The sequence below is a fragment of the Carcharodon carcharias genome, chromosome 23 (assembly GCF_017639515.1).
Source record: "Carcharodon carcharias isolate sCarCar2 chromosome 23, sCarCar2.pri, whole genome shotgun sequence".
NCBI lineage: Eukaryota > Metazoa > Chordata > Chondrichthyes > Lamniformes > Lamnidae > Carcharodon > Carcharodon carcharias.
In genome coordinates, this window is record NC_054489.1 from 25,201,046 (window position 1) to 25,345,224 (window position 144,179).

At 42.4% G+C, this 144,179-nt stretch overlaps 2 protein-coding genes across 3 annotated transcripts; one reads left to right on the plus strand and one right to left on the minus strand.

The window, feature by feature from the left end:
* Positions 1–511: 511 nt before the first annotated feature.
* On the plus strand, positions 512–27,811 carry col1a1b (collagen, type I, alpha 1b). Of its 2 annotated transcripts, none has more exons than XM_041173233.1 (53): positions 512–725; positions 2,551–2,745; positions 3,712–3,725; positions 3,834–3,857; positions 3,968–4,012; positions 4,453–4,554; positions 4,666–4,737; positions 5,148–5,192; positions 5,397–5,450; positions 5,767–5,820; positions 6,155–6,208; positions 6,488–6,541; positions 6,714–6,767; positions 6,911–6,955; positions 7,569–7,622; positions 7,797–7,841; positions 7,950–8,003; positions 9,589–9,687; positions 9,971–10,015; positions 10,119–10,217; positions 11,458–11,511; positions 11,674–11,781; positions 11,900–11,953; positions 12,061–12,159; positions 13,014–13,067; positions 13,327–13,425; positions 13,946–13,999; positions 14,228–14,281; positions 14,690–14,743; positions 14,868–14,921; positions 15,545–15,589; positions 15,693–15,791; positions 16,808–16,915; positions 17,072–17,125; positions 17,468–17,521; positions 17,860–17,913; positions 18,207–18,260; positions 18,582–18,689; positions 18,831–18,884; positions 20,089–20,142; positions 20,419–20,580; positions 21,223–21,330; positions 21,668–21,775; positions 23,789–23,842; positions 23,941–24,048; positions 24,428–24,481; positions 24,844–24,951; positions 25,058–25,111; positions 25,376–25,483; positions 25,585–25,864; positions 26,207–26,397; positions 26,652–26,897; positions 27,358–27,811. In XM_041173233.1, the coding sequence occupies exons 1-53, from the start codon at positions 641–643 to the stop codon at positions 27,502–27,504; spliced, it is 4,389 nt and encodes a 1,462-aa protein (XP_041029167.1). In that variant the 5' UTR covers positions 512–640; the 3' UTR covers positions 27,505–27,811. The 2 variants fall into 2 exon arrangements, with proteins under 2 accessions (XP_041029167.1, XP_041029166.1); XM_041173232.1 differs by having other exon boundaries at positions 518–725; positions 3,709–3,725.
* Positions 27,812–47,137: 19,326 nt separating this feature from the next.
* On the minus strand, positions 47,138–109,698 carry LOC121268957 (alpha-sarcoglycan-like). The gene is made up of 12 exons (XM_041173259.1): positions 109,386–109,698; positions 88,819–88,947; positions 86,269–86,423; positions 84,439–84,511; positions 81,661–81,859; positions 66,077–66,230; positions 60,920–61,131; positions 57,181–57,207; positions 52,569–52,757; positions 50,221–50,247; positions 49,942–49,976; positions 47,138–47,883 (listed from the first exon to the last, which is right to left on the minus strand). The coding sequence occupies exons 1-12, from the start codon at positions 109,696–109,698 to the stop codon at positions 47,876–47,878; spliced, it is 1,521 nt and encodes a 506-aa protein (XP_041029193.1). The 3' UTR covers positions 47,138–47,875.
* Between the last annotated feature and the right edge of the window lie 34,481 nt (positions 109,699–144,179).

Sequence of the window (144,179 nt, forward strand, 5' to 3'; positions counted from 1 at the left end):
TCAGGCTTTCGACGTGTCTCTCTCTGCTCTGTAGCAGCCTCTGAAACGCAGCCAAAAAAAAAACCCCGCTCTGATGTGCCTTTGCTTTAAGAAGAATAGTTTCTGTAAAAAAAATGGTTCATGAAATTGAACAGTTCATGAGTGGGATTGGGAATAGGGGCGGTTTGGGGAGGAGTGGAGGGGGGGGGAGGCGGTGGTGGGGTGGGGGGGGGGGGGGGGAGGAGAGCATGTGCTGGTCCAATAAGCCACATGGCGGCTCAGACCAATGATGCCGAATTCCCTCTTTAGCTCCTGATTGGAGGAGGGCACTCATTTGTAGATTTCAGTGGATGGGATGGGAAATGTGGACCCTCCCGCGGGCGGGAACCTCGCTCCTTTCCAGCGGCGGGGGGGTGGGGGGGGGGGGTGGTGGGGGGGTTGGGGGAAGGCACTAGTCTGTCTGGAGATGGGCGGCAACCGTTCACACCTCCAAAGCTATGGGCACACATAAAAGGCCGGTCGATCTGCAAACGGAACAGTAGGAAGTTTCTGCTGGGGCTCGGTGCTGAAGATTGGAATTACACGCCAGAAAAATTGTATGTCCGGACGCTAACGAAAGTTTCCCTTTACCCCAAAGAGTCTACATGTCTAATATTTAGACATGTTCAGCTTTGTGGATACTCGGACTTTGCTGTTGCTAGCAGCAACGTTAGTAGTGGGAAGATGCCAAGCAGAAGATGATGATAGTAAGTGTTGCTTTCTCGATCTCCTGTTTACGTTACTGTTCGGTTCTCCAGAATTGTTTGAAAATCAACCCGCCTACCTGCTAGGAAGTCACTGATACTTTTGAAATAACCGGAGAGAGATGCGTGAGGTTTATCTTTAATTGCTTCTGATTTGGAAAAAAGGAGTTATAAAGTGAAAGTGGCTTGTAGAAATGTAGCTCGAACAATGTAAAGCAAAGTTTAAACATTTTCCTCATGTACAGTTTCAGATTTTTTTTTGTTATCCAGCAACCAGGTGTCTTTTTTCTTAACGATGTAAACGATTTGAAACAGTTTTGCTACGACGAATTCCCTTTTATGGAATCCTTTTCGACCCCTTGGTACTTAGTGCATGAAAAAAAACACATCTGTACAACACAAAGCTTGTTCGTGACTCCCAGAAGGTCTAACTTGTCCGCCAACATACAGATGTTGAGGATTTACTCTATCCCCCGCGTTTAAGAGACACGAACAGAACAAAGGCAAATTCCAGAATCATTCTAGTTGGAAATGAAGAACACTCTACCAGACAATTGGTTGAAAGCAGCTGCCTTTGCCAGTGGGTGTGTCACAGCAGAACAGTCCTTTGTGGCGAAATTCAAACAAGTTTGTCTTTTTAAAAAATAATATAGGGAAAATAGTGTCGAAAGGGCAAGGAAACCAGGTCACAACGTGACTTAGAAGATACTTTAAAGGAATAATAAAAGGGTAACTAAGAAACATTCACGGGAAGCTCCAGATTTAATCGTTAGGCACTTTACTTAGTTCTAAGTTCAGCTATAATGCTAAATGAATTATCGGTGTAAGGTTGTCTTTAAAAGAGAACAAGATCGTTCCAATGTCGGAAATTAACTTGTTTAAAATTCAAGCCAGGAAACTAAAATGTGTAAGGGGAGAGATTGCAGTCTTCGGGATATAAGCGATCCAGATGTTAGTACGCAACATTCAGAACTGAGCAGCTGCGAGCACCAGTTCAGCGCCATGGTCCAACAACGCCCTCCCGAGGCAACGTGTAAAACTGCAGTTATGGCTTGAAGCAGCTCCCCCCTCCCCCCCCACCCCCCCCCCCCCCCCCCCCCCCCCCCCCCCCCCCGCCCCCAAAGGAAACCAAGGTCTAATTTAATCTAGCACCAAGTAGCAATTTCGCTGGGAAGAGTTTTCAATGAAATTACTTTGAATCGACGAAATAACTTGGGTGCACTGTTGTGCCATTTACTGCTGGCTGGTGTGTGGCAATTTGGTAACTGTTCGGTGGATCTTGGATGGAGCTTGAGCGCCATCTGTTGAATTTCTTGTCTGATGATGTTGGCTTGAAGGTTTTGAGAGTCAAAAATGTTTCATTAAATGTTTGTGAGTGAAATAAAGGAAGCCCCCTTAAAAAAGAGCGAAAATAACTAGAAACTTTGTTAAAGCCTAAGTCTGGAATTTTCAGGTATTGGATTATGTGGTACAGTTCACCAAATTATGATAACGCAGGTGTCTAAAGCCTATTTTTATTAAGAAGTGTCGTTTTAAGTTTTGTTTTGGATCGTTGGAGATACATAATGAGTAAATAAACATGAATTTGCATGATTTTCTCGTCCCCTTTGACTTGGGGTCTGTTTTAGCCCAAGGCTGCTTATTGGCCCCGTCCTTCCTTCCTCCCTCCCTCCTACCCACCCCGCCCCCCCCCCCCCCCCCTTTCTTCCTCACCCAAGGTCTCCCCTTTGCCAAATAGTTTCATCTTTCTGCTCTTGGGTTTCTGCGCCTGGGAGGGCGCTGGGTGAAGCATGGGTTAACCCCCCCCAACCCCCTGTTTGTTTCTCAGCTAACGGACAGAGCTGCGTAAAGGATGGGGAGAAATACCAGGACAAGGATATCTGGAAACCCGAGCCCTGCCAGATCTGTGTCTGCGACAATGGCCAGATCCTCTGTGACGACATAATCTGCGAGGAAACCAGCGACTGCCCCAATGCTGAAATCCCCTTCGGAGAATGCTGCCCTATCTGCCCTGAGCAAGGACGTAAGTGTGACCGGCACCTTTTGCTTTGGGCCGATTGCCTTGAAGGCTCTAAAGACATTTTATCGACAAGCACCTGACAACCAATTCAGCCCCCAGGCATAGAACTACCAAATACCGCTTCTGAATTATCGGCCGCAAAACAAATTCGGAATAATAGCAGTGTCTGCACTAACCTTAAAGGAGTTGGAAAATAATAGCTACATATATATATATATATATATGTATATATGTAACCTCATCCCCTGTGGAAACTAATAACAATAAATGTACTAATCTTAAAGAAGGTGGAAAATAGTGCATAACCGAGCTGGAATTAATTGAATCTGGCAACCTTCGAAGTCGGTCATTCTCAACGTTACCTTATGTAACTTGACAAAATTCACGTTGCAGGTGTGAGCTTCGTTTTAATAAGAATGTAATTCGATACAGGCTTAGTAACATAGCAATGGTTACATTATACCGGACAATGATTGTTTATGTCTTTGTTGTGACACATTTTGCCGAATCATTTAAAAGTGACATTGGATGTTTAGAGGTTGTGTAATGCAAGAAGTACAGCGCTGACTGCAAAGGCAAAATGAACAAGCTACTTTTCTTTTTTGAGTTAAATTTAAATCAAATGAGCATGTCATTGTTGATAATAGAGCATCCCAGACTTTTGTGTCTTTCTGGGTTATTTTGGAAAGCGGGGCTTGTTTAAACCAGTTTTAAGTATTTTAGTATTTTTAATTTGAGCGTTAAGTGTGACATCACTGGATGATCCAGTGACGATAGCACACCCTCCTCCAGATAGAGCTAAACCAGGAAGCAGTGTTACAACCAATTAAGTTTTAACACTCCCAGCCCTGAAAACATATGCACAGTAAACAAATTACCTGTCATTCCTGAATCATAATTATAGCTTGATCTGTTATTTGAGAAAACCTGTTTACAGATTAATCTTTTTTTTAAATTTTGTTTCAGCAGAAGGCGGAGAAACAGTAAGTACACCACATTTTCACTGAGGCTGCATGAAAATAACATATTTACACACTCACTTTTAACACATATCCACATACTGACTTCTAAATTGTTATTTTTTTTTCCAGTATCCTACTGGCCCTGGAGTTCAGGTAAAGAGAAATGTTTTTTATATACAAACCACAAACTGACTTAAGTATACAATACATTGTACTTTCTTAAACTTTTATTTACAATTTTAATGATTATGTAATTTTTTTAGGGACCTCAAGGCCCCAAGGGAGAACCTGGTCCTAAGGGTGATAGAGTAAGTACACCAATTACTATTTTATTGAAACAAAATATGACATTATTGCTTCCAAGTTATGAAGTCTTCAATTATGAAATCCAATTTGAAAAACAAATGTCCAGATGACTGACTGAAACAATGACAATAAAGGGCAACCATTCAGATGTTAAAATAGACAGGAACTGAAATTTAAAACATTGTAATCATTCATAGTCAATATGAATGGCTAGAAGTATTAGCCTCTTAAGGTTTCATTAAAATTATTAGGAATCCATTGTGAATGATGGAAACGCTTTAGAGACTTACAATACACAGGAAATGACAAACAGGAAGTGGCAACTAAAGAGATGATAATAGATAGGAATGTTGCTAAAGCAATAATTACAACCAAAGTGAAATGATATACACAATATTTTCCTCTTTAACATTGATCATAATCTTTTGTTTTGCAATTTTAGGGACTTCCAGGTTTACCAGGAAGAGATGGACTTCCAGGAGCCCCAGGCCGTGATGGCCCCCCTGGTCCCCCTGGTCCACCTGGAACATCTGGCCTTGGCGGAGTAAGTGACTCTCAATGTTTTCCTATTGAAACAAACACTGCTACAATTCTAATCATTCCCAATACATTTTTGCAATTGCCAGGCATCTAAAATAACTTTGCTCTCTTCCAGAACTTCCTCCCTCAAATGAGCGGTGGCTTTAGTGAGAAAACATCTGGCGGTATTCCAATGCCTGGACCTATGGTATGTTCCGTTGTTCTTTATTCCAATCAATGTATATAAGAGTACAAGCAATAATCCGTCCATTTAGTTTGCAATGTTTTAGGTCATCTTTACACTCCTGAAGTAAAATAAGTCACATGTAGTCACTGAGAGTGAAGATATGTAGAATTAACTTTGACCTGGCTGAAAGAAAGCCTAAATCATGAATAGTTTAGAGTAACAGAACCATTAGCGTAAGATCAGTTGAGGTTAGACTGCATTGGCTTGTGGGAAAAGATTAGTGAGTGCATGTTTTATAGTGTATTTTTTTAAATTTGATTTGGTAAATGTGAACAGTTACGATTATTTTTTAACAATGGAAGGTAAAGTACATGACAATGGTGCATGACCCTGTTATGTCTCTTCACTAAGTGAGTCTTGTTTTTTCCCAGGGTCCAATGGGTCCCAGAGGAGCTCCCGGACCACCTGGCACACCTGTAAGTACAAACATCTGGTTTCCTTAAAATGTCGTTTAACATTTGATTACCACAAATGTGTTAAAAGTTAGTGGAAATCCAAAATATTTCAACATTTAAAATGTTGCTATCCATGATTCTATTATAAAAAGAGATTAGAACTTTAATTGGAAAGTAACACAAATCTTGATTATTAATTTATTCTTTATGCTGCTTAATCTTTAGGGTCCTCAAGGATTCCAGGGACACCAAGGAGAACCTGGCGAACCAGGTGCACCTGTAAGTAATCAGTAAAAAAGGACACCACAGTTCCCTTAAGAATGTAGTGTTCACTCACATTAAATTGCTTAGAAGCATGGTTACCATTTTTCAAATAACTTACCTCAAGCTGAATCTTTACTATTGGTGCTCTGAGAAGAAAGGTACCCAAACTATATGTGCTAGGGATGAGAATATTGTGATGCTGGCTATCAGCAATCATTAATTTCAGCAAATTATTGAAAGCATAAATATTTTGTCCAATTAACCACACCACATAATTTCCTTTTGGTTGCTATGTTTTATTATTTTTACCTGTACATTTTTAACCTTTTAGGGTCCAATGGGTCCACGTGGTCCTCCTGGCCCTCCTGGCAAGAATGGTGATGATGTAAGTAGTCGCAAATGGTCTGTAAATGTACTTAGTACAATAACCTGCAATCACTGGCTGCTCACTTTCTGTATTAGGCACAACTTTCAGCATAGTTTCACAAATGTATTTTTGACGATTGAATGCAATCCCCTCTGCCAAACTGAAATAACATTGAAGTAATATGTGATCATTACTGATAGAAAATTTTAAACCCAGTCCTTGCACATACTAGGTAACATTAAATTCACATATCTACATATTGGTTAAGTGCATGTTGTGCCTCATTCAGAATAATTGACTTTAATCTCCTTTGCAGTTTACAAGTAGCTGAACTTGTTCTTTTTCTCCATAGGGTGAACATGGCAAAGCTGGTCGCCCCGGTGACCGGGGTGCCCCTGGTCCTCAGGTAATGGACTTTCTACTGACATTTATTGAGCATATTGCAACATCCATGTAATACAATATGTTAGGTTTTTTTCTGTCACATGCTTAGTTATTAAACAAAAGCCACTGATGATAGCACGAGAGCAAGATGGCACATTGAAACATTCAGTTTTCAAATATATTAATTATATATGAAACATACATAAATCAGTGCTCCTTAAATTATTATGTGCTGCTTCACACAAAGACAACAGTTTTTCAGATATTTCCCATATTTTACAAGACTTTTGTTATATTTTAGGGTGCTCGTGGTTTCCCTGGAACTCCTGGACTGCCAGGAATCAAAGGACACCGAGTGAGTTTAATTTTACAGTTTAGTCAAATATGATATATTGCACAGTGATGTTTCGTAAGAAAAAATAAATGTTTTAATATAGCAGTTTGAATCCATAAAGACAAATTCAGTTATGAAGTATTGGTCAGCTTAAAAGAACCTTATTGCTCAATACTTTATCCTTTCTCTACAGGGTTACAATGGTCTGGATGGTGCTAAGGGTGATGCTGGACCAGCTGGCCCTAAGGTAATGTCTCCATTTTCATTAAAAGCGGAATGAGTGTTCATTTTAACGCTCTTTCTTACTTTCTGGTTGTGCACAATATTTAGTATCATTTGTATAATAACAAGTCAGTATTCTAACTGTGTTTTTTATTCCATTTACAACAGGGTGAAACTGGTGCTCCTGGTGAAAATGGCAGCCCTGGTGCAATGGTAAGCAAATTATTAATTTTCCTGCAAACACCACCATTATTAAATGTCTTGGGAAATTGCAATGAGAGAGATACATTTATAATATACATATCCATTTGCTTTGAAAGCTATCTACATGGAAGGTCCATTACTAATCTGTAAAGAACATGATACTCTAGGCCTGTAGTGCACAGTATAACATCAATATCAATTTTGCTTTGGAAAGCAATTTGCTATTATGGTCTACATTTCTTCCATTCATTAATTGGGAGAAAAAGTAGACATGAGTATAAAGGAGGGAACACCACTTTATCCTGACACCTATGTCTGATATTTCTGTGGATTCTTGATCAGAATCCCTATGGAAATGGTATGCATGTAAAAGCAGCCATTCACGCAGTTTTGCTAGGGATTCATCTGCTCCACTGAAATTAAGGTTCAAAATCATGGGAATCTCATGGAACTTGGGGCCCTACTTTTTAAACAGGATTTATTACCTTTATAGATAAGTATTGCAATCAATTTTTTGTCAACGCATTGATGAAACACTATTACGCTGCATGCTTCTGTATTTACAATGATATGTATTAAATTGAATAGAAATAGAAATAACATGACGTATTATCTTGGACAGGGTGTACGTGGTATTCCTGGTGAGCGAGGTCGTCCTGGTCCCCCTGGTCCTGCTGTGAGTACAGTATTATATTTATGAATTAATATATTCATATATTAATATATTAATATATTTGGAATACCCATATGATTTGTCATCATAAAAAGCTATTTTAAATGTACTTACATTTTTCTACCCTGACTTGTTTGGCAGCAATGTAACAATGAGCTTTTCCTTTAACTATTGTAGGGTGCTCGTGGTAACGACGGTGCTGCTGGTGGTGCTGGTGCACCTGTAAGTACCTTTTGTCAACTGATTGCTTCCTCTACTTAAGTACTCATTGTTTTCCAGAATTTGTCTTCTTTTCCAGAATGTAACATAATCTAAATACTTGTTTTTCAGGGTCCTGTTGGTCCAGCTGGTCCCCCTGGTTTCCCTGGTGCTCCTGGTGCTAAGGTATAGTATTTATGCCACAATTTTGCGTTTAAAATGGTGGTTATCTCCTGATGTAACTGATGTTCTTCATGTAAGCAAGCATGAGTCTGAATGAGAGAAATTTTAAAAAAAGCTCTATTCAGTATGAAGGTCAGGTTGAGGCAAATTTAACTTTGACTTGGCACATAGTATTGCAAATCACTCATGCCTTACAATATTGATACAGAAACTAATCTTTAGTGTTTCATGCTGGTGTGAGAACATGCCTACCATTGACTCATCCTACTGTCTCTAAGGGATTAAAAGTGACAAGCACCATGCTCCCTTTTTACACTGCTAGTTTTGTTAGGCTTGGATTTAAAGGATATATCTATTGCATTTTCCGCGGTGCTTTTATGTGGGAAGAATGCTGTTGTCTGCATTGTTTTCTGTTTCTCAGTTGCATTCAGTGATGTAAAGAACCATTGCATCTTTGCATCTTCAGTGCATTATGCATCTTTGTGAATAGCTGCTGACTATTCTCCCACTGGGAGAAAGGAATGAGTTTTGTTAATGCAAATGCAGGCAACTAGTCCTGAGCATTTTCTGTCTGAAATAAAAACAAAGCCTTAATGTGCCTATGAAGAGATCCATAGTGAGCTTCAAAGTGGGGGAGTAGCGCACAGCAGACATTCTTCTTAAATATAAAAATGTTCACAGGTTAATACCTGTGCGATTATATTAATGTGCAAGTAGAGCCAAGCTGATCAAATGCAAAGCAAAATTATGTTGATTTAAACCAAGAGAAAATAAACAAATGCACTATAGTTTGGCACAAGGTTCATAAATACATTGAAAACATTTATTTAGCAGCCCTTACAATAAGGAAGAACATCTTACCTTGTAATTACATGGCAGCCAGGAACGTTGGGAATGTAGGATCAGGGAAGACCATTTAGCCCTTATAGCCTGTCTGCCATTCAATGAGATCATTGCTGATCTGTGACCTAACTCCATATACTCCATATATATATTTATATGTGTTTTTAGTTTACTATGTAGAAAGCTGAAGAATGACTGTTCCATTCTTTATTTTCACTGAATATAGTTGTGAATAATCCAAACTTTTGGTTCGTACACATATTTTTGCCCATTTTAATCTAACTGTTCAACCATTAATATTATGAACACTACGATTAGACATCAATTGTACAAACTAAGAGAGCCAATTTATCATGGGGCACAGCCACAGATCTTTTCTGTTCATGAGTTCCAAACTGAATAGCCTTAAAGGGACACCGAAACCTGTGTCTGAAAAAAATATCTCTTCATCTTTGCCCTGTTGGGTCTTTTGATCCTATTTACTTAATTTTGCATAAGTTAAAGTGTCAGACATTTCTTATTCCTGTGAAGGCCCAAACAGAATGCTAGTTGCTGTTTTAAAATGGCTTCCATTCAGTTAATCCGAGACTGCTCAGTGATATGATTGAATAGCAGTCCTATTAGAAGCACCTGGATATTTATGCCCAAACCTGTCCTGAACCTCCCTGTGCTGCTGTAGCATTCTAACACTGAAATGAAAGAATCAATTTGTTAAGTTAAAAGGACTCTATTGATTTTGGTTTAGGGTGAAGCTGGTGCTGCTGGTGGTCGTGGTGCTGATGGTCCTGCTGGTGCTCGTGGTGAACCTGGTAATCCCGGACCTGCTGGCCCAACTGGTGCTCCCGTAAGTAATTTGGCAGACGGGTTGGGGCGGGGGGGCGGGGGGGGAGGGAGGGTGTCTTTTTTATTTATTCTTCTGTGGGGTGTGGGCATTGCCGGCAAGGTCAGCATTTTTTGCCCATCTCCAGTTGCCCTTGAGACAGGCAATTTAACTGTACTTATTTGAAAACTCAAGACTATCCACCATAAAAGTTTTGGTGTATTTTTGACATTTATATGCTTCTAAGCCTTCTTAAACATTTTCTTAAACATTTCTCCCATTAATAGATTTTTTTTCCATCATTTAGGGTAGCCCTGGTAGTGATGGTCAAGCTGGAGCCAAAGGTGCAACTGTGAGTAAATAATTCCTTTTGCATCCTGAACTATTTTGGTAAACTGAGGTTTCCCAGTAAATTCTGAATGCACTGAGTGATATTTTGTCTGTTTGTGTTGTAGGGCGCTCCTGGCATTTCTGGTGCTCCTGGTTTCCCTGGCCCACGAGGACCAAGTGGCCCACAAGGTGCTGTTGGACCTACTGGCCCTAAGGGTAACACGGTAAGTGGCTGCTGCATCCACAGAAATGTATCTGTTTTCCATCATAGTAAACATTGAGCCAACCACTAAAGTGAGAGGAAGATTACATCAATCTTTCAAGTGCCACTAACTCTGGGGTATTCCTGGACTAACCATTTTTCTCAAAGTTTCAAGTCACACACTCTGACACTAAAAGAATCTTTAAATACAACAGGATTATATTACTTCAATTTCAGAATTAGTTTAATGACTGCAATATAATTTTACACCACCAAAACTCACATTTATTTGTCGCAGCAAGAAAGGGGCCATAAATTTCCACCCATAGAGTAATTTCAAATAGGAGTAAAGGTTTAAGTGACTGTTTGTACTTTCTCTTTTTTTTCCTGTTCTATCCACTCTTCCATTTTCGCTGTATGAATTTTTATAGTATTTCTCACGCCATTTGTTTCAGCTTTTATTTTATCCTTTGGCCCACCTGTCTAAGGATGTGGCTTCTCTTCCTAAGTTGGATAATTATCTTTGAAATATGGCCACTGATGGGCTGAAGATTAGGCCTGATTGCTGTTTTATCAATCAGTTGAGCTCTACGACATTAGACTTTGAACTAGTCCCATGACTCAAACAACTGATTCATTCTAACATATATATTCATTTTTAAAGCAAGAATCCAATGAGCATTCTCTGCAGCAGCCCAGAAAATTGGTCCCACCAAAACAAGATGCTCATCATTGGCGGCCTAAGGGTTAATATAAAAGCTGATATACAATCCAGATGACAAAAAATTAAATGGCTTTGCTGTATTGGTGTACTAATTATGAAGAGTATTGACAATACTCTCTTTATCCGTCTTTAATCATCAACATGAACAACATGCATTATATATCATCACAAATATTTTAACTACAAAAATACTTTGGAGCTGTTATTTTATCTGCAGTCTAGTGGGCCTATATACATTACGCAATACATATTTGAACAGCTAACTAGACCCTGATGTTCTATGGGGAGGTCTTACTGGTCTCCCTCTGCAACTTTTAGCAGGAAATCTATGGAACCTCTAGGGAAATTATGTGGACCGCTAAAAACTGTTATTTGTACTGTTCCCGTAAATCTGTTTGATTGATCTCTCATTGGACATACAGCAGGACAATTTCTGTAGAATTTCAGGGCCAAGGTGGCAGAAATCATCTCATCCCTTTTTAGGAAAGAAACCTGCTTCACTGTTGACTTCTGACATTTAATTTTTTTTATACCTTAGGGTGAAGCTGGTGCTCCTGGTGCCAAGGGTGAACCTGGTGCAAAAGGTGAAGGTGTAAGTATTCATCTTCAGCTATATGCAAAATTATTTACACTTCACTGTTTCATAGATTTTAATGTAATAAAAAACATGATCAAACTGTGCAATAACACAGAATGCAACATAGGTTGATTGCCCCATTGAGTGACCACTGATTGTTACTTTGATATTTTCTAGGGCGTTACTGGTGCACAAGGTCCACCTGGCCCAGCTGGTGAGGAAGGCAAGAGGGGTGCTCGTGGTGAGCCTGGTATTCAGGGTGTGCCTGGCAGCCCTGGTGAACGTGTAAGTTGAAAGTGTTATTTTCATTAACATTATTAAGTTTGTTATCTTATGTTTTTCTAATCTCTTATGCAATTACAAAATGCATCATCTTGTTCCTTTGCCTTTCATTCCATTGCAGGGTGGTCCTGGAAACCGTGGGTTCCCTGGTGCTGAGGGTCTTATTGGTCCCAAGGTATGTAAATTCTACTAAAGCTCTTTTGTTTTGTTCATTGTTACAGGAGCTGTACAGTATGCAAATTCCTTCAAACTCCTTATTTTTTTGTGTGTTTCCTGTTATAGGGTATTCCAGGTGAACGTGGTCCTGCCGGAGCTCTTGGTCCCAAAGGTGCTACCGGTGAACCTGGCCGACCTGGTGAGGCCGGCCTCCCTGGTGCAAGAGTGAGTATTTGACTAGAGTAAGGCACCCGGATAAGGTACCGGGTTAAGGGACCAGGACAATGCTTAAGCAACATTAAATAAAAACCTGTCTGTCACTACAAAAGGTATAAAACTAAAACCGTGAAAAACACACTAACAAAATATATGTATTAAGCAATGCTCACTACAAGATAATATATTCATGTATTAAATAAGGGACACATTTTTCTTTCCTCATGATTTGTAGTAAAAACTTAGGTGCAATTATAAAATCATGTCCCTTGCTCTACACTCATGTTAACATTGGCAAATGGAAGGAAATTTGTGCATAATTTTGCATGCAGCAACATTATATTTTTGAAGTAACTAAATACATCTTGTATGATCAATGGAACATGCTACCAGAGAAAAGGAGCAAAATTCAACTTACCTTTAAAACACTGAAATATTTGATCAAGCACAGCAAATCAAAATTGTTAATAGTTGATATAAAAAATATTGGTCCCTAAGACTATTCAAAATGTCATAGCACACTTGTCTTCTCTATTTTGGAATTCATGATTCTGTGATTGAAGCTCGTTCCTACTTAATACTAGTACGAGTACATTGGGAGTACTTCAAATGTAGAGATGATGTATTCTACCTGTTCAGGTGCACATACAAGATTGCAGGACATTGCTTGAAGAGCAGGGAACATTCTACCCAACTTAAATACAAATAATTGCAAATGCACTTCATTGCTATTTGTAGGATAGTACAGTGTGCACTCGAACTGCTGAGGCCGCTTTCCTAACTGCAACGCATTTTGTGAAAAGCTTTGAAATGTTTCTGAAAAATGTATTAAGGACCAATGTTAATTCAATTTTGTATTCTAGGGTCTGACCGGTAGCCCTGGTAGTCCTGGTGCTGATGGCAAACCTGGTGCCCCTGTAAGTATTCCTTTCCTCAAGAAAAACATTTTAGAACATTTGTTGAAGGCTGTTTACCCGATATATATACCAAGTTGTCATTATATAGAGTGAATAGAATTTAATTTTTAAAAAATGATGCTACATTTTAAACTTATAGTGCATTACTTATGTATGAAATAAATGTAGCAAATATCTCTATAAAAGAAATCTAGGTATAGTGTGAGCTTCTATGGCAAGCCTACAAATTTCAACCTGATATGCTACATTAACCTAACAGGGTCCAGCTGGTCAAGATGGTCGTGCTGGTCCACCCGGTCCTGCTGGTACAAGAGGTCAACCTGGTGTGATGGGTTTCCCTGGTCCTAAGGGTGCTGCTGTAAGTATGAAAATCAAAATGAAAGGCTAAACAGCATGTATTACAATCCTTTTAATGAGAGCCAATGTCCTTTAAAGCATGTGATGACACCAAATTTGAGGGAAAAGCAGATAAATATAATGCTGCAAAACGTGCCAGTATCTGCCCTAATATAGCCACAAAAGCCTCAATTTTAGCTCAAAGTTGGAATTGAACGGGTTGGTGCCAAGACAAGTGGCACAGCCCTGTCTTTGGCTGCGTGAGGCCTGGGGTAGCCTCTTTGTTAAAGTAGAGAACAGAAAGTGTTATATGAGTTCTAGATGCTTGTATCTGTCTGATATCAGAAACAGTATTTTACAGACTCATTATGGGTTTTGATAGTTTATTCCGCAAAATGAGTCAATAGTATGAAGCATTTCGTAGATGCAAGGGAAATATAAGCTTATGAATTAAGGAGATCCAATTTATTTTAAAACCCGCAAGTTTACATAAATCTTTCATAATATGATCCCCATATTTAATAATATATTATGTCCTATAGGGCGAGCCTGGCAAGGCTGGCGAGAGAGGACTTGTCGGTCCCATTGGTGCTGTGGTAAGTATATTATGTTGCATTAGGCCCAATTTCTCCAATGTCTTAAAGATTTTATCATTCATTAAATTAATACAAATTGTAAAACTTGATGCATTTCATGACATTACTGGTTCAACATGATTATTAATAATGTTCAGGGCTTTCTATATTGAAACCTTAGTAACATTTGTAATGGATGATTATCAATAATAGATGTATTCAAAAATTTAAACATTTATTTCCCTACAGGGTCCTGCTGGCAAAGATGGTGAAATTGGTGCTCCTGGTCCTTCTGGTCCTGCTGTAAGTAAACATACAAAATAATCTAATCAACTAGGCAAAAGTTCTTAGCTTGAAAAATCTAGCAACCCCAGCGTTATGTTGGAAGCAGATTGGCGAAGGAGAAAGAAAAATTGAAAATATTGAAAATCAAAGAAAATATTTCCTCCCTTCTCTTTAGCTTTACTTAACTTAGTACCCCTTCTCTTTGGCTTTACTTAACTTAGTACCAAAGCAAAACAAATTATACAGCAACTGCTTATTTTAACATTAAAATTATTTATATTTTTGAAGATAACATTAGAAATTGGATGCACGATGGACTGGACACCCAATTATATTTATCCATAATTACAGCAAATTGCAAAACTATATATATATATATTGTAATCAAAACCAATAATTGAATCTGTAATTATTTTTTTCAAACAGGGTGCAGCTGGTGAGAGAGGTGAACAGGGACCCGCCGGTCCTCCTGGCTTCCAGGTATCAACCACTTCAATAATCTTCAGAATTTATAATGATGTAACTTAATTTGCAACATTGTCTTGAATAAGTACATTGTTATATTCAATTATCAATAAACAATATCCCAATTCTACTTTAATAGGGTCTCCCAGGTCCTCCTGGTGCTGCTGGTGAGGCTGGAAAACCTGGTGAACAGGTATGTATCATGACAGGAAGATGTATTGGAATATTATTACGAGCAAAATACATTTTCAATATTAGTGTTGGACAAAACAATAATCTTTGATCAGTTATGAAGTTAACTTAGCATTGCTGGCAACAGGTAATCATGCTCCTCCAAGGTTTTATTTAGCTTTATCTCTTTTAATCACCATTTGAATATAAACAGGACTCCACTACCACTACCAGATTAATGTGAATGTAATCATGAGTGTACTAAATCTTTGTGGGGCTCATATCTCTACCCCTCTCCAATTTCCAATATAGCTTTTCAGGTTGTTAGATAGTAAAATTAGTGTAAATGAGAGGAAAATAAGTCATTTTTTTATTGAAAGTATTAATAGAAGTTTTTCTCTGTAGGTGAAACAGATTTTTTTTAAAGAATACATTTGCTAATTTACTTTGCGCACAGAAAAGCTTTTCGAATTTATTGAGGCTTTATATATGGCCTTGTAATGGAACATTATTGAACTGGTTGGGTGACAATAAATGAGCAAAAAATGAAAATATAAGAGAGCAACTGTCCAATAAAATTTCCCTAGATTAAGGCTTATGTGAGAAATTTTTGGATTTTAATTGCTATTTATTTTTGTACAATAGGGTTTGCCTGGTGATATTGGAGCTCCTGGTGGTACTGGCCCAAGGGTAAGTTTCCTTTTTAAAAACAAAATCCATTTGTAAAGAAAACCTTGCAATGGAAAAATCTGCATCCATGCTTTTTCCTAATGTCTCAATCCCTTTTCTTTAGGGCGAAAGAGGTTTCACAGGGGAACGCGGTAGTGCTGGTGCCATAGGACCTCCAGGTGAACGTGGTGCTGCCGGCTCTCCTGGTAACGATGGCCCTAAGGTAAATCCTCAGATACAACATCCAAGATGTGACAGAATTAAAATTATTTCACATTTACCAGGGGGATTAATGAAAGGATTTCTAGGTCAACAACAATTTGCATTTATTATACTTGCCATTCTAGAACCAGAAGGCTTATTTGACTTGTTCAGTTAATTCACCATGTGGAAGCTCACTTAGCCAAAAATTCCTTTCTTGGGGAGGATGGGGGGGCAGGGGAATTTGGTGCCAGATGCTGATAACAGAAGATCAAATGTAGAAGTTGGGTTAGATTAGCACTGTGTGCTGGGGGGATGGAGTTCAAGTGCAAGTCTCAGTGAGCAAGATTGTCGGAAACAAATGGGCTGGGCGAAGAAACCTTTGAAATCAGATTTGAGCGAGCTAGGGCTTAGGTTGATAGGTGAAGCATCCTAGGTGATGGTGGGAAGCTTGGGGGTGGAGCGATTGGGTCTGTATTTTTAGGTGGGGAATGCAGTGTGCAGATCAGGCAGAGATGCATCCAGAACTGTAGAGCATTGGATTGGTAAGCCAGCCTGAAGAGGCATGCAGCAAGGATCAGAGTTGATTACACCAGGGCTACATGAAGAAGGTGACGCTGTGGTGCATAGCTTTATTCACCTTAAAGGCACAAGTGCAATATAAGTATTTAAACCTCACCAGCTTAAACTTAATACTTAGGCATGACACCCATGCATGATGAAAATAGTATAACCAGAACTTTCCAAGAGGCAAGAAAGAGTGTGTTATGAATAACACCTTTAAATTTTAAAAATGCACTCTCTTTCTCAAAACATGCAAAACATCGAGGAGTCGAATTCTTATTCAAGTGAGCTAATGAGAAACCTCCAGAGATGTGCATGGCTTTAAAATATGTATGACACATCACTTGAACAATATTTTATCAGATACAGAAAAACATTCATTGTAATTTTGAAAGTATTGAGTTATATTTAGACAGTCTTTATCTTTTTCACATACCCAGTAATATTATATTAACACTTGCTTATTCTTTTCAGGGTGATCCTGGTGCTCCTGGTGCTCCTGGTGCTCAAGGTCCTCCTGGTATGCAGGGTATGCCTGGTGATCGTGGTGTTAGTGGTCTTCCTGGTGCCAAGGGTACAAGAGTGAGTATACTCGGCACAATTATGTTGCAAATTTTTATTAGTTTTGACTTAAATGTTCACAAAACTGTAAATGTAAAGATATTTTGTTGTTACTTGCTAATTGTACATAGGTGACCAAAAATAACAACTTTCCTTGGCTTCTTTCTCTCTACAAAGGGCGAGGCAGGTCCAAAGGGAAGTGATGGTGCTCCTGGCAAAGATGGCTTGAGAGTAAGTGGTCAGATATTTTTTTGAAAAATGTTCTGCTTATGCTCGTTGATATAAGTTTGAAAGATTTGCGTAAGTTTCCAAACTTGTGGTCTTAGTGGGAAGCTGTGATCAATGGGATTTCAGGCTGGAGGACTGATGCAATAATATTATAGAACTGGCTCCTTGCTGCACTCCCATTGAGCATAATTCCCCATTGGGAGCACAAGTTCAGTGAATTTATCTTATTATGTTGATAGTTTCAAAATTGTTCATAGTTACATTCTGCCATATTTCTCCAAGTATCAGTACAATCAAAAGTTACCGACAACTGTGGTACTAACTTCAAAATGTGATCATTTTTAGGGCATGACTGGTGCAATTGGCCCACCTGGTCATTCTGGAGCTCCTGGTGAGAAGGTACAATTTTTCAATGATGCTTATTATTTCATGTGTAAGATCCTTTTAAAAGAACTGTAAACTTGACGCCACACACCCTGTATCCTTAACATAGTATTATATGTGAATTACAAGATAGAATTAATTCATAAAATGACACTAGTCATCTACTGAGATCTTACATTTCTTTCTCAAAATCAGTTGCAACCTATACAGCAACTTTTCACCACCATAGCCAAATCACCGTTCTAATACTTGATGCTTAATAAATGTCAAAATACATAGTATAAATATTTTCATGTTATATTTTCCTGTTCTATGTTGCTTTAATCATCTTTTAATCTATCCATTGGTTGTAGGGTGAAGCTGGTCCTTCTGGTCCTGCTGGTCCTGCTGGTGCCCGTGGTGCTCCTGTGAGTAAAACTTAATTTACAAAAAATTATCAGACATTCATAAGCACATTTTTGAAGACCCTCATTCTGCTGGTAGGTCTAACATGCAACTGGCGTGAATTGCAAAATCATAGGCCAAGCATCCACAATCGCTGCCAGCTGCATGCAGGACCCCATCATAATGGATCCCTGTGCCTGATCAATTCTTACATTATTTAATTGCCTGAAGTCCTTTTTAACCCATCTTCTTCTCAAATCTGATGAAGCTTCATTGATGGTAATACGTGTATCTGATCTTTTGCACTTCTGTTTAGGGTGAACGTGGTGAAACTGGTTCTCCTGGCCCTGCTGGTTTTGCTGGTCCTCCTGTGAGTATTGCAAACTGTTTATATTAAAAGCTATGATTTATTGGTAAATATGGTTTGCATGTGAAGTTTATTAGTAAATGGAACTTGGTACATAAATGGTTTTGATGGAGATTTTGAAAAATAATCATTGCATGTTTAAGCATTTGTCAGGCTATGTAAAACTAATGTAGGTATTACATCTTATTTTATATTAAGAGTAACAACTGTTACCTTATATACATAATATTGTATTTGGCCTTTAAGAGCATGGTGACAATATATATTAGCATTTATGCAGCATCAGTGTTACCCAGGTGAAAATAGTTTTTCCTTTCTTCATAGGGTGCTGATGGTCAACCTGGTGCTAAAGGCGAACCTGGTGATACTGGTGCAAAGGGTGATCCTGGTCCTCCAGGTGCTATTGGTGCCGTTGGAATCGCTGGCCCACCTGTAAGTAACTAGAAAAAAAGCACAAGGGTGCTCTCAGATAAAAACTGTATCCTTAGCTTAAAAAGAGAACTGTATTTTCCCACAAATCTTGATGTATATCTCCATCTAATACAAGACCACCTCTTTTTTCTATATCCACAGGGTCCTGCTGGTCCCCCTGGTTCTAAAGGTGCTCGTGGTGCTGCCGGTCCACCTGTAAGTTCATATTTTGAACTATTTCAAACAAATCATTGAAATCCCCTTCAAAGTCACTGTGTCACATTCCATAGACATTTGGCGCACATTTTATTTTAGATTCCAGGACTGATTATCTTGAGCCTGCCCCCTGCATTTACATGACTTAATTCAGTTTCCTTATCCTGGCCATATTGGTCCAGATTTTGCAGCCATAATGATGGCAAAATTTTCAGTGTTTGCTGTCTTTACGCCACTGAAACCGACTGCAATATGTGGAGTCCCCACATGCACAGATTAACATGGAAATCCAGAAGTTGCTGACAGTAATTCTACACTTCTCCAGAGGATGTGCTATTGAGTCCACTCACCACCTCACCTCCCCCATCCCTAACCACAAATCCCAGGGACTGCAATCAATGGGAAATCTTATGAATTGGGGAGAACTCCCACTCTTTCATTAGCCTCACTGTAAAAATTTACACCTTGTTGAATGACGTGTAATTGAGTTTTCAATAGCCCACTAACTTAGAATTATGGCTTTACACCCTAATTGGCCTTAAGAAGCTAATTTATTAATAGTCAAATTTCTGTATAATAATAAAAAAAACCACATTTTCCTAAAAATGTTTTGCGATATGAAAATTTGAAAGTAAAGAAGATTAGGTGCTTTTCACTTCCTGATCTACTGTGTGAATACTTCAATGTGATTGGCTGCTTACCTGCTTGCTGATAAGCCTGCTTCTGCAGGCCAAAACATCCCCCTGACTAGGGACTGGAGTTAAACAGCTGTCTGGAAAGAGGAAACATGCTAAAAATATGATTAGATCTTTGTGGACATCTTTCTTTGAGGTCAGTGGCAATTGCCGTCACTTCACCCTGACAAAAAGATTTGGGCCATGTACTCAGATCTTTCATTGGTCTATGATTCTACCAACAGGACAAGTGGGCTAGATTTAGAAGTGCAAACTCAGAGCTGGTACATGGTGGAAGGTGAATTGGAAATGTGCAAAAGCAGTTTTGAAGATGAAGCATTTGAATTTAAATATGCCACTGTTATTTACATACAATAAATGTCTAGTAGAACATTTACAAATAATAATAAATAGTGAGCATAAATGCTTCACATGTTGCAGTATTAATATTTTGTAGTACATGCATATATAGATAGATAAAATATAATTGAAATAATGAATTGCTGTAATTATTTTCTCTCCTGTTTTAGGGTGCTACTGGTTTCCCTGGTGCTGCTGGTAGAGTTGGTCCACCTGGCCCAAGTGTAAGTACATCATCCAAATATTTTAAAATCAATTTTTAAGAAATGTATTTGTTATTGTATTGAAAAATATGATACAGTAAGATATTCATCCAGTGAAACGTAATTGTGATATTTACCTATTAATAATTTCTCAGATAAAATATTAACATCATTACAAAATAATAGCAATATTAGTTGGTAATTCAAGGACGTTTTCTGATTTTTTTCTTTACTACCACTATAGTTATTTAGATTACAGCTTGAGAAATAGGCTTTAACTGTTACATTCATTAATAGGGAAATGCTGGTCCTCCTGGTCCACCAGGCCCTGTTGGAAAAGAAGGCGCTAAAGGTGTTCGTGGTGAAACCGGTCCTGCTGGTCGCCCTGGTGAACCTGGTAATGTTGGTCCTCCCGGCCCTCCTGGCGAGAAGGGTTCTCCTGGCTCTGATGGTCCTGCTGTAAGTTTGTTTGGCTTGAAACACGCAGACTTGAAATGCATGCTTTCTTGACACTAACTTTCAATGTCCCATCATTAAGTGGTCACTTGAAAAATTCTACCCTTAAATATCATTTGAAAGGAAGCATAGTAATGTAAATATGATAAGTGGCAAGAGATTATGGGGACGAAGTTCAACTTCTCTAGTGTTGTAAAACAGACAATAGTGGTTCATCCACTCGATATTCAGCCCATCCAGCCTTCCTTTTCCATTGAAATTAATGGTGAGGAAAATCAGTTTGTATTTATAATGGGTGACCAATCTGCTACCGTCTGTTTTGTCTCACTTCTGTAGTCAAATTTCACACCCTTAAACATTACTGAAAGCCAAAGCTTTTTAATCCCTTAACAACCACTGTAACCTGTTTCACTCCTTTTTACCCATTATACCAGAGCAAAGTTTGCAAACATAGTGCTCCTGTTCTTGATCATACATTATTTAATGGACAATGAAGAGGGCTTTCTCTTTTCATATGTTTAACTAATGAGCCAGTAGTTACTGACATTAAATATGAATAGTTTTAAGAGACAATCTATTAAAAAGAATGAAATCAGTAGGTATGTTTCAGTTCTTATATATTTTCTCAATTTCTTTCCCTAATAGGGTCCACCCGGTAGCCCTGGACCTCAAGGTATTGCTGGTCTGCGTGGTACTGTTGGCTTGAATGGACCAAGAGGCGAACGTGGTGCCATGGGTCTCACAGGAAAAACTGTAAGTTGCAGAGCAATGACTTTTTCTGCCATGTTGCTCACATAGCAAATAGCGAATGCAATATCCTACATTTCTTCTAAACTCCTGAGCTAGCTATAAATTCTTCTTTGTGATGGTATCAACAGATGATACATAATTGCTTCCTATCTTGGGAGTGACTTCGTAGACACTTACTCATGATCATGCTTCTGAATTAAGATGTTCTTCTGATAGCAAAAAATACATTTAATATTTATTTTGTTCTTTGATTTGCTATGCCATTGTTATGACATTGTTACATCTTGTCTTGGCCAAAGTCTTTATTCACTAAGCACAACTGTTTTCTCTATCCTTTCAGGGTGAACCTGGCAAACAAGGTCCAGTTGGAGCACCTGGTGACCGTGGTCCTCCTGGCCCAATGGGTCCTCCTGGTCTAGTTGGCCCACCTGGTGAATCTGGTCGTGAAGTAAGGATGTAACTATTTAAATTACTGGAAATGTTGATTTAAGATTGACTTACTAATGTTGTCCTCAAACGCTAATATATGAACTCATCAGCACGTCTGCTCAAAATTCTTTTCTCTGTCATCCTTTGTCAAAAGAGCAGAGCAAAGAATTTCATTAAAAATGCATAAACATAAAATAGGATTATGTCCTACATTTCACTGCATATAGAATTAAGCACAGAATGCTCCTAAACAAAATTACATGGGATACACTGCACACAACCAAGCCATTGGCCCAACAAGCTCATATCAGCATTTATGTTCCTGTCAAGCCTCTTTCCTCAACCATCATTGTAGCCTTCTATTCCCTTATGTCATATGTTTCCTTAGCTGCCCCTTAAGTCCGTCTATACTATTCATTTCAATCAGTCCCTGTGGCAGCAAGTTCCATGTTCTCATCATTCTTTAGGTAAAAAAAATTCTTCTGAGTTCCCTATTAGGTTTCTTGGTGCCTATCTTATATCGATGCCCTCTCTTACACTCTTCCTCGCCAGTGGAAACATGCCCTTTGTATCCACTCTATCAAAATCTTTCATAACTTTAAAGACCTCTTTTGGGCCATCACTTAGCCTTTTTTTTTCACTGCTGATTAGAAAATCTGGGCCATGGACTCAGATCTTCTGTGGGTCTATGATTCTATCAATAGGACAAGTGAGTTAGATTCAGAAATGTAAACTCAGAGTTGGAATGTGAATTGAAAAGTGATCCAGCCTGTTCATGCTTTCCTGATATGTAAGGCCACACCTTTCTGGTAGCATCCTTGTAAATCTTCTCTGCACCCTCTCCAGTGCCTCTATATCCTTTTTATAACATGGTGACCAGAACTGCACACAGTTTCCAAGTCTGGTCTAACTGCACTTTGATATAAGTTTAGCATAACTTATCAACTTTTTACTTCTATCCCTCTAGAAATAACGTCGAGGGTTTCATTTGCTTTTTTATGGCCTTGCTAACCTATGTTGCAGCCTTTAGTGATTGGTATATCTGTACTCTGCGATCCCTTTGTTCCCCCACCTCACCTAGACTCATACTTTTCAGATAATAATTGACCTATGAAAATGAATTATATTGATACACATACCAAATATCAAATCATGTCCTTTTCAATAATCAGTCCTGAGATAAGTTATTCTGTTACATCGCAAACCTAACTCCTTAAAATAAATATTTAGAGTACTTTTTGATAGAGGTCTAGTGGCACAGTGGTATGAGACAGAAGCTCTGCGTTTGAGTCCCATCTGGGACTCGGTGGCTATGGAAGGTGCATTTCTAACTTGGCTAACAGGTTGATTATCAACCTGCAAATCCTTCCAATATGCCTCTGGCAGGTGGTAATAGCAGGAGAGTCTCCTGGTCAGCCAAAACCTTCAGAAGGCACTGGCAAACCACTGTAGTACCTTGCTAAACATAGTCATGAAACAACACATGAAAGACCATGGTTGCCAAAGACTTGTTAGGGTATGGTACCTGAAAAGAGAGAGCAAGAGAAAGAGTACCTTTCGAGGGTGTGTTTACATTTCCACCTGGAATTTCCTCGGGAGGGCACTGGTGTTGGGGGGTGGGGGGGTGTGGGGGGAGGTGTGTGGAGTAGTCTTCTGAACTTCTGCTGCAACTTCATTGGAAACTCCAGAATAAGTGCCTTCAAATCACTGTGATCACTCTGCAAGTTTAGTATTATGGTGAAGTGGCTTCAATTTCACAATGACACCAAATCTGTACTGCCAATTGGGTATTAAGACTCAAGCTCCTTCTGAATCACATTGGTGTAAGATCTCTTCCTCCAGAGAAACAGGTTATACCCTGTTCTTGATTTAAGCTGCATTCACATTATAACTGCAATGTTTGTGTGAAATTTGCATCAACACTACAGTGAAAGAGCAAATGCATCCTGAGAGTGTTGGTGAAAGGAATCAGATTAATATATTTTAATGTCAATCCTTCAGATTATTTAGGTTGATATTTTATCTCTTTCAGGGTGCTCCTGGAGCTGAAGGTGCCCCTGGTCGTGATGGTGCTACTGGTCCTAAGGTTAGTAGCATTTCTGCATTTCAAGTCCCCAAATATTATTAATAATTTTAATGAACTAATGGTCACTGTATTATAACAAATATTTTATTCATGTGTAGGGTGATCGTGGTGAGCCTGGTACATCTGGTGCTCCCGGTGCTCCTGGTGCCCCTGGTGCTCCCGGCCCAGTTGGTCCCGCTGGCAAGAATGGCGATCGTGGTGAACCAGTAATTATGCTTTTTTTTATCATCTTTTAATATTTTTACTTAAACATTATCAACATTTCCGCTGCAGACAACTTCTTGAAATGTACAATGCTACAGATCCCTAAAACGTTAGATATTTATCCAGATTAAAATATCGTGCAGTTAATTATCAGAAATGTCAGGTTAAGATTGAGCTTGCAAAGCGAATAACTGCAGATTACCTGTAGTCATTTGTTCAAAGTTCCAGTGTTAATTTTGAAATTAATGCTGTTAATTAAAAGTGTACCATTTATGACATGAAATATAACTGAAAATTAGCAGTTATCAAGAGGTACTGATTTTAAAATAATGTATTAATTTGAAAATTATGTTTACATCTGATTTTTTTTCTGTCCTTCAGGGTCCTTCTGGCCCAGCTGGTCCTGCTGGTCCAATGGGTCCTCGTGGCCCTCTGGTAAGTAACTTGTGCTTTTTAAAATTATCTTTGCTTAGTAGACTCAAATTCTTAAATTTCAGAGTTGCTGAGAAAAAGCCTCAGAAAACAATTTTACAGATGCATTGGATGTTGTGTAATTTAGATGTAAAGCAATAGTAAATCTAATACTTTCTTCTTTGGTTTCTTTATACTGATCAATGGAACCACAAAAATAAGGTAGCTAAACCAAAATGTAGAAAGGTCTTCGTAAGAAATGACTTAAGTTTAGCTAGTGAAAAGAGCATAGGTGATATTATCCCAAGTGAAATGATCATTTTGTAGCTTTCCAGAATTGTAAATACAAAATATGAGCAACTAAGATGACCTTCTTTTCACTTTAGGGTGCAGTCGGTCCCCGTGGTGATAGAGGTGAAGCTGGTGAGGCTGGCGCAAGAGGCATCAAAGGCCACAGAGGTTTCCCTGGTATTCAAGGTCTGCCTGGTCCTCCTGTAAGTTATCCATTTTCATGACAGAACTTTTTTTTTCCCCCATCCATCAAATCATTCATGCTCTGTGATATATTTTCCATATTGAAATGTTTCTCCATCCGAACAGGGTCCTCCTGGTGAACAAGGTCCTGCCGGTCCTTCTGGCGCTGCTGGCCCACGTGTAAGTATATTCTTCATTGAACAAAAGAGATGGCACTTTTCATATATTTTTTTTTTCAAATATGTATACTGTATTTAAATATTGTGGCTTTTAATAAAAGAAAATATTTAAAGCTAAATCAGGAAAGCTTGTAATGTGTAGCACAATTTCTAATCACTTGGGCTAAGTAATTAGGTTTTTTGCTTTAAGGTTATGAAGAATATATGAACACCAGAATGAATCTGCCACTGGTTCCATTTGTTAATGTATTTTCCTTCCTTGCAGGGTCCCGCTGGTCCAGCTGGTTCTCCTGGTAAAGATGGTATTAGTGGACTGCCTGGTCCTATTGGTCCACCTGGTCCTCGTGGTCGTAATGGTGACATGGGTCCTGCTGTAAGTAATGTCTCAACTCATGCTGCTGCATTTGCAAATTGACATGAACTTCATCTTCTTCCACGCATCTGTACTTAACTACAGTATTTGTCACTGTACAGGGCCCACCTGGACCTCCTGGTATCCCTGGCCCACCTGGCCCATCTAGTGGAGGATTCGACTTCCAATTTGCAGCACCACAAACCGACAAAGGCCCAGATCCACTCCGTTACTTCAGAGCTGATGATGCCGGTGCTGTTGGAGATCGTGACATTCAGATTGACACCACCCTGAAATCCCTGACCCAGCAGATTGAGAGCATCCGCAGCCCCGAGGGTACCAGAAAGAACCCAGCCCGTACATGCCGTGACCTGAAGATGTGCCACCCAGATTGGAAGAGCGGTGAGTTTCAGTACACAGAACAAGAAATATCCACGTTGTATAGAAGCAATGCTGCATTTAACCTCAGCATAAATTTGAACGTAGGGACTATCTTATTCACAAACAAAATGCAATGCAGTAACAGAAGATATTTTATATCGAGGGAATTGGTACTTTAATGAAAGCAAAATGCAACTGTAAAAAAAAAAGTTGAAAATTCTGTTAACGTATAGTTTGTGAATTAACTTTTAGGTCAATAAAATCTCACTTTATTCAGCTTTTTTGAAGCACCACGACCTGACTGAAACTACTCTTGCTGAACCACGGGTGGAACACTAAATGCCTTTACCATTTATCACACAGGCGATTATTGGATCGATCCTAACCAAGGCTGCACTCTGGATGCCATCCGTGTATACTGTAACATGGAAACTGGTGAGACCTGCGTCTACTCAAGCCCACAGTCCATCCCACAAAAGAACTGGTACACAACCAAGAATCCAAAGGAGAAGAAGCACATCTGGTTTGGCGAGAACATGGATGGCGGCTTCCAGGTATGAATATTTATTTTTTAAAAAAAGACCATTATCCTCTAAAATTCATTGTGTCGAATTTTGTTTTATTTATAAGAGAGCAGATTAAAATGGATTTGTTTAGTGAAAAGGGCACTTCAAATCTTGCAAATATTAAATAGTGAATTCATCTAGCTTGAAAGCTTGCTTCAAAACCATTTATATGTTGTCTTATAATAATAACTGTTGGTTTCATTTTAAGGAATAATCTAACTTTATCTTTTGTTTCCTTTTAGTTTGGCTATGGCAGTGACGATGGTGTCCTCGCTGGTGATGTTGCAATCCAGATTACCTTCCTGCGCTTGATGTCCTCTGAGGCAACCCAGAACATCACATACCACTGTAAGAACAGCATTGCCTACATGGATGAAGAAGCCGGTAATCTGAAGAAGGCTGTATTGCTGCAAGGTTCCAATGAAATTGAAATCAGAGCAGAAGGCAACAGTCGATTCACATACAGCGTTTCTGAGGATGGTTGCACGGTGAGTTTGAAATCTTGAAGACTCTTTTTACATCAACATCCATAGAGTAGAAGTACAGGATCATAAAGAATGTTCTGATCTTGTCCATTAACAGTGCAGCCTGTTATATTAGTAAGATCTAATGCAACATACTGGGCTACTTGCACCCCACGTTTTAATATTTTTAATGAAATTATATGTATTCTTTAAACTACTCAAGTTATATCTGTCAAAGGCAATTAAGTCTTGAGAGATGCTATGTACAAAATGAGTCTTGATGCTTCATGGGGTAAATTTTCATTTTTGCCACTGGGTGTTAATTTAAAGGGTGTAAGGCAAGCACATAGTGGAAACAAATGAAATGAAAAACAGGCAGATTCTATACAGGCTGCAGGTGATAAAGGTGAAAATACATTGAACATGGTGCTTCATGCAATTCCATGAATTATTAATGACTCTTGATGTTCTTTCAATCCAACAGAGACATACTGGTGAATGGGGCAGGACAGTCATTGAATACAAAACAACGAAAACATCACGACTGCCTATTATTGACATTGCACCTATGGACGTTGGTGGCGCTGATCAAGAATTTGGTGTTGACATTGGCCCAGTCTGCTTCTTGTAAAACGGACTTGAAATTTACTTGCAGTCATCTCTAAACTTTCTATGCATTGAATTCTAATTCATTCGACAGCCACGGTCCACTTGCTTAAACTTCGGGCCTGAAGACGGGTGGGACAACTACAAGGACACTTTTTTATGTTCTCTGTTTCTATGGCAACAGGAAAAAAGTACTTGTCAGGTGTAAACCTCTCCCTGGAGTTAAGAGATCACTGCAGGTGACATTTTGCCATATACCACTGCAGAGAAAAAACTGAAAGATTGTATGTACCATTTTCAGGTGGCAAAATAAATTTGAAAAAATGTCAAAAGCTTGTTATTGTCCTTCTACATGTGGTGGGAAAGCATCAGTTCTTTGCTATTTTGTAGTGCAGAAGATTAAAATCCTCACATCTTCCAATACAAAACTTATAGGGCTACCTCACACAAAATGTTACCTAATGTTTTAGCAAGCCACAGTGAATCAAAAAGAAGTACTGGGATAGGTTACACAGCTGTAAGAAAAAAAAATGTATAAAAAGAAAGGTGCTATTTATGCTTAGGTTCTTAAAGCAGTGCAACGCAGCACAGAAAGCTTGAAGAACCTTTGACTGGTGCTAAGAAACATTCCTCCCTGTCTAGGAATACAGTGAATTTCTCTTCCAAATGAGGTGCTATTTAGAAGTGTCTGTCTATACACTAGGAGAAAACTTTTATGTGCAAAAGAAACATCGCAAACTACCTGTCTTTTTCAAAGTTAAGCATGTGGATCCCTCTCTCCCTTGCCATTCCTGTTTCATCATCTCAATGCCCTTTTTGTGCTTTTTTTTTGGCAATACACCTTTTTTTCTACTTTAGAGGGGAAAAAAGAGGCAGACATTTCTGGGGCAAGTACATGGATATGTACCTATTTTGTATATGTATAATAATTTGAGATGTTTTTAATTATTTTGAATGCTGAAATAAAGCATGTTTAAATGATCCAAGAAATATTCGTGAATATGTATTCTTCACTCATTAGTTGATTCATTTAACTCCTATTACCATTTTTAAAATGGCTCACTCGTTTCATCCAGAAGAGGCTTTTTACAGCACAGAAATTAAACAACTGATAAAATAATGCTGAAAGTGTCAGCTCTTTAAAGTACATTTAGAACAGGAACTTTAGCAAAGCTATCCTTCAGGAATGGCATCAATTTAAATTGTCAAAACCTTTATTCAGGAAAACTCACTGAGATTGTTGAGGGGTCAAAGAAGACCATTCACAAGAGACAGCAATGTGCTGGGAATGGATAATTTTTTTTTAAAAAATGGTAAAACAAACAATACATTTTTTTTTTGTGGAGGTACCACATCACACATTTCGTAAATGTTCTTGCCTTTTGTTCCCACAGATTTAAAAAGGAGACTGCACAACTTCTACCCTTGGCTGGCATTGGCTTCCATGCAAGATGTGTTGAAATCATGAGAGCATTTCCATGCTCCTCTAGAGCAAAACTGAAGTGTTTACTTTCACCTGGGGGTTTAAAGCACCAGGGTTTTCCTGAAGTTACTTTTTAATGGGTTGTGGTGTGAAAAACACAGAATAATATCTGCACATATCTCCCTAACAGAATTTAATTTTTTTTTTTACTAAAAACCCTTATGATATCTTGCCTCATGTGTCCCTAGCATTACCAAGGCATTTAATGTTTAACTGTTCCAGAAAAAAAAATATATATATATAATGTATATGAGGCAACACTAGTCAGCTGTTAAATACCTGGTGCCATTCTGCATTATTATCTAAAATAATAGAATATTCTTTCTTGAAAAGCTTTTCATTGAATAGTACTAGGTTTGCTTTAGAAAGTCAAGCCTTAGCTCTCCAGCTCCAATTCTAATTTGCTGTTCATAATTCAGCCACTTCTTCCTGTCAGGCGACTTCTTGAAAGCCACATATGTTGGCTCTTCCCATTGGAGTTTTCTATTCACTCTGACCTTCGTTTCCAGCTCCTCACTGAGTGAGCAGCCTCCTATTAATGCCTCCTTCATGGCTACAGCCACTGACATTTCTGTTGTGTCTCTTACTCGATTCCCACCACACACAATTCAATAGGGGTTAAGAAAATCTTTGAACCATAAGTTAATGGAGAATTTGTGTCCTCAGAAATACTTATCTTTTTCTTCTGTGGGCATATTGCAGCTTATTGGTTCAGCTCCTGAATCTAATATAGTTCTGACACACTGATATCATGATGTTTGGTAATGGATCAGTAATAGTGGGAGTATGTGCGGTTCTTTGAACAAATGAATAAATGTCAACACCAATTGACAGGACTTAGAGAAACTGGAAACTATTCTTGCAAACCTTTTTATAAACCCATACCAGTATGCACTTCTGACCACAACAAGCCCATTTTTATCCCATTTGTTTTACTGTGGACTGGTGGCATTTTTCAGCCTTTTAACCCTGCCATCTACTGCTTATCAGAATCTTTAGTGATTGCTGAGCTGTAATCTCTCAATAATTGCTTGTTTGTGAATGTTACCTCCCAACAGACTTTAAAAGTGTTAGCCTGGCAGCAGAGATTGTAAAAATGGCAATGATATCAGACCCTTAAAGAAGGAATGTCATTATCAGGATCCCAGTTTAACTCTTAGTTGGTTGATTGAGCTGTTTGAATCACCAGTATGTTTACTTGCCTCAGAATCTTTCTAATGATAGGTCGTTGATTGTTAATTCTGTATCTCTCCACAGATGCAGCCTCAACTCTTAAGTGCTTCCAGCATTGTCCATTTTCAATTCAGATCCGCAGTATTCTGCTTTGAGTTTGCCTGTTAGCAGCCCTTCATACTTGACCTTATGTTGAAGTCATGACCCATCTCAACTCAACAACTTGCATTTATATGGTACTTTGAATATAGTAAAAAATCCCACAGTGCTTCACAGGAGCAATTATCAAACAAAACTTGACCCCTAGCCTTTTAAGGAGGCATCAGAGCAGGTGACCAAAAGCTTGGTCAAAGAGGTAGGTTTTAAGGAATTTCTTAAAGGAGGAGAGGTGGAAAGATGGACAGTTTAAGGAAGGAATTCCGTAGCTTAGGAACCAGATGGGTAAAGGCATAACTGTACAAGGTATATTAAAAGAAGATCAGCAAGGCGCACAAGACCAGATTTAGATGAGTACAGATTTCTCAGAGGGCTGCAGGGCTGCAGCAGGTTACAGAAATGGGAAGCTGCGAAACTATGGAGTGATTTGAAAAAAAGGATGAGAATTTTAAAATTGGGGCATTGCCTGAACAGAAGCCAAAGTAGATCAGCAAATGTGGGATGATGTGTGAATGGGACTTGGTGCAAATTAGAATGTCAGCAACAGAGCCTTGGATGTGCCCACAGAGATTGCAAGATGAGCAGGTTAGCTTTCAAATAGTCAAGTCTAGAGGTAGCAAAGGCATGAATGAGCATTCCAGCAGCAGACGAGCTGAGGCAAAGGTGGAGAGAGGTGATGCTACGAGGTTGGAAGTAGGTGTTCTTGGTGTTGAAGGAGATATGAGGTCAGAAACCGAGCTCAAGGAAAGGGCGCCAAGGTGCAAACAAGCAGGTTCAGCCTCAGTGGCCAGAAGGAGGGATAGAGTCAATGCTCACTCATGTCATTTGTAGTGGGGGCCAAAGATAATGGCTTTGGTCTTCCAAAACTTTAACTGGAGGGAATATCTGTGTGTCAACTCAGCGGCTGTGGAGGGATCGAGAGAGGTGTTGGTGAGGTAGAGATTAGTGTCATCAGTGTACAGCATGTGTGGAGCCTGACATTTTTCAGGCAACATCACTGAGGGGGAGCAGGCAGATAAGAAATAGGAAGGGTGTCAAGGAAGGATCCTTAAGAGACTCCAGAGGTAAGACTGTTGGAACAGGAAAAGAAGCCATTGTAGATGATCCTCTGGCTATGACTGAATAGGTAGGGATAGAACCAGGTGAGGGAAGTCCCCCTCAGCTTGAAAATGGATGAGAGGCATTGGAGGAGGAGGATGTGGTCAACCATATCAGAAGCTGCATAGAGTTTGAGAAGGAAGATGAGGAATAGTTTTTCATGGTCACAGTCACATAGGATGTCATTTCTAACTTTGCAATTTCAGAGATGTGGACAGGGCAAAAATCTGATTGGAGGGGTTCAAATTGTGAAGAAGGTGAGCATTTGGGAGGTGACAATATGTTCAAGGATTTTGGAGAGGAAGGGGAGGTTGCAGGTGGGGCAGTAGTTTGTAAGTGCAGTGGGGTTGGAGTGGTGTCAATGTATGCTTTTTTAGGAGTGGGATAATGATCGCAGATTTGAATGAAAGGACCATACCTGAAGAGATAGGGCTGTTGACCATAGAAACTAACATGGGGCCAGGAAGGAATGTTGGGTGGTCAGTAGTTTGGTGGAAATAGGATTGGGGGAGCAAGAGATGGTTTCATGGGCAAGGTGTGCTCAGAAAGAGCATGAAGAGAATAGGAGAAACTAGAGAAAGGTGCGAATTCAGCCTTCGGGCAGGTTGACGGAAGCTTTGAGAAAGTTTGGCATGGCCACCAGCTTTTTTTAATTATTCGTTCATGGGACATGAGCACACCGCTGGGCCAGCATTTGTTACTCATCCTTAATTGCCCTTGAGAAAATGGTGGTGAGCCTCTTTCATGAACCGCTACAGTCCACATGTTACAGATACATCCACTCTGCTGTTTGGAAGAGGGTTCCAGGTTTTTCACCCAGGGACAATGAAAGAACAGTGACATAATTCCAAGTCGAGATGGTATGTGGCTTGGAGAAGAACTTGCAGGTGGTAGTGTTCCCATGTATCTGTTGCTCTTGTCCATCTAATTGGTGGAGGGTCATTTACTTGGAAGGTGCTGTTGAAAGAGACATGGCGAGTTGCTGCAGTGCATCTTGTAGACAGTACATACTGCTGTCACTGTGCACAGTGAGGGAGTGAATGTTGAAGGTGCTGGATGGGGTTGGTGAAGGATTCAGCAAAGGTAATGCCATTGAACATCAAAGGAAGATGGTTAGATGCTCCCTTGTTGGAGGTGGTCAATGCTTGGCACTTGTGTGGCATGAATGTTACTTGCCACTTATCAGTCGAAACCTGAATGATGTCTAGATCTTGCTGCTGTCAGGGGGCTAAGACCTCATTCCACATTTTTATAATATGTATGTATATCATCCTGGCTAATCTATAAAATTAGTTTTCTTAAAAATGGACAAAGGCTTTAAACTGACTGAAGCCATGACTGACACCAAAATAATTTCTGGCCTTCAGAACAGCAGCAATGTTGTAATGATGGCAGAGATCAGATCCCCAGGACTTGTACAAAGGCCGTCTACATTTCTAAGGCCAGGCCCCTGGCCAACAGAGATGATTCGCCTGCGAGGACAAATGGACCCAGAAACATCCGATGAATTTATTAATGCGTGAAACATTAACCATTTCAAGAATACAGACCAGGAATATACCTTTTGTCCAAACCAAGGTGGAGAAATGGGAGTCATGTCAAATGACAACCCCTGCTCCCCACCCCAGGCTGCTAGAATCAAAAAGTCTGAAAAAGATACAATTTTCCATCTAGCAGGCAGCAGCAGAGAAAGGGCTCTGTCCTGGTTCTTGATTACCTGGCTCCCCACCTACAATGTTTTCCACTGGAACTTCTGCACTAGCACCGGCAAGACTAATTCATCCCTACGTGCCTCTCCCATCGGGGAAGTCATCCCTATTGGAAAAGTGAATTATCCAACATCAGTCTTCAACCTGCCAACCTCTGTGAAAGAATATGCCATTGGACTTTGAATCTGGACTCTGGAGTCACATGAAACAATAACTTTTATCTTCTCAATGGTCTTTGCTCTGTACCTCTTTCTTTCTCTTATCCCTCTTTTATTGTATGTAGTGACACCCCCTCCCTCATTTTGAGTGTGTGTAAAATAAACTAACCCTTTTAGTTCACCCTATCTCGAGTTTGTCGTAGGTTATTAATAGGAATTGTATCACGCCAAAACTGAGGGTTGGAAAGTACAACACCACTTACAAAGGGTGGAAATCAAAAATTAAAACACCTTTCAGTTTACAGATGGGTGGTGAGAGGGGAAATCAGGGCTGTTTAAATTAAACCCCCTTCTGTCCATAACACTGTATATGGCCAAGGACTGCTTCAGTATCTGAGGAGTCACGAACAGTACAGAACATTATGCAATCATCAGCAACCATCTCCACTTCTGACCCTATGATGGAGGGAAGGTCACTAATGAAGCAGCTGAAGATTTTTCAGCTTAACACACGGTCCTAAGGAACAACCAGCAATGATGTCCTAGGCTCAGATGATTACCCTCCCACAACCACAGCCATCTTCCTTTGTGCTAGTTATGATTCCAACTAGTGGAATGTTTTCTCCCGATTCCCAATGATTTCAAGATTTGAAGAAATTAAAATTGGGGGTGCTCAAGTGGCCAGAATTAGAAACCTGGAGATCTCTCAAAGGGTCGTTAGGCTTGGGGTGATCACAGAGATATGAAGAGGTGAGGCCATGGAGGGGTTTGAAAACAAGGGTGAAAACTTTAAAATTGAGATGTTGCTTTACCAAGAGCTTTTGTAGATCAGTGAGCTGAGGGTTAATAGGTAAGAGGATTAGGAATGAATAGGGACATGGGCAGCAGAGGTTTGGATGACCTCAAGTTCACAGAAGGTAGAGGACAGGAGGCTAACCCAGAAGAGCATTGGCATAGTCTGGAGGTAACAAAGGCCTGAATGAGAGTTTCACCAGCAGTTGAACTGTGGTAAGAACAAAGTCAGGTGGTGTTAAATCTTTTCAAAAGTTGATGAGAACGGAATGCTGTGAATGTTGTCTATATGGATTTATGAAAACGCTTGACATAAAAGGTTGCTTATCAAAATTGAGGCTCAAAGGAATAGGAGGGTCAGCATCAGCTTGGATAAAACTTGGCTTCAGCACAGAAAACAGAGGGTGGTGGTAAATAGTTGTTTTTAAGATTGGAGGATTGCAGACAGTGGTGCTGCCCAAAGGTTAGTGCTAGGACCACTGCCTTTTTGATATATATAAATAACTTGGATATTGAAATACAGAGCAAAATTTCAAAAGTTGGTGACACCAAACTTGGAGTGCAGCAGACGGTATGATACAAACCAACTGCACAAGACATATATAGGTTGGCAGATTGGGCAGATGAGTGGCAGATGGAATTTAACACAGAGAAGTAATACAGAAAAGGAGGAGGTAATACCTTTTGGCAGAAAGGACTAGGAGAGCCAATATAGACACAGTTTTAAAGAATGCTCAGGAACAGACAAGGAACCTGGGGGTTCATATGCATAGATCTTGGAATGTGGACATATTGAGGGGGTAACTAGCAAAACATATAGGATCTTAAGCTTCATAAATAGAGGTTTGAGTACAAAATCAGGGAAATTATGCTGAATCTTTATAAAGCTCTTGTTAGGCCACAACTGTATCCAGTTCTGGTTACCATACTTCAGGAAGGATGTGAGGAGCCTCAAGAAGGTGCAGAAGAGATTTACCACAGTAGATCCAAGGATGAGGGATTTTAGCCACAAGGTTAGGATGGAGAAGCTTGGGTTGTTCTCCTTTGAAGAAAAGGGATTGTGGGGAGATTTGATAGAGATATACACACTTATGATTGGTTTAGATAAGGTAGACAAGGAAAAACTATTTCCATGAGCTGATGGTACAAGGACTAGGGAACATAGGTTTAAGGTTTTGGGCAAAAGATGCAGGAGGGATGTGAGGAAGAACTTTTTATGCAATGGGTGTAATGATCTGCAACACACTGCTGATGAGGGTGGTGGTAGTGGAGATGATGAATGATTTCAAAAGGAACTTGGATGGGCAACTTGATGGAAAGAAACTTGCAGGGCTACAGATAAGAGAGGATGAATGCGACTGACTAGGCATGGACTCAATGGGTTGAATGGCCTCCATATGTGCCATAATACCTCTATGATGCAGTGAAATAGACCATCCTAGTGATGGTGAGAATTTGTGGTTGGAAACTCATCATAGTGTCACATATGAGATCAGTGTGTGAACAGTCTGGTTTAGACTTAGTTGCCAGGGAGAGGAATGGAGTTGGTTTGAAGTTTGGAATAGGTACCAAAGACAATGGCCTCAGTCTTCCTTTATCAAATTGGAGGAAGTTTCAGTCCCTTACAACACTGTGGGTGTACTTATACCACATGGACTGCAACGATTCAAGAAGGCAGCTCACCACCACCTTCTTAAAGGCATAAGGGATGGGCAATAAATGTTGGCCTAGTCAGCGAAGCCCGTATCCCATAAATGAAGAAAAAAAAAGGATGTTGGATAAGCAGTCTGAAATAGCAACAGTGGTGGAGTCAAGGGAGGTGGACACATTTTCCAATGATGGATCTAGAAGCAACTGGCATTGAGAGGAAAGGAGGATTTTGTGAAGAGAGGTACAAGGAATTGACCAGAGTTAATCTTACCTGTGACTCAGGTAATAGAGAAGTCATGTGATGGCAAGATTGAGGATGTGGCTGTGAATATGAATAGACAAATTCATACAATGGGAAAGATTTAGGGAGTGTAGGAGGGCAGTGAACCCAGTTGCGGGAATGCAAGCTAAGTTGAATTGGCCATTGCAATCACCAAGGATAAGCAGTCATTTGATGCAGAGACTGAGGGAGGAAAGCCCTGGAGATATCTCAGTGAGAAACTTGGTGTGGTATTTGGCTGGGTGGTAGAGAATCAAGAAAGATGGGACAAAATGAGATGCACAAAGGTGGCAATGATACCAGAGAGGTAGGGGAACAAGCCAAGGTGCGATCTGGTGATAAGGACTAGGTCATTATCATAGCAGGTTGGGTGGGGCATGATATGAAACACATGGCCAGGCAAGGATCCATCATTATGCAGGAATACTTCATCACCCATCACCTAAGTTTCAATCAACCTTAATGTCAATGCAACCACCCACAATATACACCATGACTGGCTGAGATCTTGTTTACAGGTGAATGGACATTCTGGAGGGAAAGGTGGAGACAAGTGATCATAACAGATCTGCTGAGGTTCACAAAGTCCACTGAGAAGGATGCATAGGTTGGGAAGGTAGTTAGCAAAAGTAGCCCCAGTGGGTGGGGTGTTCAGTGAGAAAGTAAGGTGGAGTAGTTGGGATGGCTGCTCATAAGAAAGCAGTGATGAATATCTTTAGCCCTTCAGCGGGATGCCAAGAGAAGCACAGTGGGAAGCCATGGGCTCATCCAAGAAGGAGTCAGGCCTGTGTGAGCAGCAAGAGCGTAGGAAGGTCAAGGCGTGGTGAAGGATTAAAGTAGGGGTTTGGGAGGGCAGGGAACCTGAGACAGGAGAAATGAATCAGAAGCTGTGGATGCTCAGTCATTGAGTATATTTAGGACACGATGGGCTGAATGGTCTTCTGTGCTGTAACAATTCTATGATTCTATTCTATGATAGATTTTTCAATACAAAGGGAGTAAAAGGAAATAGGGAAATTACAGGTAGATGGATTTGAGGCAGATTAACCATTCATGAAATGACTAAACAGGTTTGAAGAGCTAAATGGTCAACTCTGCTCATATTTCTTATTTTTTTATATGAAAGGAGACAGGGGCCTGAGGGGTGTAAAGAGAAAAGAAGCAACAACAGGGTAATAAAGAAGGGTCATACGGACTCGAAACGTTAATTCTATTTCTCTCTCCACAGGTGCTGCCAGACCTGCTGAGTTTTTCCAGCATTTTCTGTTTTTGTTGTGAGTGAAATAAAAATGACAGGATTAGGTCTGGAGAAGCAGCCAAAACAGTCACACAATTTGATTGAGAAAATCAGGTTTCATAGGCATGGTTAGATAAGATAAGGATAGATAAATCCTGGTAATAAATGGAAAATAAAGAGGAGACAATACGAGGGAGTCCAGAAGTTAATGTCATTGGACCTGTGGTGGGATAAAGTTGAGATAGGGCAGAGCCAGCCTGGCGCAGTGATGAACTAATATCCAGCTTCAGAGACGTGGAAAGCAAGTGAGCCCTGAGAATATTTGAAGTGCAGAGTATTGGACAATGTACAGCTGGAAGTACTTCTGTGAAAATGAAGAACCGAGGAGGTGCTGAATCGATTGTGAGGCAGAAAAACGTTGCCAAATCTTACTATTTATGGCTAACTTTGGTACTGAAAACATTTCTCTTGGTCACCTGCAGAGAATGTATAACTTCAAATCGGCACCATATCTGCACAAACAACCATCCTGCACGTTGAATCTTTTTAAGTACTTAAAATCAGGACGGGTGTCTGCTGGGAGCAGTGTGAAGAGGGAGCTACCAGGCAAATCCTTAGTGCCAGAGCTTTACGTTATGCGAAAGGACTTGAGAAACTCGAGCTTTTCGTCTGGGTAAGGTAGTGCCTGAGAGGTGATCTTATAGAAGTATGTACGATCATTATGGGTATAAAAAAAAGGAACATTATTTTATTTTAAGTTAAACTACAGGAGGAGAACTGGGGACACATTAAAATTACAGAAGAGTACTATCAGGAAATTATTGTCTGCTCAAGAAGTAAACAAAGCGTGGTACAAACTTTCAGACAGTGGTGCAGGCAAGCGCCTAGAATCGTTAAACAATGGTTGCTATTGTGGAGGGGGCGAGGGAAGGGGGGAAGGTGAGTGCCATGGTGTGTCTCGACGAAGAATCAAATGGAGCGAACGACCTCCCACAATATTAACCCTCTGCCGCTGACCTTTGCTGTTTACCCGCCACTATTTACAGGAGCAGAAGTGGCGCAAACTGTCAGCTCTATAAACGCACCAAACACACGTATCTCAAATTGGCCTTCGCTGCAGAAACGTCCGCATGCATCAGCGTAAGAGATGGCAGCGCTAGCCAGACCATTTGAAAAATTAGGTAAGTTTTTATAAATCCAGGTCCGGGAAGCGGAGCACTTAACCTTTCATTCCTCCTCTCTCCATCTTGGGAGTTTCTACTTTTGGAAGTAACGTTAATTAATCTCAGCAACGAAATTAACATTTTTTAAAGATTAATGAGTGAATTATTTAGAATGTTTCCAAATAGTAATGTTTAAAACAATGCTTAACAACTGAATAAATGCCAGCTATTATACGAACAAAAACGCTTGCTGCATTAGGCGTGTATCCTGGAAAATAGTTTCAGAACCGAACGTTGCTAATTTCGCAAATTCACGATTCAATGACCATCGTCTGCCAAAGCCTAAGTTTTGTGAACCTCAGCGGGCTGCTGGTGATTGACGGAACTTAGTGAATGTAAGAAACTTTGCATGGAGAAACAGTAGTTATTCATAATCACTTTTTATATAGTAGCAATTCTGGTCACATATCTGTACGTCACCGTGACTTGGAAAGACTGCCCACGGCCGCTTGTATAAAGTTACAAAAAGTTCAAAACTAGAGAGAACGGCTTATTTCTTGCTATTTCCACAGTTCTCTATATTGACCCTATTAATCCGACATTCACATTCCTCTGGCAGTCGAGCCGAACTTGGGTCGGAGCTTCGGGAGATACGACTTCGTCTGATTTAAATTGGATTTGTTTAGTTTTTTTACATTAAGCATTTACGTATGTTTGTGGGGAAAAATGCTTAATGGTACTATTTGGATTAATTGTGTGCTTTTTGTGTTAGAATTCGTTTTCCTTTCGTATTTTCACTCCAACATCGCGGTTTTTAAAAAAAAATATCGCTTTGGAAATTTACGGTTCAGGTTAATTAACGAGGGGAGTCTGAGTTGGATTTTGTGCTAGCGTAACCTCGATGTGTCATTCCTAACAGAGCAAAGGGGTTTTGCCTAATACGGTATTTTGTGTTTTTAGTTGGTTGTTTCGAGAATCGAGGCAGTGTCTGCGATTTTCGTCTGTCACAGATCCTGCGTCTTGAGTAAAATTAGCTCTGGGATGGAGTCTTAATGGACTCGGAATGAACTTTTTGTTTTGGAAATCCTGGTGAATCTGCGCTTCAGTTCCAGCTTTATTCCAATACAGAATTCTGTTTCTTTTTTGTGCTAGCAACTGTTGCGGCGATTTGCATTCTAGGCAAGATTGTTGTTGGCTATTAAGACAATTATAAATTTCATTGGAATAGGAAAAATATTACTGCTCTGCTAGACGCGCGCACAAAAAGAACCAAGGATGTCGTTTTCTGGAGCATAGTTATGAAAATGGGTAAGGCTCAGTGTTTGCCATGATTTGGGAAGACTGGTCAAAACAGCAGCCAACCATTGAATAAATGTTAAGCAGGGGCTGGGGGAGGATGTTTGGCTCTCGGAAGCGGTGCCACAGACTCTGCCAAATATTCCTAAATGTGATTTTAGGTTTAAGGACTGAACATTATGTCCATTATTATTTTGCCATCGGAGTGGTGCTGGCCGGGAGATTACAGCATTTCAGCGACTGAATTGAAATTTAGAAGCAACGGGGTCAGGGAGGTTTCGAAAATCGGCGGAATGTGGGCTTCAAATGGGCGCAGCGCAAAACCACACAACACTCAAAATTTTCGGCATCGCCGCTTCGGTCAGGCTCTTTATTTAAAAATGCGACCGAGGGCAGCTGGCTTGAAACGTTTGACTGTCCAAGACCCTTGTCATGTTTGGAGCGATGCAACAGTGAGAGCTGAAGCGGACCCGGAGGGTTTGGGCTCCTGCTCGCTGGGACCCTGCCGCCCGGGGTCGCTGCTCTTCCCCAGCCCACCGGTGCCCGGAATAGCTCCGCCTGTCACCGCTACCTCCCGCTCACCGCGGGAGTCACGGCGGTCCGGGGTGTGTTGGGGGCGCGCAAAAAAAAAAACTTGAATGTAACAACACAGAGAAGCAGAGGGATCGAGAACTAGGCACTACCGCTCAGTACTGGCCTTATATAGGTGCCCTAATCTGGAGCTGTGCGGCCCTGTGATTGGCGGAGCGGTGATTGGTGGTGAGCCATGCTGCCCGTTGATTGGCAGCGCGGTGATTAGTAGCCTTATGATTGGCGGTGAGCCGTGCTACCCGTTGATTGGCAATCCTGTGATTGGTGGCGCGGTGATTGGCGGTGAGCCATGCTGCCTGTTGATTGGCAGTCTTGTGATTAGTGGCGCGCTGATTGGCGGTGAGCCATGCTGTCCGTTGATTGGCAGTTCTGTGATTGGTGGCGCGGTGATTGGCGTTGAGCCGTTCGGGCCCCATGACCTGCCCGGTGATTGGCCGTGAGCCATGGCGCTCATTGATGTCATTATATTCAGGTAGCCTTGTGATTGGCTGTCTGCAGATCAACTGCTTGCTGATTGGCGGCGTGGATATTTCTCCCCCCTCCCTCTCCTGTGGATTGTTCCTCAATCGGGAGTGAAACTGCCAACAATGGAGAATGTCCTTTTCTAACACTTTTTACCTCATTAATTTGGTCCGTTCCACAACCAACTGTCTGCAGAGGCCCAGATTTCCTGAGGTCAATGCTGGTCAATGGGTGTTTTTAAAGCAACTTTATTCTTTCATATTTCCAATGATATTAGACAACAGAATTTCCACATCAGGGTAATCGCTTGCTGTCAGGTCATTGGTCCCAGAATGTGCGGTTCTATGGCGCTGGTTTTCAAACATATTGTATATAGATACTCATCGTCGCCTTCTGACCCTCGATTCGAAGATAGCGTCTACTCAGGGTTGCAAGTTTCTGCTTTGGGTCTTCGTGTGACTGAACTGGCGGATTCCCGACCCGCAAACCTTTGGGCAGCACGTTGGGCAGGACGTCCCACGAGGTAGTGGGATCTGGAGTGCAGGATTTTCTTCCTTTACTGCTGCCGCCCTGCCTCATCGTTAAGGCGTCTGAACTCAAAAGCATGGTGCAGCTTGTTGGGCAGGCTGTCGGCGTTTTGAATAATTGGTGGCAAGCTCCTCCCAGCCATTAATGCCAATGGTGCCGCACTTCATGGAGAGCTTCGAAGTGTCTTTGTAGCATTTTATTTTGTCCTGCCTTGGAATGCTGGCCATTGAGAAAATAGGACCATTTTTTTTCTCATCGAGATATAAACTATCACAACATAAGGTTACATTTACACAGATAAAACAGCACATTAGATTGACTACAGTTTCAGTCCTGGCTCAGTGGGAGTACAGCACTCCTCGATAGCATTCCTGTCTTTGAGTAACAACGTCCTGGCTTCAAGTCCCACACCAGGGCTTGAGCACAAAAATCTCAGTTGACACACCAGTTCAGCACTGAGCAAGCGTCTTTTGAATGAGATGTTAAATCAAGGTCCTGTCTGCCCCCTCAGACAGACGTAAAAGATCCCGCAGCACAACTTCGAAGAACAGTAGGAGAGTTCTTCCTGGTGTCCTGACCAATATTTATCCATCAGTAAACATCACAAAAAATAGATTATCTGGTCATTATCATTTTGCTGTTCGTGGGAGAGCAGCTTGTAATATAGGAAACGGCAGACAATTTGTGAGCAATAGTCACTACACTTCAAAAGTACTTAATTGGCTATAAAATGCATTGGGAGGTCCTGAGGTTATGAAAGGCACTATATAAATGCAAGTATTTCTATTCCTTTCAGTGGAAGTATGAGGGAGTGGAAAGTTGTCTTGCACAATGGTGCAAAACGGGAATGGAATTACAATGGAACTGAATATCAGGTGGTTTGTATAATGGTTGGCTAACCCAATATTAGCTGTTGTGTGCCACCATCTAATACAAATTTCTGTTCCAGAATGTTTTGAGGTAGCCTTATCATTGAGTTAGTCTCAGATTCTTTGCTGCATGCCTGCAAATGAACTGAAGAGATGAGAGGTGAAATAACCATCATGATATGAAATAAAACAAAAAAACTGCGGATGCTGGAAATCCAAAACAAAAACAGAATTACCTGGAAAAACTCAGCAGGTCTGGCAGCATCGGCGGAGAAGAAAAGAGTTGACGTTTCGAGTCCTCATGACCCTTCGACAGAACCCTGTTCTGTCGAAGGGTCATGAGGACTCGAAACGTCAACTCTTTTCTTCTCCGCCGATGCTGCCAGACCTGCTGAGTTTTTCCAGGTAATTATGATATGAAATAGTTTTGCAAAAATAAAATTACCATACAATCAATATTTTGTTCAAATCAGTAAAATCTGGAAAACATATTTTTAGTTTCATTTTCAATCAGGAACACATACGTCATTCCAATTAAGTAGTTATAATGTACTTGTGACTTGTAATGGTGCACTTTTTAGATAAAACATTTTTGAGACACAGAAAAGCAGGTTATTACACTGCACAGCTCAAGTTCCATTACATGCTAGACAATTATACAAACCAGTAGAAGAATAAGGGTAAGATATAGGCAATAATTTAGGAACACAATGACACAATACCCCACAGTGACACAACTATTATGTCTTCGCTGGAAATAATCTAAGGTTCATGAAATAGTGCTGCAATACTGTAAAATATTTTTACAACTGTTTGTATTTTGATGGCAAACTTGCTTGCATATTCTCACTTTAGTGAGAATTTTAGTAATACAATGTGCTACCAGCATCACAGTGCAATTTTTCATATTTGAAAATTGAATTTCCCCAGTAACATTTTAAGAATCATTACGTGGCAATACAAGTGCTGATTGTTCAGAATAACTACAGGCTATGGGCTGATGACACTTAGAGTGCGAGTTCAGATCCCACCATGGCAGATTCAGAATTTGAATTCATTTTAAAAAGCCTCTGAATAAAAAGCTGGCAACTGGAAAAGTAAACACAAAGCTGTCAAATTGCAATTTTAAAAAAAATAACTGATTCACTATTTTTTAGGGAAGGAAACTTGCCATTGTTATCCAGTTTGGCCTATATGTGACTACAGTCCCTCCCCAAGTTCGTTGACTCTTAGCTGCCCTGTGCAGTGGCTTAGCAAGTCACAATTGCATTATATTGATCACAACGCAGCCATTCACGAAGGTGGTCCTTTGCCTTCTTGCTGCAACTAGTAATGGGTAATAAATGCCAGCTTTGCCAGAATCATCCACATACTGAGAATTTAAAAAAGTAGTACTGCACACATAGCCCATAGGGTAAACTCAATTTACCAGACATTTTGAGCTTGCCAGGATAACTCATTCTGGAGTTTGAGAAGTATGGGTTTGCTTTATTTCATTTTTCTCATTGCACTTTTATCACAAAAACCTCTTAATTTAAATAAATTAGCTTACCCATTGTCCTACACCTCTAGACACTCTGTAAAGACACATTACTGCACAGATCATGGTGTTGACCAGAAAATGTTGTTATAACACGTTGAAGTTAAACATGCAGAAACACTTATATTAAGATGAGGTAAATGCCAGAGAATACTTATTCAATTTAGGCCAGGCAGCATTTGTGGAGAGAGAAACAGAGTTCACTTGTAACATTGGCCTGATTTTTCCCATCGGCAATTTGGGGGCGGGGCCCACTCGCCGACAGGAAAATGACGAGGGATGACATCGGGAGGAACCCTCGACGTCATCCGTGTCCCTTCAAATTTTTAGGAAGGCATTTCGCTGTCCGCCCACCGACCTGTCAATGGCCAATTAAGGCCATTGACAGGCTAATTAAGATAATTAAAGACCTGCCCGTCCAACTAGGCCAGGAGCCCCAGCGGGCTTCTGATAAAGCATGAAACCTCATCCACTGGCGGAATAAAGTTTCATGTCCATTTTAAAAAAGTCTAATAAAGTTTATGTCATTTTTATTAACATGCCCCATCTCGTGTGACATTGTCACATGAGGGGTACATGTTCATAATCTTTTAACTTTTCTATTTTTTTGACTTTTCTTGCCTGTCATTAATCTCCCTGAGACAGGACTTTGCCTCAGGGAGCAGGGCGCTCTTTCACGCGCATGCACAAAAGAGCGCACTTTGACAGATGGGGAATCCCCCCCGCCCCCTGCACAGGAAGCTCATAGCGCTTCCCATCGGGAAGGCCGCTGGGCGGGCCTTAATTGGCCTGCCCACTCAAAATGGCGGCGGGCCCCGTTTCGGTGGCAGGGGTCGGCTGTCCGCCCGCCTCCAAGCCGGTGGGGCCCGCCCGCCATCTGAGGGCAAAATTCTGCCCATTAACTTTGTTTCTCTCTTCAGCATTTTCCGTTTTTACTTCAGATTTCCAGTATCCGCAGTATTTTGCTTTCATTCCACATGCTAAGGAATTATTCAGACCACAGGAATGAAGAGTAGAAAGTCCATTGAAGTGTTAATTTATTTAATACCACTGCTGTCTAGCAGAAGAGTATTTTGCAGTTTAAAACCTGTTTCCCCTGACTCCTGCACCATCTCTTAGGAGTCTGGTGGGAAAATCTTAACTAGCATTGCCTTTGATTTGAGGTCTTCCAATATTGATCAAATTGTACACAAAAAGCATATATGCATCCAAGACTCCATTGACCAATTGGTTATCCAAATAAAGCTCACAGAATTCCTTTCAAAGAATTATGAAAAATGCTTTGATACAAATATTTGGCATGCTTTGAACAATTCTTAGAATGATGAGATCTATGAATATTTTGAAATGAACTGATACAGCCCTAACATGGTGTCATACCATACAAAGATCCTCCCTTTTTTATGGATACATCATACCTTTGAAAAAGCGACAATTATGTTAATACAGTGTGATCTGAAGGCAACAAACTTCTTTTAAACATTCAAATTATTTTCATTTTGTCTTTCCAAACCATGAAGTGTTGATTTTTGATTTTACAATAAGCAAGGCTGGAGCAATTTTAACTAATTGCGTGAGACTTTTAAAAAACTACAATCTTGTCAGGATGGAATTTCAATTTCATCATAGACAAGGGAATACCAGAGAGAGAAGAAAAAAAACCTGGGGTCAGAATCTTCAGGTTGGCATGCGGTGGTGGGCTCCACTCACCGACACATAAAATGACACATGGTGATGTTGAGCGTGTGTCCTGACGTCACCTCGTGTCATTCCAATTTTCAGTTTGGCGAGCACGCACCACAGTCAGCTGCGCGCCCAACAAACTGTCGAAGGCCTATTAAGGCCGTTTAAAAATTAAGTAGAATACTTAACAGAGTTGCCCATCCAACCTTATGGTTGGCGGGCAGGCGAAGAGCGCAGGCGGCCTTCGCATTTATCATGAAACCTCATCCATGGGCGTGTCCCAGCTCATGGCATGAGGGGGCGTGTCCCAGCTCATGTCATATGAGGGGGCATGTCTTAAATTTTTTCTTTAGTTTGATTATCAAAAATTTTAATAATTTCTGCGGCCCCGACTCTCCCTGCCCCCCGCCCGCACTGAGCGCTCAGCGCTTCCGGGTGCGTGTCATGCTGAGCGGACCTTAATTGGCCTGCCCATGTAAAATGGCAGCGCGTAGCCAATCGCAGGCGGTAATCAGCTGTGCTCCTGCTCAGACCCACCCCTACCGAAGCGGAGAAAATTCTCCCCTTGGAAAACATTGTTCTTTGCAGTGGTAGGATGATGGTTTGCATTTCATTCAATAAATTTCCATCTTAGCATTTCATCAAGAGGAGTAATGAGTCAAGTCTAGGTTCTTCCCCATAGAAAAGGAAGAAATTGATGGTTGGTCAAGGCATTTTGTTGACTTGTGATGCAAGTAAAATGTGTTTTTTTTTTGGCCATAAATGTACCAAGAAAGTTGTATTTCCATTCCTGAATGTTTAATTGATGTACACGGCTGATAATGCACTGCGTCAAGTTTGCCAGTCCAGAGACTGCGGCCACCCCTATGCCTTAAAGGGCTGACCAACCTTGTCCTGTAATTCGAGGTCAGCTCACTTACATAATTTAATACCACAACAATCGGGGACAGAGTACCAGATGTCAGCTTCCTGTTCATTGCAAACCATTTTTCTTGAACTCCAGGCTAAAAGATTAGTGCCTGCTTGTTGAAATTGACAGGTGAACACCGAAACAAAATGGGACCAACAAGTAAAGATAGATATATGTCTTGGGGGATGCTATCCAGGATCAAAAATGTTAATTGCCAATCTGTGTCCTGCGAAGTACCCATTCCAACTGGAGCACTGCTCAGGTCACATTATGTGGAGGTTGCATAATTTGTGATGTCTCAGGTTCTTAATGCATCAGCACAGAATAGGCCTCAGGATTTCATCCCTCATAATCCACGAGCCAGTGCCAATGAAGGGCCAGCCTTCACATTAACAACCCACTGTGTTTCTGTTAATAACAGGCAGAGCACCTATTGTAATGAGGGCAACTCTGAAATGACTGGTAAATATGCATCCTTAATAAGTATTCTTATCCCATAGATTTTGTGTACAAAGCTGAACTGATGTCATTGTGGCATCATAATACAGGGATAATTATCTTGTTACAAAAACTAAGGAAGTAATTTATTTTCGTATGCATTAAAACAAGCATATACACTATATAAACAATGAACTCATAATGAACTGTATTAATTATATATTTGTGAATTATGGGTTGTATTACATATGAATAGAAGCTTAAATATAAAAAAGCCAATAACCTTTTATCTATTCATATAAAATGAGTAAAAAGCAGGATATCCACCCTAAATTCAAAATACTAGTATATTTTGCAACTTATGTTTTACTTCTCAGTAATCTGTTGAAAGATGTTTACACCATATCATTTGCTGTGTCTTTTAATCTTTACAGTGCCCATCTCCTTGAAGGTACTAGCAATTTTGGCATCAAATGATTTTCTGTGGAGATATTGGGGTGGAAATTTGCCTCGGGAAGTGGCCCAAACAGCTGGTATTAGATTGGCTACCTGTTCTACATAGCGCCTGATAATTTTTTCTGTTGCAGTCAATGGAGTTAAATATGCTCCACTGTAACCCACTATGTGTTTTGTACAAAAACTGTGAAAAACATAAGAAATGAAAGCCTACAAAACCTGTATTGCACAAAATAAAATTAAGATAAAGAATTAATTCAATATAAGTATCCAGATAACATCCATAAACCACAAAATCTTTGTTATATTAATGCATTTTTGCCTTGTAACTAGATCCCCTCATTTTGTTGTTCTGTATGTAAAACTATAAAATGTTTCTAACGTAGCACTGAAAGCACATGGAGTGATATTACCATGTAAATGCAATGTCACTGCTATTTTCACAAACATGTTATGCTCATAACATGTAAATTTGTTATAACCACACATTGTAAATTCAACTTAATGGCAGCGATTTGTTTATTCAGCTATGCAGCCTGCTTAGAATAAGGTGCTGTAAATGTCAGCAGTCATTACAGTACACATAATGTTTGATCATGAGAAATCAATGGCATAAATCTAAGTATGCATGCATTTCTAATTTGACTTGTTTCTCTTTTTCATTATGGAAAATATATTTTGTGCTGGAGTGATTAGCATCCAGCCAGCAATCTTTCTTATGCCTTTATTTACCTAAGTAAAAAGAAAAGAAACACCATTAAGTTTCAACATATATTTGGCCATTTAAGAAGTGGGTAAAATGTTATTTACTGTTAGAGATGAAAATATCAATATACTTCAATCATAATGGGATGTTATATAATAAAGAAAACATGTGACAGGCATTAGGATTAGCATCTATAATAACTTTGACCTATTTTTCAATAGCATGAGCATTTTTAATGCACATCATACAATGATCTAGAATATCAGAGGAGATTTTAACAATTTATCTTCTTAAACCAGAAAGTTGATGTATTATTGTAAAAGGAGATTTTTCCAAAAGCTTTTATGCTTTTTAAGCTTTGATGGAAGATGGAAATGCTCTGTTTGTTGAAAATCTGATTACTTGAGTCTTATTTTAACATTTCTGCAAAAGCAATACTTGTACAATTGTCCATATAAAAAGCCTTGTTAAGTTAAGCAATTCCATTAATAATCCGATTCTGAAAACTTTCCTGAAATGTATGTAAGTAAATACCGTATGAATATGGAATCAATTCAAGTTCTTTTTCAATGTAATTGGTTAAGAGTAATCAAAGTGACAAATCTCAAGCGGGACTTTTCATAATAGTAAACAGTGTACCCATTTATATATTTTTTTTACAAAGGCTGGTTATATTTGGACTTGTTTAGTAGGGCCATGTGACCCAAAGTGAATTGGTAGAGTAATTGAAACATTTTCAGGTTCATGTTGCACCTGAGCAAATAATCTAAGCTGATATTAAAGTGCAGTGCTAAAGGAGCACTGCATTGCCTGAGATGCTGTCCTACAGGCAAAACATTAAATTGAAGTCCCATCTGTGCCTCTATTAATATCAGAACAGGGAGACCTCCTAACTTGCTTGCCGACATTCCTCCCTCAACCCAAAAGTACTCTAAAACGGGTTAACTTGTTACTCATTGCATTGCTGCCTTTGGGATATTGTTGCACACAAAATATGTTTGCATTCGTGACTGTAATTGCAACTTCAAATGAATTGATTTTATGTGAATCACTTTGGGATATTTCGGCAGAGAAGAATGAAAGGGTAAATTTTCTGACCGAGCAATTCCAATTCCATGGGCTGAGCCCATGTGGCTGGGAGATTGACTTAAAATTCTTTCATGTGGCCTATTGTTCATGTCAACAGACCTTGCGCCCAGTAATACTACTTATACCAACACTGATTACTGAAATTACCTATGTAAACATTTATAATGGAAATCTGTGTGTAAATTTTACATATAAACAGTTGCTTGTCACCACTATCTTGTATCCCTATGGCATGGCATTCCTAATTGTGTCTGTCCTTTTCCTCTGTTATGCAGATAAACTTTATTTTTCCATAACTAACATTCAATGGCATTAATATCACTGAATCCCCTCCCCCCATCAACCTCCTGGGGGTTACCATTGACTGGACCAGCCATATAAATACTGTGGTTACAAGACCAGGCTAGAGGCTGGGTATTCTGTGCCAAGTAACTCGCCTCCTGACTCCACAAAGCCTGCCCACTATCAATAGGAGTGTGGTGGACTATTCTCCACTTGCCTGGATGAAGCTTTTATTCCCTTGAGTATGGAAGATTAAGGGGTGATTCAATTGAAGTGTTTAAGGTATTGACATGATTTGACAGGGTAGATAGAGGGAAAGTATTTCCTCTGATAGGGGAGATCAGAACAAGGAATGTAACCTTAATTAGCGCTAGGCAGTTCAGGGGCGAATGTCAGAAAGCATTTCTTCATACAAAGGCTAGTGGAAATCCGGACCTCTCCCCAAAAAGCAGTTGAGGATGGGTCAATTGAAAATTTCAAAACTTGATATTTCTTGTTAGGCAATGGTATTAAGGATTACAGAACCAAAGCAGGTAAATGGAGTTAAGATATGGACCAGCAATGGTTTAACTGAATGGCGGAACAGGTCTGAATGGCTTACTTCTGATCCTACTTTCTAATGTCCTATGCTATTTAAATATTCTATATGTTAATCTTACTTTATTTTAGAAGTTGCATTCTGTTTTATATTCTTCCAGTGCTGAAATACTTACCAATGTCTTTTTGCTGTTGTGTCTTTGGCTGGTTTCTGCAAAGGACAGAATCCATAGAGAAAGCATTATGGTAAGGCTGTTAGGTGAGTTACTTACTATAGCAGTATCATGCATTGAACTGTAGGTGGTGTGAATGATCTGTTAAAGCAATCTATTTTGCTACAACTGGTCAAATCTGAATGGATTTGTATTTAAACCACTAGGCAGTGCACTAATACTTCAACCCATTTAATATTATTTCAATAATCTTGTTAGTTTACAATTTGAGAACAAACTTACCCGGGATAAGGATCGCTGTGTGGTTCCCTGATGGAAAAATACATGGTTTTAACCACAAGTAAATAGCTAACACGTGTATAAATTGACAACAAATGAATACACACTTATTTGGTGAATCCAGTGAGAATAAACCATGCAAATTTTGACACTCAAAAATAAATTGATAGTGAAAAATTCTTAACATTCCACGTTGAATTTCAATCCAAATATTCCAGGATAACCTGAGGCAGAAATTCTTTTGTGTTTCATTAGGTTTTTGAGCATGATGTCACTGGGCTGGGTTTTGCGAAGGGCAGGTGGAAAGGAACAAGGGAGAATAAAATATATTGGGGGGTGCTCCCAAAGCACAAAGCGCAACACTACCATGCCCTCCCCCCACCCCTACCCCAGAATGATGTGCTTTCTTCCTTCCCACCTTTTTTCCACTTGGCCTCAAAACTCCCCACTCACGTCTGCCTGCCCATGCCAATCGTATTGTGGCATGGACAGCAGAATAACCTAGGCAATGGCTTTGGTAACAAGCTCAATTGACCTTTAATTTAAATATGGCAGGCAGGCTGCCAGCAACCCTCTAATTTAACGTGCCCCCCCCGGCACCCCTGGCGAAAACACGCCCGGCAGGGCCCGGTGTTTCACGTACCAATTTTGCAATGGGAGATCCTGTGTGGGAAATGCATGCCAAAAGTGGCAGCTGCCAGGTTGGGTAAGGACTCATTCAGTGCCCCTGGTGGCTTCCTGAAGTGAAAATTGACCTTATTGAAATAGGAGTGGGGGTCCTGTGCTTGCATTCGGATCCTTTTAAGAAATTGGTGCCAGAAAATGGATTGTATAAACTTTTACCCAAGTATTTGTTTTGCAATATTTATAATTGTGCCCGGTTGCATTTTGATAAATTACGTGAATGCTGTCATTTTTATTTTTTCCCTCATGTCACAATCAAAACACAGTTGCAATTTTTGCTTAGTCGACTGTGACAAGATTTATTGTGGCTAAAACACATTTTCAATTGTAGTTTGGATGTTTAAATAATGTTACAGCTTTATGTTACATTGCGTTATTTTACATGTAAATGTTATAAATATGAATGTTCACACTATCATATAATGAAATCTACATGTTATAAAGGCATAAATGCCAGAATAAATGGAATTTGGAACCAATCCAGCACCCGTATTTTGGAGCTGATTTACCAAATGCACTTTTGTCAGGGTGCCTTACCTGCCAGGTTCATACATTCAAAAATCAGCTCTTCTACCTTAAATCACGGTATACATAAGTATTGTTTTAATAGGCTGAGAGAACTTGGAGAAATGGTAACTGCAGCTTATTACCAAAACAATAAAATAATATGTATTTTAGTACTTTCAATTCAGTCTTGTGCAATATATCCATCGAGGAGAGAAAAAGAATGTCTTTGGTTTCTTTCATATGATTAACTGAATATGATCCTTCAATGGGCTACCATTTTATAATGCATTTGTGCTTTAAAGAGACAACAATGTTTAACTGACACTTACATCTCTATTACAGAGTATGATCCTTCAGATGGAAACTAGTCAGTGGGAGGAATATGACCTTCCATAAAAGTGTGTCATAGGATTTATTTTACAGCTTAATAAAATTGTTTATCTGAAGCATCAGCTCTTCTTGTCATTGTAATATGAAATGCCGCACAGTAAAATAATTTGCTTCAAATGTTTTGTCTGGAATCTATTTAAAACAGAAAACTTCCTGGGAGTTTTAATAGTTATACTGCCACTTTTGTTTTGATGCACACACAAAACTATTTCCTGTTGGTGCAATAATGGCTTTATAATTGGCTCATAAATGCAAAATGGAAGAGATAAAAACTACTTTCAGTTGGTGATCTTGCACCAATTAGTGTTTACGTCTCCGAGATCTGCACTCCTCCAGTTCTGTTCTGGCCTTTTGTGTATCTCCTATTTTAATCACTCCACCATTGATTACTCTGCTTTCAAACACCAAGACCCTAAAATTTAGAATTTTTTCACTAAACCGCTCTACCTAGTTAGCTACCAAGGAAACCAAACACACACTTGCAATGCTCTTTGCAGCTTTATTTACTGTGAGACCAAGCTGGCGGTAAAGATAGGTTATGAACTTTTGTAAAATGTTTATTTGATTTAAACTTTTTTGATTTGGATGAAAAATTAAAATTGCAGCCCTTATTAAACAAGCTTCAAATTTAGAATTTTTCAAATTTCTAAACCTAAAACAAAAAGAAACTAGATTTACAATATATTGAACAGAGAATATTCACTGATTCTTCAAAATATATTGCTCATTTTTCTCTGACATTATGACAGTTTAATAATACAGGAACTTACTGTTGGTCCAATACAAGAGGTACACGGGAAGTGTCATAGTTGAAAGGCAGACATGGAGGAACTCTTTCCCCAGTTCTTGCATTAAACATGGGGAGAGTGGAGAGAGGCCGTAGGCCTTCCCTGCTTTTAGCCAAATCTCTAAGTTCACTGGTATTATCTTGAATTGAGTGATGATGGACAAGTTGAATGCTAAAAGAGGAAAAGGTATAAGGCATACAATAATTAATTTTTGAACATGTATTGCATTCATCATAATGACTTTAATATCTGCAATTATCATAATTTGCAGAGCAGGAGTCCTGATCTCTCAGAGGGTTGAGAGCCTGAGCTTGCTGGAGTTTCTAGGGTTGAGAAAATGATGTAGATCCAGTATGCATTGGTGCCAGTTATGCTGCATCCTGACACTAGCTGAAGCGAGGGGTGAAAAGAGTGTACGATGTGGTGCTGGTTTGGAGTGTTCGTGTAAAACTGACAAGACCAGCTACAAAGTACATTGAAATTGGCCCCTTTATAAGAGGGCCCGTTTAAGGTCTTGGAGCATCAGAAGATGACGCACAATACAAGGAATGGAGTCAGACTAAACTCAGGTCCAAAATTACTAGCTCTTGAGACTCCCATTGAAAAGGGTACTCCCAATTTCCTTGTCCATAAAAGTATCAATGTACAAGTGGAAAATGAAATCAGCAGCTTCTGCAAAGTGCAGGGCTAATTTCACTTTTGCTATGTCTTGTTGTCATTCCCACAGACATAAACCTGACCATGTAAATACAGCATGCTCTGCTTGCAATGCAATCCCTGTTTAAAAGTGTGTCTTGTAGCCAGAATTCCATCAAATACTCCTTTCTGTCTTTGTTGGTATGCAAGTGGAGCATTACAGAACTGTTGATAGGCCCTAAAAAATATTGTATCCCATAGCAACCACTTGCATGTACGAGTGCAACTACAGACATTCCAGAGGATACTGTGTACAGTGGGGCAACCAGTGGTGCTAGTGGAGCTGGGACTGTCATCAATGAAACCCTACATTTTGAGGAAATGTAGCAGTGTGGTGAAACTGGGCAGTCCTATCACGTTGTTGATGACAATCATTGGGAAAGGAGACAAAAGTACTGGCATCCTGACCCGTGCACTGCCGATGTATTTAATACACTTTGGCTGATACAGCAGATAATCTATGTGCTAGTCTGGAAAGAGATGAAAGAGCAGCAAGAGATAGTAGAATGAAGTTTGGTGAAGTACGCCATTGGTGTTGGAGTAGAATGAAGAGTGCCAGAGGGCATGCCTAACAATAAGGTGTCAACGTGGTGAAGCTACAACACAGGACTACTTGTGTGCCAAAAAGCATAAGCAGCAAGTGATAGATAGAGCTAAGCGATTCTACAACCAACGGATCAGATCAAAGCTCTTCAGTCCTACCACCTCCAGCCATGAATGGTGGTGAACAATTAAACAACTCACTGGAGGAGGAGGCTCCACAAATATCTGCATCCTTAATGATGAGGGAGCCCGGCACATCAGTGCGAAAGATAAATCTGAAGCACTAGCTATAATTTTCAGCCAGAAATGCCGAGTAGATGATCCATCTCAGCCTCCTCCAGAGGTCCCCAGCATCACAGATGCCATTCTTCAGCCAATTCAATTGACTCCATGTGAAATCAAGAAAAGGCTGAAGGCACTGGATACTGCAAGGGCTATGGGCCCTGTCGATATTCCGGCAATAGTACTGAAGACTTGTGTTGCACCCCTAGCCAAGCTATTCCAGTACAGCTACAACACTGGCATCTCCCCAGCAATTTGGAAAATTGCCCAGGTATGTCCTGTACACAAAAAAGCAGGACAAATCCAAACCAGCCAATTACCACACCATCAGTCTACTCTTGAACATCAGTAAAGTGATGGAAGGGTCACCAGCAGTGCTATCAAGCTGCACTTGCTTAGCGATAACCTGCTCACTGACACTGAGTTTGGGTTCCGCCAGGGCCACTCAGCTCCTGACCTCATTACAGCCTTGGTTTAAACATGGACAAACGAGCTGAATTCCGGGGTGAGGTGAGAGTGATTGCCCTTGACATCAAGGCCACATCTGACCAATTGTGGCATCAAGGAGCTCTAGCAAAATTGGAGTCAATGGGAATCAAGGGAAAATTCTCTGCTGGTCGGAGTCATACCTAGCAAAGAGGAAGATGATTGTTGGAGGTCAGTCATCTCTACTCCAGGACATCACTGCAGGAGTTCCTAAGGGTAATGTCCTAGGCCCAACCATCTTCATCTGCTTCATCATTTACCCCTCTGTCATAAGGTCAGAAGTGAGGATGTTTGTTGGTGATTCCATAATGTTCAGCACCATTCGCAACTCCTCAGATACTGAAGCAGTCCATGTCCAAATGCAGCAAGACCTGGATAACATCCAGGCTTGGGCTGACAAGTGGCAAGTAACATTCGTGGCACCCATGTGTCAGGCAATGACCATCTCCAGCAAGAGTGAATCTAACCATCACCCCTTGACATTCAATGGCATTGCCATCACTGAATCCCCCACTATCAACATCCTGGGGGTTATCATTGACCAGAAACAGAACTGGACTAGCCACATAAATAGATTGGCTACAAGAGCAGGTCAAATGCTAGGAATCCTGCGGCGAGTAACTCACCTTCTGACTCCCAAAGCCTGTCCACAATCTACAAGGCACAAGTCAGGAGTGTGATGGAATACTCTCCTTTTGCCTGGATGGGTGCAGCTCCCACAACACTCAAGAAGCTTGACACCATCCAGAACAAAGCAGCCGACTTGATTGGCACCCCACCCACAAAGATTCACTCCCTCCACCACAGACGCACAGTAGCAGCAGTGTGTACCATCTACAAGATGCACTGAAGAAACACCTAAGGCTCCTTAGACAGCACCTTCCAAACCCATGACCATCACCATCTAGAAGGACAAGGGCAGCAGATACATGGGAACACCATCAATATCGCCGTTCCTTCACTGTCACTGGATCAAAATCCTGGAACTTCCTCCCTAACAGCACTCTGGGTGTACCTACAACACATGGACTGCAGCGGTTCAAGAAGGCAGCTCACCACCATCCTCTCAAGGGCAATTAAGGATGGGCCATAAATGCTGACCTAGCCAGCAAAGCCCACATCCCTTGAATAAATAACATTTTTTTAAAAACATGAATGTGGGGAGGGAAGACTTGTGTGCTAGGGCCGCAGGTGGCACAGAGCTAAGAGGAGGCGTTATCTTAGTAGTTCTGGTCAGATCATGAAACTTTTATCAGTGTTGCAGCCAGGCCCTAGATGCTACATTTTAGGCATTTCTGTACTCTGTCACCTTTGCCCACTTGTGCTGTATGACTTGCCTGGATTGGTTCTTTCATCTCACCTGCTTCCTCCTGTCTGTCTCCTCCGCTAACACCTCCAGAGCATATTCTGAAAATGGGTGGGGATGGGGTGGGGGGCTTTGCAGCCTTCCTGCACCATTTCTGCCTGTTATTTGCACTGTTTAACTCTAATTCAGCTCTCCTAAGATGTATCTACCCTTTCTGACAATCAAATTTTCCCCAAGCTTTTTACTTCCTAGGAGGAGGCCGCTGTGGACATCCTGCATGCAAGAGTAGGTAAGGGAAGCCAAACGTATATCGCAAAACAAGTTCTGTTTGAAGATATCTCTTGCAACCAGCATTTCAACACATGTCGCTATTCTACCATTGTAAGTCTGGAAGAGCAAACTGCATGGCTCATTTAATAAATAACAGTACGCATCATCCTATATCTTTTTCATTAATGTTTGCAAACACTAGTGCAACAACACATATCCTGAAATGTATAGCAAAATGACCTTGAAACATTAGCACTGGGCAACACTACGGTGTAAAGATGGTGAGGAACAAGTAATAGTAGCAGCGCAAGAGATGAGTCTGTTGCTTGAATAGCCACAAAACCATAACAGTGACCCCCTGTGCTTTCTCAAATACTGCATTGTGTTGAAATTGAACAAGCATGCAATATTCATATAAATCAGTGGAAGAGGAGATGAAAGTTCAGGCTATGGTAATTAATACACCAGTCGTCTTTTTAATACTTGTTTCAGCACATTAGTTGAGAAAGCAGCACTAATCTGGATGGAGCTAGAGGCAGAAAAGTTAATGGCAGTGATGACCTTGCCTTCAGCTAATAGCTCCATGCAATAAATATCAAAACTCTGTTGCTAGCATCCTGATGACCCAGCGTTTGCTTTGGGATTTGTCCACAACCCAAATATACTGGATTTGAGATCCCTCACTAACTTTACCTTCATTTACATTGGTCACTATCACTGTAATCAGCTCCAAAGTGCTCTGTGGCTTTCTCACTCAGCTCAGGTGGAAGTTGTCTCCTTTTCATGTGCTTTCCCTCAACATCTACTCCTGTTCCTGTAAACAATTTGCTAACTCTCTGCTTACCAATGATATAGCAATGGACTTTCTTCAGAACTTTAAAGAATAAACTTTGCATTGTATCATGCATATGAAGACAGTTGCTAAATATGCTGTATTCAAAATATCAAGATCTGTTTTCATGAGCTAAACTTTTTTGTAATGAAAAAGGTAAAGAAACAATGGCCACTTACTCCGAAGTCCTTAAGTCTCTTTTTTCCCTGCAAATGAACAAAATGAGAGTAGTCAATAACACACATTGAATGAGGGAAGAGGAAATCATTGGAGGTTCTTCTGTAAATGTGAAAAAGACAAAACAGAAGCCTATGCTGATCACCAACGTTCAGACCAATTAATACATATGTCTAGCATTTGTAATTATGAGACAATTTGATATTGCTGAAAAAGAGAGACATTTTTGTCAAAGCTTTTCATCTTGCACTCATCAGGACAATTTGCAAGAAAATGCCACTGTCAGGGGAAACAACATATTTATACTGTATAAGAAGAGACAGAACTGTTTTGTCTCCTATACAGTATAAATATGTTGTTTCCCCCCACATTGGTACTTTTTTTGCAAATTGTCCTGATTAGTGCAAGACAAAAAGCTTCGACAAAAATGTCTCCCTTTTTCAGCAATACTCAAGTCCTGTACTATCAAATGACTCTAATACAAATAAATACAGTCAGATGGGCTTGATGCACCTTCAAGAGATTCACCGATTAACAACTTTTATCGTAATATTTTTAGTTGTGTGTTTAGTTTACTACAGTGGTAGATTGAAACAAATGTGTTAATATGGTTTGTTTTTCTTCCACTACTACCTTGAACTGTCTATATGACCCTTCAATTGCTGTTTCTTTATTGTTGTTTTCCTTCCTAATTTGTTCCTTTCATTGGCATCGCTTATTACTCCCTGTTTGTTTAAGCCTATTGACTTTGTACAGCTATCAATCCTGAAATTCCTGGGTTGAGGGAGGGCTGAGTGCAGATTTGAGCCTCTGGAAGGCACAGGAATTCGGGCTGGGTTTCCACCTGAGGTTTATTCTTCTATAAATTCTGCTGAATATCACAGTGCACGGAAAAACTGCCCATATTCTCCATGTTCACGTTGGACAGAGTGGTCTCCATGCTCTGCACAAGGTCCTGAGTGAAGTTGGAGCTGGACTCCCCTGTGCTGATATTGTTTGCAAGCTTTCTGGCAGGCTGCACAGTGCACTTAGCATTTCTTGGTGTATGTCCATCAGCGTTCTTCACTAGCCTGGGAGCTCCAGGTCTTTGAGTCCTCAGCAGTACCAATTTGCCACCTCACCCTCCTGCAAGTGGGCAACTGTGGTGTCCCATTCCCTTGCCTCAGCTCCTGTGCACTGATGCCCATAAAATCGCCACGTGAAGATGTGTCCTTGAACCTAACCTCTAAAGGGCATGCAGCATCAGTACCTGAGCTGGTGCTTACGAGAGTCAAGAATACTGCTGTCCTCTTCCTCCACCAGCTGAGAGGCATTGCCATTCTCAGCAGCTGAAATGAAAGAGAGCTACAAGGATTAGCTTGTAGCGTGAGCGAGGTTGGTGCTGAAAGCATCTACAGTTCGTCATGCAGCGTGTGTGGGGTGTGGGAGATGTCAGAAGGGACAGCAGATTAGGTATAAAGAAACCCTGTGTGATGTCTCCTGCATTCGCAGTGCCACAACCTCCGGTCTGTCCCTTCCCATTTGGCCAGCAAACTGTCCTTAAGAGGAAAGAGAATGTGCAGAGTGGCTTTTCCTCTTCTGGCAAAAGCCTGTTGCCTTGAATTGTGTGCGACCTTCTCCTGCATGAAAGAGGGAACTTAGCCATTAAGGGTCTTGTGAGATGTTTAGAGAATATGTCTGTCAGCTGTGTGGGTGTGAGTTATAGATAAGTAAAAGGTTGAAATAGTGGCAAGTGATGAAGAGATGCAAGTTCAGTGAAGTGGGGTGCAGTGCTTGCAGGACTGTGCAGGTGTGTTGTGTGTGTTGTAAATAATGAGGCTATCAGTACTGCAGCTTTGACAAGAAAATATTTCAACACTCTCCTTACCTATATCAGCTTTAGTTAAATCATTGTCCTTTTTTCCCTGCATTGCAGCCAACATCACCTAGCCTAAATAAATAACTTTCTGCAGGCAAATTATAATGGCATGGCAGGAACATTGTGCATGACTTCTGCACTTGCTTCTTAATAAAGCAAGGATGGGGATGTGTATAAAGGCTACCACCTGCTTTTTGTAACTAATGTATCTTTTCATCTTTTAGTGCTGAAAGATTAAAGCCCTGCAGAGGATCCAACGGCAGTTCACATGCCTCCATGGTAACTGAAAACAGATTGTGGATTCTCCTGAATTCCTGGCTCATTCTATTTCACTGGCTGAACATGATTCTTGTTAGTGGATTCCTTGCTTGAAGTCCATCAGTAACCAATGAAGTGGTAACAAACTATATAATGAATCTGGAAGAAGAGTGACTAATCTGAGCAGAGGGACCTGGGTGTATATGTGCATAGATCATTGAAGGTGGCAGGACAGGTGGAGAAAGCAGTTCATAAAGCATACAGTATAACAATTCTGTGATTCTGTGAAACGAAAGAAAAAAACAAGTATAAGCAAACATGCAGCAAAATTGAATACAGAAAATACCAATTTGCAATGACATAAAAATTCTAAGAACAGTAAAGCTATGAACTATTGTATAAAGGATGCATTAATTGTAAATAATATATACTTGGAAAAAGAAACTAGTTTCAATTTACCTGCCAACAAGGACTCCAGGGTAGATATTTTACCCTTTGCATGAATCTTGATGATCTTGGCAATCATGTTGTAAAACCATGTCCAACTTTTCTCTGATAGCATAGAACCATATTATCTTTTTTTGACACACATAATCTCTTTTTGACCAATGGTATTGAAATCCAGTTTCTTTTTCTTACTGAATTTAAAAGGTATTTGATTCATTCCTGATAATCCTATGATACCTGGTGGAGGTTGGAAGCTTTATTAGCACTTTCAGTTATTATGGTTGTTGCAAATGACTTTCCTTTTAGATGTTGATAACACTGTAGATGTCACTAAATAAAACTTCTTATACTGCTAAGATTGCTTGAGAAGAGTAAAAAAAATTAACTGGAAAGACATGATTGCCATTGTCTCCTTCTGAATTCAGCAAGATCTGATGCTCCATTGTTTACCAATTATCGCATATATTATCGCGTGTGAAGAGGCTTCTTGAGATCACAAAAAATGCCATTGAGTTTTGATTGCCTATCATAACTTAGCATCGCCAAGAAATTAAACTTACTGCCAAACAATGATCACAATGTTAAAAGACTTCCACGCCAATAAATTATGATGGCTGGCGCACACTTTCAGATGGGATCTTAAATTGAAGCTACTTCTGCCATCCCAAGTAAAGGGCCCCATGGCAATAAATCAAAGAAGACCACTGGAGTTTTACCAGTGTTTTGGCCAACAGGTATCCTTCAACCAGCATTACTGAACAGATTGGTGTAGACTTTCAACATGCCATCTTTACATGAAACTGGTATTGTAGCTTGGCCTCACGTCTTAGAAACAAATGGAAATGAAGGTCAGGTAGGTTTTAAAATGGGAGACAGATCCACAATACCAGTTTTACACTTGGGTGACAAGTTGAAAATGTCCCCTTTTACTCGCTCGTTTATCTCATTGCTATTTGTGGGACCATGTTGTACATAAATTGGCTGCTGTGTTTCCCTACATTACTACAGTGAACACCCTTTATTGGCTGGGAAGTGTTTTGTGACATCCAAAGTAATATAAAATGGAAATTATTTCCTTTTACTCTCAAATCGCAGAATATACTGGAATGATAAATTTAATGATCGGCAGGTAACAAATCTATGAGACATTGTACTTAAATTATCAAAATAAAACTTACAAGCCCTCTCGACGGCAACACATTATATAAGCAAGGATGAGACACAGAATCAGACCAATTGCTAAAGGAACGGTTATTGTAACCACGTAGTCTAAGTAGTAGTCCCTGTCTTCAAGCGAATCTGAAGGTGGGTTAAATTCTCCTCCATCAGTAAGGACACCATCTCCAGGAACTATATCAGCATCCGGGATATCAGGTATGGATTTATCAATCTGCAAAACAAAAATATGGCAGATAAACGTGTTTAAAAATAAACTTATATATGAAACTCTTTCATACACTTCCTGTCACCTTACCATCAATTGCTATGTCTACATTATATGGCAATAACCTAAGTAAATTTTTCACAAAGTAATTACATTCATCCACCAATGGTTCTGCTGTAGCTGCTCAGTTTTGCATTCTTCTCAGGTACCCATCTTGGACAATGATCAACTCAATTTTCAATAAGTTTTGTCAAAATAAAAAATAAGACTTTGGCCACCAGCAGGTTCCATGGACATATTATAAATTTTTTGAACTCTGTTGTCACCATCTTGTTTTCCTCCAGGTATGATAATCTTACTTTCTGTAACTATATTACATATATATTAAATATTTATTTTAAAAATCTCACGTGCCATGCCTCCCATTCTTGTGTTTTCAGCCTCCTGCCTGCCTCACACCCCCTATCGGGTCACAACATTGAGATGGGACATGCTGCTTTCTACTTTCTGGCCCTGGTTTACCTCTTTATTCTGCAGACTCCTCCAGGTCCCTTGTGTGCTTTGATCAATTTGGCCTACTCACTGTATAGAGATCTTCCACCCTCCCCCCCACCCCCCCACCAGCCCCCACCTTTAACTGCCTGATTCTCAACTTCACCCCTGATGACCAAGTGGCCCAGTCCTAATGGCTTCTCACTGCACCCACCACTATAATCCCTCAACTTGTTCTTCCTTTATTTTGCCTGTCTGGAGGTTTGCTTCCTTTTCCAACCCACACTTTCTTTACTCTTCAACCCAGAGACCCATTCCTTACATATCTTAAGATCCTCCCTATTCTGATTTCCTGAACCTGTTTGATTCCTGAACAGCGCAAATTTCTCTCCAACAAAACTGGAGTAGGCTTCTTTTTTATTTAAACCACATTCCACTGAGTTTTGTTTTTAAAGAGATTCTAATAGGCCCTGTTCTGCTGCTTCTAAAAAACTCTAGATGGCTGTGAGCATTGGAAAATAGGCTATTTGAAAGAGTGATAGCTCTTTATGATCATTACAATTTGATAATGTGCACAGATTGGGACTGGCAACTTGAGTTCAGTAATCACCATTTAGATAGTGCCTTTTTGGGGTAAATCTGCTGAGATGTATCACAGGCAAAACAGAAGCTGAACCAATCAAGGATAGATTAGGAGGGATCTAAGAGGTAGATTTTAAGGGTAGTTTTGAGAGGGGTTCTGTTGTATGTTGGTTGGTCTGGCTGAAGAATAATTGCTGAGACATTGGTATGTCCAAATAATAACTGGTTTATTAGATATAACTGTACAATAAACAGATATAAAAGACTAGGTGTTTCTGCTGAAGCTATCATCATTATGGGAAGTGCTATTTACACAGTCCCACACATTAGCCATTACAGCCCTAATACTAGAGTTTCTGGATTGTTCTTTTCCTTTATCTCGACTACAGAGGCACTGGTGTCAGTCCAGGGATAGACCAGAGAAAAGAGCATTTGGAGTTAAAAGGTTGTCCTTTCCAGGACTGAACTTGTCTGGTTCCATTCTTATCTACCCTATCATAGTCAGAGAATCACCTGCACTGGCTTCTCTTCTCAGTCCCACACCAATACTTCTAGTATTCCCTAAGGATCTATCCTAAGCCCCTCCTATTTCTCATCTACAATGGTGGCATCATCCAAAAACACAGCATCAGTTTCCACATGTATGTTGACAACAGCCTCCGCAAGCTCACTATCTCTTTCAACCTCCCCACTATACCTAAATTGCCAGGCTCCTTGTCCAACATCCAGTACTGAATGAGCAGAAATTTCCTTCAACTCAATATTGGGAAGACCAAAGCCATTTGTCTTCAGTCCCTGCCACAAACTCCATTCCCTAGTGAGCAGCATCATCTCTCTCCCTGGCAAATGTCTGAGGCTGAATCAGATGTTACAAATCTTGTCACATTTGACCCTAAAATGAGCTCTGGACCACATACCCATGCCATCTATTTTCACCTCTGTAACGTTAGCTGACCCCACCCTTGCTTCATCTTATCTGCTGCTGAAACCCTCTTTCAAGTTTAGTTACTTCTAGACTTGACCATTCCAACGCACTCCTGGCTGGCCTCCCATCTTCTACCCTTGATAAACTTGAAGGCATCCAAAGTTCTGCTGCTCATGACCTTACTCACACTAAGTCTTGTTCACCCATCACCACTGTGCTCACTGACCTACATTAACTCTTGGTTAAGCAACAGCTCAATTTTAAAAATTTCAACTTTGTATTCAAATCCCCACATGACCTCTCCCCTCCCTATTTCTATAATATTTTGCAGCCCTACAACACTCCGAGATGTCTGCATCCCTCCAATGCTGGCCTCTTGAGCATCCATGATTTTATTTGTTCCACTGTGGCTTAATTTGTCTGCTCCATAAGCTCTAATTGCTGCCCTAAACCTCTCCACAGCTCTTCCTTGCTTTCCTCCTTTAAGGCACTCCTTAAAACCTGTCTCTTTAACCAAATTTTTGGTCATTTGTTCTAATAGCTCATTGTGTGGCTCAGTGACAAATTTTATTTGGTAACGCTCCTGCAAAGTCTTGGAATGTTTTACTACATTAAACATGCTACGTAAGCACAACTTGCTGTTGTTGTCTGGAGGGTCCCATGTGAAAAGTGGTTGGTAGTGTCTCCATGGAAGTTTGAGCAGGGTGGCATCAGCAAGGGAGAAAGACTTGCTGTCAGTGAATCGAGTTTTGGCCAGGCACAGAATATTGTTGAAAAGTAGCAGGCAGCTCTAGGGTCTAGAGACAGGAAACTGGGCAGGGCTGCCAAGTTTCAAGGGCCTGCAGCAGCACTTCAAAGGAGAAGGTAGCACATCAGAAGCGGAAAAACACTTTACAGCAGAAGCCAACATGATCAGTTTGGAGGCAGGGGTTGATGGTCAGTTGGCGGATGTGATCTCGGGGGTGGGAGCATGCTGAGATTTTCTGTGGGCAGAGGAGGAGCACATCCTGTTTGCAAGTAGCCTAGAGCACTACCATCAATGGTTAGACCAATCACTGTCCAGTATAAATAGATGAATTGTGTGTGGCACACACTCCACCCATTTATACTGTGAAGTTGTAATTGTGTATTACAAATCACATCCCACCTGAATCAACAGGGTGTCAGCTTAAGTGAGTTTGTAAGTACCTAACATCACTTTTGGACAACTGCCTCCACCCCTCCCCACCCCATTTACATTGAGTGGAGGGAGTTACAATTAACCCTTTGATCTCTGGAATTTTATTGACGAGCAGTAGTTGTAATGACATCCAGTTTGATTCAAACTGGACAACCTTGATTAGATATGAAATTGCCCATTAGTTTTGGATAAAACCTTAAGCTATCATTTGCAGCTATCGTTCTGTATATATCAGTTCAGTTTAAAAAAAAATCAATTTCACATTGATGAACTTACCAAAAGAATGATAAAATTGGCTTTACTTTGGTTCATGCTTCTCTGAGCTGTCAATAGTCTGGACCTCCAACATCTACCAGGAGTGATGACTCTGTCACTAGCCTATGTTTTCATTACAATGGTGGAGAATACATGGGGTAAAACTTTTAGCTCGGTGGGCGGGTGGGCGTGCGCCCGACCGAGTGTGAAATGACAGGTGATGATGTCAGGCGAGCGTCCCTAAGTCATTGTGCACTTGCATGATATTTCGGCCGGCAGGCACACGCTGGAGTCAGCAGCGCACCTGCCGACAATTAAAAGGCCTATAAAGGCCATTAAAAAGTTAATTAAAAGAAATTTTTCGCTGCCCGCCCAACCTTACGGTTGGTGGGCAGGTGAAAAGGCTAAGCGGCCTTTGTACTTTTTTGGAAACCTCATCCACGAGTCGGAAAATTAAAATAAAAAAACTTTAATTTTTCATTAATAACATATCCCTGCTTATGTCAGAGTCTCAGGGAGATTTATAAGCACGTACTCACGCGCATACACGAAGTTTGTGCTCGATCTGCTCGCATTCCGCCCCCCTCCCTGCTGGCACAGGCAGCACTGAAGCTCACGTTTCACACTGGGTGGACCTTAATTGACCCGCTAGCGTGAAATTGCCTTCCGGCCCCAATTGCAATTGGTGGTACACGTCCCACTGAGCCCGCCCGACATGGGTGAAATTCTGTCCATGGTGATTTGATAGGGGTGTCTAAAATTATGAAGGAATAGATAAAAGCAGACAGTCCCCAGTGGTTATGAGTTGACATAAAATTAAGTGCAAGAGATTTAGGATAGAGAACAGGAGAGATATTTTTCCAGAGGTTTTGTGTGGCCTTCACTCAGCTTCAGTGAATGGTCAAGGAGGAGATGGCAAGGGAGAGGCATTTACAGAAAGAGCCAAAATGATGATTTTGGCCTTGTTCAATTGATGGGATAATACATGACACATTACTCCAGTCATTATAAAATAGCGCTTTCTTCAACTTACTGTGAACAACACTGTGGGAGAGTGACTAGTTATTTCATAAGACCACAAAATAAAATATCACAGTTTTTTAAGTTTTAACTGAAAAAAAGCTTTTAAGAGGAAGATCTTGGGCTAAATTCTACTCTGGAAAGAATAGTGAGGCTAACAGTGTTTACTGTCATTTATGCACAAATCATACAGCAAATTCCGGAGAGTGCACATGTACCCCTGGAAAGTCTATGGACAAGTGCAAGTCTAATCATTTGCCCACAGCAAACTCTGGCCACTCTTGTGCTGTAATAATTGGAAATATTTGTTGGTCTTTCATTTGGTGGTTTTCTTGATTTAACATTTTATTTAACATAAAGACAAATTATACATAAGTTTTATTTATAATCCTTCAAAACTTTTAGATGAAGGGAAGGACTTTTTATTTCACTGTTTCAGAGTGTTTTGGGGGGTGTTTTGCGACATATTATGAATTTTGCCAGACAAACATACTTACCAATGAAATATTGCACCAGTTAATAATAAAATAAGGACTAAATACATCATCGCAGCTGATGGGTTCCAGTTGGTCAATGCACTGTCCTTCAGGGCGCACTTCCTCCTCCAGACAAGAGGGAAAGGGAATATGAGAGCCAACCTTTATGTACACACTGGAAAAACAAGTTTATCATGTTATATTTAATTTTAAGTAGGATATGATTTCATGAAATAACTGTCATTCTGCCAAGCAGATTTTAACATTGCAAATCTGGCGAAGATTTTTTTGTATCAAAGAATTACATTCAATGCTAGATCCTTGGACTTTCAACAAAAATAGCATTTTTAAAGATACTAAGGCATCTTGATTTTTTTGTTATTATTCGGAAGGATCCATGTGTTCTCCTTGGAAAGAGTTCTGTAGCAACAAACAGATCACAAAGGCTCCAGCAAAACCAGAAAGGATATTTGGATATAGCTAGTTAACAGAAAAGTTATGCTTCTGTGAAGCTTTTTGAGATGTTTTCTATGTTAAATGAATGCCATTGTTGCTGTTACCATGGAGTGCCACAGAGCATCAGATTTCTTTGGATAGGAAACTTCAAAGAAATAATTCATTAGTACTTAGTATGATCATGAAGTATCATATCATCATGCATCTTACAATGTGACTTTCTGCGAGTCTATTGTTATTTTGCATTATCAAGTCAAACCCACAACCCTTCTAAAATGCCCCCCTCCATTGTCCTTGTCTGGAAGACTACCCTTGTTTAGTCCCATTCACGCCTATCCAAACATTGCTAGAGAATCTCTTGCGATGCTTTCTCCTCTTACCCATTCACCATTATCTCAGAAGTCCTCCAAAGATTCTTTCTCGGGCCCTCCTCTTTCATCTATTTACTACTCCTTGGCTTCATCATTGACATGGGATGGACTTCCAAACATATGCTTATGGTACACAGCTCTACTTGACCGCCACATCTCCCGGCCCCTCTACTGTCCACGTGAGGTCAGATTGTTTCCAATGTTCGGTCTTGGATGAACCACAATTTTCTCCAGATCAATATTGGGAAGACCAAAATAATTTTATTTGGCTCCTGACACAAACTCAGTATCTTTGCCACTAATTCCCTTGTCCTCTATTGCACTAAGCCCTGTTTGCCCAATGCCCCTGCCTTTGCTGTATTCCATTCACCTTTATGATTAAATTCCCTGTTATTTATCCTTGTCTCTATACAATGCTGCAAACACCCAAACAATTTCCCCACCAAACTCTTAATTCCTTTGATTTGAGATATTTATGTGACTCTCCTTTCCTTTTCCTTCTTTCTCCTTATCTCACTCAGACCACAGTTTAGAATTATTTCTCTAAACCCTTTTGCATCTCCACTTCTCTCTACTCCTTTAAGACCCTCCTTAAAGCCTATCTCTTTGACCAAACCCTTCTTTGTCTCTTTGGCCATTTTTAAAATTACCTCTAAGAAGCAATTTCAGATGTTTTTCTTCATTGAAGATGCTTTTACATTTGCACATTGTAATGACAGCAGTTATTTTGCTGGCAGTAATTCAGTTAAGACACAAGGTATATACCAGCAGCTCTCTTTTCTTCTTTGGGCACCAGCAAACTCTTCAAAAGTAACAGCCAAACAGCTAATTATTCACACTACACTATAGTTAAATAGGCCACAAACTAGGGATCTTACAGTGTGAGTAGCCTCCCTAACAGCAGTTGCTCGTGTGTACAACCTTAAAACCTTTTCCTCAACTTCAACTAGGAGTCAACCTTCAATTGCCGATTTTTAATTCATTCAATCGTTACGGGGAATAAAACTTGCACACAATGTCTGAAAAAAGCACGGGCACCCAGATGGAGGCATCCCTGATATCAAGGAGTTCACAGGCCCTGGGGAACAGGCCACAAAACTGCTAAGGAGGTAGTCTGCTCAGCCGTGGGTGGGGTTGGTACACAGTGCTGATGCCAGGTTGGTGACTGCACACCTGCAAGGTTACCAATGTATCCCTGTGAAAAAGCAGACCCCAAACACAAACTTCCACCTCGTCTCCTTAATCCCAAGGAAGTAATGCTTGCCATTATTTAACTTGTAGCCTTTATTCATGGAAATCTACCAAAGCGAGAAGTTGGGGTAGAGGAAGAGTAGTGTAACAAAGAAGAAGTCTAAGTAAAGCTTTCCATGAGTTTCTGCCCATGTTCCTCTGCCACCAGCCCTCTATCTATACCCCCTCCATCACTTGCTCTTTTAGTCCCATGTTTCAGCTCAGGTATTTTCTCCCGAGGGGAATTCGATTGCGTAAGTGAGAATGTGGCATTATACATTCCCACAGCACGTCAAGTGGGGAAAGGTTGAGGATATCCTATCTCCCCAAGAGCAGGGAGCTGGTTGTTGAAGGCTTCGGATTTGTGGTAATCAGAATGCACCTAAAAAAAGGATTTTCGAGGAACGTCACCTACATATCAGCTGAGGTCAGTCCCTGAGGATGTTTGATAACTGATAGGTGTGAGTAAAGTCTACAGCTTCCATTTGTGACAACATTAGAAGCATTTTCTTGATTGCAGGCATCAATGGGGCCTTTGGCTACTTCAATGCTGCAGCAAATAGCTCAGGGCAGTTGGTGACTCTTCCTCCATTGCAGCAGTTTTAAGCAGAATAGGGAGTCCATAGTTTACTCCAGACCCTGGCAGCCAGGATGTGGGCTGCTGACTCTCAGGGCATCTGAAGACATCTGCCATTAGACCAGCTAGGTCACAGAATCAATGGGATCACAGATTCAGGGCCAATTGGAATGGTGAGGGCCAGACCCAACATGCTTGACGCTCCTGTTGCTCAGACCAACAGCTCATGCAAGGCTTCTGGCCTTCCTCATAGCAACTTGCTGGTGCTACATAGAGGGCAACACTAGGTTACCTGGCAACAAGTTCCTGATATACAGCCAGACAGAATGCCCTCTCAGGGGTAAGCTGCTATGCGAGGAGGACAATCTCACGAAGATTTGTAGCGTTGGTGGAAATAACCACCTCTCACAATCTTGACCCTCTTGATGCACCAAGCATAAGCACTAGAATAGGTGAAAAAAGCATGTTTAGCTATCCAGGTGGAGCAAACCTCAGGAAAGACTAGGTTGACTTCTGTTCACCTTGAAGTTTATTGTATTAAAGGAGAATGTACACTCTTCTCTCTATGGAAATCAGAGCCATAAAGGAAAGGGTGCACATGCTGATGTCCTGTTCAGGTAATGATTATTGACACAGTCTTCTAGAGGCAAAGAGATCTGATGTGTTGTAATGTTCTAAGATGGGAACTGGACTGAAGGTTTTGTCCATTATTTGAAGACAAGGGGAGAAAGAGTTGAGGTAGTGAAGGCTTACTTGTGCTCTGGTGACCACCGCATTAGTCACTGAGGAATATTTTGAGTAATGGTCATCTTGATGCTTTCCTCCACATATTTACTGATTCTGAAACAGCCACAATCACCTCCCCAATGAAGTTCCAGTCCAAGCCTTTTTGAATGGCAAAGTTCAGCAAGAAGCAAGAAATTAAAATTTTGCACGACTCACGAACTGCAGCAGAAGTGTCCCCTTAAAACCATATTGGTCTCCTCGATAACCATTCTGGTAGACTCGTGTCACAGCAACCCTGGGGAGATGGTGGCATAGTGATATTGTCACTGGACTAGCATTCGAGAGACCCAGGATAATACTCTGGGTTCAAATCCCACCATGGCAGATGGTGAAATTTGAATTCAATAAAAATCTGGAACTAAAAGTCTGATGATGACCACGAAGCCATTGCTGATTGTCATAAAAACCCATCTGGTTCACTAATACCCTTTAGGGAAGGAAACCTGCCGCCCTTACCTGGTCTGGTCTACATGTGACTCCAGACCCACAGCAAAGTAGTTGACTCTTAAATGCCCTTTGAACAAGGACAGTTCAAGATGGGCAATAAATGCTGGCCTAGCCAGCAACACCCAAATCCAATGAATTAAAAAAAATTAACAATGAATGAATGGCCCTGTCCTGCTGCTCTATCACTATGATGCAAGAGTTGGTGAATTTACCAGCTCTCATCTAAACCAGCTCTCAGGTCAGCTGGCAAATACATGTCCTTTCTGCATCCTGTTGATCTTCCAAGATCACTAGTGCCTATCTGAAATTGGCACCATAAAAGTTGAGGGTGGTCACTACATTTGTAGCTGAGACAGAGTAATCTGGACAGATAACCAGGACTGTAGCTTCTCAGTAGTTGTAAATCTCCCTAATTACCTCTTTTGGATACACACCTCCTCACTGATATCCCCATGGGATCAGGGTTGCCTGTATAATCTTAATGTTATACAAAGATACGCTCATACAAAATGTTATAACGGCTTTTGGGAAGCCCTCACTGTGGTGGTGGAGAGGGGGATGAAGTTAAAATCTCCCACTCCCACAATCAACCCAAAGCAAGGACAAGGCTGATTAGACCAAATCTCAAAAATTCGTTCCAAAACTGTTGTTCCCTGCTGTAATACTACTTAAACTATCAACATTCTTCAGGCTCAAAATACCCTCATTTCAGCTTGTCTCAGCTGAGCCTGGCAACATCTGTGCATTACATTTTTCACTGCAACTTATCCTTATTGCATTGCAAGCATAAAAGCAATGGCCCTCATTTCTATATACTTAAGTCAGCCACGTAGGATCTTGGCAGGCATATCATGGGAGGGGACGAATTAGAAATTCAAATGTTTCCTTTCTGGGCCAGAAAAGGAATCCATCTTAATTTGTTGGCTCGTCAATCAGTTCCCCCAAATTTTAGGTTTCAGAAATGCCAAAACCAACGTGGAATTCCAAGCCAGGATTTTATAGTGGTATTGCTGTTCCTTTGAGAGAAGTTTTGAGCGATTTTTTTTGAGAAAAAGGATCCTAAATTTTCTAGATGATTATTATTAATAGTTTGGAAATTCAGTTAATTCTTTAGGCTTGAGTCATCTTTTCATTTTTCAGCTTCAATGGGCTGGTATTTCAAAGAAATTAAATTTGACACCAATAGCATGTGTAATACTTTTTCCTTTCTATGCATGCCACCTACTGGTAATGAAAGTGACATCCTTTAGAAAAAGGTTGCACTGTTCTCTTGCTCACAAGGATGAAGATGTAAATTTCACAGCTTGTGAAAGTAAGTCATGCACTACAAGTCATGAAATTTTAAGACAGTTAATTTCCTTTTGTGAATTTTCAACAATCAACTCCACTCATTAATTCCTCACTGTAAATATAAGTTGTAAAAAAAAGCAAGTGATATGTAGTCAAAGGGCTGGACTGTCGTCTCCCGGTGGAAGTGGGAATGGGGTTGGAAAAAATAAAAAAGATAGAACTTTTGTCTGAAAATCCCAGTTTACAGTGCCTTCCCAAACCTGTTCTATTTTTATGTGCCCTTTTCACAGGTCAAGAAGGCTTTGAGTATAAACCCTGCACCTACTTCTTCTGAGGTCAGGGTTGCCATGGTGAGGATCATAGGAAGTTTGAATTCCTGTCCCCTCGCTCTTTTCCTGTGCTAGTGAGGGTTTTGGAAGTCCTAAAAAATCCCACCAGGTCTGAGAGTTCATGACCACTGGGGGAAGCCTGCTGTTTTCAGGAACATTCTGACAGGTAAAGGTTAAATGTTTCAACACCTTAAAATATCACTATTAGATGCTGCATTGTAATGTAGATGTGCTTTTAATGCAGTGATTGATCATAGAGCTCTGTCCTGAAAAGGTAATTTGACTATTACATTGACCAGCATTGTCTAAGCATTGTGATGTGTCACAGTAGTTTTCACATTGGAGAAAGTGCCATAATGCATTCAAAACTGGAGAAAAATGTGCTGGGAAACTCTCCTGTCATATTTTGGACTGTGATTTAAATGTTCAGAGATTTTTTTAACTTTGAAAAAATATTGTCCCACTGTTGAAAGTGAAAAAGGCACATGCTCCACTCCATTGACTGGCAGGCAATCTACTTGGAAATGGAAGTATAACACCAACTGTTTTCAGTTTCAGGGTCTGGAGCAACAAGCTAATGTTTTGATAGCTATGAACATTATGAATACTTGGCTGAATTCCAAAAGCTTAGGGTGTGCTCAGCTCTGTTGACCCAGTTGTACAGGGGAGTGATTAGCAGTTTTAAGGGGCTGTAATAACATTAGCTGTCATTGTTATGGTTTCTGAATACATGGTTTTTTGTTACTTAAGGGGATTTACCTTTCATCTAAAGGATCAGAGTTTATTTTATTTGTGTATCAATGACAACTGTTTAAATGATAATTTTATTAGATTGCTACAGTTTTTTTTTCATCTGCATTTAAAAGAATTCCCATTGCAAATATGTTGGTTTCTGAGGGCAGTCTTAGTGGATGCTTGGTTAGTAGCTATGAAGGATACAAGGGAGGAAATAAGGGGACATGGTGTTTCATGGAGATATGAGGGGGAATGGAGGGGACATGGGGTGGCATGGGGCATATGACAGGGCATGGAGGAGGCATTGGGGACAGAAGGGTGCATGGAGGATTTGAGGGTTGAGGTTTAGGGGCATATAAATACCTTTGGGAGCTGGACTGCTATCCCCAAGAACAAAGGCAGGCTTTCTAACCAGCCCTCCTTGGCACCCACAGTCATCCAACACTCATCCTGCATTCCATAGAGGCTCGCAAATCTCGCCCCTCCCCATCCATAACTCTCAGGAACAAAAATATGGCGGGAATGGAATTTGCGTTCGGAAGTCAGGAAAGAGCCTGACATGCATTTTGTGAGCCAGAGAGGAAAATCCAGGCCAAAGAATGCATTCACCAAACGTAGAATTACTCAGCATAGGAATAAGTAGGGATCTTAAGATAAGAATAATCAAGACTATGATTTGGGGTGTCTTGTTGCACGGACTGAAAAATGGATCTTGAGAAAAATGGCCATCCAAAGACTGGAACAGTGGTTCCCAAACTATGGACTGTGACCCCAAATGAGGGTCGCAGAGACAGTGGACAGGATCATGAGCTCCCTCTCCTCTGAGACTGCGGCCTGCATCAAGCCTCAGGCCTCCAATCGTGTCCTTTCCTTGCTTATCTCTCAGCCTCTCTCTCTGAGTTGGTGAGGAGAGTCACACCTAGTGCCAACACTATGAACAGCAAGTTTGACACATGAATCATTAATTTTCTCCTCCCCTACTTCATCTTTCTCTCATTGCATCTTTCTACAGGATCTGTTCCTGGCACTGGCAGCCTGGTGTCCAGGAATTTTTTTCCTCTTCTCAGGAACATTTTAAAAAGTCACGTACAAAGGATTCATTAGCTCAGGAGCTCCTGTTCCTTGGCCCATATCGGAACCTTATGCACCAAGAATTAGGAAGGTGGATTAACAAACCGATTAATCTGAAAAAAATCACTTGATCCCAAGGAGGAGTCATTTTTTCTGGTGATGGAGAGTGAGGGTACTTCCTAATTGTTACACAATCCAGTCTAGAAGGGGACATAATTACACAGTGTTCTTTTTAGCATCAGTTTACTCCAGTGGAATGTGGGGTAGTGTACTTTACAAGAATAGCAAGTTTTAATTAAAAGTATGTTGGGGAAATATGAATTTCTTCATAGGCAATACCTGGTAGGCTCAACAGAATCAGGCATACAGTGGTTCAGGCTTGGGCTTTCAGAGCTACCATTCCTCCCCGCTGGCTGTCACTGGCTGGCTGACTTGTGTGCGTGGGTGGGTTGGGGGAAAGGGGCTAATTGTGTGTGTGTGCATATATGCATGTGTGCTTGCATGTGCATATGTGCTTGTGTGTGCGTGTGCCTGTAGGTCAAGGGTGGGGGGAAGGTAGCTTGGTGGAGAGGGGTTTCACTGAGCCTTTTGTCACTGGGGAATATGGAGAGCTTGGCTAAAGCCTATATGAGTGCATAAAATAATATCATTACAAAGAGGTTAAAAAGCACTGATTTACAAATTTATGTGATATGTTACAGGTTGATCTAAAATACGCAAAATTTAATAAGTACATGCTGAATTTTACCATACTTCCTTTTCTGTTGTTTTGTTTTTGTTGGATGGCCATGTTAATTTTCAAATGTTAAAACGGGGTCACAGTGGAAAGTAGTTTGGGAATCACTGGACTAGAAAGTTGTGAAATGTGGCTGTGGAGAAGGAAGGAGAAGGTCAGCTGGAGAGAGCACAAGAGCAATGAATAAGTCTTCAGGATGGTAGAGAAGGAAACATCATTAATGAATGTCATCAAGAAAAGATAACAAGATTGGATTGGCCATATTCTAAGGTATGAGAAATTGCTGAAGGAGGTGATTAAAGGAAAGAACAAGAGGGAGAAAGAGAATGATAATTTTCGACAACTTGAAGTTAAAAATGGGAAGCTCCAAAAGCAACTAAAGAGGAAAACATAAGACCATGAACAGAAAACCTGCCCCCAGGCTGATCACTACTACTTTGGAATCAGAGTTGGTAAAACGTAATGCATGGCAACTTTACGATGATTTGCATCAAGGAATCCACAAGAAACAAATGTCCATGTTGACCTGGTAGTTGATAATGACCTGAATGGTGTACAAGAAATGGACATTGTAGCCCCGCTAGGAAGAATTATAGGGCTATTTAAATTTTTATTGCTGGAGAAGAAGTGGGTGATAGTAATCGACAGCCCACTTTACACCTCACCAACTTTCTTTTCCATTGAAGCCATTCAATTACTATTTGGAAACAAATTGTTCAAAAGTATGCATAATACCAAACTATGAAGAGCCATGGAATCCAAGGCAACAGCCACATAATAAATTGAATAAATTACATATGTGAGAATAGATAAAGGAGAACCAGTGGATGTGGTATATTTGGATTTTCAGCAAGCTTTTGATAAAGTCCCATATAAGAGGATAGTGTGCAAAATCAAAGCACATGGGATTGGGGGTAATATATTGGCATGGATCGAGAATTGGTTAGCAGACAGGAAATGGAGGGTAGGAATAAATTAGTTTCTTTCGGCGTGGCAGACGATGACTAGTGGGTACCGCAGGGATCGATGCTTGGGCCCCAGCTATTCACAATATATATCAATGATTTGGATGAGGGAACCAAATGTAATATTTCCAAGTTTTCTAACGACACGAAACTTGACAGGATTGTGAGCAATGAGGAAGATGTTAAGAAGCTTCAAGGCAATTTAGGTAGGTTGAGTGAGTGGGCAGATACATGCAGATGAAGCATAATGTGGATAAGTGTGAAGTTACCCACTTTGATAGGAAAAACAGAATGGTGGAGTATTATTTAAATGGTGATAAATTGGGAAATATTGATGAACAAAGGGACCTGGGTGTTCTTGTACACCAACCACTGAAAGCAAGCATGCAGGTTCAGCAAGCAGTTAAGGTAGCAAATGGTATGTTAGTCTTCATTGCGAGAGGACTTGAACACAGGAGCAAATATGTCTTACTGCAGCTGTACAGGGCCTTGGTGAGACCACACCTGGAGTATTGTGTGCAGTTTTGGTCTCCTTACCTAAGGAAGGATATACTTGTCATAGAGTGAATGCAGTGAAAGTTCTTCAGACTGATTCCTGGTATGGCAGGATTGTCGTGTATTCACTGGAGTTTGGAAGAGTGAGAGGAGGAGATCTCATTGAAATATATAGGCCAGAATTTTATGTCCTGTTGGATGGGCACCTGCCCGACCCGAACATAAGTGAAATTGCGCAAGATGGTGTCAGGCAAGTGTCCCGATGTCATCACACACTCGGGCGATATTTTGCTCAGCGGGCGTGCGCAAAAGTTAGAAGATCCCACCAACAAGTAAGAGGGCAATTAAGCCCATTAACGACCCAATTGCTCATGATTTACAGTTGGCGGACAGGCCAATCGGCTAGGCGGGCTTTACATTTTTAACGAAATCTCATCCAAGGGTGGGATGAAATCTGCGTTAGGATTTAAAATAAAAATATATATCTGGGGAACGTTGTTTATATGAGATCGGTTTGCAGGTGCTTGATTGTTCAGCGTGGACATTCCTTTTGGCATTTTTGTGCTGCATTTTATTTCTTGGCAGTCCGCAGCTCCCAGATGCAGCTGTTTGCCTTCAGGGACCTCACTGGAAACACTCACCAGCACCTGCGGTGACGTCAGCACATGCTCTCTTCCCACCCCTGTCGGCAGTGCTGAGCCTTTCTCACTGCACGTTTCATACTGGCAGGCCTGCTGATCGTGTGTGCCCGATGAGCGCAAAATTCAGGCCATAAAATTCTGACAGGGCTGGACAGACAGAATGCAGGAATGATATTTCCTCTGGCTGCAGGCTCTAGAATAAGGGGTCACAGTCTCAGGATATGGGGTAGACCACTTGGAATTAGATGAGGAGAAACTTCTTCACTCAGAGGCTGGTGAACCTGTGGAATTCACTACCACAGAAAGCTGTGGATGTCAAGTCACTGAGTATATTTAAGAAGGAAATATATTAAATTTCTAGCCTCTAAAGTCATCAAGGGGTATGGTGAGAGAGCGGGAATAGAACATTGAGATAGGGGATTAACCATGATCATATTCAATGGCAGAGCAGGCTCGAAGGGCCGAATGACCTACTCCTGCTCCTATTTTCTATGTTTCTATATGAACTGTCCACACAGCAGGACCCCGAAAGCAGACCTGGGCCCTCCAAGTCTCGACCCTCCAGAGGATGCCCGCCAAACTCATCACAAACTGGGCGTCGCGGACAGCAGGTTACCTCCACCTCCGCTGTTGGTGTCCGGGGAGCACCAAGACATAGCGGCAGGTTTAGGAAAGTTAGGTAAAAGTAAAAACAAAAACAAAAATACCTGGAAAAACTCAGCAGGTCTGGCAGCATCCGCGGAGATGAACACAGTTAACGTTTCGAGTCTGAATGACCCTTCAACAGAACTAAGTAAAAATAGAAGAGAGGTGAAATATAAGCTGGTTTAAGGCGGGGTGGGACAAGTAGAGCTGGATAGAGGCCCAGTGATAGGTGGAGATAACCAAAAGATGTCACAGACAGCAGGACAAAGATGTGTTGGAGGTGGTGATATTATCTAAGGAATGTGCCAATTAAGGGTAGAAATCATGACAAGCAAGGTACAGATAGCCCTAGTTGGGGTGGGGTGGGGTGAAGGAATCAAAAAAGGCTAAAAGGTAGAGATAAAACTATGGATGGAAATACATTTAAGAATAATGGAAATAGGTGGGAAAAGAAAAATATATATAAATTATTGGAAAAAAAAGGGGGGGATCGGAAAGGGGTGGGGATGGAGGAGAGAGTTCATGATCTAAAATTGTTGAATTCAATATTCAGTCCAGAAGGCTGTAAAGTGCCTAGTTGGACGCTGAGGTGTTGTTCCTCCAGTTTGCGTTGAGCTTCACTGGAACAATGCAGCAAGCCAAGGACGGACATGTGGGCATTAGAGCACGGTGGAGTGTTGAAATGGCAAGCGACAGGGAGGTCTGGGTAATGCTTGCGGACAGACCAAAGGTGTTCTGCAAAGCGGTCACCCAGTCTGCGTTTGGTCTCTCCAATGTAGAGGAAACTGCATATTGGGAGCAACGAATGCAGTAGACTAAATTGAGGAAAGTGCAAGTGAAATGCTGCTTCACTTGAAAGGAGTGTTTGGGCCCTTGGATGGTGAGGAGTGGGGAAGTAAAGGGGCAGATGTTGCACCTTCTGCGGTTGCATGGGAAGGTGCTGTGGGAAGGGGTTGAGGTGTAGGGGGTGATGGAGGATTGGACCAGGTCTTTTCTAGTTTTCCTTAGTTCTGTTGAAGAGTCATACGGACTCAAAATGTTTACTGTGTTCCTTTCCGCAGATGCTGCCAGACCTGCTGAGTTTTTCCAGGTATTTTTATTTTTGTTTTTACTTAAAACACTTAATGGACCTGCCCGTCCAACCTTAAGGTTGGCGGGGCAGGCAAAGAGCCCAGGCGGCCTTCAGAAAAAACTTGAAACCTCATCCACAGGCGGGATGAGGTTTCATGAGGGTTTTAAATTCTTAACAGGTTCTTCAAATAAAAGTTATAGACATGTCCCAGCTTATGTGACAGTGTCACATGAGGGGACATGCCAGTAAATTTTTTTCTATTCTTTAATCTGTTTTTCACATTTGAGCCGATCTCCCTGAGGCAGCACTTTGCCTCAGGGAGATCTGTGCGCTCTTTCATGTGCATGCGCGCAAGAGCACACTCTCGGCTCAGGGAATCCCTCCCCCACCCCGCCTGCACAGGGAGTGCGTAGCACTTCCTGGTGCACGTCAAGCTGGGTGGGCCTTAATTGGCCCACCTACATAAAATGGCGGCACACCCCCAATTGGGGGCGACAATCAGGAACCACCCCACTCACACCCACTCCCGCACATCCCCTTGTCATGGGGGAAGATCCCACCCAGAGAGTTCAGCACTGGTCAGAAGGTCATGGTGAACAATCACTGAGGTGATAAGGAGAAGTATGTGATTGGACTTGTTGTAAAGAGACCAGGTGCAGTCACATATCTAGTGAAGACTGGAGAGAGACTCCGTCAGTTTTGTATAGATCATTTGCTTGAAAGAGGAAATCTAACAAAATGAGAGCATGATAAACTTCCTATAGTTTAAGGGCATAATTTTGCCCTTAGCAGGCGGGCTCGGCTGGGATGGGTGAGAATGGTCGAGAAGCCAACCACCTCCCGCGAGTGGGCCTGGAAGGCAATTTCATGGCTGGCGGGCCAATGAAGGCCCACCCAGCATGAAACACAAGCGGCAGTGCTCAGCACTGACTGTGCGGGCAGTAGGAGGAGCGCAAGCCAGGCGAGCGTGACCTTCGCACATGCACATGAGTCTCCGTGACATAAGCTCCCTGAGGCAGAGAGCTGCCTCAGGGAGATGAACTGATTTTTTAAATAAAAATTAAAGATTTTTAAAATATGACTCTGTCACCTGAGCAGGGACATGTTATTAATGAAAAAAATAATGTTTTTATTTGCTTTTGGAAACCTCATCCTGCCCGTGGATGAGGTTTTTAAAAAAGTGCAAAGGCTGCCTGGCCTCAAGGTTGGATGGGCAGCGAAAACTTCCTTCTAATTAATTTTTCATTGGCCTCAATAGGCCTTTTAATTGTTGGTGGGTGCGCTGCTGAACTCGGCGTGCACCCGCTGACCGAAATATCGCGCGAGTGCGCGATGATGTCGGGACGCACACTTGACATCATCGTGTGTCATTTTATACTCCAGCTAAAAATTTTACCCTAAGTTCCTCCTCCAGCCCCAAGTGAAAGTTACAAAGAAATTGAAAGTTTGTCAGTATCACAGAATCCACCAGTAGGGCAAAGTGAGCCAGGGCCTTTGAATTATCTTAATCAATCAACGTCACAGTCCCAACCATTAATTGATGTTGGTTTTCAAAGTCAAAGTTCAGGTTTGACACAGTCAGTGATGTTGAGAGAGCAGAGTCAAGCTAATGGTAATAGAAGAAGATACCCAGACAGAATGAGAAAGAAGCCAGAGAGGTTAATTGAAAGTATGTAGGAAGGAAGAAGAAGGAAATTGTTCTTGTCATTGTTTCTGGTCAAATGCTGATGATATTTTTGTTAAAGACATGCTGGTGTTAAGGAATTTTTTTTAAAACCTGTAAATTACTCAGGAAGTATTGGCCATATATGTTTCAGTTGTTGTGATTAACAAAAAAATTGCAAACCCAACCTGTTAAATTTTCAGGTAGTGTTGATATCGGTTTAGTCATATTGTATTCTGGGACATTATGTGCAGGTGCAATCGTACATTTTGATGTGTAAGCTGTTTTTTAAAGTAGGGAGGGAGTAGCGTAGAGCCCTCAATGCTGCCCTCTCTGTTGGTGAAGTGTAAATAACGTTCAAAAATGGCTGCCTTATGTGTTAGTTTTACTCAGTGCAATACACAACAGCTATTCTGAATGAACTTGCATTATGTTTAAAGAGCCAGACATAAAACATGCGACAGGCGGTTAATTCTCTGCTGTAACCTCACACAGGCTGTGGTTGCCATGGTAAATTTTGTTCCCTGCCAGATTCCATTCTATGCACTTAACAAAGGTTTCATAATTGCTACAAATTAAAAATAGTCTCTATACACCACAAAGGCACTTAGATCTCCTGCTGATAAAGGAAAGTAATGCAATATGCTTGCAATTGTTTGCTTCTTGTATTACTCTCCATATAAATGGATAAACATTTTAATTGCCAGTTTTGTTTTATGTAATTTTTCATTCTCTGATGGAACTAGTCTGTGGCCATATTTGTTGAGGTCTGCGTTTGTTTAATGTAAAACCTACCTATGAAATCACAGTAGACCATACAGCATTCTTCATTATGCCACAAATATTGACACAACATGCCAGCTATGCACAAGACCCTGCGCATGACACCATTTCATAAAACTTATGGCTTTTTATGGCAAAGACATTTCTAATGAAATATCTCATTGCCATCAAAACAATGAAATAGGTATGAGGATAAAAGGTTAGGAAATATATGGGTATAAGCTGAAAAAATGTGGAATGGTTACATGGTAGGTTTGTAAAGGAGCAGAATCTGCCACTAATATTTGATTTGAGTGATTTTACCTTATAATCGCTAAGAGAAATTAGTTTCTACTCAGTCTCAGAACAAGTTAGAGATAAATAAAAAACCAACAAAAAGTCGGAGACAACACAGTAGATTGGTAGAATTAGCATTCTTAAAATACAGGTAGGAATAATGCCAACTCGAGATAAGCCTTAAACCTAGTTCATTTTTTTTTAAGTGTTGGGCATGAGTCATGTCTTTTATGATCAGGACTATAAGTTTTAAGGAGGAGATAATAAAAAAATGGCTGTTGTACTACTATTTAATAGACTTTCTACCCTTTGCCTTTTCACGAGCAGTGGCCGCAAAATGTATCTTAAGTGGCAGCATTTGTCGGACCAATTTTAACTTGGTATGCTGGGTGAAAATGGATTTTTGAAATTGGTGGTGCTCTTAACACTCCGTAGCCGCTCCGGTCATGGCAACTGCCGTTTTGCCAGGTCCTTTAAAGACGGACAGCCCAAGTATGAGCCTGAGTCGGACAGTAGTCTCTTTACATTCTGCAAATCCGGATCCTGTGATGCATAAGGGCCCTGTTTGAAATTTTGAGATACAAATGGGGGAAGCGTACGCTAAAAGGGAACACTGGAAGCTGTTCACAAAATGGCCCAGGGCATAGTTAGCTATTTTGGGGGGTCAGGAGGAGCACAGGACCACAAAAAATAAAATTCGAGCCATTTCATCCATACCCAACCATCCCCCCTCCCATCCCCCAGACAACAGCACTGTCAGCTGGTTCAGCACAGGAGGTGGCCAATTCCCTGCACCCCCAGAACGGACGAGCTTCAGCAGTGAACTCAGAACTTCAGAACCCCTGTTTAGCAGTGCAATGGAAATGAGAAATTGTCCTTTGTGCTTTTAATCTGGTAGCTGCTGTCAAAATTACAGACAATGGCAATAGCTAGCTGGATGGTTTTCCCCCTATTGCCTTTTCACCCATAAAAAAAATGCACAAGCACTGCATTGACTTCACCCACAATGTTTTTCAAATGGATATACATTGTCTCACCCTTCTTTCCGTCCTTGAATAGGCAGTGGGATTCGGCCACCTCTGTCTAATGCAGAAGTGATGTTGATTATGGTCAAATGATTAGATTCCCAAATGTTCTGCACTCTGTCCATGAAGTGCTTTTGAACCTCCAGGGGCAATACCTCCTCCACATCTCTGTTCTTCACAAAGAATTCAACCTGGTATTCCAAGTTCAACCCTGTAGCAGGAAAGAACTTTAATTTAACTTGACTAACGAATGTGAACAAAGTTCCCCTGCAAAAGAATTAACAGCCGATTTTGCCTACATTGACTGCTGTATTACATTTTGCTGAAACAACACCAGACAGATTCTTTCCCAGAGGGGTAAGTGATACGGCATCCCTTTTGCGTAGAAGCGTTGGGGTAAATGTTGAAATATTTTCACTTTGCTTACCCAAGAGGAGAAGGTATAGGAGTGAGAAAGAAGTGATCGGTTGTCAACATAACCGTTTTTTAGACTTTCATTTGGGACTCAAAAACTATAAGACCTAGCTGCTGGTTTGCTCAAGAGAGGGTAGGTCCAAGGCCCACTCGATATGGGGTCTCAGGCCTCATGTACATTTTGAGTGGGGGGTTCTGCTGGGCATTCCCAGGGAGCTGACTGGTAAAGCCAATTTGTATTTCGGACTGCTGACAGTGATGCGTGTGGGTCTTGGAAAAAAGAGGTAACCGGGGTGTGGGCAGTGAGATCAGCACAGGGAGGGAGGTCTGTGATTATGTGGGAGAGTAGCAGGGTGAGCCAGCTTTTGGGAGGGAAAAGTAGCAATTGGTGCGGGCTGGAGGAGTTGGGGGGAGGGTTACTCAGTGGCGGCCAACAGTAGTCTGTGATTTTAATTGGAGTCGTGAGGAGTGCTCCAACACCTCCCAGCTCCATTTAATTTGAAAACAAAATATAGCTGCCTGTTGCTGGCCTGCAGTGGGTTTGCACATGCAAAGAACATAACCTTGTTTCAGACTTGGACCCCGATGCCTTTTGATGCCTGTATCAATAGGATGGGAAGCACTCGTCCCGCTCAGAATGCATGTGTGCTCTACCCATCATATTAGAACTTTGATGCCCTTTTACAGCTGTGAAATAGGTACAGCATCTTTCAATTTTGAGGCCAATGTCTGCAAATAGGAGAATGAAAGTCAATATTTAAGAGTGCATTTCACGTAATACATTATATATGGCTGGCAAATTATAAGTGTAAACCGATGTGGATTGTTCTGTATTGTCCACTTTGTATTGTTTGCCAGGAGACCAGATCCTCACATCAGTTAAAGTGGGAATTCAAACACATTTGATATAAAGGGGAATTCTCCTCTGCGATTCCACCTGTACTTGTTGCTGAAATTTTGTCAGAAAATTTGATTGGTGAGACCTGGGCCCATGCACCACCCTGACTGAGATTCCTGCCCCCCTCCCACAATTGGAATGCTGCAACATGCTCTTTCCCAGCCTACCACCCTGCACCTTTCTATTGAGTTAGACTCGAGACATGATTTCATGTTTTGAAATTCCTTTACGTCCTCCGACTGAATGGAAGGAACCATTAGAAAGGTAATAGCAAACAAAAATGCTCCATTCTTTGTCACAATAAACATCTAAAAAGTTCATGTTCCCTAATAGCTAAAAAAAACTCTTGGCCTTACATCCTGACTTGGAAAAATATTGGCTGTTCCTTCCCTGTCTCTGGGTCAAAATCCCGGAACTTCCTTCCTAACAGCACTGTGGGTGTACCTACATAACATGGACCGCAGTGGTTCAAGAAGACACCTCACCCTCATTGTCTGAAGGGAAATTAGGGATGGGCAACAAATGTCTAGCCAGTGATGCCCACATCATGTGAAGGAATAACAAAAAAGACCATCCGGGAGGTTTGGCCTTGCCTTCTTCTCCCTTGTCCAAATCCCGATGACCTAATTAAGCCTCTGGTGCAAATATTTTTTGGTTTTCTTACAAGGAGGACCTTAATGACCCAGAGTAGCATCTGCCTTTTTCTGTGCCAAAAACATGCAAGGCCATCATATACTTTGGTCACACTTGCTAATTCTGGCTATTTCTAGAGAGTGCCGTCCTTTCCTGTTTTCACTGTTGATTAAGTTAATTTCCCAATGTCTGCCTTGCAGTAAGTGTCTTTATGTTCTTAATGAAACCAGAATTTCTTCAAACTAAATCGACCGGTCTATTTTCAGAAATTTATATGATGGGGCTGCTTTAATGAGAAAAAATAAAATCAAAATTATTGATATCCAAGCAAAATGATGTGTTTTATCTATTGGTTGTGGCTTGTTCAGGAAAACCTATGCAATGTTTTTTTCAGAGTGCAATTCTCTATTAGCTCATCAGCTTCTAGAATGCCTAAAAGTCAAAATAAAGTGGATGCTCAAATAAATGAACACACTGTAAATAAAGCAGGTTCATTCATTTGGGCTTATTTTATGACCAGGTAACAGTAGTGGGGAAACTCATAAATCAATTATTTGATGTGACCCTACTGCCATGTACTCAAAAGAATTATTCCATTGTCCAAAATGTTGTAAGCACAACTTTGATGAGAAACTTAAATAGCAACACAATCTCGATATGTGTAACATTCAGCCTAGCAAGCTCAATACCAACAACAAGGTGCAATTATATAGCACCTTTAAGCCTCAAATACCTGTGAGCAACATCACAAAAGAACTGTGCACACATAATAGAAAATATTTGTTTCTCTAAGCCAATCAAACATCTCAATTCTCAAACAAATAATTAATATTATAGGATCTCACCTATCGGCTGTTCGACATTAAACATGATGCTTTGTCTCGTTGTCTCAAATGTTTTCCTATTATAAGCGGTAACCTAATCAAAGGGAAACAACAGTTAACCTCAGAAATTGTACATGTTATGCAGTATTTTTGATGTCTATTGTAGATTAACACTATTCATGTATTTCAGTGCACCATAGATGTTGGCGTATAAACCAACTTTTGAAGCCCCTCCAAAAAATGGGGGTCGACTTATATGGTGAGGATAAAAGTGAACCACTGCTGTCGGTGTGGGCGGTTCCACTTTGGAACATCATCGGCATCCAATGCAAAGAGCGAGTGCATTGAAAATTCCGATACGTTTTTGCAACACAGCCCCTGTCGCCAGCTTGGTCCCTTGCGCTTGGTTATAATAGACGAGGAAGTAAAATATGCATTTATGAGGTGAAAAATTGAGGCTGACTATTAATGGGAGTATCACATGTTGTAACTGAAAAGGAGGGTAGACTTACTCGCCGAGTATATGCAAAAATGTGATTTTTGGGGCTGGAAAAATGGGGTTGGCTTATATGCCGTGTCGACTTATATGCTGTGACTTATGGTATCCCATTGTTTGTGGGATCAGCACACGATAGTTAAAACGGTAGTTGAACAGGGATAAAAACAAAAATAAAAATACCTGGAAAAACTCAGCAGGTCTGGCAGCATCTGCGGAGAGGAGCACAGTTAACGTTTCGAGTCCGTATGACTCTTCAACAGAACAGTTCTGTTGAAGAGTCATACGGACTCGGAACGCTAACTGTGTTCCTCTCCGCAGATGCTGCCAGACCTGCTGAGTTTTTCCAGGTATTTTTATTTTTGTTTTGGATTTCCAGCATCCGCAGATTTTTGCTTTTATCTTAGAGTTGAACAGGGATGCTTTGTAAAGGATGCGATGCCGAGGGAATAGGAAGGTCACTCATCCAAGTCTTGAGAGTTTAGTAAATGTTGTTTGGTCAGCATTTATAGTAATAAAGTGATTGAAGATCTTAAGTGGGCCATATAACCATGATAACAGAATGACTGGGAGTGATTGAGATGAATATGAATATATCTTCTTGGCTTCATGTTACCTGAAGTCTGAATTGTGTGTCATTTAATGTATTGCAGTTTAATCTTGGTATGCATGGAATGTAGAGATAAAAGGTAAAATTGTTACAAGTGCTTTGGGCAAACTATCATTTCTGTAGCCAGGCTGGAGTTATATAGCATAGTATTTAAGTTCTTATAGTGCATCCTGAACACAATAATAAAGAGTCAGATAATTAAATAGAATCATATTATCTGATTTGATTGAGCATTCATGTCAGATTGTGTAACGTGAGCTCATAAAAAACAAAGATCTAATTCTGCAGTTGTTGCAGCTAATGTTTGTGTTTAAAGTAATGAAAAAAAATAGAACAGGAAAGCAGTTCAACACCCAGTACAAATTAGGGATATGTTTTGAACTATAATTACACATGAGCATTTTTACTTTTGTCACTAAAGATTAAATATTACAGTACATTTATGTTGCTGAGAGCAGTATGTCAATCTGAATGAATCTTCCTATTTCATTAAATATAATATGCTATGCTAGACACAATATATAGAAAAGTGAGCTTAGATCAAGAACACTTGACATCCTTTATTTGGCTCAGGTATTCTGGTTATTGACTACTTGCCATAAAGTACAATGGCAGTGAGCTAGAATTATAAATAATAGTTAATTATGAGCACATCATACTTAGATTGAAAGTTTTATTGAATGTTGTACGCATATTATCAAAATGTTAAGGAACTATCTGGTGCCTGTACAAAAAAATGTATTACTTCAATTATTCTCTGTCCAATATCTTCAAAGGTTGGTGAGCCATAAAGCATTCCATCATGGTATGCAGTCCGCTGAGTAAAGCGAAGCCATCGTGGTCGATCAGGGTGATCATCTAGGTTGGTGCTGAATGTGATAGGAGTATTGGTAATTATACCTAAGATAGAAAATTGAGATCGAAATAAGAAGTAAATGTCAATTTTACATTGAAAAGGATAGGACCTATGTAATAATGAACATGAAGCTTCTTCTGTGCCAAAATGATAACTGTAAAACATCTAATTCATATCTACCTTTTTATTATTTTTTAAAATGTATTCATTCATGGGATGTGGGCATCACTGGCTAGGCCAGCATTTATTTTCCATCCCTAATTGCCCTTGAGAAGGTGGTGGTGAGCTGCCGCTTTGAACCGCTGCAGCCCATCTGGTGTATGTACACCTACAGTCTGTTAGGAAGGGAGTTCCAGGATTTTGACCCAGTGACAGTGAAGGAATGGTGATATATTTCCAAGTCAGGATGGTGTGCGGCTTGGAGGGGAACTTGCAGGTGGTAGTGTTTCAATGGATCTGCTGCTCTTGCCCTTCTAGGTGGTAGAAGTTACGAGTTTGGAAGGTGCTGTCAAAGGAACCTTGATGAGTTTAGTGAGCCTTGGTGACCCTTGTGAGGTGACATGAGGATTCTGTGTCACATAAAATTACATAGAATGTACAGCATAGAAACAGGCTTTTCAGCCTTCAAATAGGGACAAAGTGTTGGACTAATCCAGTGGTTAAGCACCACGGAGCCTCCTCGTACACCTCTGCATCTACCCCTTTCAGCATTCAATTCATTTCTCCCTCATGTTTATCTAACCTCACCTTAAATGCATCTATATATCCCCCTCAACTATCCCCTGTGAGAACAAATTCCACATTTTAACCACTCAGTAAAGAAGTTTCTCCTGAATTCAGATTGTATTTATTAGTGACTAGATTTATTGCCTTTATCTTAGATTTGTGGCAAAGAAATCTCATTTCCTGAACTGTAAATAAAAATCAAAAACTATTTCAAAATATTAAAAAAAAGAAAGTGAGAGGAGCTCCAGGCAGCTGTCCTGTCAGCATCTACACTTTCAGAAAATGGTGTAACTATCTCACTTCAGCAGATGTAGTGCTGGTGGAGGATCCACTTTGCAATGGAAGTTGTGTGAACAGATCCTCCGGTGGTTGTCTATAATATGTGAATGCCTGTCCAAGTATGCCGTTCGCTGGTTCCTTAGAAGCACCCAGGTCACAGAATCTCATGCTTTACATGTTACTGCATGAGGAAAGAATGCCAGTGTGATCAAGAGTATTGTTTGATTGGCTGCCTTCTCAGGGTCTGCAAAGATATCTACATCCACCAAGTGTAACAGGGCTGCCACATGTAGGGGACAGTGAAGCGACAGTTAGCTATAGATGGAAACTTGACTGAACCTTTATCTGCAACACTGACTCGGGTGGATGAAATTGTGGAATTGTCACAATGCAATCCTGTCCATAAAGAGCTCATGCAACACCACCTTGACTTCAAGAGCCTTCAAATAGGGACAAAGTGTTGGGCTAATTGTTCACATGTCTGAAGACTCACCTTTGTATCTGGGGTCCCGTTCCCTTCATTTTGCCACAAATTAATAGTCTTTGGCAAAGGTACCTTCTGAGGCTTTCCAAAGGTTTTTTTAGAAACCTTCATCCTCCAATTGTGACATATCCCATTAATTGTTGCCATCCCTTTAAATATATCTTAGCTAAATTTCCTATCTCACCTCTTGCATCCTCTCTAGCCATATCTGAGATGCATCTGCTGCTGTGAATAATTACACAAATTTACTGGAAAACTAAATGTTATTTACACTTGAACATTCAGATATGATTTTCTCCAATTATTAAACATTTGAAGACAAAATCGATCCTTATATTACAGAACATAGTCACTCAAAGCCTCTTAAAAAACTTTGTTCTCAAAATTGAGCATTGAAGCTTTAAAAATATTTTTGCAAACCCGAGGAACTCACTTAATGCTGTACTACTGTTGTTTATACCCAAATCTTATTGAAAGTGTAGTTTGTTGTTTAGCTGCATATTTAAGCTACCATACATAAAGGATGCATTTACATTGCAGTTTCCAATCTCAGACTGGCATTTCCAGGCAGACAGAACTTCGTTTACATTGCTTGCTATCTGCCTGGCTGGAAATGTAACTCTCCCACTTTGAAGAGATTTCTATGTAGTACGACTGCAGCATCAAAGCTGTCTTCCCAAAGAGAGGGGAGGATCTCTGATCTCTAAATATTTATAATATGATTGGATCAGTTTACACAGCATTTGACAAACTTCAGAGTTCTTTGCAAACCAGGTTTGACACCATATTGTATTCAAACTCAAATCATTTCACTTCTTTTGATGTTTGGCCCTGCCTCTGGGTTTACACAGCCAGTTCAGCGCCAGTGCATGGTAAAATCAATGCACTTATGTTGAAGTTGGAGTGTAAATACACCATAAGAAAACATTAAGTAGGATTGCTTTGCTCACCATATGTTTCCTGGAAGGAACGAAATCCTTCTTGATAGTAGTCCCTCTCCAACACATGGAGAAATAAAACCCCTACAAGGGGATTTACAGTCTCTTGAGCGAATATGGAACATGTTGTAGTAAGGAATACTGCAAAGCAGAACAAATAATTAGACAAATATAAGAAACACGCTTTTTGAAAATAATTTTGCAAGGACACAGCTTTTTTTAAATTAGGAATGTATTATAAATAAATTATTGATTGTACTTTACACTGTTTAGTTTGTTCTTAGTGTTAAGTATTGTGTTAGAGAACATGTAGTAATGGTTTGAAAATTATTATTTACAAGGATAACTTTCCTTTCCAGTTATGCAAGTTCACTGGGATAATTCATGTTGAGGGCAGAATATTGGACAATTCCCCTAAATCTCTGCCCAGCGGGGTGTTGCAGCAATGTCTTAGTGTCATTTTAACTGAGCACCAGGCATCACTGTGAAAATAAGGTTGGCGTGCCTCAGTAGTGACTGGGTAGCAAAATGCATAATTCTTCCTGACATTAATGCCTCAATAGCACTAGTCATAAGTTATGCCTGCAGGCACCAGACACTCAGCGTTGCCAGAGATAGTCGAAAGATTCTAGAAGTTTATTTGGGCTCGTTGATAAAGAACTTCCAGAAAACAAATGCTGTCACTTTCGGAGATCTCTCCATTTCCTGCTCCTCAAAGCTGTAACAGATGCCACTGGCCTGCCACAGAAGCGACTTCCTGACCTCCCTCGCTGTGACTGCAGGAATGCACTTTATTCAGTAGTAGGTGGATGCCAAAACTTGCCGCGATCCACGGGATGTACCACGGATTTGGAAAATCTCAGCTATCCTGCTAGACGGTCTACTAATGCAGGTTATTTATTTTGTTTTATCTTCACACACTTTTTTCCTTTTGGAGAATAGTGGGAAAGTGTTGCAAGAATTAGCAGGCTGACTAACAGCCTGTTGAACCACTCATGGACGCTCCTTCCATCGCAAACAAGTCCTGGAGTGGGACTTGAACTTGGAGTTTCAGGCTCAGAGGCCACCTACTGAGGCACAGGACTTCCTATGGTGCAGTTTAGTTAATCACATGTTAATCAGAATTAATTATGACTTATTTGCATTGATTACATTAGCAAAAGGTAAATGTAAATTATGTCTTAATTTTACACTTGAGATTATGAAATGAGGTAGAAAAAGTGCAGTGTTGCAGCTTGCAGCAGGCATAGAGTTGGTCCTCCATGCACACAAGGTGGATTGTAGGCTGGGTTCTAAGTTGCAATTAATGTTGAATCCAAATGCTGAAAGTGGATGTTTTATTCTGTTATGACCGATGCAGTTGGTAAAGGGGAGTTATGTAAAAATCCCAGTGGGATTTAAACAACTGTCATAACCTATAATTTTAAGTGTTATGTTTCAGATGCAACTCTAAATTCAGGAATCAGACCATCAGTTCTCGAGGTTTTACATTAAACTAAATGAAACATTTTATTAATTTACACAGATTAAAATATATATACACATGCTACAAATTACTACTATCATAACTTTTAGCAAATTCCCAAACTAATCTCCATTAGGACAACGGCAAACCATAGACTAAACCAATCACCAGGCAAAGCATTTTCACCTTACAAATTCAAAATGAGGTTCTTTTCACATGGTTGCTGTGGAGCCAGTTCAAGGCTTGCAGCTGCCTTTAGATCTCACATTACCTCTGCTCTGGACACCCGAAAACTGCTGAAGTTATACCTACCACCACTGATTGAATTCAAATTATCATTGTCTCACCAGCCTCTTTCAACTTTACCTTTTAACAATGAAACTTGCATAGTACCAATTTTATTTGTAATATAAATATATTGTTTGGCAGCTGCTAGATAGGTGTCAGTTTCCACCCTACTTCTTGAGTGCTCTATTTAAAAAATGCAATTGCACTCTATCTCTGTCACATATCAAAACCAGTACACATCAAAGCACTCATTAATCCAATTAAGACACACCCACAGACTAAGGGCTGGATTTTGCCATCAGCAAGCAGGGGGCGGGGTCTGCTCGCCGATGTGCAAAATGACGCGGGATACTGGGGGAAACCCCCGATGTCATCCCGCCCCATTTAAATTTTCAGGAAGGTGGGGGCACAGCGAAATCAGCTGTGCACCCGCCGACCTGTCAATGGCCAATTGAGGCCATTGACAGGATAATTAAAACAATTAATGGACCAGCCCATCCAATCTGAAGGCTGGCGGGCAGGCCAGGAGCCCCGGCGGGCTTCTGAGAAAACATGAAACCTCATCCACCAGCAGGATGAGGCTTCATGTAGGGTTTAAAAAACTTTAATAAAGTTTTAGTGAAATTTATTAACATGTCCCATCTCGTGTGACATCGTCACATGAGGGGGACATGTTGAGGATTTTTTTATTTTTCTATTTTTAAGGTTTGAACAAGTGTAAGCAATCTCCCTGAGGCGGCACTTAGCCTCAGGGAGATGTACGCTCTTTCATGCACATGCACAAAAGAGCGCATTCCCGCATTTGGGGAATTCCCCCCCAGCGCACACAGGAAGTGCATAGCCCTTCCTGCCAGGCGTCATGCTGGGCGGGCCTTAAGACAATTCTTAAAGAAGAGGGCTGCGCAGTAGTGAGTGAGAAACTAGAATGATAGAAACCCTGCAACCTCTACTGTTTGGCCTGCCATGAGGAGACAGCTTCTGCTATTATAAATATGGAAGGTGTGAGCCAGAGAGATCTTGTGCTTGATGCCAGCTCAACCAAATAGGTATTTGTTTTTTTTCAGCAGCTTGTCCTTGGATCAGCGCTCTTCAAAAGTTTTACAATGCAAAAGTACAGTGACAAGTAACAGGCAAAGACCCAAAAACGGCTGAATCTATGTCTGTCTGTGACCTTCGAACAAAAGGAGCTACCTGGCAGTATCATGTAAACTTGCACCTCATTATCTCTGAAGAGCCACTAATGACACATTGTGAGCTTCACAGACCAAATTCAAAGAGAGTTATACAAAGCTCTGCATTTCATAACCCAGACTGGCCAACAGGAGTCTGCTTGTCTGCTAAGATAAATGGCCTGTGACCTTCCTTTCAATTCTTAATGGCTGAGACATTCAACAACCTCAGGGACTCAGATGAGGGATACATACCCTTTGTCAAAGACAGTGTGAAGAGGTGGGAGTCAAGTGACATGGACCTCTGTACCAGTATGTTGCCTTGCAGTGCTGCAAAGTCTGTCTGACATTTTGCCATCTAACTAGCAATATCACAGACAAGGAGCTCCAGCCCAAATTGGACATCTGGCCCCACCTGCACTGCTTCTACTAGAATTCCTATACCATCACCTACAAGACTGAATCATCTCAACATGCCTATCTCATCATTTAAAGTCAACACAACTGGAAAAGTGAATTATCCAGCATCATTTTTCAGCTCATCGACCTCCGTGAAGGAATATCTCATTGGACTTTGACTCTGGACTCACATGAAACACTATTTTTTTTCCTTGTGGTCTCTGCACTGTAAATCTTTCTTTTCTCTATCCCTCTTTTACAGTATGAATGCTAAAGAGGCAACGACCCTCCTCCTGCATTTTTAGCATGTGCAAATAAACTAACCCTTTAAGTTCATCCTATCCCGAGTTTGCTGTGGGGTTATTAATAGAAATTAGATCACATCAAAACTGAGGGGTTGGGAAATACACCTTAAGAAGAAGGAAACAAATCAAAAACACCTTTCTGTTTAGGGATGGGTGGTGAGAGGAAAAATTAGTGCTGTTTAAATTAACCCCCCTCCTGTCTATATCAATATAATGAAGCCCATTGTTTCTGAGCATATCGCCTAGGAATTGGCCTTTATAATTTTCAAAGCTTAAGGTGCGCATGGACTGTTTAAATTAACCTTCATCCTGCCAATAGGAAATTTATGTTCTGTATTCGTAAGGATTTTTGGATCTTTTTAGGTTTAATAACTAATGGGGAAGAATTTAATGCCCTCCCCCATTGCGACTTGGGTGGTGGGGGGGCATTTAATCAGGTGAGACCATGGCAACTGGGGACTCTGCAGCCTTCCTGCTTCCACCCTGTGGATTGCCTTCTCATCCTGCCACTATTTGAGGCTCTTAAGTGGACAATTAATGCCCGCTTGATGGCCTCAGCCTGCCACTGCTGGAATTAACCCCGGGGGGGGGCTCGCCATGTTGGAACTACAACAAGCAAACCTGTGCAGGGAGGTGCCTTGTTCAAAGTGACTGATTGAGGGACCTTGCATCAAGAAGGGGGGCCCGCTGCGAGCTACCCTCCTGCCCTTGCTGCAGACCCACCTCCCCTGCGTCCCTCACCCCGTGGCTCCCTCCTGCCATCACTCACCTGCAGCCTGGGATCCAGGGATGACCCTGGGCCTCGGGTATGTCACACCGTCAGCAGCAACTGCCTTCCCAGATGGGCTGCCGTTCAGTAGAGTTGCCGGCCTCCAGTTGGCTGGCAGCTCTCAGTAGGTGGTACTTCTGCCCCCAGGGCACTGTACAGTTAAGTGCCTGATTGACAATCAAAATGGCGGGCCTTCCCAAAAAGAGGCGACTTGGGGTTCTCCCCAGTTCACAGGTGAAATCCCCATTGCCTCCATTGAATTCAGGCAAGATGTTGGAAAGCCATGATTAATTCTCCCTTAAGGCTGATCACAGTTCTGCGTTTTGGTATTTGTCCAAGATGGTAATTTGAGAATTCATAGGTAACTACAAAACAAAGGAAACACCAAGGTGCACCCAAAGATTAAATGGCAAATTAAAAAATACAAGAGGACTGACTTTCCCAGGCAAAGCAGTCCTTTTGTTTTGAATTATTCCAAAAGTTTGGACTGCTGGCATGGTAACAGAACTATTAAACTGAGCTTTCAAAACTCATATAAACAGGAACGTGATACGAAAGTATAACGTGTTAAAAGGATCGCACTGCATTAATTTACCTATTTTTGGAATGTAACATTGTATTAGGTGTAACTGCGAATCAGCTTAATCCTTGAATCATGCAACTCTTATCATGGTCAGATAAGATAAGTCATTCCTGTGTTGTAAGATTGTAATCAGGTGTAACAACACAGCAAGAGACTGTTAAGACTACTAAAGGTACTTGCTAAAAGTCAAGACCCTGAGTTGGGATCCAATGTTCAATCGTTACGAGAGGTTGAAGCCAATACTGAAGTTAAGGGCTCAAATTTCAATGCAAAAGTGGGAGGTTGAAGCAACTTCCTTCGTAAAAGTCTTTAAAATTTTGTTGTACTTTCCCTTTGCTAGCCAATTGTGCTAAATTCTAACCACCCTCTGGCTGAAAATAATTATTCTTACCATATAAGTTCCATAAGCTGCTGGGAATTCTCCAGCTGTGGCGCACAGTGTCTTGGACAATTTTAACATCATTTCTGGATTCTTTATATCCACAGTGGATCAGGACCACGACGTGAGGGTCAAATGGGGGGTCACAGCCCCACACTGTGTGGGGAAACAGTCACTTGGCAGTGATTTTCTCTGAAATGGTCAATTTGTGTTTAAAGGACGGACTCGCTGTCAAGTTATAGATGGTGGGCAAGCACTCAGAAATGGAGGGCCCAATGGGAGGCCCTCCAGCACTGAAGGAAATGAAACCTGACATTTCAATAAGAGAGATAAAGGACAGCTCAATTTTGAGGCCCCCTCTCTCCAACAGTTCTAATTTTTAAATTTAAAGCAACCAGGTCATCATTGTGGAGGGGAAACCTCTCCACAGGGTGGCCTGTGACCGCAGCTGTGATCAGGCAGATAGCGAGGGCCTCAAAGCCTGCCCAGAATGCTGAGCCCCCAGTCTGCCATCAGGAAGCTGCCTCCAAGCAGCTGGCCTGGTCTGGGGGGCCACTTCCAGCCAGCCGCTAACAATAGACCTTAATAGGCCTTTAAGATTGTTAATTGACTACCTGCCGCTTGCGGATGGGTAGCTCTGCCAACACCAATCCCACCTCCAAGAAAATGTCCAGGGGGCAGGTTGGAGCTTACAAACTGACAGACCAGATGGTGGTATGAATTTTTGCACCTGCCCCACCTCCCCACTTGCCCCATTGGGGCCTAGAAATCTTGCCCATTATTTTGCTTACTAAATAATCTATTGCAGGTTACAGGTGGTATTATGACCTAAAGATCAACCAAGCAGAGATATTAAAATAGTCACAACATGGGGATATATATTTTTAAAAATATTTTGTATCTCTTGGATTCGGCCACCTAAACTAAACCACTTCATTTACTAATTATGTTGTGTACTATTTTTGTTGGTACATCCTGCTTCTTGTTAAATATCTTTGACTAATAACAGTAGTTTAAAAACTCTGTAAGACATAAATGCTTCTGCATCATTGCATTATTTCTTCCTGGTAGTTTACTAGTCAATTATTGCTTGAAATACATAGGCCACAATTTAACCAAAGGAGCAATTTAATAATAGCAGTATTTAAAAAAAAATCCTCCTTCTGACATACTTCTGTGTACAACACACCCTGATCATCTACTCAAAATGTAGTTGATTAAAATAAGCTTTAATAATGCTAAATACAGGAAAATACTTCATCAAATGTGTTTGGACTTTGGATTGAATTCAAGTATTATTGCAACGACAGTATTCAATTCATCTTCTGTTCAGAAACTGAATAACATGTAAAAACATGTAAAAACATGTAAATGTTACACAAAACATACTCACTTTGATATATATATACATATATATACACACACACATATATATTATATATGTATATACATATCTCAAAATGAGTATGTTTGTGCAGCAACTTAGCATTTGATTTTTTACCACCTTATAGATATATATAACATATATGTATACATCGAACCCAATGTTTCAAGTATTCATGAAAAATCCTGATAATACAATAAAAACTTGCCTGCAGAAGTATAAATCCAAACTCTGCGTATCGCCATCTTTGTCTAAAACGTAAAGGAAAAGCACTTTGATTTTGACTGACAGCAACATAAGGAAGATGGTTAAGCAGCCGCTGGAGCATTCTAACAGCAAGAATGATTGACTCTCCGTGACTGCACTATTTTTGTAAATGTTTTTTTCAGCCATCTTGACAGCTGCACTTTTGGTAAAAGATTTTGCCTCGACTTCTACACTGTGAAAAGTCAAACTCAACCTATCACATTTCTTTTCTTGGGAAACAAAGTTCTATGGTGTCTCTTCAAAACTTTATTTGTAATGTTTTTTAAAAATCAAACAAATATATAAATTAGCGTGCTTATGATACTCTTATGTAGCTAAGAGATTATACAAAAAAAAAGAAGGCATAAGTATTGCAGATGAACAAATAACCCCAAATCACAAAGTGTGATCAGCGATAAATATCCATGTTATCAGAAAAAATATGTAATATCCCTTGGGCTGAAGCTACTTGTAAACTTTAAGGGATAAAGTTAGTATGACTGCTGTTATTTTTAAATGTCACTGAGCACAGAGATAAAAGCTGGCTTGGAGTCAGCTTAAAGTCTAACATCAAAATATATTTTTGAAGGGACCACCAATGCTCCACGATTCTATATTTTGCAATATGGGTTGAGATCTTTGCTGCCATTGCCAAGCTTTACTACTTGAATTTGGATCTTTTACCATTGCAATGCTATTTAGTGATATAATTGCTAACAATGTAAAACACCAAATGGCTGCAAGGAAGAGAGAGGCAATATTTTTGGACCCTCAGAAAAGCAGATCTCCTCCAAAAGCAATCCATGCATAGCCACAACCCAGCCACATTTATTAAATCATGGTATAACATTGGTCTGGCCTCTGATTCCTGCATTGTATAAAGATTAAGAATTACCTGGAAAAACTCAGCAGGTCTGGCAGCATCGGCAGAGAAGAAAAGAGTTGACGTTTCGAGTCCTCATGACCCTTCGACAGAACTTGAGTTCGAGTCCAAGAAAGAGTTGAAATATAAGCTGGTTTAAGGTGTGTGGAGGGGGGGGGGTGCGGAGAGAGAGAGAGAGAGAGAGAAGTGGAGGGGGGGGATGTGGTTGTAGGGAGCTTGTTTGTCCCTACAACCACACCCCCCCCTCCACTTCTCTCTCTCTCTCTCCGCCCCCACCGCCCCCCCCTCACACACCTTAAACCAGCTTATATTTCAACTCTTTCTTGGACTCGAACTCAAGTTCTGTCGAAGGGTCATGAGGACTCGAAACGTCAACTCTTTTCTTCTCCGCCGATGCTGCCAGACCTGCTGAGTTTTTCCAGGTAATTCTGTTTTTGTTTTGGATTTCCAGCATCCGCAGTTTTTTTGTTTTTAAGATGTTCATCAGCACTGACTTATTGAAACGCACTATTGGCATTCGTTTGTAAGGACCTGCCATTTGGGTGGTATTTCTCCAGCAGCAGGCTGAGATCACAAAATTAGGCAACTGCCTGTGTACCTGATTTGGAGGGGTACCCACTTTACAGTGTGCAATCCAGAACCAAATAATAAGACTGGGGTACCAGCATGGCTTCATTTATTTACTCAAATGATTTTTACATCTTAGGAGCAGAAATGTTATGATTTTGGGTGAGGCTTCACCCAGAATGTGAATCCCCCTCACAACAGTGAGATCTGACTAATACGCTGCAAAATGGGATTGTACCATGCTTGTGGTGACGTATTATCAGGTGTGATGATGCCGGGTCACGTTACCAACGTCATCATGCCGGAAAGCAATAATACGTTTGGCGGTTGGCCCTAGGAATCGGGAGCCCGCCCACCATATTAAAATCTTCTTTGATTGGTTAGGTGAGCTCATGAGCCGTCCAATTGATTGCAATCATATGTGCAGAGTGTGGGGAAAACACCAGATAGGGAACTCGTTTTCTCCAATGGCTGGATGTCACGGTACAATCCTATTTTGTGGGGTATTAGACAGGCAGTAGTTGTGTTCTTTGTTTGAGTTCAGCAGTTCAGGCTGCTGTGAGTGGTGTGAGCAGCTGTTCTTTGTAGGTGTGCATTGAATGGATTCTATAGGTGCTTTAAGGCTGAAAGTTGCAGAGTTGCGCACATAGTCCGCACTTCAGCCTGTGTGGCTTGACAATGATTGGGATAGCGGTCTCTGTGGGGGCACATCTTCCAGAGAGGAGGAGGAGGGGTATATTAAGAAGGAGAAGGCCAGATCTCACTGCAGCTGCATGATGGTGGCATAGAACTGCTGAAGGCAGGATGCTGCAACCATGGAAGACACAGAATAAAATTATTAATTGGACGTGGGCATTAATTTCCCATCCCTAATTTCCCTTGAGAAGCGATTTCACAGGGCTTTTTAAGAGTCAATCTGTGACAGTCAGGCTGTGGGCCTGCTGTGACATGCAGGCCAGATCAGGTAAGGACAGCAAATTTCCTTCCCTGAAGGACATTAGTGAACCAGATGGGTTTTTAAAACAATTGACAATGGTTTCGTAGTCATCGTTAGACTTTTATTGGATTCAATGTTGGAATTGGATCTACTGCAGTGGGACTTGAACCAGAGGATTACCCTGGGTCTCTGGATAACTAGTCCAATGACTACACCACTACACCACCACCTCCCCACTAAATGCTCCCATTTGAGTATACAGGGTGAGAATGAGATACCTTCAAATGTCTGAGACACCATGCTGGAGGAGCCTCAGGTTATCGAGAGCCACAGTGACCTCTTGATGTGAGATACTGGCAGAGGATATCACTTCCAATTGCGTAGGGGTTATCCAATGCCAGTCGCCCTGAAGGTCATTGAGGCACAGAATACTTTTACAACTGGTTCCTTTTAGGTGGCCTGTGTAATAATGCAGCCTGCTGCCCACCGCTGCATTAAGGTCTTCACCGATCCAATGTTCTGAAGAACAGGTCAGTACATTGCATCCTTCATGGACCACCACAGACAATTTTAATGAGCCAGAGGCTTTGGGCAATGGCAGGTTTCTGCAGGATTCAGGGTGCGATAGACAGAGCTCATCTTGCCAGAAAGGCTCCAGCAGGTCAGCCATGTGCAGTTGTAAACATAAAGGGTTATCACTCTTTAAATGTGCAGTTAGTATGTGACCACCATCGAAGAGTTGTGCAGGTCCGTGCCAGGTTCCAAGGCAGCAATCTCAACTCCGACATTCTCAGGAACTCCCAGGTGCCAGGCATGTTTTTCACTGAACCTGCTGCCCTGGATGGTTGGCTGCTGGGCGACAAAGGCTACCCTTTGAAGAGGTGGTTCAGGATGCCAGTGAGGGCCCCTACAACAGATGCAGAGAGAAAGTACAATGACAGCCATGACACAATCAGGGCTATTGTTGAAGAGACAATTGATTGCCTGAAGATGAGGTTTCCAATGCCTGGATCGACCAGGAGGAGCGCTACAGTACGCTCCAGCCAGAGTGTTGCTGATGGTCATTGTGTACTGGGCTCTGCACAGCCTTGTGTTCCAGAGAGGGAGTGCCCTGGAGGAAGAGGAGCCACAAGAAAGCAGTCAATCCTCTGATGATGAGGTCAATGAAGAGGTGAGGGAACCCCCGGACGGAGAAGTGCAAAGGCCCGTACGGGAGTGCATAGATGGTCGTGACACACGGGAGGCCTTAATAATGGAGAAGTGATGTAGTCAAGGCCTTGAGCTGCCTATACTCCCAGTGTTTCCATCTCATCCCACCTCCACTGCAAACTCATTACTAAAGTCCTGTCAGCACAATCACCGCCTTCATTCCTTAAACATTGCTGCATCTTGACACACCTTCAAATAATATCTTGCATGGACCATGTACATTTCCCTTCATTTTCTTAAACCATAAAGAATCTACTCGACCTCTGCATGATGGCTATGAAGCTCATAGTTTATTTTCAAATGGTCTCCCAAGGATACAAAATCTAAACACGAATCAATATGTGTCAACTGTGGAGTATTTTTAAATCTCTTCCATGTGCTACAACAAAGTGCTCCCCACTCGCTTTCAGCTGCACCGGAGAGAGGCTGCTGATCCGATTGCCCCTTTACCCCGGATGATTTTGGCGGCCATCCTTTGTGCGAGTGAGGCATTGAGGGCCCTGTCATGTTAGGCGTCTCCTGCTGAGTGGCAGCAGGCCCTCTGTCACTGCGCAATCGAGGTTGACTATGACAATGGTGGAGGAGAGGCTGCCCCCATCAGAAGTGCCCTGAAAGGTGCTACCAGCAGCTGCTGCTCAACCCCAGCCATGATTACTGATTGGGCCTCCCTGAGAAGGACCAGGAGCAGGCTGAGTGTCCAGTCCCCCTGTCACTAGTCCCCTGAGTTTTTGCAATCTGCTGGGTTTGCCCCTCCAAGGCAGCTGCCAGTCCATCCGTGGAGGAAGCTTGGTGCTCTGAAGAGTGGGTTATCACAGAGCACGTAACCTGGGTGGACAGCTCCAGAGTCCATCCCAGAACATGCAACTCCTCTTGTATCTCTGCCATATCTCTATCTACCTTGAATTGGACATCCAGCATCTGCCTCTTTATGGGTGACTCCAGAGATACATCATCTGACTAGGACTCAGGGCAGAATTTTCCCAGCCCGCTGGCAACGGAAGTGATAGGTGGCGGTCGCAGAAAATATAGCGGGACCCACTTCACGATGACGTGAAGGCAGGTCACGATCTTCCGCTCAGCCCACCAATGGAGGGCTGTGTTTCCCACCATCGGTCAGCGGGGAGCTAATTGTAATACATTAACATATAATTAAAAGGCCATCCTGCCAGGCTCTTGTAACCCCACCATATCATCTGTTCATGACAGCGGGAAAGCGCGCCGACATGTTTCACAGCAGCACACAGGCGACCTGCTCTTGGTGGCCTTCACTTTGGGGCAACTGAGATGAGTGAGCAGCAGCGTCCTCCATAGCTCACCCATTGTTTACAGGCCTCAGGGCACCGGGTGGGGAACTGATGAGGGGTGGAGGGGATGGTGTCCGGGGGCAAGTGCTAGCCAGCCTCGGAGGTGACTCCTTGGGGGGTTGTGCGGGTCAAGTGCTGCCCTGGCGCTGCATCCAGCACACAGGCAATCGAGGTGGGGGGCAGGATAAGTGAGGGTTGTGGCCACACATTAGGGGCACCTGTATAAACTGACACTGCCTCTGCAACTGAGACAGATCTGGCACAGCCACAATGATATGATTGGGGTCAGGCTCCTAGCCTGCCCGCCCATGTAAGCAACGCAGAGGTACCAAAGGGCCACAAAGCCCGTACCTTACCCCACCCATTCCCCCCCAAACCAGCTGACCTCCGCTCCCCCCCACCCCCCCAACCCCCCACCCCCATCCCCTGGCACAGAGTTCGAGTCCGCCACCACTTTATTGGACCGCAGAGCAGTTAGACTGCATACGCTGTACAATCTCTTTGCCAACGCTGGCCATGTAGCAGTCACTGCTGGAGGTGCTCACAGCCCCTTGCAATCTCAGTGTCCTGGTTTGGACCAACATCCCCCATGTCACAGGTTGACAGGTCAGCCATGCAGCGCACTCATCTCTGACCATCCGAGAGGTGACCAGCACTCTTAGGGAAGCATTAAGGGGTGGTCACACAGGGTCAGGAAAGGTGCTAAGTACAGCCATGATAACCACGTCTCTCTCTCTCTTTCATGCTGCAGGAGGACTACATTAGAATCATGGATCCTGGTGACCTAGCTGTATGCCTGATGGCCTATAGAGACTGTAAAAGATGGAGGAGAGAGTGACTGAGGCATCTGGCCGTGCATAGGCAGGAGCAGCAAACTCATGAAGAAGGGGCAGCAGGGGCTTCTGCACACACTGCCCAGGGGTAACAGTGAGCCATGGCTGGTTGGCACCTAGCGACACCCAGGGTCTATGGATGCCGCCTGCCATTCCTGCTCACATCTGCCATTTACTGCAGAACTTGGCGCCAAGGGGACATGGAGGGCATCCACTGCCAGTGGCTGTGAAGGTGACCGTGGCGCTCAATTTCTACACCAGTGGTTCCTTTCAGGGTTCCACAGGTGATCTCTGTGGGATTTCAAATCTGCCACCCACAAATTCATCCATGAGGTCATGGATGCCAACTTCTCCATGGCACACAACTTTCGCCCAGGACCGGGAGAGCCAGGATGCAAGGGCTATTGGATTCGTCCTCATCTCGGGATTCCCACAGGTGTAGGTGTGCGATTGACTGCATTCGTGGTGCTCAGGTCTCCAACTCTACGCTCGGTGGACTTCATCAGCCACAAGGGCTTCCACTCACTGAACGTGCAGCTGGTATGGGACCAGCAGAAAAACAACCTGCAGGTATGTGCATGGTTTCCAAGGAGTGTGCACAATGTCTAGATCCTGAATCACTTGCAGCTCTTCCAGGGTTTACAGAGGCTGCAGGGTTGGTTCCTTGGGGACAAGGGCTACCTGCAGAGGCTGTGGTTGATGACACCCGTGCAGTTGCCTCAGACTGCAGCAGAGCGACGCTATAATAAGGCTCATGCAGCAGCTCGCAACTTGTGGACCAAAGCATTGGGATGCTGAAGATGCGGTTGTGGTGTGTGATGGAGTCCTGCAATACAATTCACAGAGGGTGTCATGTATCATCATCATCTGCTGCGCTCTTTACAACCTGGCGCTGCAACAGAGAGAGGAGCTGGCTGAGGAGGAGATGGAGGAGCTGCATGTCTCCTACAATGAGGAGGACACCAATGGGGATAAGCGTGAGGGGGTCCTCGGAGGTTACGATGATGGGAATGAGGCTTTCGCAATGTCTAGATGAGGCTGGCGCACTCGGGAGGCCCTCATAGCTGCCAGATTTGCGGAGAATGATGACGACATGCTGCGAGGCGTCCCCATAGATCCTCACATCACAATTGTGAACCTTTGGCTCCAGTCTGGCTTATTGCAGTGCCAATAACCTCTGTGAGAATGTTCCTGTCATGGAGGCGGAATGGAGGCCCTAACAGTCACTCGATCGCAGGAGGATGATGACAACATGCAGTGAGGACACTCCATAGACCTTCACATAGCCTCTAAGAATGTGACTGCTGTCTGGCCGAGGGCAGTTCGCTTGCGTTCCATGATCAGGGCCATCTCAGAGACGCAGCTTTAGATGCATCTGATGCTGTGTCCAACTTCAGCATCTCAGCCCTTCAGGTGCTGGAGCACAGCATCTCTGGTCGCAGATGCTGGGGTGATGGGGGCCAGCCCCACCTTAAAGGTGCTGAGAGCACACAGAGAGGGTGACAGAACTCTGTGGTGCCTGCCCACTACATTCTGGCAGCAATGACCAGCACTGCTGAGGTGCAGACATCAGTAATGTTTCCAGGGAGCATGAGGCTGGACCATCACTGTAGTCTGAAGGCTGCACAGAGCACAGGGAAAAGGCCCTGGACTGAGACACCTGCCTTTATCTTGTGCAGAAAGGTTTCAGATCTGAGTGACAAGATCACTGCTCATCAGACCAAGGAGCCACAGGCAGGGAGACATTCTTAGGACTTTATTGACAATAGTGAACATTATGTAAAAGTGATCAACACTCGTGGCCAGGTTGTGCAACTACTTTTACCTAACTTTCTTAACCCTGCAGCTATGTCTTGGTGCTCCCCGCACATCCACAGCAGAGGTGGAGGCAGCCTGCTGTTCGTGACGCCCAGTTTGTGATGACTTTGGCGGGCATCCTCTGGAGGGTCGAGACTTGGAGGGCCCAGGTCTGCTTTCAGGGTCCTGCTGTGTGGCAGTGCCACCCTCCTCGACCTGTGAAACTGGATCTGCGGAGGTCACAGGAAGAGGGGAGTCAGATGGGCCGGTCACTCCCAGAGTCACCTGAGTGGATGGCCCCGGAGTGTGCACCTGCTGATCCTCCTCCCTATCAGCCCCTGGCTGACTCCGTGAGCGGAAGGGGTAGCTGGAATGAGATCGAGCTACCCAGCATCCCTCTCGTGTACACACTGTTGGAGACCAACGATGGAGTTGAGCCCATGCAGCAGTGAAGGAATGACAACCTGGACCAAGGTCTCCATGGCGGCTGCCATCCTGCCAGTGTTGACCTCGGTGCTTTGCAATGCCGGCGATATCACCTCAGCCTGTAGACAGATGGACTCCTCCATCATGCTTTGCAATCTGAGGAGTGGAGCGGACATCCCTTCCTGATGTTCCCTAGCTTGCCTTTATAACTCCAGCAACTGTGAAATGACCGAATCCAGAGGCTCGTCATCTGACTCAGACTCAACAACGTTCTGGCCTCCAGCAGTCCTCCGAGTGCCGGGGACCTGGGAAGTCCCTGCCTCCGCCTGCTGTGGATCAGAAAGTGTGATTGTGCTCACCAGATTGTGATCCCGAGGCTACTCTAAAGCTAGGCCCCACCGAGGTGTGTGTCTCTGCACTGGAGGAGGGTGTGGGTGAGGCTGTGATGAGACTTCAGGTGGCGTGGCTTCAGATTCCTCTTCGGAGGTTACTTTGGAGCTTGATTGGAGGCCCTGGGTCATGGACTCCATCTGCTGCTTCCCAGATGTGCCTGTGAAGGCAAGGGGAAATAATTAGTGCACGGCAGTGGCCTGTGAAACAGGCCACATCACTCACAGCATGGTTGTCTGATGGATGTTGCACTGCGGGATCCTCACTTGGTAGACCAGCGCCGACCTCACTGTCAACACAGGATCGGTCCTGGTCATCGCCGGCCAGCTGGATGGTTCTGTTTCCAAATTCTGTGAGAACTTTGAATTCCGGCATCTCTCCACCTGTCTGCGACCTTCCCCTCCTGTTGTGAGCCAGTTTGCCCTGCAAGGAAATAGATGGGGAGAGTGTATCAGGACAACTGCTGGGCCAGATGATAAATATGCCTGGCCTGTGTGGACAGTGAGTGGTCCCATGGACAGGATGAGGACAATCACGGTGTGTGTGAAAGAGTGAATGGTGATGTCCCTTGCACAGGCAGTGAGTGAGGGCCCTGTGGATGTTTGATGGGTTTGTGAGTGTGAGAGTTGGGAGTGATGAAAAGAGTGACTTACCCTGGCAGAATGGAGGAGATTATTTATCCTTTTGTGACACTGGTTGGCTGTCCTCTTCTGAAGGGCATTGGCACTGACCACTGCTGCCACCGCCTCCCAAGCTGGATTGGTTACATTGCCACCCATCCTGCAGCCGGAGTGAAAGCAGAGCACATCCTGGCGGACCTGCACGGCATCCAGCAGTTGCTCGAGGGACCCGTCGTTGAAGCGGGGGTCTGCAGTCTTGTTGCCTTTGCAGGCCATGTCTCCCAGGCAGTGGTGGTGAGCTGGTGACGATGAGCACTTTGCTGGCAGCTGTCTTTTAAAGATGGCAACCGCCGTGATGCAACAGTGGGGTGGTGGCGAGCGGGCAAATGAAAGCCCGTCTGCCATGGAAATGGCATGTTTCACGGGAGCAGATATATAATGAGGCAGGCTTGGGAAGATACGGAGTGAAAACCCGCCATTTTCGTCAGCGGGTAGGACTCCATCTCACCCGCCCGCTATCAAACTTAGTGCAATTCTGAGAAAATTCAGCCCTCCGTCTCTGGATCACTACCAACACTCCTCCAACTGCCTGAGGCCTGCTCCAATAGACTCTTTGGCAGCTGCACATATGATTATGAAGTGACCTCACCAGGTTGTGCTTCCCCTTGCTCCGGTGCGCGTCAATCTGCCGAGGTGCCAGTGCCTGTGCTGGTGCTTGGTGCAGGGAGAGAATGGGATGCTGCACCTTCGGAGGCTTCTTTTCCTTCTCTGAGGCTAGTGTGGGCTGGCAATGGTCAATGGTTCACCTGTGTGGGAGACAAAAAAAAAGGAGTGTGCGAGGACACAACATTCAACTACAGCAGCACTACATTCCTGATGGGATATTATCGTTTGTTAGCATTTAACAACTTCTACAATGCTTTCCTCCCTGATCCATGACAGCCTTTGAACTCATAAACCATCGGTGGACAATTCATAACAGCATACCAGGTATCATGCACCTCTCCTTAGCCCTTTTAACACTCTCTCTTTCAGCTGTTGATATTGCCCTTTGCAATTTCACACCCCGAGGTCTTCCTCCAATTTCACCTCTACCAATTGACTGGCTCCGGTCACTCACTGACACTTCCAGGTCAACCACCCCCACCTGGGTCATGGTGGCCAGGTCGGCAACACTGTCTCCAGTCCTGCTCCTCTCCCCAGCATCCTGGGCCCTCTTCTCCTGCGATGAACTGTGCCAGTGTGAAGCATTTGACTCTCAAGTACTCTCATTCCTTCACGCTTCTAGGCGCTATGAAAACTCCACAGTCTGCACAATGATTAGCAGCCAATACCCATGTCAGCACCTTGCTACCACCACTGCTTCCCCCCACCACCCACTACCCCAGCCTCACCCTTACACAGGCCTCAGGACCACAAACAATATCATTTGTGCATCATGTTGCCTTGGACTTCTGAGCAGTACACAATGGGCATTACCCCTTTGAAGGCTCCCCATTAACTTCCGTGTATACTCATATCCACAGTGGAGACTTACCCTTACGGATTGTAAAAGATCATTAAGCCTCTTTTGGCATCGCTTTCACATTATCGGAACGACCCCAACGTTGCTGACCTCTGCAGCCACCTCTGTTCTGGCTGCTCTGATGAGATTGAGAGGGTGAGAGGTCTTCTCTTCCCATCACCTGGCATTAGTGCCTCACACCTGTTACTCACACCCTGAAGAGGGCTCTGAGGGAGTCGCTATCAAACCTTGGGGTGGCTCTAGGCCTTCTTCCCTCCCTATCACCTCACTTCCTTCTCTCAGCCATCTATGGAGGGAGAACGATAGTTATGAACTGGCTGCTCCATATTTCCCTTTTTTCATCACGGTTATGTTTACAATACATGCCATATCTGTGTCTTCCCTGTCAAAAGTCCTTCATGCTGACCCTCTGTGAAAAATTGTCAAACTGATTTGAAAATTCAAACTGACCTACACCAATGATTGTAAATAATTTTGCAACCCGCAAAAACCTTCTTGCTTCCAGATCACTCCAAAACCTACTGCACCTGATGCAGCCCCATGCCAGTTGACCCTTTAAATTAGTGGCCATGACCTCCTTCTGGGTCACAGCCTGCCAATTCGGAGGCTGGACATGCCACCCCCCAGCACACATTGGGCGTACAGGTCACTGTAATGTTGTCGGCTGGAAACCTGGCTGGAGGACGATAATTGGCTGATTATCGTTTTACACAGTGTGCTGGAATATTGGGGTTAGTCAGTGAGCCACTCATTTCCAGGTCTGACTCCCACCCACCAACCGTGTATTATTCACCCCCTAGATTCACTGGAGTGTTTGGGAGCTCATCTGCTCAACTAAGGTTCTTAAAGGAAGAATGTAGGTATTTTTATTCCGGGTGAGTCAAATTTTTATGCACCATCGCCTGCATTTTGGGCTATGCATTGGTTGGTTTTATAAAGTAGACTTACATTTGATTCTTACCTATATTTTTCTTCATTTATTCGTGGTAATGTTGATTCTTACAAAGAGCTGATGAAGGGCATTTGCTGCAGATTCTGATTGCCCAATGAGGAAGGGATTGGGAGGTGCTATGACTGGTCCCCGAGTGAAGTCTCCCAATTTGTTAACTTCCTAAATGGGACCCCAATTTTGTTATGCTTCCATATAAGAGGGATGAGCTGGCTCCTCTTTATTGAACACTCTTGGCTGGCCACAACAAGGTTACTTTAAAAGGGATCCCTTCCCCTGTGCGTACTTTTTCCTAGTCCAAATGTATTTACTTTTTAGAAGATGTCAATTTGGCCAAGCTTTGAGTCAAAGAAAGAGTAAGTTTATTAGTTACTAAAACCCAAGAAAAAAATAATTAAAGCACAACAGACATAAACACAGATCAGAAATAAGAAGTGAAGAGTCCAAATAAAAGTTTTAAAAATATACGAATTGGTCTTTGGCTTGGATATGAGGCATAGATGGGGGTACATTGCGGCTGTTAAGTTGGACAATTCCAGTAGAGCTGATTTTGGCAGTTTCACAGTTGGTTTGGAGATGCTTGGTTCTGCAGGCTGGCTGATAGGCTATCCTATTTCCTCGAGATTGTGGCTTCTGCTGAGCTTTGCCTCCAGCAACAGAGAGAGAGAGAGAGTGAGGTCTTTCGCCTGCAAGCTGCAGGGGGTTGACTAGCTTGTTCTTCTGCTTGCTGTCACACACAGCACACCAGAACACACTGCTTTTTAAACAATTTTTCTCCATGTATTCTCAAGAGGGGAAATAGTCGTCTTGCATCCATCTCAGAACTATTTACACATTCTGAGATATAAATCAATAGGAGATGGTCTTTTGGGTGACTGCTAAGACAGTCAAATCAGTTTGTTGTCTCTGCAACCACAGAAGATTAAAGTTCAGTCTTTTGCATCTTTCCTATCTCTCTTTCAAGTGTCTCTGTTTGAAGAAGGCCATGACACCTTTTCAGGTACGACATTCCATGTTGTCTCAGGACAGGTCTGTCAGTATAATCCACATAGGAATTTTCCAGAAAGTGGTCATTTTACATTGTCAGCCATCTTTTGCTCCGTGCCCATGCTTGTACTTCTTTAAAAACACACAAGTCTTCCTTAAAAAAGTTCAATGTGCCTGTAAGTAATTTGTGGCTATAATCGGCTTTTCATGATAAAGGAGCCAACGAATGCCAATTCAAACAGCCCCCAAGTTTGGCCACCTGTGTCACGAGCTCAGGAACATGTCAGAGGAGGCCTGCATTCACACCCTCCATTTCACAAGATAGTCTGTCACAGAACCGTGCCAACTCACTAGGTTTTCCCAATCTACATGAAGATTAAAGTCACCTATGAGTAATGTACTGCCTTTTTTTACATGCCCTCATCATGTTCTGATTTATTCTCTGTCCTACAGGATAGCAGGATAGCAACTATTAGGGGGCCTATAGACTGCTCCCACCAGTGTTTTCTTCTCCTTCTTATTTCTTACCTCCAACCATATGGATTCTACATCTTCCGATCCAAGATCAGTTCTTGTTCCATCTCATGCTAACAAAGCTACCCCACCACCCTTTCCTTCCTGCCTGTCCTTTCAAAGAGTCACATATCCCTGAATATTTAGTTCCCAGCCTTGATCTCCTTGTAACCATGTCTCCGTAATAGCTATAAGATCATACCCATTAACCTCTATTTGTGCCATTAATTCATTTATTTTGTTCCAAATACTTCATGCATTTAAGTAAAGTGCCATTCATTTTGCATTATTACCATTTTCCACCCTTTGACCCTATTTGCTGCTTTTTTTTTTAATGTTTGTACACCCTGTCCCTTCCTGTCACACTTTGGGCATCATTACCTAAATAGCTGCCCTGCAATACTGCCATATCCTTTTGTTTTGTAAGCATACGTATCCCCTTTCCAGAACCCTCCCCCCCACCCCACCTTTATTTAGTTTAAATCCCTCTCTACAACCCTGGTTATTCGATTCACCAGGACACTGATCCCAGCATGGTTCAAGTGAAGCCCGTCCCACTGGAACAGCTCCCTTCTACCCCAGTGCTTCTCATTCCCAGCAGCCCAGTGGCCTGCTCGATGGCTGCTTGGGCACACGCATAGTGGTATTGTACCTTGCCTCTGCTGCAGTGCAAGATTCCTCACGGGCATAAGCAGCCTTGTCTCTGTCCTTGCAAATCTGTCCACGAAGACAGCAGGGGCTGGAAAAGCTGTGGCACCTGGGATTGCCTGGATATCATGGCTGCTTCCTGGGAACCGTGCAAACACCTGCAGGAAGTACTTTCGATGGTCGCAGACCAGTTGAACATCAACGGAATGGAAGCCCCTTCTGTTGATGAAGGCCACTGGCTGCTCCTTGGGAGCCTTGATGGCCTTGGGAGCCTTGATAGTGTGCCCTTTAAGATATGCTTTGCTAGTTTTTGTCATCCTGCCTCGTGCGCTATGGGCCAAACTCTCTGGGAAAATGTACCTTTTCCCTGCGGCTTATTCAAAATAGAGGCCAGGGTATGTATTCCAAATCTAACTTGGCCCAGCCTTGAAGGTAATGATGATGGTATGTTTGTAAATTTTGTCTGCACATTCCACCCTGTCTCTCAAAATCTTCACAGTGCTTCATATTTTGGACAGGATGTTGACATGAAGTTCTTTAAATATTTAAATATTTGGTTGAATTTTGAGGTCTTATTGGCCAACAGCCAATGGAAATTTCATAATTTTTGTGTCCATTCATGCTTCTTAGATAAAACAGTTGCCTGCTACAGGCGTAAGTAGAAAGTGAATAATCTATGTTTCACTTTATTGAAAGCAAAATGAAGGGATAGATAAAACAAAGATAAGGTGACCATCTCCAATCAAGACTCAGCAAAAACGATAGTTTCATCAGAGCGCTGTTGAAAAGTCATCAGCCTGAAAGTTTAACTCTGTTTCTTCCTCCACAGATGCTGCCAGAGTAGTTCCAGCAATTTATGTTTTTGTTCCATCTTCTTTGCTGCCTGCCTCCACCCAATCTTATCCTAACTTCTGCCATAACCCTTATCCATGCTTTTGCCTGCTCCCTGCTTCTCCATTGCTTTCCTTGCCAGACTCCTAAGCTCCACTGTACACTGTACACAGCCTCCAGTTCATCCAGAACTGTATCACCCACATGTTATATCATACTAAGTTCTGATCACCAATCATCGCTGTTCTTTCCAATCTCCAATGGCTCACCATTCTTCAGAATGAGGATTTCAGAACCCTTTATCTTGTTAAAAAAAACCCTCCATTGCCTCACTTCATCCTATCTGTGCAAACTCCTTCAGCCCTATACATTCCAGCTGATATCTTCCACTATTCCAAATCCCCTCGACTGTGCATCCACTCTTCCTTGGATCCACTCTTAATGGTAGATGCTACACCTGTAGTGTCTTTGCACTTGGGAATTCTTCTACTAATCCTCACCTTCCCCCTTCCACCCACTCCAAACAAGAACACAAGAAATGGGAGCAGGAGTAGACCATATGGCCTGTTGAGCCTGCTCTGCTATTCAATACAATCATGACTGATCTTGGGTTCATCTCCATTTTCCCACCTGCTCCCCTATATCCCTTAATTGCCTGCAAGACCAAATGCCTGTCTATCTCAGCATTAAATGTATTCAAAAATGGAGCCTCCATAACCCTCTGGGGTAGAAAATTCCACAGATTCACAACCCTTGGAGTAAAATAATTTCTCCCCATCTCAGTCCTAAAAGATTGGCCCCTTATCCTGAGACTGTGCCCCCATGTTTTAGACCCCCCAGCTGGCAGAAACAATCTCTCAGCATCCACCCTACCTAACCCCCTCAAAATTTGTCAGTTCCAGTGAGATTGCCTTTCATTCTTCTAAAATCAAGAGAATATAAGGCCAATTTACTCAGCCCTTCATTGTAGGATAACCCCCTCATCTTAGGGACCAATTTTGTGAACCTTCACCACACTGCTTCCAATGCAAGTATCTCCTTTCTTATATGTGGAGACTGAAACTGTGCACAGTATTCTAAACGTGCTCTTACCAAAACCCTGTATAATTGTAGCAAGACTCTTGATGTCAAGGCAGTATTTGACTGAGTGTGGCATCAAGGAGCCCTGGCAAAACTAGAATCAATGGGAATCAAGGGAAAACTCTCTGCCAGTTGGAATCATACCTAGCACAAAGGAAGATGGTGGTGCTCGTTGGAGGTCAGTCATCTCAGTTCCAGGACATCACTGCAGGAGTTCTTCAGGATAGTGTGCTCCGCCCAATCATCTTCAGCTGCTTCATCAATGACCTTCCTTCCAACATAAGGTCAGAAGTAGGAATGTTTGCTGATGATTGCACAATGTTCAGCACCATTCCTCAGATACTGAAGCAGTCCATGTCCAAATCCAGCAAGACCTGGACAATATCAGGCTTAGGCTGACAAGTGGCAAGTAACATTCACGCCACACAAATGCCAGGCAATGACCATCTCACCATCGCCCTTTGACATTCAATGGCATTACCATCGCTGAATCCCCACTATCGATATCCTGGGGGTTACCTTTGACCAGAAAATGAACTGGACTAGTCATATAAATACTATGGTCACAAGAGTACGTCAGAGGCTAGGAATCCTGTGGCGAGTAACTCACCTTCTGACTCACCAAAGCAAGTCCACCTACAAGGCACAAGTCAGGAGTGTGATGGGATACTTACCTGGATGAGTACAGCTCCAACAACACTCAAGAAGTTTGACACCATCCAGGACAAAGCAGCCCGCTGGATTTTTCACCCCATCTGTAAAAATTCACTCCCTCCACCACTGATGCACAATGGCAGCAGTGTGTACCATCCGCAAGATGCACTGCGGGAGCTCACCATCCTGACAAATATATTGCCATTCCTTCACTGTCGCCAGGTCAAAATCCTGGAATTACTTCCCTAACAGCACTGTGGGTGTACCTACACCATGAACTGCAGCGGCTCAAGAAGGCAGCTCACCACTGCCTTCTCAGTGGCAATTAGGGATGGGCAATAAATGCTGGCCTTGCCAGCGATGCCCACATCCCACAGATAAATAAAAAGAAAATCTACTGAGGTCCTGTGGTACAATTTCCATAGCTCAGTATTGTAATGTGCCTACAAGGGGACGCACCTTTCAGGTCATGGCTGGCAGACACCATTGCTGAGTGTACTGATATGGGGTCCTTACAGCAAATAGTGAAGCTCAGCAACTGCCTCTCTGCTGACTCGGAGCCTGAGAAGGGAGTGGACAGGTAATACTGCCAGAGCCTGCAGAAGTGTTTGGTGGCTGCAGCCAATCAAGTTTGCTTTCTGTGACTCAGTACCACACAAGGCATGAGATGTTTAGAGTTAAGCTGCTTCTGAATACAAATCCAGCAGAATGATGAGTCAGACATTTATATATGGTGGTGACACCATCAAGGTTCTGCTGATAAAGTTTCATCAAAGGTAATATCTCCTCTGCAGATCTTGGTGAAAGTGTACAGAACATCTTTTGGTCAACTGAAAATATCTGTTGTCGATTTGTAGCCTCCCTTCCCCTTGCAAACATGTCAGATTGGAGGATTCTGGTCCTCAGGATACCCGGATCCCAGAACTATCAGTGCAGGCTAGTCACTTAATATACATTTCAAATAAATTGGGAAGGCAGAACAAAAAGCTGATGTAGAAACTGCTTACATTTTCCTTCGTAAATAGCAGCATTTCTCTCACAATCAGAAAACATTTAAAGAGAAACAACAATCTAAAATTCATACAAAGAGGAAGATCTTAGGATTTTTGTTACTGGAATTAGGTTAGCAGGATGTCCACAAAGAAAAGCTTTAATGGTCAAATTCAGTGCAGTTTATGTAAAATATGCAGAAGCACCATCAGAGAAAACAACTAATACTCCTTTGGACAGTGTTCATTAACTGTCTGCCTCATTCGTTCCCACCTTTATTGCAATTTGAACTACTTTCTCGAATTGTTTTCTCGTTCAACAGTTTACAGCGGATTCCATAATGTCACCGAAATATCTTAAGGAGCAGCTTTTAAATATTTTGCTGTGGTACAGAATCCAAAATCGGCTTCAGCCATACCTCGAGTTCCATTTCGTTATGGTAACTAAGCTTACTGGGAACATGGATGTATTCTCATCTTGTCGTTAATCACCACTCATCCCCATCCTCGAACCTATTACGCAGCTGTTAAAACTTGCACACTGACCTTTCTGCCACTGGAACTACTGCCTGAATTTACTGGAAATGCTTCTGTGTGGATTGAACAGCAGAAGACACAAGGATTGATTTAGTATTTGCATTTTCCGATAACACAACTCCACCGACTGTGCAATACTTCTACTTTATATTTGATTTTATGACTGGGCAGTGTAAGGATATGTCAGTGTTTAATTAAGCAAGCTATGTCCATGCTGGGATGAAGTTTCCCCTGACTGAGTTTAGAACTAGGAATCACAATCTCAGAATGAGGGGTGTCACTTAGAACTGAGACGAGGAGAAATTTCTTCATTCACGGGGTTGTAAATCTTTGGAATTCTATGCTCCAAAGAGGTGTGGATGTTCAATTTATAACAGAAATCAATAGATTTTTCGATATTAAGGGAATCGAGGGATATGGGGTAGTGTGGGGAGGTGAAGTTGAGATAGAAGATCGGTCATAATCTTATTGAATGGTGGATCAGGCTCGAAGAGCTGAAGAGCCTACTCCTGCTCCTATTGCTTATGTTCTTATCTTAAAGTTGCCATTTTCGTCATGGTGCCGGGTGGCCTTAATGTTCGCACTCGGGTAGGGTCAATCCACCTGCTGGAACAGCAGTGGCACCTCCACTGTGACCATTTTCAGGACTTGATGGGATTAAGACCTAATTGGGCACTTAACTGCCCATCGTCTGGCTTCCCAGCTCCTATGAGGGGTGTTTTCTCCCAGGTATCCTGATGCGGGCAGATTTCCTGCCCCCGTTATCTGCTGACCAATCAGAGGCCGGAAACTCTCCAGTACTGGCAGTGCCTTTGGGAGTGGTGATCACTGCTGTGTAGTCTACACCAGGGATTGATATTGATCCCCAGGAAACAATTGAGTGAGGTTGGTTCGCTGGGGCCAGAAGGGAGGCCCTGGTGATGGGAGGAGGTGCGAGGTCGATTCGAAAGGCAGAAGAGCATCTTACTCCAGGTCCCTCCATTCTTGCCAGCAGGTATCTCTGTTGGGTACAAAGTGCCTAGCAAGGAGGGACTCCACTTAGACTCCAGACCTACCTGTCAGGAGATTGAATAAAATTAGTGGCAGGGTGAGGCCTTTAAGTGGCCTCTTAAGGGCCTCAATTGGCCTCAGAGCTGGAAGGCAATCTTGAAACCTTGCCGCTATGAAATGAGTCAGAAGGAGGAGAGGAGGAGTGAATTAAGGCAGCAGGATCTCTCCTCCACACCTTCCCCACTTGATCACACACTTTCCCTCCCAACTTCCCACCCCCTCCTCCCACCCCCCCACTCCAAGCCACCTCCAGGCGGGGCATTTAATTCTGCCTGTGAATGCTTGCTCCTCTCTCTCAATTCACGGATGCTGCCTGACCTGATATGTAGTTCCAGTATTTTCTGAGTTCTCCCTAGTGTCCTAGTCAATATTTATCCCTCAACCAACATCACAAGCAGATTATCTGGTCAACCTCACAGGGCTTTTGAGGGCTGAGTAATAGCAACTTACATTCTTATTCAATAGTGTCTAGTGTGTTTAGTATTTAGAACCATGAACTGCAAAGTTAAGGTGGGAGAATGTGTAACAGAGAGGATGATTAACCCCTCTCCTCATGTTGTTGACTAGTGCGGGGGTGGGGAGATAAGGATACGTCAATGTTTAATTAAGCAAGCTGTTTCTATGCTGGGAGGATGTTTCCCCTGACTGAGTCTAGAACTAGGAACTCAGAATGAGGGGTCAGTCACTTAGAACTGAGTTGAGAAATTTCTTCACTTACAGGGTTATACATCTTTGGAATTCTGTATTCCATAGAGTTGTGGTTGAGTAAATTTATAACGGGGTCAATAGATCTTTGGGTACTAAGGGAATCGAGGGATATGGGATAGTGTGGGGAGGTTAAGTCGAGATAGAACATCAGCGATAATCTTATTGAATGGTGGATCAGGCTTGAAAAGTCGAAAAGCCTACCACTCAAAATTCTCAGCCGTACTTTTGTCACCTCCAGGCTTGATCTTGCCAACATTCTGGTTTTGCCACAAATTATTTTGCACCAATTGGCACTTTTCCTGTATTAGAACTGTGACTACACTCAAAAGGTACTTAATTGACAGTAAAGCATTTGGGACTTTAAGTTATGAAAGAAACTATGTGGTTGCTAGTCTTATTGGACAGAATTTTCCCGTTAGCATGTGGGGGTGGGTCCCACACGGCGACACGTAAAATGAGCTTGCATCTCAACATCACCGCGCGCCATCGTGATATTTGGGAAGGTGGGCGCTATAAGTTCAGATGCGCGCCAGCCATCGATTAACAGGCCAGTTAAAGCCCTCGAGGTAGCAATTGAATTCAATTTTTTGCAGCCCGTGTGATCTTCAGGACTTCACACAGGCGCAACGGGCAGGCGGGTAGGAAACATTTGTATAAATCTCATCCACTGGCGGGATAAGAGGGGTGAGTGGGGTCGCGAATGTGATCTTTCAGGTATTTAAGTGTGAAAGTTACTGATACTTGCCTGTGTGAGCAGGAAGACTTCAAAACTCATACCAGCCGCTTGGACAGTAGTAAAAGCCTTGCTCAGGACTCTACAGTAAAGATCATTTCTGGGGCCTGCACCTTTCAGGAAGCCTTCCCTTAGCCTGGGAATGGGAGTTATGCTCCCCAGTGGAGGCACCTCCTCTGAGGAGACCAGGAGTCCACATTCAGCCTCCAGGGGAGCCACCATTGGGAGGAGAGGTGTTGGCACAAGGGGCGCAGGGCCAACAGGAAATGCAAGGCAGAAGGGGTCACAGAAGACGCCAATATCCCGTTGCCAGGCGGTGAAGCAGCTACCTCAATATGTCTGAGGTGCGGTGCCGAAGGAGGCTTCGTCTCTCAAGCGAGACAGTCACCTCCATCTGGCAGATGTGTTAGGGGAAAAATTAAAAATGCTAAAAGAGAACACTGTAAGAATTTACTCAAGAACACTTAAAATCTCCAGGCAGGCATGGCTGCTAAGCATATTAAGAATTGATGATTTCCAGATGAACATTGCACAGACTTGAGAGTCAGGCTGAAGACACAAGGAGAACATAAAATAGATTATGTGTACTCCTCTCTCACATAGGGAAGGGGCAGATGGCTTTAGCTTAGATAGGGGAAGACATACAATGCACAAAGACAGGGCTTTGATCAAAGACGAGCAGGCTTGAGTGGTGAAAACCAAGGTCTTTGCGTATGTGTTTTAATTTTGATTGGATAATATAATTATGTATACATCCTTTAGAATAATTGGTTAGCAAAATCACATGTTTATGTACTCAATAGGATAGTTTTAATATGGGACCTGTGTGTCGGTTACCGATTGAATGTATTCAAATGTACTCAAATGTATTATGATAAAAAAAAAGTACAAAAGTAATGAAATGTAATCAATCTGGGAGCTGGGTCATTTTCAGGAATGATTGTGGATCCCTTGCATATGCTTGAATAAACTGGTGAAAGGAAGCCTGAGTCTCTGTGATTGCTGAGTGATCGGGGATTGTAGTTTCTCCTCTTCAACTGGCCTATGTGGTAGTTGCAGGATTGGAGGGAATACCCTCGTCAATTGGCGTCACAAACAGGATTTGCCCGGATCTCTGTGAAGGCGGAACAATGATCTGGTGAGTACTTTCTTTTTGAAAGATACTCTCCGGTGTTCGTGTCAAACTAGAATGGAGGTCTAAAAGGCCGAATCTGAATGGTTAGGCCAGGGAGACTCAGGTGGACAATTGTGGGGCGAGCGAGTCCTGGCTACTGTGGGAAACTGTGGGTCCCTGTTTTAGGGTGTGTGTGTGTGTGTGTGTGTGTCTGGGTGTGTGTGGGTGCGTGGATGTGTGTGTGCATGTGTGTGTGCACGTGGGTGTGCGCGTGGGTGTGTGTGGGTGTGTGCGTGGGTGTGTGTGTGGGTGTGTGTGTGGGTGCGTGGGTGTGTGCGTGGGTGTGGGTGTTTGTGTGTGGGTGTGTGCATGGGTGTGTGTGTGGGTGTGTGGATTTGGGTGTGTGGGTGTATGTGTGTGTGTTTGCAGGTGTGTGGGTGTGTGTGTGTGTGGGTGTGTGTGTGTGGGTATGGGTGTGTGTGTGTATGTGTGTGTGGGTGTGTGTGTGCAGGTGTGTGTGTGTGGGTATGGGTGTGTGGGTGTGTGTGTGCAGGTGTGTGTGTGTGTGTGTGTGTGTGTGTGTGGGTGTGTGCGTGGGTGTGTGGGTGTGGATGTGTGGGTGTATGTATGTGTGGGTGTGTGTGTGTGCAGGTGTGTGTGTGTGTGTGTGTGTGGGTGTGGGTGCGTGGGTGTGTGGGTGTGGGTGTGTGGGTCTATGTGTGTGTGGGTGTGTGTGTGCAGGTATGTGGGTGTGTGTGTGAGGGTGTGTGCGTGGGTGTGTGAGGGTTGTGCATGGGGGTGTGTGTGGGTATGGGTGTGTGTGTGTAAGTGTGTGTGTGTGGGTATGTGTGTGTGTGGGGGTGTGTGTGTGTGTAAGTGTGTGTAAGTGTGTGTGTGCGTAAGTGTGTGTGTGCTTAAGTGTGTGTGTGTGTGTGTGTGTGTGTGTAAGTGTGGACATGGCCGAGAAGACTGAATGGGGAACCATGTCCCTTCACCTCGCCAGAACACAGAAAGCTGATCAGCAAAATGAAACAACAAGGTTGGCAACCGAGTGAGCCACAGTTACAAACCAAGGAGTGGTGGAAGCTCAGACTAAAGATAAAATTGACAAAGCTACAGTACTCATTCTGAGTCTGTATCTGCAACAAACTAAACTAATCCAGAAACACCTCGGGGAAGTTGCGCTGGTCGCAGCAGCGGGGGACCTGAAATGACCCCTACTAAATTTTTGCAACTTAAAAGAAAGGAATTGATCTAAGTTTCAAGAGCTGTTTGTGCTGAGGAGAGAGAGAGAGAAAGGGGGTACCCTTAGGGGATTAATGAGCAGTGACAGGCAGCAGCACAAACAATGTGAGCTTCAGTCAGTTTGATTGTCCCTTTAACTGAAGCCTCCAAGATCCCTTTATCCCCCCAGTGCTACTTGAAGCTATGTTCAGAGTTAGGTTCAATATTATAGGAATATGAATCCATACCTTTACATATGTGTTTGTTTGTGTGCAAGGAAGCATTTGTATGTGAGCTTTAATGTGTTTTCTTCCCTGAATTGTCTTTTATGTGTGTAGTTGAGCACTTTAGAGTCGAAAGCCCCATATTAGATTAAAGGAAATGCATACTCAAACATTCCAAAGTTTTGAGTATAAGGTTTGAGTTGAGATTTCTGGCAAAAATCGCAATTTGAAGTTAGTGTAAAGATAAAACAGGGCTTGCCTTTGTTTGAGATGAACCAACCCTTGTACCACCCCCTTGCAGGCTAGTAGGGAATAACCCTCATCAACAGCCTCCAGGCTGATTGGGATTGATACATACAAGTTGGTATTTTAAAATTCTGAGGAAAAACAAAATTACTTGAAATTCAGGAGGATTCTAGGAAAACCAAAAGGCATAAACACACGGTCTAGGTGGTTCCAATGGATAAAAAGGGGTTTCTTTTGAAGAGATTAATTAAATATTAAAGCAAATCTGCATTCCAAAAGCACTGTAATTTGAATTTGGGACAATCTTGAGATGCAAAGTGCAGTGTAATTTAACAGGTTACTTTGAATAACAAGGATGCTATCCAAAGGTAAAGAATGTGTCGATAAACTTATGGGACTTTTAACTTGGATACAAATCATACACATGAAAAAGAGTTTGTTTTAATTTTGATAGTGTAAATTACAGTTCTTACAAAGTTTAAAATTTTGAGGTTTGGTTCGTGATAAAGTTCTCAAAAGGGAATTTTCATTTTAAAAGGTTTGACAACAATTGGCACTAATTCAAATGCTGCAAGCTTTTGTATTTGTAAGTCTGTTCCCAAAATATGAAGCTAAGTTCAAGAGCTTGACAAAGTTTGGCAGAAATCCAATTTTTAGCTGAGTTAATGAATCTGGGATAATGCTAAAATAAAAGGGTCAGACATAATTTAGTGGGTTACTTTTGAGACAATAAGATGTTGTTTCAGAAGAAGATAAGGAAGCAAAACATGTCAATGGCTGATTTCTGTTTTAAAACTGTTATAAGAATACTTTATTAGACTGTAAAATCTCTCCAGACAACCTGAACGAGATAAGATGGTAGCTGTTGCATGTGTAAAATGGTATGGGGAAAGTAGGGAAAGAGGACATAATGTACAAACTGCTTTAAGGGAAATGAATTTGATAATCTGGCCATCAATGAGACATTGGAACTGCATAGGGGGAGATAAGCAAAGATCTAGAGACAGAGATCACCGTTGACATGGAATAGTTAATATGGCTTGAAGAGTAAGACCACAGGATTAACCCCCTGATGACAGGCAGAGTTAAGCGGCTAGTGAGCCATTGAAAGATAGGATAAGAAGGTACATTGTAGAGTTGTGTAGAGATCTTAAGGAATTGAGGTCCGACATGAGACAGCAGCAGTAGATAGTAAACTGGAAGGAGTGGGGGTGCCTACCCAGATGGATTCAGATCAGGGAAATCATTTCACAGGGAGAGTCATTAAAGAAGTGTGTAATCTTATGGAGATTAAACAGAAATTCCATGTTCCTTATCACCCCCAGAGTTCAGGGATGGTGGAAAGGACAAATCAAACTTTAAAAACATCTATAGCCAAAGCAATTCGGGATACAGGGAACAGCTGGGCCACAGTAGTTCCCAGCATTCTGATGTGCCTTAGGGCTACCCCAAATAGGACCACCGGGTTCACTCCATCTTAATTGATGACAGATGACTAAGGATATGGAAACAGGCAAATCCAAAGAGCAACAACGGACCCCACCAAGTGGGGATAAGGTGATGGTCAGGGTGAGCCCTGAGCGAACAGGGTTTGCCCCAGGTGGCATGGACCATTTGAGGTAATTATGACAGGTGCACACTTGTAGATATGGAAATGGGGAATAAATGGAGGCATTACACACAGTTAAAGATATATGATGAATCATCAAGCGGTTACCCGGACAACGGGTGCCATTGTTAATGTTTCCACAGGTCCGTGATCCTGGCTATGGGCGTGTCAGCGCTGGCATGGGAAGCACCAACGGTCAAAGTCGATAATGACATCTGCCTTCACCCTGGACAGTACATGCTACTTCCCCAAGGAGGAAGTGGTGAATGGATAAGAAAGCCCAACACCTGGATTACGGATCAAGTCACTACATGGACACATCAAATGAACAGTTGGGAACAGGACCCCCACGTGCGATCACACAAAGAGTTGTAAGAGTACTTTACATTTAACAGCACTGGGGCAGCCAGTCCAGCTAACACCACTCGAGTGTAACAACGAGAACTGGACTGGGTTGGCGATATGGGGGGATATAGAACATACGAGCGCCCCTACCAGTTTTTTATCAACAAGCATTTGAATGTATCAAGAGATTAATGTGACTGCCGGATGGACAGACCTACCTCCCTTTGTTTGGGAACCAGGTCTTGAGGGACAATGTTGTCAAGCAACGTGTAAATATGTATTAGAAAGGCATGCTTGTTATGATACACAATGTTTTACTTTGACTACGTGTGGCTATCAAAGACCCACTCAATGTCCAGATGTAATAAGTGCCCCCCCCAGATTGGATAGTCAGGCTAGGAAAGTCAAAACCACAATTACATGATGTAACTATGGTCTCTCTGGAAGTGACATACAATGTCTCGGGACTCCTGTCAGTAATACATACCACTTGTCACTGCCACCAGAATTCCATAAAATGGGCTAGAAGCCAACTGAAAAGGATAATGACTATAAATTTCGAATCGTTCCGGGAATTAGAGTAAAAGCACAGGTTAGGTTAAAAAGAAATATACTAGAAGATGTTGGAGGACTATTTGGGAGTGCCAATTCCATACATAATTCCAGTCAGATCTATGACTTAAATGATGATGCCTCCTGGGCGGCTGCTGCGACTGCCCGAGGACTGCACTACGGCGCGCACGGGACAGGATATGACCTGACAGCCGTGGAGCTACAAGGAGAGGGTCTGCTACAGATCCTTAGGCAGACCGCAGACGGGATAATAGACACAGCTGAATCACAAGCCACAGGGAGGGTATGCGATATGCTAGCACAAGATTTAATTGATGGGGTAAAATCTGACATTGAAGATATCAGGTTCGGAACAATTCCCGAACACGTGTTCGAGTCAGTTTACCAATTAAACCTCCTAAATTTACGCAAGGAGCAGGAGGAATTAGTGATTGCACAACCTCAAAGTGGAGGAGAGGATGGAATCATAAAATTCATCATGGCCATTCCCCAAGAACATTATCCAAGCAGGGCTTTCCTGAACAGCTATAGGTTCGTGTCCCTAAGAGTAGATAAAGGGGGGATAGTATTCTGCGTAGGGCCACGTGAATATACATCCGATGTAAAAGACATGGTACTGATGAGTACTAAAGATTGTTATTCAGAATCAAGAAATTACATTGTGTGTTCATGCCAAACGCTGGAGGTTTTTACAAACACAAGCAAAGTTACATTCACCACTTTACCGATTCAAGAAGCATTTAAGGCAATGGTGCTTCCTCAACTCAATGGCTGAGTTCCTTTATGGGGACTTACTTTGTGATACCAACATAAAACCTGGAAAGGGACTCTCCAGACAGCAACAAACCAAAGGTGTGCATCAATTCCCAGACCTATGCATACTTCAAGGGGGAGGACAGGAAAAGGGAAAGTGATGTTATACAGCCAGGTGGTTTAGGATTCCTCTGGTGGTCTGGACGACTGGCCACCCGAAGGACCGGAAGAGGAATTCTCAACTTAAGGTGTGGCCAGCTTGGGCTTTGCCAAGAGCCAAAAGGGGGGACACAAATGATAGGCCCTGAGATCTCCGCAAACTGTGTGGGTGGACACCCCATGCCAGTGGCTCTAAAGGTCACAGCTGCCCTCAACTTCAATGCCTCCAGCTCCTTCCAGGGCTCGATGGGTGATCTCTGTGGAGTCTCCCAATCAGCTGTCCACACTTGTGTCAAGCTGGTGACAGATGCTCTGTTCAGGTGTGCATTGACTTTCATCCACTACCACTGGGATGATGTCAGTCAGACAGAGCAAGCCAAAGGCTTTACAGCGATTGCTATCTTCTCCCGTGTCCAGGGTACAATAGACTGCACACATGTGGTGATCAAGGTGCCAGCAGGTGCCTTCGTCAACAGGAAGGGCTTCCACTCCATGAACATGCAGATAGTGTGTGATCACAAGCTGCAGATTCTACAAGTCTGTGCAAGGTACCCATCCAGGCAGCTCCCACGACGCTTACATACTCCCAGGTGCCGGGGCTCTTCAGTGCTCTGGCTCGGCTGGATGGATGGCTGCTGGGTGACAAGGGCTATCCCCTCAGAAGGTGGCTCATGACGCCTCTCCACCATCCAAGAATAGAGGCTGAGCAGTTGTACAATAGGAGCCTCGCCTCCAGAAGGGTTGTGGTGGAGAGAACCATCGGTCTTCTCAAGATGTGCTTCTGATCCCTGGACCACTCACCCCAGATCGTGTGTTGCTGATAGTGGTTGCATGCTGCACTCTCCACAATCTGGCGCTGGATGAGGAAAATGTAGACGCAGTTGTTCCGAATGCACATGATAAGTCCAGTAGTGAGTCCAAGGATGAGCACACAAAGGAGAATGCTGAGGGGGTAGACGCTGAGCCGGACATACTCCAGGGAGCCAGGGACACCTGAGAGGCTTTAATCCAAAGAACCTTCAGCTAGTCCATCACAGATGGACCTTCAACACACGCGATACCTGAGTGCTAAATCAGCCTGGATACTAACATTAACTAAGGCCCTTGTCACTAAAGCTCAATGTCAAACAACTCACTCATAACATCATGGCTTCCCGTCCACTTGCAGAAGTAAGGAATCACCCTGAAGCATAGTAACATGTCAAAATTTATTGAGTGAACAAATGTAATTTCATAAAGCAAATTGAAAAAGATGTTGGACATCACACCAAGTCTTCCAGAAAATATTATGGGGCAACATAAAAGCACTAGTGAGAAACCCGTGGTATGCCTAAGTTGCCTTAAATTTGCATTTATGGATGCTATATCTAGGTGTTGTCCCCTCGCTGGCACTGGCATCTGAGACAGCCTGCTCACTGTGCTGTCCTGTTGGCTTGATAACCTTGGCGGACATCCTCTGGCCTGTGGACCATTTGATGGCCCCACGTGAGAGGGAGGGGCCAGATCCACAGCTGGCTTCTCCCCAGTCGCCGCAACTTCATCGGATGCCATGGTCACTGGCAGAGGGGCGGAGGAGCTGCTGCTCTCATCCGGAGCGCTCTGAGAGGAGCCCGCAGAGACAACGGGCAGCTGCTGCGCCAACGTGAGGTCACTTCAGACCTCCTTGCTCACCGTAAATGGATGAGCGCCGAGCTGCGATACTTGGTGCCCAAATCATCTTCCACACTGGCACTGACCAGCTGAGGCCAATGCCACTGTGAGGGCTTGCAGGTCCGAGTGTAACCCCAGGAGGCCCTGATTGGTCTCCTGGAGGAGCCTCTCAACAAGAGTCGGCACTGTCTCCATGGAGGAAACATAGCCCTCAGCCGTGAAGCTCATTGCATTAGTGATGCTCCGCGTGGACTCCTCAAGCCCGGGCACAGGCTCATGTATCTCCGCCAGATCGTCCCACATACCCTGCTGCACTTCCAGCATTTGCTGCTGCATGGACAAATCCAGAGGCACATCATTAGCCACCGACTGAGCAAGTACCTGGTCCCCAGCAGTCCTTGACTGCTGGCACTCTGGGAACTCTCTGTCTCTGCCTGCACCTCAAGCGAGTGTGAAGTGCCCGCACCGCTGTGCCATACAACACTAGCCGACTATCTAATTGACACCGAGGTGCTACTATCTGCACTGGTGCCTGCTTGGCTGATATGGTGTGACACTGGTGAGTGGATTTGCTCTGGAGCTTCAGGTAGGCCTGGGTTGGGCCCTCTGTCTCCTCCTCCCAGCCCTGCTCCGTTGAAAGGAAGAAAAAGGACATTTGATTAGTTACAGTGCAGATAATGTCAATTTGTATGGTGCTCCCTCGGATCATCATGCAGTCATCCTTCCATAATCAATGTTCAACCCATGTTGCTAACATCAGTCACTGAGCATTCAGCAGTGCCTGGCCTCTGGGACACACATGTTGACCTGAGTGCTCGCCAAACACACCTCCCTGTGGCATCCCAGTCTCACCACCACCGGGGGCATGGCGCCTCTCCAGATCCATGGCCTGCTGCTTGTAAGCAATTAGGATGGCCAAGTGGGCCTGGCCTCCGCCAGTCTGCATTCATTCAGAGGCATTGTGTGCAGTCTTTTCCTGAAACGTAGAGAAGAGCATTGATTAGTCCACCCTGTACCTGGTTTCCCATCTCATCCCTGCCACCCCAGCCAGAGTGGGACATTGCAGGTCTCCAGTTCTTTGTCACCCCACAGCTGCTGCACGCTCACCCAAACAAGTCAGGGCTGACCCCCCTTACCATTGCCCAAATGCTGCCTCCCTCACATGTGGTACCACAATGTGTCACTTTGCTAAGCAAGGAGGCACGAGCAAGTGGAGCACAAAGACCAGCAGATGGATTAGTGCCCCATCAACTGGAAGCTCCCTTCCCAGCATGTTAGCACCCTGACTTTTGATGTGCTGCCCAGTTCCAGCACCCTGCCTAGGTGCAGACCCTTGACTTTCAACTCCATTCTATACTCTGGGTGTCAGTGTCACACATGCTGCAGATGCAGAACACATACTAGCTCAACCCTCTAAGGGTGAACTGGGCATGGGCAATCTCTGCTGTCTCACCCAGCAAGGGATCCATGCCATGAGGGATTCAATGCCATTATTGTACTCAGAGTTGGCGGAGGGGGGTGGGGTGTTGGGAGGAAAGGGGGATGGCTGCATTAGGTGACTTGAGGCAACATGGTGCTCACTCTTCCCGAGTGCAGGAGATCATTGAATCTTTTGTGGCACTGGAGCCATGTGCCCCGCACCACACCATGGGAGCTCACACTCTCGAGCACCTCCTCCCATGCACATTTGATCAGGTGGGGAGGCCTCCGCCTCCCTTCCCTTGGAAGAAGGACCTCCTGTCGTGCTGCCACCTCCTCCAGGAGGGCAACTAGGCACCCATCGGAAAAACGAGGGGCACACTGCCCCGATGGCCTACCCACCGGCCTGGCCTGCCCCGATGGCCTGCCCTCCGGCCTGGCCTGCCCCGATGGCCTACCCTCCGGCCTGGCCTGCCCCGATGGCCTGCCCTCCGGACTTGCATTGGGCACATTGCCCCTCTGATGTGCTCTCCTCCCGGCCATTGTGAACAGCCTTGCAAAGGCTGCCAGGCCTTCATTTATACAGGCCACTGAACCCGACAATCTGAGCACACCCGCCGCTGCCCAGCCACTCCTGCTATTCACACGAGTCGCCTTAACTGGCTCGCCTGCATAAAATGGCGGACTCGATCACAGGCAGCAATCAGGTCCGTGCCCGCCCGTGTCTGCATGGCCCACCCGACATGGGGAAAATTCTCCCCATTTTCTTTCCTATTTCCTATCAGTGTTGGTGAGGAAAGGCGCCTGGACAGGTTTCATAAACTCAGGATCTGCTGCAGCTTGAGTCTGACGGGAAAGATAGATTGCCTGCTTTGCTTCACAGAAACCAAGTTCACCAAAGTCAGAATGAAGAATAAATTAAATGAGTTATACACTATTAGGTTTTTCTGCGGTGTGTTCTTCAGATGAAGTTCTGCAAGTAGAATTGAGCTGCTCACATTTTTGGCTCCTTCACGACCTGAACATAAGTTGAAATCCATGTCAAGCCCATGATGACTTAGAAAGAGGGGAAAAGGAAAATTCCTCAGACATAAGTCAGGAGCTGAGAGGAGACTTGGGGAAGGTGACAGAGGGTAAGGTTGAAGAGATAGTTTTAAAGGTGGGGAGGGATGAACAAAAGTGCGTACGGTCTGAGGAGCATTTCGGACAGAGTGTCCTGCTGGTTGAAGGCTTTGCTTTCATCATGATGGGATGGAAAAGGAAAGGAACACAAGATGGAGAAGAGGATGTCAGTTGGGAGATTGGTCTAAGGAGTGGTGCAGCAGTTAAATTGAGTAAGGTAAGTTTTGTAGTCAAGGGCAAGATTTTTGAAATTAATATATTGGGGACCTGGAGATCCATGAATATGGGCAAGGACAAAAATTGTAAGTGATTAGGAATTTGTACGAATTAGGAGCTGGATGGTAGAATTCTGGCTGAAAGTTTACAAGGGATCGAGCTTGGAGCCCTCAACAAGAAGAATGTTGGCAAGATCAAGCCTGGAGGTGACAAAAGTATGGTTGAGAGTTTGAGTGGTAGTAGGGATGAGTTAGATTCAGAGACAGATATTACTGGAAAGGCAGAAATAAGCACTGTTGACAATGGACTGGTTGTAGGGTCTGAGACTTAGTTCAAGGTTAAACAGAGCACTGAAATTATGCACCGTCTCATTCAGCCTGATTGAGCAATCAGGAGTTAGTTAAGATTTCTGTTAGCACTTAATTTGCTTTTCTCAATTTTCAGCTACAACTTCTAAATCCTTCAGTTTACTTAAATTTTGAGTGAACTATAATGGCTAGTTTCTATGCTTTTTGCAGATGGTGATTGTTGGAATTATTGTGCTCTGTTAACCTCACAAATGTAATTGCCATAGACTATAGACAGAAAGGAAACAGGGACTATTCAATACTAAATTCAAGTTGGAATGTGCCAGAAGGTGAAGAAATTGGAACAAATGATCGCTTTGGTGATGCACAAAATATAGACTTTCTGGAATGAGCCCTAAGTGTGGCTATAATTTTTCCTCAAGTAGAGTGACACAATTTATATGGAATAGGATACAGGAATGTTTTATAAAAACTCTGTTAGGTGATTTGAGACATCCCATGGTGTTGAAAGGCGCTATATAAATGCAAGTCTCTCTTTCTTTAAATGGTTTGTAGCAAGACAATCACCCTAACCCTTTCAGATGGCAAGATTCCTCAAAATGTTTGAGTGCCATAATTTAAATTATTTTATACCTAGTTGCGTTAGTATAGAATTTGAATTATAATGTAGAGATTTGTCAAGTACATACAATTTGCTCTTTTGTGTTACACATAAATTGGTTCACATGAGCATTATTGATTGCTCCGAATTAAAAAATGCAACTGATCCTTTTGTAGCATTTTGCTCTGGCGCTGCCTGACTTTTTTCTTGCAGCTAATACAGTGAAGCATGTCAAATCTTAGTGCAAGCAACACAGAGGGTTTCAGATTAGCACTGAAAGATGGCAAAAAATTCCCTAAAGACTTCATTTGTCACTGTCCCCAGCAACAGACTGCTTGCACATCTGAATCTGAAAGAGAGCTGTGTGAAAGGTCATTTCTAATTGCAAAGAAACACAGAAGGGTTTTATCACACAACAAAGAAATAGGAGCATCACTTCAAGTTAATGTACTGATTCTATGTACAGCTGTGCTCCTCGCAAATATGTGCTTAACAGATAGATTCTTTTGTCACAATTTTTCTAACCCCTTGGCCGGGTGGCAGTCTGTTTCACAAGTGTTTAATATATTTCATGCTCTATAGAGAGTTTGACATAATTGTTTTGTCCACATAAGTTCTAACAAGTGATATGTGGCCTCTTCAACATTTCACAATGTACTCTCCACGTTGAACATAAAACCTGAGCAGTGTCAAGTTACTGGACCGTAAGACCCAACATTACACAACACTACAAGACAATGGCAGCCTCCGTCCAGACACCACCTACCCTTTTATTCATTTATATTACTTGCAAATCTTATACATGTTTCTTACTGTACTCGACACCTGTGCACGCCCTGTTTTTTAGAGGAGGGGGTACTATTTTGTGCTCAGTATCATTCATGAGTCAGGAAAGTATGGTATCAAGCCTCTGCCAATGCCAATCAATGACCAGCTAGTAGAGGACAATCCAGTGTGTTCTAAATAACTCTTATTTTTCCTCCTTTTCTTTGTGGAAAAGCATCCAAACTTCCCTCTACAGCTCCCCTTCAGTGAACTCACTTAATGGGGGAATTACAAGCTCAGCACGGGTGGCAGAAATGGGGACCACATTTAGCTCCAGCATTCTTAAGAGGGAGAAAGAAGATCAACTAGGGTTTCTCCCTTCCCATTGCTATTCAGTGATCCATGCTGGTAGATGCCCTTGGATGAGGACAAGATCAGATGTGCAGGAATTTCCCCCAGGATTAAAAGCTTGCTGGCTCTTCATTATTGTTAAGAGGCTATTATTTTGAAAATACAATTTTAATTCTTCTTTTTCTGGCTGGATTTTTAAAAAAATTATAATCTTATTAAGACAATGGAGGACCGCCAGCCAACTACAATGTATAAACTTGCATTCCACCCAAGTGGGATAAAAAGAAACAGACACTCAAACGCCTTGGGGAGCATGAAAGATCCCATCGCCTGTTGGCTTTTACACTATCCTGAAACTTTTAAACAGTTTCAGAGATGAGACATTAAAATGCAATAATAATAAAAAACAAAAACAGAATTACCTGGAAAAACTCAGCAGGTCTGGCAGCATCGGCGGAGAAGAAAAGAGTTGACGTTTCGAGTCCTCATGACCCTTCGACAGAACTTGAGTTCGAGTCCAGGAAAGAGCTGAAATATAAGCTGGTTTAAGGTGTGTGTGTGGGGGGCGGAGAGATAGAGAGACAGAGAGGTGGAGGGGGTTGGTGTGGTTGTAGCGACAAACAAGCAGTGATAGAAGCAGATCATCAAAAGATGTCAACAACAATAGTACAATAGAACACATAGGTGTTAAAGTTAAAGTTGGTGATATTATCTAAACGAATGTGCTAATTAAGAATGGATGGTAGGGCACTCAAGGTATAGCTCTAGTGGTTTTTTTTTTTATTTTATATAATGGAAATAGGTGGGAAAAGGAAAATCTTTATAATTTATTGGGAAAAAAAAAGAAGAAAAATAAATTATAAAGATTTTCCTTTTCCCACCTATTTCCATTATATAAAATAAAAAAAAAAAACCCACTAGAGCTATACCTTGAGTGCCCTACCATCCATTCTTAATTAGCACATTCGTTTAGATAATATCACCAACTTTAACTTTAACACCTATGTGTTCTATTGTACTATTGTTGTTGACATCTTTTGATGATCTGCTTCTATCACTGCTTGTTTGTCGCTACAACCACACCAACCCCCTCCACCTCTCTGTCTCTCTATCTCTCCGCCCCCCACACACACACCTTAAACCAGCTTATATTTCAGCTCTTTCCTGGACTCGAACTCAAGTTCTGTCGAAGGGTCATGAGGACTCGAAACGTCAACTCTTTTCTTCTCCGCCGATGCTGCCAGACCTGCTGAGTTTTTCCAGGTAATTCTGTTTTTGATTAAAATGCAATTGCCTGTCCGAAAAGCAATGGCAGCAGCCGGAATGGAGCAGAATTTTACACTGGTGGAATTTTACGGTCTTGCCGAAGTCAATGAATGGCTCACTGCATTTTACAGCCCCGCCCCTACCATGATGGGGCTGTAAAATTCCGTCCATGGATTAATCGTATTCCTCTGGAATATACAGCCAGTCGCTCTTTAAGAGCTGTTTGCCAAGCCAGAGAGATCAGCGGTCAGACAGTAGAATGCTTTACTGAAAGGCTGCAAAGAAGCTGTATCTCTCTCTCTCTCTCAAAAGTATTGCACCGGATTTTTTAAAAAGTTCGTTTTGCAAAGTAACCATCCTGAGAAGAGATATCTATCGCAAATGGCAATCTTTTGGGAATAAAACATGGAAACCTGCTCCATACAACTACACCCAGGAAGACAACCAAACAAAACGACCACAATGTCACCACATCGAGACCAGCCAAAGGACAACTAGCCATATACGCCTTTGTTTATCTTCTTCACAAACTGTAAAAAATCTTTAAGCCTGACCTCTTATTCTACCATCTGTACTAGTGCATGTATGTGGGCCCAGGAAATGCGTGTGACATATGGTGATTGCAATTTACCTCGTTTTTTTAAAATTCGGGAAATTGTTTCAATAAACTTATATCGTTCTTCGCTTAAACTCAGAAAACTTGTCAGACTAATTCCTTATACTCTGAAATGGTAAATAGTGGGACTACTGCAGAATTGGCAAAACACATCTTCTCTAAATTCACAAAAAAGCATGTTACAGTCAGACCTGGAGCGGTAGAATAGGGAAGTCATTTTACCCCTCCTCATGTGGCCATAACACTATTCAAGTTCACAGATGGAAAATGGCATCCTGGCAGACTATCAACCTTCCTGTGCTTTTAACTGCTGGCTTTTTGGGAGCATTTTAATGCCCCATCTACCTCATAACGTACCTGTAGGGTGAGCAGGGTTAGAATCACCCTGGTAATTGTTCGCAGGAGATCATTTTCAAGTTATACAAGTGGTGGAGGAACTTTGGGCTGTATTTTACATGTTCTCCGTGCCCCCTCCTCCCCAACTAAAATGTTGGTCAGGAGCCTTCCACAAAAAAACCTGGCTGACCAGCAGCCATTTTATGCTCAGTGGGGTGTTACTTGGCTCGGGGCAAGACATCCGCCCCCATCTGGGGAGGAGGTCCCGCCTTAGAGAGCTGCAGGCCAATCGTGGCCAAGGTTTGAATGGCGGCTACTGCTGGGACTGTTGTGTTTTTATAATGATATAAAGGCACCAGTCACTCATAAGGAATTGGGTAAACACGTTGTGGGTTCGTTTATTTAGACTAGGCACATGAGAACAGTTGTACATGTTCAGAAAACTTGAAGGTACCAGCAGCAGAGCTGTCTGTGTATGTGCTCTGCTGCAAGCAAAAGTGGCTGGAATTTTTCAGCCCCTCACGTTGGTGGGATATTCCGGTCCCGCCAATGTGATTGGAGATTTCAATGGCTCGCTGGTCCCACCATGGGGGAAGCTGCCCGCGGGAGGGCTGGAAAATTCCAGTCAGTGCAACTAAAACTGAATCTCTTGGCACACTTCCTTTCTGGTGATGTCATGCTCCTAATCCTTAAAGGTGTATTGCAACAGGGATTACAGCCAATCCCCAAAGAAGCGGGGTTTACAGAGGCCAAATTGAAGGTATGTCCATGGTATCTACGGGAATTGGCTGGCAGGCACAACAAGGGGTGTGGGGGCTGAGTTTGAGAAGCTGAGGGGTGGGGTGCTGAGGGTTAAGGGAGCATACCAACTTGATGGGTTTTACCGCTGATGGACACAGGGAACCCTCAAAGGAGGGTCCCTCCACCTTGCACAATGCCAGTTCGCCCTGTAAAAGCTGCTTGGCGTGCGCCTCCCCCTTCCGCAGGTAAAATATCTAGGGTTCGCCATATTGAAATATTAGGTTCTGGTGACATAATTTGGACTCCAATGTAACTTGAACATGGAGAAGCACAAACCATTTAGAACCACTAGCTAAAGCAGAATCGGGCTTGTACTAACTGAAGGTATAGCCTCTCCTGCTGTCTATCAGGAGTTATGTGATGTTCTGGGAGGCTCTGACCAATGAGCTCTGAGCACGGGCAATCCAGGAGGCGGGGGGAATGGGGCTTCCTGACGAGAGTCCTGATCGAGCACGGAGCACCTGAAAAGCTCTCTGTGATAAAGCTTATCTGTTTCTTGTTGAAACCTGTCCACTCCGTCAAGTCATTGCATTTGGCGACAAGGGTAAAATAGCTCCGACGCTGCACCTCACCTTCTTACCGTGAGTACGTCAAATCTGAAGAAAAGGAAAAGACTACTCACCAGTCATACCGCTCTTCAGCAGAATCGATCCTTATGATGCGACTATGGACGACTGGAGCCAGTATATAGAACACACGGATTTTATTTTGTAGCAAGCGAAATTAGAGCGGAGGAAAAGCAGAAAGCCATCCTTTTGTGTATGCGGCAGTAAGACATACAATCTCATTCTCAACCTGACGGCTCTGAGCATGTCCAATTCTAAGTCCTATGCTGGTCACTATTGGACCGCGTGAAAACGCACTTCCAGCCGAAGCCATCCGTGATAATGCAGTGTTTTAAATTTCATTCCAGAGTTGGGACCCCGAGAGAGTCCATCACAACCTATGCAGCAAACCTTAAGCAGTTGACAGAACACTGTGACTTTGGGACACATTAAATGATATACTGCAGGACCAATTAGTTTGTGACATTCAGGACGATGCCATACAGCGCTATTTACTCACCAAGGTTGATGTTAACTTTAAGCATGCCCTAGGAATCTCTCATGCCATGGAAAGTGCTGCGAGAGACTCACAGGCTTTGCAACACATACAACATGGCTCCGTTCTTCCTGTGGGGTGGGAACCTACCACTGAGCATGACGCAAAAACCAGAGACACAGCATCGAAGCGAGAGGCAATCTCTGCTGTTAGAAAAATGAAAATGTCTAGTAGAAACACTTCAGCAGCGACTCCAAGATTAAGTTGTTCTAGATGTGGAAGTAACAATGGACCAGACACCTGTAAATTCCAGGAGGCAGAATGCCATCACTGCCATTAGAAAGGTCACGTAGTAAAGCAATGCAGAGAAAAGTTGGAACAGCCCATAAAGCAGCAAACCAACATGATTGACGTATAAAATACAGCAGAACCTGAAGCTGCCGACATCGGCATTTATTCCCTGTATAATGTAACCGCTGTAAAAACTGAATCTATCACTGTCACAATCCAGGTTAATGAGAAGTCACTAATAATGGAGGTGGATATGGGTGCCTCAAGTACAGTGGTGGGAGAGCACACTTTCAAATACCTTAATGAAGGTAGACAGTCCATAAACTTGGAGCAGACAACTGCTAAATTAAAGACATACGTTAGAGAATATATTCAGGTAAAGGGCATCACCACAGTGTCTTACAGGCAACAGATAGCCCAGCTGCCTGTGATAATAGTGAAATGAGAAGGACCCATTCTTTTAAGCCGAGACTGGTTACAGAAGATTTAGCTTGACTGGTCTGAGATATTTTACCTGAAAGCAGTAGTTCCTGAATTGCTAAGGAAATATGACAGTGTACTTTGGGCTGAATTAGGGAAGTTAAAAAAGGCATGCAGGCCAAGATGTACATGGATCCTCAGGCGACACCACGTTTTTTTAAGGCCAGACCTGGGCCTTTTGCGTTGAAGGAGACAGTGGATGCACAACTGTGCCTGTTAGAAAAGCTGGGCTTCATCCAACCTGTCCAATTCTCGGAAGATGCAGCACCCATAGTTCCAGTGGTTAAGCCTGACAAAACCATACACATTTGCGGGGACTATAAATTGACCGTAAACAAGGCAGTAAAACTAGACAAGTATCCCATTCCAAGAACAAACAACTTAGAGGTAAAGCTGGCTGAAGGCAAGCCCACGGGCCTTATTGTTCAATGTGGGTGCTTTGGAGAGGGAGACTTTCAAGGTGCTGCCTGACACGGGAGAGAAAAGCAGATTATGAATGTGTAGTGAAAGCTTTGAAGGACCATTAAGTGGTGACGCCAAATGCCACATTCCAAAGGCATGTTTTCCATCAGATGAGACAGAAAGAGTAGCCTAATTTGTGACCCGTTTGAAGCAGGCATCAGATGGATGCAATTACGTTACGATGGATTTGAATAACCAGGTAATGGATCAGGTGGTCCAACAAGTCGGGTAGATAGAGGCATAAGCTGCCGGAACAAGGTAGTGATTTAACGTTGGATGCCATTTTAAAGTAGCAGTTAATTGGAAACAGTGGGTGGGAAATTCTACAGTGTGAAAATTGGTCCCACCCTCTGCAGGACAAAAGTTGAGGTCAGGTGCGAACAAATTGTAGTTGTCATTCGTGTCTGCGCCAGTCAATAAAGATCTGATTACACTAATTTCATTTTCCAGTGCTTGGCCCATAGCCCTGGAGGCCATGACAATGCAAGTGAATGTCTAAATCCTTCTTAAATGTTACGAGAGTTTCTGATTCAACCACCCTTTCAGGCAGTGAGTTTCACACTCCCAACACCCTCTGGGTGAAAAAGTTTCTCCTCCACTCCCCTCTTAGCCTTCTACCTCTCACCTTAAATCTATGCCCCCTGGTGATTGACCCCTCTATTAATGGAAAAAGTGCCTTCCTATTCACCCTATCTATGCCCCTTATAATCTTATACACCTCTATCAGATCCCGTCCCAGCCTTTGCTGCTCCAAGGAATACAACCCCAGCCTAACCAATCTTTCCTTATAGCTCAGACCCTCCAGCCCAGGCAGCATCCTGGTAAATCTCCTCTGCACCCTCTCCAGTGCAATCACATTCTTCCTGTAATGTGATGATCAGAACTGCATGCAGTACTCCAGTTGTGGCCTAACCAGCATTTTATACAGTTCCAGCATAACCTCCCTGCTCTTATATTCTACACCTCGGCTAATAAAGGCAAGTATCCCATATGCCTTTTTAACCACCTTATCTACCTGTCCTGCTACCTACAAGGATCTGTGGATATGCACACCAAGGTCCCTCTGATCTTCACTACTTTACAGGGTCCTACCATTCATAGTGTAAACCCTTGTCTTGTTTTCCAATTGCATTACCTTACACTTTTCCAGGCTGAATTCCATTTGCCACTGCTCTGCCCACCTGATCAGTCCATTGATATCCTCCTACAGTTCATGGCTATTGTCCTCACTATTTACCACCCTACCAATTTCCGTGTCATCCACGAACTGTTACTATGAGTATGTTGTAATGAAGTCTACAACAGTAGAGAAAACAGTGTCTACGTTGACTGAAATATTTGCAAGGCATGATCTAACAGTCATCCTGTATTCAGACTGTGGGCCACAAATCATCTCACAGACTTTTGCAGATTACACACAAGTCACAGGCACTCACCAACACAGAGTGATTCCTAAACAACCACAGGAAAATGGGGAAGTGAAACGACAAAACCAATTCTTGAAGAAGTAGATGACGATTGCTCAGGCTGAAGGCAAAGTTTGGAAGGAGACATTGCTCTCATATGTGGCCATGTATAGAGCAACTCCACACACTACAACAGGAAAAAGTCCGGCTGAGCTGCTATTTGGACACAAAATGCACACCAAGATGCCAGAGCTGGGGGGCATCAATGTTGGTCAAGAGGTTTGAGATCATGATGCAGAGAAAAAGGATGCTACAAAGGTTTATGCGGACCACAGATGAGGAGATGGGCAGTCTGATGTGATGCCAGGTGATAAAATACTGCTGAGACAGGAAAGTCTAAGTAAAGTGGATGCAGCATTTTACCTCAGACTTACATTGTCATTGCCAAGAAGGGAAACAGGGAGTGGAATCTTCCATTCTCAGCGGGTGTCTCACCCACTACCTCTTGTGAGATATCCATGCTGACTCTGAGGAGGAAGGCCCCTCATATCTTCTGCCCCTCAGGCAGTTAAGTGGACGGCAATGGGCCTTCATCCTGACTGAAGGCCCCAGAAGATGACATACTGCCAGCCAATCAGAGGCCGGCAGCTCTTGCACTCAGCAGCACTATGGGGGAGTCTGGAGCAACACTCCCCACCCTCTGGAGTCCCAGGATCATGGAGTGACCCAGGAAAAAGGTAAGTGCTGTTGGGAGAATGGGGCGTCATGGTATGGGGGTCATGGGAAAAGAGAGACTATGGGAGTTGGCAGCAAGGGCAGGTAATCGGGTATCCCCCTGTCCCATGTCCAAGCCCTCAATCATGCATAGATTAGTGCAGATCGAGGGCCCACCACCATACTCCCACCTCCCTCCACCCCACTCCCAGTTGACATACAGCTCGCACAGTTTTACCAGACCTGGAGCTGGGAAGTTACAGCGGAGGTGGGAAGAGGCCCTTAGGTGGTCGTTAACTGGCCACCTAAGTGACTCAAGTGGAGACGTGGCAGCAAGGTCAACTCTGGGCCTCCCCTCCCAGAACATGCTTCTGGTGGAGGTGGGAAGGCGTCCGGTGCCAGTCCTGATGCCAACCCGCCAAATTTTCAGGCCCTGCCGCCTCCATCCTCATCTCCTATGGGGACAGAAGGTTCTGGCCAGTGTGATTGTGCAGTCCCCAGAAGGACTACTGTATGTCAGAAATTCTTCTTGTGTCAAAAATTACCATGTGACAAAGGCACAGCAGCAAATGAACCAGCAGAGGCAAAGCTGACATCGAGCAATCCAAAAGTTCAAGGCAGTGATGCTGATTGCAGGCAGCCAACTTGCTATCCAGACAGAATAACATTGGTTCCAGAGGGGACGACAGACACTTCCTAACACTGAAGCGATGACCAGAGTTTCTTAGACAGCAGGCGGTCCACGCTGCAAGAGGAGATCACCAACGTGATATAATGTGTGATTTAGCGACAGAACATGAAAGCGGAAATCAGTTCGGAGAAATGATTTGTGATTTAAAACAATGTGATTTTAAGTTGAAAAACAGCAAATCTTGACACAAAGCACGTGCCCAGGTGTGAAATTCTGTGTGTTGTGATTATGTTCAAAATAAAAGGGTATATGCCAAACGCTATCCTTGTGATTTTGAAGTTCTTGCTTGTGATGCTTGCAAGTACACAAGAAACTAATTGGATTGGATCGTTGAGGAGCATCAAATGGCATACTGATGGTAATCACAGGGATGCCACAGTTAAACAGTGAAAGAGAAATAACAATTCCAGAAAGTGAAAAGCTGAACAAAAGACTGAAACTATATTGGATTGTGATGCACTGAACTTACCTGACATCTGTAATTTAAGAAATTCATTTACTCAGTGGGTTAGGGAAATAATGATTTGTTAAGTTTGTTTGCAAATTTCATTGCGATATGTTTAGTAATGGATGGAGACTAAGTTACATACACCAAGCAGAAAAATCGTAGGCATGTTTTTGGTTTAAAAAGAGATGGATGTCATAATGATACCTGATTGTGTGTGTGAACTTGAGTATTAGATATTATACAGTACTTGGGTAAGATGCTGTAAGGTACACTCTATACAATATATGGGGTCACTGACCTGTGGGTTGAAGGTCAGGTAGTGCATGTTAGGGAGTTAGCCAGCATGGCAGGTTAAATGATGTTGTTCTTGCAATTAAATCTGTGACTTTGAGTGTTGTTCTTTTAACCTGAGATATGACACTGCCCACTTAAGCCCCATTCCAGGTTAAAACAGTGGCCAAACTCACCAGGTTGCAGACTCTCACCTTCTATCACAATGCTATCTTTGGTGGTAAAACTAGGGCATTTCTTTTTAGTGCTAAACTCAATTAAATTCAATCCCCTTCAGCAATAATGTAATTTGCTTGCTACATCTCATAAATCTCTGGAATATATTAAGTAGAAAATAACAAAAGCGAAATTACGCCATAAGCTGTGTACAGTTTTAATGTTATAATTGTCAATTATTTTTGATTAAGTTCTCAGCTTTAGCAATATCAAGATAATTTTAAGACCTGTATCAACATGAATATCTAATTTCTTCATAGATGTGATATTTATATTTATTTTGCCTTGTTTAATTGAAATTTGAACGTGTTTCAAAATTTACTTTAAAATTAAAACAAATTCATCATTATAAAGATAAGGAAATAGTGAAGAAAACTCTGTTTTATTGATTGCTTTGAATGTAATGTCCATAATGGCTTGCTGAAGATTATTTGTGAAAATTAATAATCACTCAAATACATATCTAATGACTAGATGATGGTATTCATAATGAGGACCTGTGAAACCTGCTGCCTTTCCCCCCACCTCCACCACCGCCACCCCCCACCCACCGACACACCTCTCCCACCACCCCCGCACCCCCCCCCCCCCCCCCCAACCCACCCCCGACCCCCAATCCCCCTCTGCCGTGTTCTCACCTTTTCTCTGAACCTACACAGTGAGGATTTGCAGGATATTTGCCTGCAGAGGGCATCACAGCCAGATCCTGTTCTCCTCCTTGCTGAACATCCACAAAAGAAGCATGTCTGTTTTCAGTAGGGAATCACTGGATGGTGATCAGGAGCATGAAGTCTGCCTAATTTTTCTTCCTCCTAACCTCAATCCATACCTGTGGCCTGATTCTGATAAGGTGCCATGTCACAAACCAGTAATCAACAACATAGCACTGAATTCCATGAGAGAAAAACCCTCCTCAAGTATTCTGAAGAAATTGTGGATTTTTAAACCTATCTGGGACATTTTTGGATAATAAGCACAGCTGTATATTGGTTTAGAAAGAGCAGTGTCATCAGATTGATGTCCTCTGAGTGAACTAAGATGTAAACCCATTGTTGGGAGTTATTGCCCACATCATGAGTAGGAAATGAGGCATATCTCGAGTCTTCATATACTTATATCATAGGGCTAATTTTACTTGCACTCCTTCATCCATGAGAAGCACAGACAGGTTTGTTCCTCACAATTTAATATTCACTGTGCATGAGAAATAATGGGATCACATCCATCGTATCCTAATATATGATCCTGGTGGCAAGGTTCCACATTAGGAGTGTACATTTGGAATAGCTGTTATTTACCATTATGTAATTAGACATGTTCATTGGGCCACTATGTTTTATCCACATTATTAATCTATTGTTCTGTGATAGTTTGATAACTGTTTTAATTTTATAAATCATTCCAGTGAAAAAAATGTAAAGAAGTTAAAACAAAATCTCTATAATATGTAAAACCTTTAATGGAGGTGATGTAATGATATATTAAGTAATAATCTATGAACATTTTATTGACCCATTAAGTGGTTTGAAATTGGTGATTCACTATTTTTCAGCACCAGAGCCCCAGACCCCCAGACAATCAATGATTCTTTAAAAATACAATTACTTAATTTATTAAGTCATATCTATTTTTATATTATCTAGGGATTTTAACTTAGAATCGTATTCATGTTCCTTCCAAAGGAGCACAGCCTCTGATTTCTTTGAGCGAAAGCCAAATTAAGCTATCAAAATGAATAGAGCTACTTTCTACCATTTTCCTCAACTGTGCAAATGTGTTGCACAAGAATATTGGCATCAGTTTAAGAAAAAAATGAAATAATGATTTCCAAGGTAACACAGAAATTGCTAATGGTGGAATTTGGGAAAACTGGGCCATGTTTGGCCTAAGTAGTAATCACAATCATTCTTATAAAGAAAAGATTTGGGATTTTTATAAAAATGGTAGTCTTCATTTTGTCATAATGTTATTTGTTCTAATTAGGAATACTATCCAATGCATTTTACATATTGATTAGACAAAATAGTGAAAGACATTTGCAGTTATTAAAATTATAACAATGATCTGTTATCTTTTATATTTTAGTTTTAGAACATTTCAGATTAGCTTCACTTATGAAAACATACTAAACTAATTACCTCGACCCAATCTTTTATGCAAATTGTGTCTGTCAGAAAATATCCTCCAGACTAGGCATTTTCAGCAGCTGGTTCTTGTTCATAGCTGATAGCTACCCTATCTTGCTTCTGTACAATATGCAAATGTGTTACTATATTAGTATCTCTCAATTCAGGTCACTGTGTTTCCTAACATGAGAAAAATTCAGGACAATGTTCCTTTATATACTAGAATGTAGATACCTCAAACTTCTCAAGTACATTTTAGAATTCCATAGGATTTTAAAATGTTTCTGAGGTAAATTTAAGTGTGTCTTTTGTACATCCTACTGGGATCCACAGGGAATCCTACAGGGTCCCTATAGTTATCAGATTCCTCTCTGTCAGCAGGTTTCTCACTGTTTCGCCATTTGAATTAAGAAGGGAATATTACCAATGCTGTATACGAACATATTTTCTACAATAAGAGTCGCACTTTCCTTTGGATAATTGACACTATCTTTTAGAAATTAGAACAGGGGACTTTCAGAGATCCCCAGAAATGTAGTAATATTTAAGACCATTTGAAACACAGAAAAATTAAAAGCTACAATTCTTTCTCTTTTTCATGAAAGAAGGGAAAGGAAGTGTGATTTTATACATATCATATTTTGCCCAAAATTTTAACATTCTGCTGTCACCATCTTTAACAATTCTGTCAATGTTTTAACATTCTCATTGGGAAGTTTCTACTTATCCATATTAAAAATTCACAATTCAGGCATCCATCCGGGAGGTAGTACTGTGGCAAGTTCCTTCTTGATCTCCTAGCAGCTTTGCATTTAGTACCAACACCTGTGAATGTCTCCCAACATGCTGCAGTTTCTGCCTTTAAATTTCATATTTGTTCAGAATCTTTGGAGCTATTTTTTTCCCAATTACCTTGAGCATTGTCATGGAAGCTTGGCCAGTTCACGTAGACGTGGTACAATTTTCCTAAGTGCACACTGGCTCCAGAGAAATTTGCCTGGTGCCAGTGTATATCAGAAAGTCGTGGGCACACTGCACAGAGTGGACAGAGTGAGCCTTGCTCACTGCATAATGAAAAGTCATGGGCAATGCATCTACAGGGAATACCCTCCAGAGAAGATATTCTCAGCATTTAGTTCTTTAACATGGCTGATAGCATCTCTACCTTGCTTCCATGCAATGTGCAAACATCCATATATTAGTATTATGGAATTTAGGTCACAAGCACAAGCAGAATTCAGGAAGGAATTCCATTATATACTATAATTAGATGCTAAAATCTTCTCAAGTCCATCGTTAGCATAATTTAATCACTTCAGCCCTCCACCCGATCACAGACCTTACCCTTTTATTCTTTCTTTGACCCCACTGCCCCACCCCTGACCTTTTTTTGGTTCGTACTTAAGCGCTGTTCATTTGTAACATCTTCCACTATTGATGAAAAGTATTTGACCTGAAAAGTTAACTCAGTTTCTCTCTCCAGAAAAGCTTCCTGATCTACTGAGTGTCTCCAGCATTTTTTGATATCTGAGATTTCCAGCATCTGCTGTGCTTTGTCCTTTACTCCTTTAAGTGCTGTGTCTTATTCTGCTTGTTGACAAAAGCTGTACAGAGAAAGCTGATCCCCGGTGTCAGCCAAGGAAAGTTACAGGGAAAGACATTGTAACTTCGACGTGAGCCTAGAAAGGAGATACTCGAGAGGCGGTTTTGTAGTGGTATATGATAATTAAGTTCTGACAAGATGTCAATCCAGGGCAGAAATTTTCACTCAGTGGGCGGGCACACGCCCGACCCGCTCGAGCGTGAAATGATGCGTCTTGACATCGGCCAAGCTTGCCAACACCAACGTGCAGTCGCAAGGCAGTGTGGTCGGTAGGCGCGCGCCAGAGTTGGCAGGGCACCCGCCGACAATTAACCTACATTTTCCGCTGCCCATCCAACCTAACGGGTGGTGGGCAGGCAAAAAGGCCAAGCGGCCTTTGCATTTTTTTGGAAAGATCATCCAAGGGTGGGATAAGGTTTCCAAAAGCAAATAAAAATAAAAGTTTTACAATTGAATTAATAACATGTCCCTGCTCATGTGACAGAATCACATGAGGGAACATGTTTTATTACATTTTTATTTCCTTTATTTTCTTTTTTTTTAACAACGCTTCATCTCCCTGAGGCAGCTCTGTGCCTCAGGGAGATTATGAAGTGGTCACTCACGTGCATGCTCAATTGCTCAATATTCGCACTCAGCCTGCTTGCCCTCCTCCCTCCCACCCGTACAGGCAGTGCTGAGCGCTGCCACTCACTTTTGGTGCTGGGTGGGCCTTAATTGGCCCACCAGTGTGAAATCACTACCTGGTGCTGATCGCGGGCAGTGGTCGGCTTCCTGACCACCCCTGCCCACTCCCGCTGAGCCCGCCTGACAAGGGCAAAATTCTGCCCCTAGATTATAACTTCAAAGTAAATTAAATTGTGACAGTAGGACAGAGGGAAAGTTCAAATTGGTTAAGCTTAATTTTAGGATTGATTCAAGTCAACGACCAACACTTGGAATGGACTTCTAAATAGAGTCATGGAGTGAAAATTCCTGGAATCATTTAAGAAACACTTTGATACCGAAATGGGATTATTATTGTATAGGGGTTAAGATGGCTGCAATGACCTTCCTCATCCACAATAATTTTGTTATCTTGCGATAACAATAATGTGGCAACCCAAGGTTTAAACTGAGGAGTTCTTCAGTGGACAGCTTGGAGACCTGACAGTGCCTGTTTTAGCTAGATATTCTATGAGTCAAGATCTGCACTGTGAAGATACTTGGGAAATTGGAAGTGCGCTCACAAACATTAGTTAACTTTATAGATGCAATGAGCTAATGCTAATGAACAAAGCAATACCTCAGAATCTTTTAAATCTTCTTTGGCAGATTTAGGTGTTCACCACTGAAGGAGCAGCTTGATCTTGGCACACGATTCAGGTGAAATACTCCCAACATTGTCAGCATGAAACCAAGCAATTTTAACTTCTGTGCCTGAAGCTGGTCAGCTGCCTCCTCAATGTGAGCCATAAGCAGCAGCTGGCTATGAGCCAGGGGCAGAAGTTTAGGATTTCACTTGTGGTTTCCTGTCCACCCATGCACTATCCCAGCCCCGACTACTGCCACCAGCCCAGGAAAGGTCAACATCTCAGCTTAAATGGCCTCTCCTGCTCCTGGATCTGCTTCTCAATGTCTTCACTTTGCAAGAAAACCACAATGGTCTCCTCACTCAGGCCACAGTTAAAACTACAGTCAAAGCCCAAAAATGTCACTGGAATTCCAATGTGTGATCTTAAAGAAGGACCCCACCAGCTGTCATCTGTTCATAAGAGCAGGTGAAAATCAAGATTGGCACAAAGTTGATTGGAAATGGGTGGATGAATTATCTGGGGCCTCCTAGCTAGGTGGGTAGAGTTAAAACTCTTTTTTGAGTGCTTTGCAATCGATTGCCCAATTTCATGAGATACCCCAATGCTGATAGTCAAGGAGAGATAGAGGATCAAATATGTAATCAAATTTCAGAGAAGTGTAAGAATAATATGGCAGTAATGGTAGGGAATTTTAACTGCCCAAGTATTAACTGGGATAGTTTTAGTGTTCAAGGTAGGGAGGGAGCAAAATCCAGAAGAATCTTTTTAGCCAGTACATAGAAAGCCCAACAAAGGAGGGGGCAGTTCTGGACCCAATATTCGGAAAAAGTCTGGGCAGGTGGAAGGCATATCAGTAGGGGGAGCATTTTGGAGATAGAGACCATAACTCGGTTAGATTTAGGATAGTTATCTGTTTCCAGTGGAGTCTCACAGAGCTTGGTACTGGGGTCCTTGCTGTTTGCAGTGTATATAAATGATTTGGACTTAAATGTACGGGGTATGATCAAGAAGTTCGTAGATAACACGAAAATTTGTAGGGTGGTAATGAGTGAGGAGGATAGCCGTAAACTGCAGGAGGATATCAGTGGACTGGTCGGGTCAGCAGAGCAGTGGCAAATGGAATTCAACCCAGAAAAGTGTGAGGTAATGCACTTGGAAAGGGCTAACAAGACAAGAGATTACACTATGAACGGTAGGACCCAGGAAAGCACTAAAGATCAGAGGGACCTTGGTGTGCATATCCACAGATCCCTGAAGGTAGCAGGGCAGGTAGATAAGGTCACTATGAAGGCATATGGGATACTTGTCTTTACTAGCCGAGGCCGAATACAAGAGCAAGGAGCTTATGCTGGAGCTGTATAAAATGCTGGTTAGGCCACAATTGGAGTACTGCGTGCAGTTCTGGTCGCCACAATATAGGAAGGAAGTGCTTGCACTGGAGAGGATGCAGAGGA

Coding starts and splice junctions, on each gene's coding strand:
- LOC121268957 (XM_041173259.1), bottom strand. CDS start 109,698: ATGACAAAAACTAGCAAAGCATATCTTAAAGGGCACACTATCAAGGCT. Junction 84,512..86,268: donor TTGGACAGAGAATAATTGAA/GTAATACATTTT, acceptor CCCTTTGATTAG/GTTACCGCTTATAATAGGAA. Junction 57,208..60,919: donor TGTTGCCGTCGAGAGGGCTT/GTAAGTTTTATT, acceptor GTTCATTTGCAG/GGAAAAAAGAGACTTAAGGA.
- col1a1b (XM_041173232.1), top strand. CDS start 641: ATGTTCAGCTTTGTGGATACTCGGACTTTGCTGTTGCTAGCAGCAACG. Junction 18,690..18,830: donor TTGGAATCGCTGGCCCACCT/GTAAGTAACTAG, acceptor CTATATCCACAG/GGTCCTGCTGGTCCCCCTGG. Junction 21,776..23,788: donor CTGGTGAATCTGGTCGTGAA/GTAAGGATGTAA, acceptor TATCTCTTTCAG/GGTGCTCCTGGAGCTGAAGG.